The sequence below is a fragment of the Ovis aries genome, chromosome 6, assembly GCF_016772045.2.
Source record: "Ovis aries strain OAR_USU_Benz2616 breed Rambouillet chromosome 6, ARS-UI_Ramb_v3.0, whole genome shotgun sequence".
Classification (NCBI taxonomy): Eukaryota; Metazoa; Chordata; class Mammalia; order Artiodactyla; family Bovidae; genus Ovis; species Ovis aries.
In genome coordinates this window covers 3,708,147-3,852,325 of record NC_056059.1, presented here as the reverse complement: position 1 = coordinate 3,852,325, position 144,179 = coordinate 3,708,147, and the positions used below count along the sequence as shown (strand labels likewise).

General features: G+C 39.2%; 4 protein-coding genes across 9 annotated transcripts; 1 reads left to right on the top strand and 3 right to left on the bottom strand.

Moving 5' to 3' along the window:
* Positions 1 to 24,806: 24,806 nt before the first annotated feature.
* On the bottom strand, positions 24,807 to 80,360 carry SMIM43 (small integral membrane protein 43). 4 transcript variants are annotated; one of them, XR_009601120.1, is made up of 8 exons: positions 80,261 to 80,360; positions 78,929 to 79,031; positions 38,877 to 38,997; positions 38,257 to 38,429; positions 35,041 to 35,114; positions 30,197 to 34,078; positions 29,051 to 29,119; positions 24,807 to 26,316 (listed from the first exon to the last, which is right to left on the bottom strand). XR_009601120.1 is itself a non-coding variant. In XM_060417515.1 (8 exons), the coding sequence occupies exon 6, from the start codon at positions 31,464 to 31,466 to the stop codon at positions 31,275 to 31,277; it is 192 nt and encodes a 63-aa protein (XP_060273498.1). In that variant the 5' UTR covers positions 31,467 to 34,078; positions 35,041 to 35,114; positions 38,257 to 38,467; positions 38,877 to 38,997; positions 78,929 to 79,031; positions 80,261 to 80,360; the 3' UTR covers positions 24,807 to 26,316; positions 29,051 to 29,119; positions 30,197 to 31,274. The 4 variants fall into 4 exon arrangements, 3 of the variants coding, with proteins under 3 accessions (XP_060273498.1, XP_060273497.1, XP_042107037.1); XM_060417515.1 differs by having other exon boundaries at positions 38,257 to 38,467; XM_060417514.1 differs by lacking the exon at positions 38,257 to 38,429.
* Positions 80,361 to 80,428: 68 nt separating this feature from the next.
* Positions 80,429 to 93,411, top strand: EXOSC9 (exosome component 9). Of its 2 annotated transcripts, XM_004009582.5 has the most exons (12): positions 80,429 to 80,596; positions 80,931 to 81,025; positions 81,666 to 81,785; positions 81,907 to 82,009; positions 82,924 to 83,061; positions 85,457 to 85,539; positions 88,377 to 88,509; positions 89,516 to 89,604; positions 90,275 to 90,421; positions 91,010 to 91,194; positions 92,861 to 92,939; positions 93,264 to 93,411. In XM_004009582.5, the coding sequence occupies exons 1-12, from the start codon at positions 80,531 to 80,533 to the stop codon at positions 93,346 to 93,348; spliced, it is 1,323 nt and encodes a 440-aa protein (XP_004009631.2). In that variant the 5' UTR covers positions 80,429 to 80,530; the 3' UTR covers positions 93,349 to 93,411. The 2 variants fall into 2 exon arrangements, with proteins under 2 accessions (XP_004009631.2, XP_012034782.2); XM_012179392.4 differs by lacking the exon at positions 92,861 to 92,939.
* Positions 93,345 to 99,635, bottom strand: CCNA2 (cyclin A2). The gene is made up of 8 exons (XM_027970780.3): positions 99,203 to 99,635; positions 98,175 to 98,418; positions 96,762 to 96,874; positions 96,354 to 96,577; positions 95,527 to 95,734; positions 94,995 to 95,108; positions 94,398 to 94,531; positions 93,345 to 94,072 (listed from the first exon to the last, which is right to left on the bottom strand). The coding sequence occupies exons 1-8, from the start codon at positions 99,407 to 99,409 to the stop codon at positions 94,024 to 94,026; spliced, it is 1,293 nt and encodes a 430-aa protein (XP_027826581.1). The 5' UTR covers positions 99,410 to 99,635; the 3' UTR covers positions 93,345 to 94,023.
* Positions 99,636 to 100,556: 921 nt separating this feature from the next.
* BBS7 (Bardet-Biedl syndrome 7) lies at positions 100,557 to 139,802 on the bottom strand. Of its 2 annotated transcripts, XM_012179390.5 has the most exons (20): positions 139,636 to 139,802; positions 136,823 to 136,888; positions 134,665 to 134,727; positions 132,992 to 133,167; positions 131,568 to 131,754; positions 128,488 to 128,560; positions 127,941 to 128,057; positions 126,350 to 126,480; positions 122,439 to 122,523; positions 121,568 to 121,670; positions 118,378 to 118,570; positions 116,948 to 117,022; positions 114,169 to 114,234; positions 109,445 to 109,584; positions 107,984 to 108,148; positions 103,973 to 104,082; positions 103,753 to 103,856; positions 103,495 to 103,618; positions 101,627 to 101,772; positions 100,557 to 101,067 (listed from the first exon to the last, which is right to left on the bottom strand). In XM_012179390.5, the coding sequence occupies exons 1-19, from the start codon at positions 139,669 to 139,671 to the stop codon at positions 101,639 to 101,641; spliced, it is 2,148 nt and encodes a 715-aa protein (XP_012034780.1). In that variant the 5' UTR covers positions 139,672 to 139,802; the 3' UTR covers positions 100,557 to 101,067; positions 101,627 to 101,638. The 2 variants fall into 2 exon arrangements, with proteins under 2 accessions (XP_012034780.1, XP_060273495.1); XM_060417512.1 differs by having other exon boundaries at positions 100,557 to 101,772.
* Between the last annotated feature and the right edge of the window lie 4,377 nt (positions 139,803 to 144,179).

Genomic DNA, 144,179 nt, shown 5'->3' with positions numbered 1-144,179 from the left:
AGCTCCCTGTGAGGCAGGCTGAGTCCTCTCTCCATACTGTGTGACAGTCCAACTTTCCTCTCTGCCCAGTCATGCTTTCTTCCCTTCCCTTCTACAGGCGTCTATTGACTCCAAGAGTTATCCTTAAACTGCTTGCATCCTAAGCAGTTTCCATCTCAGATTCTTCTTCCAGGGGAACCCAATCTACCAGACCTTGAAACCCAGGAATCTTGACTGCTGCATAATACCTCATAATTGTACCTAGAAAACCAGTTCAGTTGACAAGGTACTATAGGTCTATACAATGCGCTCACTTATGGATGTTCTTTAAAATACAAAGAGGAGAAGGAAAAATACCACAATATTAGACCCTATATGTCCTTATTTATCAAAAAGTAAAATTTAAGAAGGGATCTTGCTGAAAATAATCAAGGACTATAGGCTCCAGCTGCATTTCCCTTGCATGACTAATATATTCAAGATATAGTAGATACACTACATCAAAAACCATCTACCATTGCTCATGGATGGGTAAAATTGCCTGATAAGATTTCACTGGTGTGTCACATAGCCATTGCTAGGTTATGTTGCTGCGATAAACAACCTCATCTCAGCGGCTAAAAAGTCGGATTTGTTTCTCACGCATAGGGTCTGTTTCACATGATCTTCTCACTCCAGGATCCTGACTAAAGGAGACGCCCTTAACGTGGGCATCTTTTTCTCATGGTAGAGGGAAAGAACAGTGGAAAACCACAGGGGGACTCTTAGCAGCATCTTCTTGAATGAGGCATGTGTTACTCCAGCTCACAGCTGTTTGGCTAATGTGAGTTATATGGCTAAGCCTGACCACTAAAATCCTTCCCCAGGAAGGGAGTTTGCAGGAATAAATCCACTAATGAGGGGCAGGCAATGTTTTGAAGAAATGATACAATCTACCACAACTGGTAACATGAGTGTCTAGGATCTGACATCTTTCATAAATGTTCGCCTCCCTTAGTAATTCCATACCAAAATCACATGAAAGTTCTCGTGTCAATCAAATCAACAAAATATTCTGCAGCACTCTCCTGTAGTCATTTATGAATCCCAACATCTCAACTTTATTAAAGGATAATGGGGGTGGGGGTAAATGAAGGCAGTAAAAAAGAGTTATAAATAAAGCAGTGAAACAGAAACACACTTCTAGATTCACCCAAATGTGGTTATAGTCATCAGTGGCATTTCTACTCTGAGTTTGGCAAAAATCCAGGAAGGCTGTCTGAAGATAAAGACTGGGCCTCTTAGTGAGCCCATGTGAACTCATGTTTTCCCTAGCTGCTTTACCATCATCATCATTACAGATATCATACACAGTATAATTTTATTAGTCACTTCATGCTTTTCTCTTTCTCCCATTTGTGATGATCTTATGTGTATTTATAGGAATCATTTTAAATTTGTCCTGGAAAAGATGTAAGGCTACTATATACATATATTATTTAGTTATTTTTAAACAAGATCTGACAATGTGAACAGTACTAAAATGAGAGAGTGGAAGAAAGAAGGCAAACCCAAGTTTATTCAGATGGGTTTAATTCAGAGAGGAGTTTGGGAGTTATCCTGAGTTAAGGTTACCTCAGGAATGGACCGGAGAAGGCAATGGCATCCCACTCTGGTACTCTTGCCTGGAAAATCCCATGGACAGAGGAGCCTGGTGGGCTGCAGTCCATGGGGTCGCGAAGAGTCAGACATGACTGAGCGACTTCACTTTCACTTTTCACTTTCATGCACTGGAAAAGGAAATGGCAACTCACTCCAGTGTTCTTGCCTGGAGAATCCCAGGGACAGGGGAGCCTGGTGGGCTGCCGTCTATGGGGTCGCACAGAGGTGGACACGACTGAAGCGACTTAGCAGCAGCAGCAGCAGCAGGGATGGATGAAAGGGCACTGGTGAAGACCAGAAAGAAAGCCTTGTTTTTTCAAGACTCCATTTATTCAAAAAATAATCAAAATATTAGTCAAAACAAAGGCCAAGATGCAAAATGAAAGATGATCTAAGCAGCAAAGAGGGGTCAAACACGGAGAAGATAAGCACAAGGACATCCTGATGGAGGCACAGACTGAAGAGCTCTCCGTACTGAAGGACACTGCACATCCGGTCCCTTCCTGCCTTTCCAGAAGTGAAAACTCTTTGACCAGAAGTTACATATACCACGTTTCCCAGCCATGTTACTCAATGCTATTTGTGAAATTAAAAACACTTATATATACTAAGGAATAGAAAGCAAAACCCATACAACTTGTGAAGTAAAACTTGGGACTCTTCAAAGACAGTGCCTTTTTCCAAAGGGTCACTCTAGGCTGGTCTGTAGTTCTTGGGATGCACATTTACTCTCTCCTCTGCTGCTGGGAGCAAGCTGGTGAAGCATCAGCCCAGGAAATAATAATCCCAGTGTTCATGGGAACCATCAGAACTAGTAACAAGAACCGTAAATTGAATGTTTGTGCTTAAGGGCAGATGTGTTATGGAGGTGTATATTCTAGAAAATCTTCAGAACAGTGCAGTATTTCTGATATATTCCACTCTCTGGTATTATTGAAATAGCTAAAATATGCTTTTATTAAAAAGGTTTGGTTTTGATTTTGATAAGCATTTTCACCCACTGAAATCATAAGCAAACTGTTTAGAATGGTTCACTTCACAATCACAGTGAGTCTATTTTCTGGAGAGTTCTTTACAATTTCAATACTCCCACCTGGGACCAGAAAGCGTTAAGGTTAGTCAGGGTGGCAATGTGTTCCCCAAAACACATTTGGGGGTGTCAAGTCCTCTGGTCACAATGGGGGACCCTGGGTCCAAGGGTAAGGGCAAACTGGGGATGCCCCACGTTATGGATGCAAAATGTTACAAGGAAAGGAGGTACAGGGACACACCACAGGCACGAGAATAGCGCCCTCCTTGGGGTGATGTCGGAACCGAGTCACTGCAGAACAGAGCCTGAAACGTGGTAAGTGCTTAATATTAATAGATGCTTGTATTGTCATTAGTTTAAGAAGATAAGTGATGGATGCCCATGGAAATAAAAGACGATCCTAAACTCCACTTTTAAAGCGAATTGCAGTTTTCAAGGGCAGGTCGGATAAGTAAGATGAAATAAAAAGGCACACTCCCTCTCCCAGCACAGAAGTTTCACATGAGAAAATAAGAGAGTGAGACTATAAATTTAATGAAATTTAATGAATGTGGAGAGAAGCTCTCATCAGAGGCAGGCCTGAGCTTACATCTTGTTAGACATCATAAACTCCCACAGGAGAAAGGACCCAGTTAAGATTATACGTATGGTAAAGGCTTCTATTATAATTCAGAGATCCTTTACATGGAATAAACCTCCAGGTATAATGAATGTGAGAACAGTTCAGTCCTTGTTCCCCTTATCCTCCATCACACAGCCCATACTCTGAGCATCTCCAGCGCCTTGCTGGGCAGGAACCACACAAGCATAATCAATGTATGACCCTTCAGACTCTCTCAGACATGAAAGAGCTCACACTACAAGTATTCAGAGCTCAACTTTGCATCTCTCTCCTCCCTGACCACTCAGATCCTCATTAGCTGTGTGCCCACATATTTCTGGCTCTTGATTACATCTGAGTTAGGACAAAGAGTCTGTTCTTGATCAAATCCTTTTAGGACTAACTTCTAATGGCTCACCTGGGCTTATAGACCATTGTCAGAACTGTCCGAAATGTCCCTCTGTGCAATTTTTAAGTTCTAGGCAGGAAGCTGAAGGACATCAGGTATAAGATGTGTTTGTCTTTCCTTCCAGGAAAAGGCTGTGACTTTGCAAGATAAAGGAGCGTGTGAGAAGTGACCAGTCAGCTTTCTTTATGGGTAGGGGTGAGTTCAGATGTCTGGGACAGTGGTCTCCTGCAGAGGCCAGAGCATTTTTACATGGGCTGGAAGAAATACATTTGATAGAAGAGTGCCAACCAGAAATTCCTGAAATCTTCAGGAAAGGAAAACTGCCCAGATAAACCATATTCATACAGAGAATGTCAGGTAGGACATGAGAACAATAACATCAGAGAAGATTGATAAGTTTTGGCAGAAAATAAGGAACTGAATGTGAACAATGCTATTATCTCACATGTGTATATAAATCAACAAAGTATAGGTTATGAATTAAGTTAACTTGAAATTTTAACCAAAGGAAATGCTGTGTTAGAAAAAGAAGATGTGTTGAAAAGGGAAGAGCAGCTAGAATCAGTAATGGAAGAGTATATCTTGTCTAACAGAAATACTAGCTAACATTTATGGAGCACTTACAAAAAAGAGCTTCATGACCCAGATAATCATGATGGTGTGATCACTCACCTAGAGCCAGACATCCTGGAATGTGAAGTCAAGTGGGCCTTAGAAAGCATCACTATGAACAAAGCTAGTGGAGGTGATAGAATTCCAGTGGAGCTATTTCAAATCCTGAAAGATGATGCTGTGAAAGTGTTGCACTCAATATGCCAGCAAATTTGGAAAACTCAGCAGTGGCCACAGGACTGGGAAAGGTCAGTTTTCATTCCAATCCCACAGAAAGGCAATGCTAAAGAATGCTCAAACTACCACACAATTGCACTCATCTCACATGCTAGTAAAGTAATGCTCAAAATTCTCCAAGCCAGGCTTCAGCAATACATGAACCATGAACTTCCAGATGTTCAAGCTGGTTTTAGAAAAGGCAGATGAACCAGAGATCAAATTGCCAACATCCACTGGATCACCAAAAAAGCAAGAGAGTTCCAAAAAAACATCTATTTCTGCTTTATTGACTATGCCAAAGCCTTTGACTGTGTGGATCACAATCAACTGTGGAAAATTCTGAAAGAGATGGGATTACCAGACCACCTGACCTGCCTCTTGAGAAACCTATATGCAGGTCAGGAAGCAATAATTAGAACTGGACATGGAACAACAGACTGGTTCCAAATAGGAAAAGGAGTATGTCAAGGCTGAATATTGTCACCCAGCTTATTTAACTTATATGCAGAGTACATCATGAGAAACACTGGGCTGGAAGAAGCACAAGCTGGAATCAAGATTGCTGGGAGAAATATCAATAACTTCAGATATGCAGATGACACCATCCTAATGGCAAAAAGTGAAGAGGAACTCAAAAGCCTCTTGATGAAAGTGAAAGTGGAGAGTGAAAAAGTTGATTTAAAGCTCAACATTCAGAAAACGAAGATCATGGCATCTGGTCCCATGACTTCATGGGAAATAGATGGGGAAACAGTGGAAACAGTGTCAGACTTTTATTTTTGGGGGCTCCAAAATCACTGCAGATGGTGACTGCAGCCATGAAATTAAAAGACGCTTACTCCTTGGAAGGAAAGTTATGACCAACCTAGATGGCATGATCAAAAGCAGAGACATTACTTTGCTGACTAAGGTCCATCTAGTCAAGGCTATGATTTTTTCAGTGGTCATGTATGGATGTGAGAGTTGGACTGGGAAGAAAGCTGAGCGCCAAAGAATTGATGCTTTTGAACTGTGGTGTTGGAGAAGACTCTTGAGAGTCCCTTGGACTGCAAGGAGGTCCAACCAGTCCATTCTAAAGGAGATCAGTCCTGGGTGTTCTTTGGAAGGAATGATGCTGAAGCTGAAACTCCAGTACTTTGGCCACCTTATGTGAAGAGTTGACTCATTGGAAAAGACTCTGATGCTGGGAGGGATTGGCGGCAGGAGAAGAAGGGGACGACAGAGGATGAGATGGCTGGATGGCGTCACCGATTTGATGGATGTGAGTTTGAGTGAACTCCGGGAGTCGGTGATGGACAGGGAGGCTTGGCGTGCTGCAATTCATGGGGTCGCAGAGTCAGACACGACTGAGCGACTGAACTGAACTGAACTACATGTCACATATGATCCTGTCATATATATTTCAGGTATTTTACAGGTATTATTGTTACCAAAGTGTAAGTGCACATACCCGATGCCCAGTGAGACCAAACAATACTAAAACGTTGGAGTCTGGAACAGAGAAAGGTTTACTACAGGGCCATGCAAGGAGATGGGTGGCCCATGCTCTAAACTCCCGCACTTCAGAAAGCTTTCAGCAAAGTCCTCTTCTAGGAAAGGTGAGGGAGGGGTGTGGTTATTTGTGGAAACTTCTTGTCAGATTCTTTGTTCCAGAGGTCAAGCCATGGACAGCTAACCAAATTCCTATAAATATCCACCAAACAAATGGTATTCTCTATTCTGACAAGAAAGAGCCAGGTCCCAAGGCACAGCTGTCCCCTTCTGAGGCCCAGGTCCTGGCTAAGAGGAGGCAGGCCTCAGCTGGTGGCTCCCACAGGGCCAGGCCCTGAGACCCTGCCCAGCGGTCATTGCTGAGGCAGCCAAGTACCCAGGCCCCAGCTGGCCCGCAGGCTCCTCAGGCCACCCAGATAGCGGAGATAGGTCCTGCACGCTGCAGCCCAGGCAGACGGCCGCTGTCATCAGGGCACAGAGGCTGGGATGAGCAGAGGTCCACTGCCACCTGAAGGCAGGCCTGGGCCCGACCGGTGGGCAGCATTGGCAAGGGCTCTGGAGCCCCTCAGAATACAGCCCCGGCCTGTTCCCCAAGCCTGAGGCAGAGAGAGCTGGAGGCCTGGGGGAGTAGGCCAGGATCCATCACTTCTCTCTCTTTACCTGACAACCATCACTCTGCTGACCATTGGCTGAATGACCCACTTACATTCGCTCACTGACAGTTGGTTATTTTGGGGGAGAGGCTCACTGTGGCACTGACTGATGACTGAGCAGGGTCATTAACAGTCTCACGCATGGACAGTCAGTCACTTGGGGGGTAGGCAGCCCCGACCAGTGGCTGAGAGGACCACTAACGGGCCCTCGGTAACTGTTGCTTGGTAAGGGGATGCGGGGGAACAGCCAGCAGCAATGGCAGTGTGCTAAGGGCTCCACTCTGCCCTGCGCTATTACATTATTATCTGTATTTTGCAGATGGTACACTAAGGCATAGAACGGTGATCCAACGAGGATTTAAATGCAACAGTCTAGAATCAATGTCTAAGTTTTTAAGCACTTTTTCTCTAAGATTAGAGAAACCAATGTGGGCTGAGAGAAATCCATAAACTAACAGAGTGGAATCACTGAGATGATCTCAGTTGGAAGTAAAACGAGAGAGAGAGAAGTGAAATTCTTATAAGATTGGCATCCTGGCCAGACACCCTATATAATAATGCAGTTTAACTTAGAGGGAAAACTGGCACAGAGACGAATGTAGTAGAATGATTGGCAAGTTTGGCTGTGGGGAAAGCTGTTGTCCAAATGCCCTCCCTTCCTCTGCTTGAGTTCTGAGAAACCAAGGCTGGCAGAGGCGGTTTCACACCAAAACTGCAAGGGATGCAGAGGAGTCACAGGAACAGGGTAGAAACTGAGTTTGGAGGCAGGCAAATGGTCCTGTTTTCAAAAAGCAGGCAGAGTGGGTGGGGGTGAAGAGTCTGCAAATTATGAAGGAAGGCTTAATGTCAACCCACATCAAAATTCCATATTTAAAAATATAGTTTGTATGAGTTAGAAATGAAGCCATCTGAAAGCTACTGAATTATACTTATTTTGCAGGGTGAAGATAATATTCCCCCAACCTAGATGTAGGTCAATGGTTTCCAGTTCTTTCAACTTGAGCCTTTTCTGGTGGGAATCTACCGTGCCCACCAGGTGAGACAGTATGCCAGCCATCTCAGAGGCTGGGTGTGCTGGCAATGGGAATCTGGAATCAGTCCTTCTGTCACGAACTGGGTATCCAGTGAGCCTGAAGTTCTGGTTGACTGCCTAATTCTACTCATCATAGGATAAGCCTAGATCCTATAATGAGGCTTCAAGCCCCGTTGCTTTGCTTTTGCCTTCCTCTCTAATTCTAGAGTGTCCTGAAGGCTTACCCTTTGCTCTCACCCACTGGTTCAGCTTCCTTTAGTTTCAGCCTCTGATCCATTGTAAATGGGACTGATGGCCAGACGCACAGTGTTATCTATTTTACATTTGCGTGTTTCTCTATAACAGACAGGAAATGGTAGAACTGCTCCTCATGTGCAATTTCGGTGTTAGTAGATACTACCAAGCTGCCCTCCAATGGATCCGCTCAGATTCACACGCCTGTCAGTGTATGAGAGGACTTGATCACCCACACCCATGCCCACAGCACCACTTTTTAAGTGGAATATTATCAAATTGAAGGCCTTCCAGAGAACAGCAAACAGAATGGTAGACTGTGGCATATTCCCAAAAAAACCTCAGATGTTTAACCTAGAAGAGAGACATTTTAAAGAGCTCTCATGTGAAAGAACTCAAATTATTCTTCATCGCCTCTAATGAGGGTAAAGTTCTGCTTCCCCACACACATCTACAAAGCAAATAAGTCCACTCACACCTGGTTCTAAATTCCATGGTGTGACTTTTCCTAAAGATGCTAATGACTCAAATCATTTATTTAAATACTGTATTTTATTTAAATAATGACTTTATAATGACCATGGTCTTTGTATAATGACCATAGAGCAAAATATAAACGGAATAACCTTTTTTGGTATCATGTTTGTTAAGGAGCTGAATCCATCTTATAAGGTAATTGTAACAATGTAATAACACCTCATTTTTTATTTGCACCCTGATATTAAGATGACATGTCCTAGATAAAAGTCATCCAATTAACCTGTGAAAATTTGTTCAATGTTCTGTTCAGTTCAGTTCAGTTCAGTCGCTCAGTCATGTCCAACTCTTTGCGACCCCATGAATCGCAGAGTGTCAGGCTTCCCTGTCCATCACCAACTCCCGGAGTTCACTCAGACTCACGTCCATCGAGTCAGTGATGCCATCCAGCCATCTCATCCTCTGTCATCCCCTTCTCCTCCTGCCCCCAACCCCTCCCAGCATCAGAGTCTTTTCAAATGAGTCAACTCTTCACATGAGGTGGCCAAAGTACTGGAGTTTCAGCTTTAGCATCATTCTTTCCAGAGAAATCCCAGGGTTGATCTCCTTCAGAAAGGATTGGTTGGATCTCCTTGCAGTCCAAGGGACTCTCAAGAGTCTTCTCCAACACCACAGTTCAAAAGCATTAATTCTTTGGCGCTCAGCCTTCTTCACAGTCCAGTCTCACAGCCATACATGACTGCTGGAAAAACCATAGCCTTGACTAGATGGAACCTAGTCGGCAAAGTAGTATCTCTGCTTTTGAATATGCCATCTAGGTTGGTCATAACTTTTCTTCCAAGGAGTAAGCGTCTTTTAATTTCATGGCTGCAGTCACCATCTGCAGTGATTTTGGAGCCCCAAAAAATAAAGTCTGACACTGTTTCCACTGTTTCCCCATCTATTTCCCATGAAGTCATGGGACCAGATGCCATGATCTTCATTTTCTGAATGTTGAGCTTTAAGCCAACTTTTTCACTCTCCTCTTTCACTTTCATCAAGAGGCTTTTAGCTCCTCTTCACTTTCTGCCATAAGGGTAGTGTCATCTGCATATCTGAGGTTATTGATATTTCTCCCGGCAATCTTGATTCCAGCTTGTGTTTCTTCCAGTCCAGTGTTTCTCATGATGTACTCTGCACGGAAGTTAAATAAGCAGCATGACAATATACAGCCTTAACGTCCTCCTTTACCTATTTGGAACCAGGCTGTTTTACCATGTCCAGTTCTAACTATAACTATTGCTTCCTGACCTGCATACAGATTTCTCAAGAGGCAGGTCGGGTGATCTGGTATTCCCATCTCTCTCATAATTTTCCACAGTTTATTGTGATCCACACAGTCAAAGGCTTTGGCATAGTCAATAAAGCAGAAATAGATGTTTTGCTGGAACTCTCTTGCTTTTTCCATGATCCAGTGGATGTTGGCAATTTGATCTCTGGTTCCTCTGCTTTTTCTAAAACCAGCTTGAACATCAGGGAGTTCACGGTTCACGTATTGCTGAAGCCTGGCTTGGAGAATTTTGAGCATTACTTTACTAGCATGTGAGATGAGTGCAATTCTGTGGTAGTTTGAGCATTCTTTGGCATTGCCTTTCTTTGGGATTGGAATGAAAACTGACCTTTTCCAGTCCTGTGGCCACTGCTGAGTTTTCCAAATTTGCTGGCATATTGAGTGCAACACTTTCACAGCATCATCTTTCAGGATTTGAAATAGCTCAACTGGAATTCCATCACCTCCACTAGCTTTGTTCGTAGTGATGCTTTCTAAGGCCCACTTGACTTCACATTCCAGGATGTCTGGCTCTAGATGAGTGATCACACCATCGTGATTATCCGGGTCATGAAGATCTTTTTTGTACAGTTCTTCTGTGTATTCTTGCCACCTCTTATTAATATCTTCTGCTTCTGTTAGGTCCAGACCATTTCTGTCCTTTATCGAGCCCATCTTTGCATGAAATGTTCCCTTGGTATCTCTCATTTTCTTGCAGAGATCTCTAGTCTTTCCCATTCTGTTCTTTTCCTCTATTTCTTTGCATTGATCGCTGAAGAAGGCTTTTTTATCTCTTTTGCTATTCTTCGGAATTCTGCATTCAGATGCTTATGTCTTTCCTTTTCTCCTTTGCTTTTTGCTTCTCTTCTTTTCACAGCTATTTGTAAGGCCTCCTCAGACGGCCATTTTGCTTTTTTGCATTTCTTTCCCATGGGGATGGTCTTGATCCCTGTGTCCTGTACAATGTCACGAACCTCCGTCTATAGTTCATCAGGCACTCTATCTATCAAATCTAGGCCCTTAAATCTATTTCTTTCTTCCACTGTATAATCATAAGGGATTTGGTTTAGGTCATACCTGAATGGTCTAGTGGTTTTCCCTGGTTTCTTCAATTTAAGTCTGAATTTGGTAATAAGGAGTTCATGATCTGAGCCACAGTCAGCTCCTGGTCTTGTTTTTGTTGACTGTATAGAGCTTCTCCATCTTTGGCTGCAAAGAATATAATCAATCTGATTTCAGTGTTGATCATCTGGTGATGTCCATGTGTAGAGTCTTCTCTTGTGTTGTTGGAAGAGGATGTTTGCTATGACCAGTGTATTCTCTTGGCAAAACTCTATTAGTCTTTGCCCTGCTTCATTCTGCATTCCAAGGCCAAATTTGCCTGTTACTTCCAGGTGTTTCTTGACTTCCTACTTTTGCATTCCAGTCCCCTAGAATGAAAATGACATCTTTTTGGGGTGTTAGTTCTAAAAGGTCTCGTAGGTCTTCATAAAACCGTTCAACTTCAGCTTCTTCAGCATTACTGGTTGGGGCATAGACTTGGATTACTGCGATATTGAATGGTTTGCCTTGGAAATGAACAGAGATCTCTCTGTCATTTTTGAGATTGCATCCAAGTACTGCATTTTGGACTCTTTTGTTGACCATGATGGCTACTCCATTTCTTCTGAGGGATTCCTGCCCGCAGTAGTAGATATAATGGTTATCTGAGTTAAACTCACCCATTCCAGTCCATTTTAGTTTGCTGATTCCTAGAATGTCAACGTTTACTCTTGCCATCTCTCGTTTGACCACTTCCAATTTGCCATGATTCATGGACCTGACATTCCAGGTTCCTATGCAATATTGCTCTTTACAGCATCGGACCTTGCTTCTATCACCAGTCACATCCACAGCTGGGTATTGTCTTTGCTTTGACTCCATCTCTCATTCTTTCTCGATTTATTTCTCCACTGACATCCAGTAGCATACTGGGCACCTACTGACCTGGGGAGTTCCTCTTTCAGTATCCTATCATTTTCCCTTTTCATACTGTTCATGGGGTTTTCAAGGCAAGAATACTGAAGTGGTTTGCCATTCCCTTCTCCAGTGGACCACATTCTGTCAGACCTCTCCACCATGACCTGCCCATCTTGGGTTGCCCTGTGGGCATGGCTTAGTTTCATAGAGTTAGACAAGGCTGTGGTCCTAGTGTGATTAGATTGACTAGTTTTCTGTGAGTATGGTTTCAGTGTGTCTGCCCTCTGATGCCCTCGTGCAGCATCTACCATCTTACTCGGGTTTCTCTTACCTTGGGTGTGGGGTATCTCTTCGTGGCTGCTCCTGCAAAGCGCAGCCACTGCTCCTTACCTTGGATGAGGAGTAGCTCCATAAACTACAAAAGTTTGCTTCCAATCTATTAGATTGGAAAAGATATAAAAGACTGACAGAAGCTTTTTGCAAAGGTGTAAGGAAATGAACACTTTAGTGTACTACTGAGTAGAATATAAGTGGATATAACCCTTTGGAAAATAAATCATTAAATATATGACAATTACAAAATGTGCAAATGCCTAACTCAACAATTATATTTCTAGGAATTCATCCTAAGAAAATAATTATGGATATGCAAAATGACTGTTAACATGGACATCCAAAGTCACTCATTTATACTAATGAATAATTGAACACAATCTAAAGCTACATCTGTGCAAGACTTGTTATGTAAATTATGTATTAGGTATAATGGGATCCGTTGGACTGCAAGGAGATCAAACCAGTCAATCCTAAGGAAAATCAGTCCTGACTATTCATTGGAAGGACTGATGCTGGAGCTGAAACTCCAATACTTTGGCCACCTGATGTGAAGAACCGACTCACTGGAAGAGACCCTGATGCTGGGAAAGATTGACAGAGGATGAGATGTTTGGATGGCATCAGCAAGTCGATGGCCATGAGTTTGTGCAGGCTCCAGGAATTGGTGATAGACAAGGAAGCCTGGTGTTCTGCAGTGCATGGGGTCGCAAAGACTTGGACACGACTCTTAATAATGGAATACATGTGGCCATTAAAATGTTGAAGTAGATCTATGTGCTGGATTATTTCCCATTTGACCCACCAGATCTTCATCCTTGTCTCTGACTTCTGGCTGGATTTGGTCCTTGGGAGGAACTGGTAGAAAATGAACAGCTGGGCAGATTGTGCAATCTGAGCATTCCATTCCTATTTCCTCCTTGCTGAGTCACCCTGGGTGGTGGTGGTCCTCTTCTAAAGCCCCTGGCCTCTGTCAAGAGACCCTCTTCTGCCACTACCCTCCTGGGTCCTAGTAACCACACTTCTTACCCTTTAGACCTATGGTGGTAATAGCTCCAGTTCACCCCTGCCACTATGCTTGGGGTAGGGGCCGTCACCAGCCTTTGTTGTTTCCCTCGACCCTACCCTATAAGACAGGTTTAGCTTCTGCCTTCTACTGTTGACAGTTCAAAGACAACGGAGTAAAAATATGCAGAGAATCTCATCTTAACTAGTCCAAAATTGTATATCAAAACATATGTTGCTGCTTATGGGACGCAACAAAATTTAGATGCATTCAGAGTTTAAAATGCACAAAAATGTGCAGCTTTTTATACTAACTATTGTCCCTTGTTTTAGAGTGCCACTTAAAAAGGAAAGTATCAAGCTGAGATTTGAAGAAGGAAAAGTAATGTTACAAAACTCTTTTATAATCAAATGGGAACATGTCCTGGCATGTCACGTTGTAATAAGGACCCACCGACAAGCATGGATTTAAATAAAGCAGTAAGAACACCATTGAGGGGAGAAAGGCCAGGTATCTAAACAGTGACATGATTACCTCCTCCAATATATGTTTAAAATAAAAATATATAAGGTGTGCTAAGTTGCTTCAGTCATGTCTAACTCTGTGCGACCCTATGGACTGTAGATATTCAGGCTCCTCTGTCCATGGGGTTATCCAAGCAAGAATACTTGAGTGGGTTGCCAGGCCCTCCTCCAGGGGATCTTCCCGACCCAGGGATCCAACCCATGTGTCTTACATCTCCTGCATTGGCAGGCGAGTTCTTTACCACTAGCATCACCTTGGAAGCCCAACATATAAGGTGATCAGCCTTAATTTTAAAACTTCAGGAAGATTTTTAAATGAGAATACCTTTTTCCTCAACATCAGGACATATTTCTTATTTAGATTGTAACTGGGATGGGAACAATTTCTAAGCAGCATTGGATTTTATTTTCATAGGTAGTATGGATTTCCTTTAGCAACAAGGCAGAAGTTACCCTCTAAATCTGTTTTATAAAATGCAGACCAAGGCCCAGAAGTAGGTCCTGAAATCAATTTGGAGTTGATTGAGGGCAAGTTGAGGGTTGGAGTGGGAGAGGGAAAGCAGTATTTTTTTTTTTGATGACATAAAATAGACTAGAATTATATTAAATAAAAATATTGAAATATATTTCATATAAGTATACTAGATAATGAAATATGTTTAATTTATTTTCATGTACATGTCTGTGTATTGGATAACAAGACAAAATGCAATTTTTTACTGTGAATCTTGGTCAAAACTGTTTGAAAGTATCTATTTTGGTCTAAGATAACCTCTGACAATAATTTTACTGCTTTCAATCAAGCCTGTGTAGTCAGGTTAATAAAAGCAGCAGACAGAAGGAAAGGTGAAGATCAAAGCAGAACAAATTTATAGGAAGTGTGTTAGAATAGAACATTTTAGTGTTATTATCCTAAAAAGACTCTTCACATGGATAAAAGCCATGTTATTTGATTGCCACGACCATACCTTTTGAAGCAGAGTGAAGCAGATGAATAGCTATATTGGATAATTAGTAACTTATCTTTTCTGATAGTTCTCCATGACAGGCTATTTATTCAGTTATTTTCAAGAAATGCCTGGTGTGATTATAAATAACATGGTTCAAATTAAAAAGTAAGTGAATAAAAATTGTCAGAACATTGTTATAGAAGACAAGTAAATAAGAAAACAACATACATAATAAGTTCCAATTTATGGTTCAAAAAATAATATACAAATAGCCAACAGGTATGTGGAAATGTACGCAACATCACTTAATTATCTTTTGTGATCAGTCACTCAGTTGTGTTGACTCTTTGCAACCCCATGGACTGTATTCCACCAGGCTCTTCTGTCCATGGAATTTTCCAGGCAAGAATATTGGAGTGGGTTTCCATGTCTGTCTCCAGGGGATCTTTCCAACGCACGGATTGAACCCACATCACCTGCTTTGGCAGGCAGATTACAAATTTACCACTTTGCTACCTGGGAAGCCCATCACTAATTATCAAGGAAATGCAAATCAAACCCATGCGATATCACTTCACATCTACTAGGACAGCTATGTCTTTTCTTTTCTCTTTTGCCCATGCCAAGAATGGGATCTTAGTCACTGACCAGGGATCAAAGCTGTGCTTCCTGCAGTGGAAGCACAGAGTCTTAACTACTGGACTGCCAGGGAAGCCCCTAGGATGACTATTATCAAAATAAAAAAGGTAACAAATGTTGGAGAGGAAAAAAAGGAACACTGGCAATGTTAATTGGTATAGCCACTACGGAAAACAGTATGGTGATTCCTCAGAAAATTTAAAAATAGAATTACCATATGACCCAGCAGTTTCACTCCTGGGTATATATTCAAACAAACAAACAACAAAAAAAAACCCATTAATTTAAAAAGATACATGTACCCCAGTGTTCATACCAGCATTATTTACAATTACCGGGATATAGAAGTAACCTAAGTGTCCGCATCAATAGAGGAATGGATAAAGAAGATGTGGTGTGTACATATACATATATGAAATGGAATACTATTCAGTGATTTAAACAATTATGGAATTGTGTCATTTGCTGCAACATGGATGGTTTGGGGAGAGATAACACTAAGTGAAGTAAGTCAGAGAAAGACAAATACTGTATACTATCACTAATATGTGGAATCTAGAAAATACAACAAACCATAAATATAACAAAGAAGAAGAAGACTCAACAGATATAGAGAGCAAAAAATGGTTACCAAGTGGCAGGGAGCAGGGAACAATGTAAGGGTGGAGGAGTGGCAAGTAAAAACTACTATAAGCTAAGCTCAAGGAGGTATCACACAACATGAGGAACATAACCAGTGTTTTGTAATAACTGTAAATTGAGTGAAAGTGAAAGTGAAGTCGCTTAGTCGTGTCCGACTCTTTGCGACCCCATGGACTGTAGCCTACCAGGCTCCTCCATCCATGGGATTTTCCAGGCAAGAATACTGGAGTGGGTTGCCATTTCCTTCTCCAGGGCATCTTTCCGACCCAGGGATCGAACCTGAGTATCCTGTTTTACCGTCTGAGCTACCAGTACAACCTTTAAAAACCATGTAAATTTTTCTATAAACAAACAAAGAACAACTTTAACAGCCTTATACTAATACTAAGGCATTTTAAGTCTGAGCATAAAGACTTGTTTTATATTGTTTTATTTGGCCAGCATGATCTTTTACAAACTTCTGAACTAGCACATTTAAAAAGAGCAGGTACCATGCAGCCATAGTGCTGACCTCTAACCTCATGTGTATGGGCATGCCCATGTACACGTGTGTACACAGTCATACACACACACCTCTACAGACACACACACACCCCTACAAACACACACAATCATGGAAACTCTACATATAATCACAATCACACAACTGGACATCTAATCCACAAACACAACCATACAAACACACACAACTACAAATACACAACTACACACACACACAACCATATAAACAAACACAACTACGGTACAATGCAGAAGCACACACAACCATACACACACACAACTACAAATATACACACAACGAAAACATACACATAAAGACACAGCTACAAATACACACAACTACAAACAACTACAAAAACATGCAACCATAAACACACACAAACAAATTGAACATACAATCAACAAACACATTCAATCACACATACACATACAACTGCATGCATACACACATACATGCACATGTATATCACACAGATGCTTATACTTTTGTCTTTATGCTACCTACCTGACTTTTGAAGGAATTTGAGTTTATGTCCCTTTGTTAGAATTTCAACCAAACAGAAGGGACATCAAACAACTGTTAAGAAACTGCAAAGCAGCTGAAGAAAATCTATGATCCACACAAAATTAGTAAATTTAGGAGATAATGTCATACAGAGTCATAGAGAGGGGGATACTGGAATTATTAAATTAACCCAAACATATATGTATTCAGTTCAGTTCAGCCACTCAGTCGTGTCCAACTCTTTGCGGCCCCATGAATCACAGAACACCAGGCCTCCCTGTTCATCACCAACTCCCGGAGTTCACTCAGACCCATGTCCATCGAGTCAGTGATGCCATCCAGCCATCTCATCCTCTGTCGTCCCCTTCTCCTCCTGCCCCCAATCCCTCCCAACATCAAAGTCTTTTCCAATGAATCAACTCTTCACATAAGGTGGCCAAAGTACTGGAGTTTCAGCTTTGGCATCATTCCTTCCAAAGAAATCCCAGGGCTGATCTCCTTCAGAATGGACTGGTTGGATCTCCTTGCAGTCCAAGGGACTCTCAAGAGTCTTCTCCAACACCACAGTTCAAACGCATCAATTCTTCGGTGCTCAGCCTTCTTCACAGTCCAACTCTCACATCCATACATGACCACTGGAAAAATCATACCCTTGACTAGACAGACCTTAGTCGGCAAAGTAATATCTCTGCTTTTGAATATGCTGTCTAGGTTGGTCATAACTTTTCTTCCAAGGAGTAAGTGTCTTTTAATTTCATGGCTGCAGTCACCATCTGCAGTGATTTTGGAGCCCCCCAAAATAAAGTCTGACACTTTTTCCACTGTTTCCCCATCTATTTCCCATGAAGTAATGGGACCAGATGCCATGATCTTCGTTTTTTGAATGTTGAGCTTTAAGCCAACTTTTTCACTCTCCTCTTTTACTTTCATCAAGAGGCTTTTAGTTCCTCTTCACTTTCTGCCATATGGGTGATGTCATATTGGGGATGTATAAAATTCCTATTTTCATTTGTTCTTCTTCAAAGATTATGTCTTTTTTGATATTGTTTCAGACCAAAAGCTGGCAGGATAACGATATGGTCATGATCAGTAACTCACATTTGTGAGCGCAATTTTAACTTTTCAAGTATTTTCACATCTGGGTATAAGGCTCTAGGACAGGAACAAAAGCAATTAAAATAATGTATAAAGCTGACAAAAACTGAAATAGCCATATAATCATATTTTAAAACTTATACTGAAACATCAAAAGAAAAACACTTTATCAGGTTTGCTAGCCCAGTTATAAAGTAAAAAAAAAAAAAAAGAAAGAAAGAAAAAACTTTAAAAAGGAAATCTCATTATATTGCCCTCTTGGCATTCCCAGACCTCTCCATTATATTCTCTAATTTCAAAGAATTTCACTGTTGATCTTCATTCTCCTGGGATATTCTTGAGGAATAAATACATTTTCCAGACGTGTCAGGACATAGTGAGTCCCCTCAAGGTGTCCTGAATCCTTATCATGTTTACTATGCATGGTTTGAAACTCAGTAAATATTATGACTAAGAAAACTATTTTTGCTATTACAATGTGACTTCAGGTGATTCTTAGAAAAGTTTATCATGGTTCAATGAATAATTACAAGTGGTCCCATAAAAAGTCTATATGTACTTCATGCCCCACATAAAAATTAGCACTGTGATAATTTAATGTGAACAAAAATTCATATCTAATTAGCATCTATGTTGATTAGAAATTCATCTTTTCTAAACCTCAGAAGAATTCAGAAACACCCATACATTAATAATATGTGGGAGGAATAAGTATGTTGAGTAATTTAGGCATTTATTACCTAAGAAATTTGAGGTACACAGACTTTGTCCACGTGAAATCATACACACAGAGGTGACCACGAGGAGCACTCTTCCTATGCCTATAGGAAGCACTCTGTAGACACCTGCCATTCTCAGCACAGGCTTTCATCATAACGGTGGGCTCACGGTACAGGGCCCTACTGGAGAGGGAGCAACCATGGCCACACCTCAAGCAATACGAAAAAGAAAGGCAGAAAGGGCCACAGGGTCTGCCCGAGCACTTTCTCCTTTTAAAGAGAGAACACTGTCCAGCAATGTGAGCCTTTAATTCATTGGCAAGGGAGTCTCAAATGTACAACCTTGGATAAAATCAGGTTCACAGAGACCCAAGAAACATGAATGTTGTAAAAGCTTGGCAGTTTGTCCTAATATATCCTAAATCTTAAAGAATTATGGTTAAAGAAATATCTTCTTGGAGAATTTTTTTAGTCAATCTCCCAAAAATATAATGTAAAAAGATATTTATCACTTGTCTTCCAGCATCCATTCTGCCTTTTCTCACCATCATCTCTGGTCTTCATTTGGGTACCTAGCCCCATCCCACTCTTAGCCCATGTGGTCCAGGCCCATCCTTAGTCCTAGGGATGGAACATATTACCGAGGTTTAGGTCAGATCAGCCCCCAGCTGGCTAAGAGACTGGTTCATCAGGTGAGTATGTGATCTGAACTAGTCCAATCAGACTGAGTCTTAAAACTTTCACTGTTGCCCTGGTGGCTCAGATGGTAAAACATCTGTCTGCAATGCAGGAGACCCAGGTTCAATCCCTGGGTTGGGAAAATCCCCTGGAGAAGGAAATGGCAACCCACTCCAGTATTCTTGCCTAAAAATCCCATGGATGGTGGAGCCTGGTAGGCTACTGTCCATGGGGTCACAAAGAGTTGGACACTACTGAGTGACTTCACTTTCACTTTTAAACCCAATAAAAGTAGGGGACTTCCTTTCTTATCTTATTTCCACTGCTTCTGCAGCATCTAAAGCAGTGCTACAGGGTAGATGTAGCACTTAATATGTATGTTGTTGTTGTTGTTCAGTCGTTCCATCATGTCCAGCTGTTTGCGACCCCATGGACTGCAGCACATCAGGCTTCCTTGTCCTTCGCTGTCTCCTGGAATTAGTTAATAGACATGACTGAATGGTAAATATCTGAAAATAGAGCTAAAAGTTGAAGGAAAAATTGGATTTTAATGACATTGTTTGAATATCTGTACCTCAGCAAAATCTACCCCAAGGTCATTCACTTACTAAGACAATAAATTTTATTTGTTTATACCAGTTTGAGTTTGGATTTCTCTCACTTGCAACCAAAAGGCAACAGGAAAATAAGGAGGACCAGTAGTCTAATCCAGTAAGAGCTTGATAATCCATTAAATTCAGAATATGTCAATCATTTCTACTTGGTAAAACAGATAAAAACAGACAGGCAACTTAATGAGCAAAACTTTGGAGCATGAAGAGATGAGGATTCATCTTCCACTGACATACTTTGCTTTTTAAAAAATCAGTGAGTCTTTTCGACAAATTGTGCTAGACATCCATATGCAAAAAAAAAAAAAAGAATCTAGACACAGATCTTATTCCTTTCACAAAAATCATCTCAAAATGGATCATAGGCCTAAGCGTAAACTGCAAAATTATAAAGCTCCTAGATGGTAACATAGGAGAAAATCTAGATACAACACCAAAATCATGACCCATAAAAGAAAAAAGTTGACACAATAGACTGTATTAAAATTAAAAACATCTGTTCTGCAAAAAACACTGTTAAGAGAACAAAAGCACAAGCCACCAACTGGGAGAAAATATTTACAAAGACATATCTGTAAATAAAGGTCTGCTATCCAAAATGCATAAAGAATCCTTAAAACTCAACAGTAAGAAAACAACCCAGCTTAAAAATGAGCAAAAGATCTAAACAGACACCTCCACAAAACACCTCATCTCATCTATAAATCCTCTTTGGCAGTTTCTTACAAAATTAAATATGTTCTTATCATATGATCCACAATTGTGCTTCTTTCAACCCAAATGGATTGAACACTGTGTCCACATGAAAACCTGCATACAGAAGTTTGTTTCAGGCTTCATTATTATTTATTTTTATATTATTATTATTATTACCCAAACATGAAAGTAGACATCCTTCAATAGGTAAGTGGATAAACAATTTGTGGTACACTCAGACAATGGACTATTATTCAAAGCAAACAAATAAAAATTAATAAAATGTTTAAATAATCAATAAGAATAAAAATTTATAGCAATATTCCCTCATTTATATATCTTTTAAATTTCTATAACAAAAATTTACACAATGTACATGTCTAGAGATTCCACATTTAGGATTTTATTCCTATAAATATATGGAAACATTTGTTAAAGATTTATGTCAAAGGATTATGTAGTATTTTTAGAAATAACAAATGCCTGGGAACAATGAAATACTCATTACAAAAGAAATAGATAAGTAAATGGTGCTTCCTTTACTCATGGAATACTACAGTGCATGGAATACTATAGTTAAAAAGCAGCAGCCTCATTTGTAGAATGTACATAAGCTCCATGAGAAAAGGAGTCCATTGTCTTTTTTTTTCCCACTGGTAAATCAAAGAATCCACCTACAATGCAGGAGACCCCAGTTCGATTCCTGGGTTGGGAAGATCCCTTGGAGAAGGGAAAGGCTACCCACTCCAGTACTCCGGCCTGGAGAATTCCACAGACAGTTTAGTCCACGGGGTCACAAAGAGTCAGACATGACTGAGCTACTTTCACTTTCGCTTTCAAATCCCAAATAACTTGGATTGTGCCTAATACATGATGAGCACTCAATAAATATTTGCTGGATAAATAAGTAAGGAATAATCGTTACACTTTTTTAAAACAAGGAATAGAACAATGTGCATATAGTGTGACTTAATTTATATAAATTTTAAAGACATAAATACATATGAATGAATATAATAAATATATTTTATAAGTCCACAAAAATACATAAGAATCTGGTATCCAAGAAGACGAAATGGAAACTGGTAGTTATGGAGAGGCAGGAGACTTAACCTCATTGTGTTCACATTTATAAATAAAATTGTTTAAGAAAAGAAAACTAAATATCAACAAAGAATTCAATAAGGAACTAAAATATGCACCAATATAAAAAGTGGGGAAGATACGAGCAAGCAACTTACAAAAGAAGAAGGAGAAATGATCAGTACTCAAACTAATAATAGAATGATTCCTAATAAAAACAAATAATCACTTTTTACCTATCAAATTTATAAATTAAAAAGATCTGCAAAATGCAGAATTAACAAGAATAAAGGGAACAGAGACAACTGACCAGGAGAAAATATTTTCAACTTCTAGCTGATGAATGATTAATAATTGTATATATACATGCATATGCATTTAGTGATTTTATATGCCATACGTAATCATTATAATGGTCTTCCCTGGTGGCTCAGTGGTAAAGAATTCGCTTGCAATGCAGGAGATGCAGGTTCAGTTCCTGGGTCAAGAAGATTCCCTGGAGAAGGAAATGGCAACTCACTCCAGTATTCTTGCCTGGAAAATTCCATGGACAAAGGAGCCTGGTGGGCTACAGTCCATGGGGTCACAAAAGAGTCGAACACAACTTAGCAATGAAACAACAATGACAACATATGGTCATTATATATGTATCATCTTATGTATATGAATATATTATATGTAGTCATTATATATCTCTACTGCATATAAATTACTTATTAAAAGATAACTTATTAGAAAAATAGGTAAAATATATGAATAGGCACTTAGATTTGAGGAAATTAAAATTACTAATAAATATAAAACAAGAGGGACAAGGTCCCTCGTAATCTTTCAAATCAAACCAATAAGGTTTTATTGTTTTTTGTTGACTACAACCTAAAATTTTTAATAGATCCATAATGTCAAATAGTGTAGGAACATGGATAGGTATATACCGGCATAGTCATTTAGTATGGAGATTGTCAACCAACTCTTGAGATTTCTAAGCCACTAACCCAGCAATCATACTTGTATAAATAAAATCTGTACAAAACTAGCAACAAATTTAATGTTTAAACAGCATATACTTGTTACATTGCTGAGTACTCTATACAACTTCCTGAGACATATTATCCAGTTACTATTGCTATAACAAACTCTCCCAAACTTAGTGACTTAAGAAAACCACCAAAAGTCAGACAGGGCACAGTGAGATGGCTTGGTCTCTGCTCCAGGAAGCCTGGAAGCTCAGCTGGCAGGACCCATCATTCGTTGAGCTGTTCATCTGCGGGAACATTCAACTACAGCACCTACATGGAACCTGGGCCTAGGGTTCTTTAGAAAAATGATGATAGCCTCAGAATATTCCCATAGTACATGGTGACTCAGAGCTCCAAAAGTAGATATTCCATCAAACAATGTAGAGACTGCCTTGCCTCTCCTGATCTAGCTTCACAAGACAGTGTTGCTTCTGAAAATTTCTTCTGTCACGAGCCTGCCCAGATTCAAGGGGAAGGGACACAGACATTGTCTCTCAATGTCAAAGTCACATGGTAAGACCATAAAAATACACAGGAAATCATCTCAAAAGATACGTAGCAAACTGTTAATAACTGTTAGCTGCAAGGAACATAGTGAGATTATAGTTGTAGGAGATGGATGAGACCCTTTACTGTCCCTATAATGAGAAGATTCTTCCCAGTGAAGCCCCAGTTGAGACATGTAAAGGACAAGAACATGCGAAAACTGGGAGTCTGGAAAACTGAATGCAAATAAAAGGGGGCATGAGACATGATTTGGTGCCAATCAAACCACCTCAGCCAAATTTCTAAAAAGCACTATCCAATTACTCAAAAGTCAAGACACCACGCAGACAAGTAGAAAACATCCAAATGAATGTCCTGATACTTGAGCTAGGCAATCCATCTGTGGCCAGACTTCTGTTGGTAAAGAAGCTGGGATCCCAACAACTCACGAGCTTCTGTGCTTGTTTTGTTTTGTATCACTTTAAAGTACAGTTTTCTCTCAACTGTAGTAATGGGGGAAAAAAAGGATATTCTCTACCTATGACAAGTTTTTTGATCATGTTCTATTCCAGATCTAGATTTAGATTACAGGTGGAGCTACAAGCTAGAGTAAAGGAAGCATGGTATCAGGTGGGGGTTTCTTATTGAATTTAAATGTTTTCAACTGAAATTACTCAAGTGTCTTTATGCACACAGGCTAACTCTTCAGTAGAAGTTTATTACCAAAGTCAGGATTGATAACATTGTGGTGAATACCAAGACTCGGGGTGAAAAGGCAGTAAGGAAGACAGTGGGGCAGTCGTTTAGGATGACCCCATGGAACAGAAACGAGAGCCCAGAGACAGTCCCACATTTATACGGTCATTTGATTTTTGACAGAGGCCAAAGTAGTCCAACAGGGAAAGGAAAGCCTTTTCAACAAAAAGGGGAAAAATATGAAGCAACGGGAGAAAGAACCCAATCCTTACCTCATAGCATACACAAAAATTTACACTGAGGTGGATAACAGACACAGTAAACGTTAAACTATAAAACTTCCAGTCTAGAAGAAAGCACTGCAGTATATTTCTATGACTCAAAAGAAGGGAAGAATTCTGTTAAAGAGTACAGAGAAAGCAATAACACAAAAAAGTGAAGAGATTTAAATTTAAAAATCCCTGTTTTTAAAAAATTTATTTATTTTTAATTGAAGGATAACTGCTTTACAATATTGTGTTGGTTTCTGCCATATATCAACATGAATCAGCCATATAAACATTTCTCTTTTAGAGATACGTTAAGAAAATGAATAGGCTATCCACAAACTAGGGAAAAAAGCACACACTAGATAAAGAAACAGCGTCCAGGATATTTTTAAGAATAACTCAGTAATAAAAGACAAACAAACCCAAACAACTCAGGTAAACAAGAGTCAAGTGACGCTCAGTGTAGAAAAACATCTAGAGACTTGCAGAAGATACCATTGCCCCCCCCGCCCCCACGGTTTACCCAAACTCTGTATACAATGGAAGAGTCATTAAATATTTTTAAAAGATAACATTAACTAGTATATAGACACATCCATTATAAAGAAAATCTGAGACAAAAATAAATATTTCCTTCCACCCATTTATCTCATCCTAATTAACTCTTCAGAGGGTATGGGTCATAATAATTCACTTACACACAAGGCTGAGCTACTATTTTTATTTCATAGCCTTTTAAAAAATATAAACCACAAAGTATTTTGAAAAACAGACATGGAATAATCATTTAGCAGCCACAGTAGTACAAAAATAAAGTAACAGAATGAACTGTACAACAGAATCTCTACTGACTATGACAAGGAACATACAATGTTCACTAGGAAAGTCAAGTGACCAGCACCACCACTTTCCCATCATCAGTTATCAGCCACAGGACCTATTCCCAGAAACCACTCTATTCACACAGGAACACATACAAATACATATGTTCAATGTGTAAATGTCAAGTTAACATCTGAATTCAGTTCCAAAATACCATTTTTACCTTTCCTCTGGGAGACAAGTTCGATGGCAAGGTGGAATAGTAAAGACCATGGAATGCCAAGCATACAACTTAGTCAACACCCCCCACCCACACACACACCCAGCAAGTTGTAAAACACAAGAAAGAGAAAGGTTTGTCTACACTAGTCGCTAGCCACATGTGGCTATTTACATTTAAAGTATTTAAAATTAAATAACATTAAAATTTACTTCCTCAATCACAGTAGCGACATTTCAATTGTTCACTAGCCACACGTGGCTAGTGGCTACTGTACTAGACACTGCAGATACGGAACATTTCTGTCATCACAGAAAGTTCTTTTGGACAGCCCTGGATGTGGGAAGTGTTTCTTCTCTCTTTGCTTAGCCAGGATGTAGGCTGTTTATGGAGGCAGCTCTGAGAAGCAATTCTTCCATGATATTCCTAGATGAGGTGGTGGAGACACAGAAGGGAGTCAAGTAGCCTTTCTCTACATAGATTACCCTGCCCTGTACATGAAAAGAATGATCCTTTTATGGGGATCAAATACACAACTAGACTGCACCAAAATTTTTTTAGGTAAAAGAGAAAAAAGATAAACAACACAAATGTGGAAGCATCAAGGTAAAACATTCCTCATCTCGTTTCAAGCCTCCAAGAAGCAAGCACGTCCTCTGAGAAAGTCCAAGGGTTCCGAGGGACTAGAGAAGCCTGATGGGGACAGGTATACCGGCTGAGAGCAGTCAGTCCTGGTAAGTGTTTCATGAGAAAACCTGGCCTGTTTCAGTCTAGTCACACTCGGGTCACAGCAGTCTGCTTGGCGTGCTGCCAGTTGTGAAGGAGCTGTCGTTTTGAACCGTCTCAAGCATTATGCTTCTTTGCCACTGTATTTTGTGTTTGGGGCACAGACTACAAGTTGTTCACCCAAGATACACTGTTACCTTCTTCCTTATGAAGAGAACTCAGATTTTTGTTGAAGGTAGTTACATGTCCTCCTACGAAAACCACATTTCTCAGACAACTTTAGAGATAGCAGGGGCCAATGACACCGTTTGGCCAATGAGATGGGAGCAAAAGTTGTTGGACTGCTGAGAAAGCTCTTTAAAAAGAGGTAGCCTCACACTGGCATGCCCTGTTTTCCTCTTGGTCTTCCTCCGTCTTCTTGCTGGGAACCGAAAGAACCGTCTTGGAACCTAGGGGAAAAGCCACGGGAACCTTAGGGCCATTCTGACCCTGATGTCTGTGAGCTGCTGAACCAGGCAGTACCAGAAGTAGCTGAGCCCCCAACCTCCATGCTTCATGAGAACAAAACGAAACCTCTACCAAAAAGAAAATTTTCATCTGAAAGTAAAAAATATCTTACCTAAGGAATATATGTATATTCAGTAAGTTTAAGTAACTTCAGAGAATCATATTAGGAGAGGGCAATGGCAACCCGCTTTAGTACTCTTGCCTGGAGAATCCCAGGGATGGGGGAGCCTGGTGGGCTGCAGTCCATGGGGTCGTGAAGAGTCGGACATGACTGGGCGACTTCATTTTCACTTTTCACTTCCATGCATTGGAGAAGGAAATGGCAACCCACTCCAGTGTTCTTGCCTGGAGAATCCCAGGGACGGGGGAGCCTGGTGGGCTGCCGTCTATGGGGTCGCACAGAGCTGGACACGACTGATGTGACAGCAGCAGCAGAATCATATGAATAGAACAAAAGTCTATTTGAACCCACCAAAGCCTCAACAGACCAGAGGTGGAGGAAATGAGCAGGTTTATTGTGTAAAATAGCTGCTAGTAAGGAAAATAAGACGATTTTTAGATTAACCCATCAGGAAGTTTTTTTTTTTGAGTGTCTATTATGTTCTGATTACTCTTCTGAACACAGGTCTACCCTTCTGCTTATCCTAATTCTTATATGATAAGATGCTAACTACTCAGATACTTAATCAGATCATTATTTCATATATAACTTTATTTTGTATAGACAAAGTAAAAAATGAAGAATTTATCATTGATATCCTTAATTCAAACACCCAAAAAAGAAATATCAACATCAACAAACTACAATTCAATTTTTAATTCTCCCTTGTATGTAACATAGACATCTGACAGCAATTTCCTACTGGTTTCAGAGTTTTAATTAATTTAGCTTAAATTACCTTAGGTACCTTAGAGGAGTTATAAAAATTAAAAACAGTACAGTATTCTGCAAGTACTTGCTTCGTATTACATCAGTATACCCTTAGTATTCTGCAAGTCCCCATATTAGTAGGTATAGATTAGAAAAAAAAAAAGCATTTACCACTATCCTAAATGGTTTTACCATTGACAATGTTCAGAATTTTGGCCATTAAAAATGTTCGACTCTATTGCACTTATTTTGAAACTATAGGCAAAATTGGAAACATGAAATGTCAAGCTAAAAATGGGATATTGCTTTTTTTTTTTTTTTTTTTTTTTACCTCACCTAGTTCCAAGTTTCCACCCCTGCAAGTGAACCAAAAACAAATCCTGGCACCTTGTCATTCCCAGAAAAGCCAGTGCATGGCACACTCTGGGAAAACTTTCTCTTATTCTGTGGAATCACACCAGATGGCATGAGTCCTGCGTCTACAGCTGTGCTTAAAACTGAAGTTGAGACACAGGAATTGACTTTATAAGACATTTTAGATTTCAGGTATGACTGTGATGTCATTCTTAGCCAACTTAAAAAGTTTATCTTTTCAAGTAGAACTGCAGGTTCATTGCATTTTCAAGTTTGGAAATCAGTGAAACAATCAGGATCATCCTAATAAAATTTGAGTCATTTAAAATAGCTGAAATTTAGAAACAACAATGAAATAAGAACAGTGGAAACAGAATATTAATATAACAACTGAATTATGGCCCATTTCCTTATAATGTAAGAAATTCAACTCAGCTTCTAATATTGCTGAAGTCGCTCAGTCGTGTCCGACTCTTTGCGACCTCATGGACTGTAGCCTACCAGGCTCCTCTGTACATGGGATTTTCCAGGCAATAGTACTGGAGCGGATTGCCATTTCCTTCTCCAGAGGATGTTCCCGACCCAGGGATCAAACCTGGGTCTCCTGCATTGTAGACAGATGCTTTACCATCTGAGCCACAAGGGAAGTCCAACATTGCTAAAGAGTCACTAAACACCTCTTACTGGAAATAAAATATAGCAATTTTTAATAATCAAGTTATACTTATATAATGAGCAGTTATTTAAAATGTTCCTGACTTTTCAAATGCTTTAATGTCTAGCTTATATGTACACTGTCTTCAAAAACAGACTTAGCATAGTGATTGTCAGGACCAGGGTGTGGCCAGTGGATGGAGCAATCAATATCTACAAGCCTATGACCTAAACCACGGTGGATGCTGGAGCACTAGATCAAGAATGTATACGGGTTAGGACTTCTCTGTGGTCCAGTGACTAAGACTCTGAGCTCCCAATGCAGGGGCTTGGGTTCAATCCCTGGTCATGGAACTACATACTGCATGCCACAACTAAGATATGCTGCAACTCGCATGCCAATAAGGGCACAACCAAGTAAATAAATAATTTTTTTAAAAAAAGAATGTATACAGGTAGCAAAAAATTTGAATTCAAAAGTAGTTCTAATGTGAGAGACCAGTCTGTGTTGGGTTTTGAAAAACAACGACTGAATAAATGAATAGAACAAGGCAGTATGAGAATCTTTAGTTCCCAGGGTTTAGCGCAGGCTCAAGGCAGAGATTGGACAATAGGAGTAAGTATTCCTTTTTGCCTGTAGAAATGGGAACTTAGTAACTCATGAATTAGATTCTGAGGAGGTCGTAAAATGGCACGGGCCACAAAAGAGAAAGGCAACCACTCCTTTTGTAGGAAGCTGAGTTAGTAGAACCAGCAAAGAGATTGACTTAAAACTGGGATAGCAGCAAACTACTCACCCTGAGTTCTCTAGTCTCCTGTCTAGAAGAGTCAAGGGAGGTTTAAACCTTTGGACACCAGTGGCATTACTAGGAAGAATAAAGAATTATAAAATCAAGTCAAACATGTGGTTAAAATAATTTGCATTCTGATTATTTACAAAGTAGGAAGTGATTGTTTTCATCCTTATAAACTATTAATGCTTATTAACTACTCCCACACTCATCTTCAAAGTCTGTAATAACCACACAACTGTATAACTAGATGTCACTGTAGGGGTGTCAACCAGTTAGAGAATTACTGTTCAAAGTGCAGTTTAGAATCACTGTAGTTGATTCTGGGATTCAAACTGGGAATTCAAATAAAGTCTTATTACACCTCCCAGAAAGAGAGGTATGTGTGTGTGTATATATACATATATATGAATTCATATGTGTGGATTTACTTATGACATATTTAAAATTCATATATATATGAATTCATATATATGTATATATGTGAATTTATTTATGACCTTATATTTAAAATAAACTGCTTACTTTATTCACAATAGCACCATTCCAGTAAAGTGAAATAGAAAATGTAGGAAATTATCTGAATGTCTCAGACCAAAACTTTCCCCATAAGTAGTGAGACTATTTTTCCTTCAACTGAATTATTAAAATAATTGTCTTCCACTTCACTTTCATATTCTCAATTTAGGTTAACACTTAGTATTTTGTTGTTTTTAGCCTTTCTACATAGTCTGTCTTTGTGCCTGAAATTAATAAGCATTTTCAGTGTTATAGTCATGATTTGGATGGCTTATCTTACCCTAAACGTGGCTGAACCCAAATCTTCCCTTATTGAAAAGACAAACTATATCTGCATTACATATTTCAACTTCAAGAACCCCTGTTCTATTTTCCAATAGGGCATATTTATCAGTCGCAATCATTTCTCACATCTCATTCTAATTTTTATGATCCTTTACCAAGATGCTGTACCAGGTTGGGAATTGGTTTGGCTCCTTGGTTCCTATAGAAGCTCACTGGCTCTGAGTAGGAGAGGAGCCCTTTATGTCACTGCGCCCATTTCCTTCATCTTGAACCCTCACTTTTGTAAGGGCCTGGGTCTTTAGAAGTTTACCCAGGGACAAAGCAAAACCAAGGGTGGTCCCTGCTTACCATCGCAGAAGTCGTCTGTCTCTGGTTACTCCCGCCTGACCGGCCCCTAACTCCACCATCCTCCACACACCAGGCCAGGGCAGCAGCTCCGCTCCAGAACCTGAGATGGCAAAGACTGAGGAAAGAGCACCTGGAAGATGAAGTTATTTCCCAAACTAACATTGCCCGGAGGGTACTTAGGGCACACGGGTGAGAAGTTACTTCAGCCCATCAATCTAATCATTCTAATCACCTAGGACAGCCTGGCAGAAACGTCAGCCTCGATCTTCCCGTGTTATCCATCCCTGTTGCCCTACCACGCGTAAATGGCCTCATTTCTTCAGCCCTCCATGGCAACCCCAAGAAATCTCCCAGTGACTCCCACTCTAACGCTCACCCTCCTGCTGATTCTATACCTACCCGCCACAGCAATCCGCAGGCACCTCCAGGGTCGGAGTCTAGAATAGGAGCAGGGATCGGGAGGAAGGGGAGATACCCCATAACAAATGGGCCACTCAACCCTCTCTCCCACGCACTGCCACTTGAATCCCACATAGGGTCTACCACAGCACAGACATTCAAAGCAGTATGTGGAATACTCCGAGTGTGACCTGTTTTCTCCTGTCTCTTATCCTAAAGGTTAGGTTGACATTCGATTTTGTTTGGAAGTGCCTGGACTGAATCATCTGAATAATTTAGTTTTGGATCCCTGGGGTACAAGATAAAAATGCAGTTGGACTGGAAAGAAGAGCTTGCAGGTGCTCAGAGCCATTCTGGCTTCAAAAGCTAACCTTTCTTTTTTGTATTTCTCCCCACCCCGGAAAAGCTTAGGGTCCCTCCCTAAAAGCACACCACCAGCCCAGACCCCAGGCATCCGTCATCCCTGACATCCCAGCGCGCCGTGAGCCCCTAGCTTCCCGGAGGAGAAGAGAAACTCGCCCATTTGCTAACAGCTCCCATGCCCAAACGGACCTGCCAGCGAGGCAGCCGAGCCTGGCCCTAGAACCCGGGCGGCCGTGTGGCCAGAGAATAGAGGCCGAGCCCCAGCCCGGTGCCCGCACAGTTCCATGCCCTCCCGCCAGTGTCCGCGCGGCGCCTGTCACACCGCTTGCTCGCGGGAGAAGCCCCAAGGCTCCCGGTGCAGGGAGAGGCGCCCGGGCTGGAGCGCCCCGGCCGTATTGGCCACCGAGTTCTTCAGCTGTTTGATGACCACGAAGAGCAGGAGGAAAAGTAAGAAGAGCAGAAAGAAGAAGAGCGCCAGGTAGAGCAGAAAGTTGAGCTCCCACTCCATGCTGGAGGCGCCGGCGCTCAGTGGCCGTGCGCGCTCCGCGCGGGTTGCCTTTGCCGGCGTGGCGCGCCGTCAGGGTCCCACCTCCAGGCTCCTCCCGCCCGCGCAAGGGCGCCTCGTCTTGGGCCACGGCTCGGAGGTCCACACGCAGCTTCGTCCAGCTCAGAGCAAACGCGCCAAGGAGCCGGTGTAACCTTGGCTCCCACCCTCCCAGTAGCCACAACAGCCTCTCTACGCCAAGATCCTCTCCAGAGCTCTTGGGGACATGAGCAGATTTTTCTAGGAGCGAACTTCAGTGGGAGGAGACAGGGAGAAGAGGTGATGGCTCAGCCTCCCAGCGGGTGTTGGGGCTGATGTTTTGCAAATGATTTTAAGATTTCCACTTCCAACATTTAGTGGGGTCTCTACCCTTTCCCCTTCCTAGTAGATTTGTTTCGTTATTTTCCCTTGTTCAGGCTTTTCCAAAGGGCAGGCAAAGCCATGGCCCAGAGACCCAAAAGTGACAGTGAAGGCGGGGGTCCAAAGGGCTGTGAGATGGCTTAAGCGTGCCTGAGTGCCAGTTCAAGCGCCTTGCTCTTCAGATTTGCAAATGTTCTCAGTATAGAGCGGCACTCATTTAGAAAAGCATTAAAGAGAAAATGCATTTCTAGTTAAACTGTACAAAACCCTCTAAGGTCGACTGAGAATCCAATTTCTTTGGTGGAAAACCAAAACAACACAAAAAACAATTTACTTAAAATGCTTCCTTAAGCCCCTAACACCTCTCTGTAGTTAAGATTACCCACAGCCCATATGGTACTGCTCTGAAAAAAAAAAAACAAAAAACAAAAAACCAGCTTATCTACCACTGTGTAACAAATTACCCAAGAACTAAGTGGCTCAAAACAACATAAACATTGGTCATAGCTCACAGTTTCTGTGGGTCAATAATTTGGGAGCACTTTGCTGGGTGATTCTGACTTGAGGTTTCTCATGAGCCTACACCATCAGATGTTAGCCCAAGAGGCAGTCCTCTGAAGGCTTGGCGGGAGCTGGAGAGTCCACTTCTGAGGTGGCTCACTTTCAGGGCTAGCAAGTGGTGCTGGCTGTCGGGGCTCTCAGTTCCCTCCAGTGTGGGCTTCCCACAGCACTGCTCGGGTGTTTGCACAGCCCTCTGCTGGCAACCTGCAAAGCATAAGATCTGAAGGCACTTCCCCCAGGGATCTGAAAGGAGGCAGAAGCTGCAGCGCCATTAACAGTTGGCTTCAGAAGGCATAGGTGGTCACTCCTGCAGTACGGACTCGTCGCACAGGTCAGCCCTCTTCTATGTAGGGGTCCGAGGACATGAATACCAGGGAGTAAGGATCATTGGTAGTCAATGTGGGGTGCAGCTATCAAAGCTGCTAACACAATGGGTCATCATTGCCCTCTCTATGAGCCTCCGACTTTATTTCATTCTTTATTTGTGAAGACACAAGAGGGGCCCCTGAAATGACTCTGGGGGATAAGGGCTGATGTACAACATCCCAGACTATGTAATGGGCTGTCTGTAATAAGTGGCTCTCCCAGTGAAGGCAGGGGGTTCAGAGAAATAGAATGGCATGGGACAAGCTGTGAACTGGAAGTCTCAAAGTCCCAATTCTAGTGTCAGCTACACATGTCAGGGGTCACTTCAGCTCTCTGACTCTCCATCTCCTTACCTGTTACATATCTTGCTTCCCTTTTTCTTGAGTTTGTTGTGAGGATTAAAAATGAGTGGAATGTTGAGTAAGAATGTGTTTTGCTAAGTAAATGACAGACACTATTATTATTCTGTTGCCGAGAGTCCCCATTGTTACAGACTGCTGTGCAAAATCCCCAGGCCCTAGGCCTCTCCACCAAGCATCTTGCTGTGTAAGGAATCTCTCAAATCTCTCGATCTGTTTCTCTCAATAACATTACTGACCCACTTCATGGGCAATAGAATGCTGGAACTGGCTCAAAGATTTTCTCAAAAATTTTGCAAGTCATGTGGCTAAAATACAGCTATCATTAAAAATGAAATCGTTTAAGGGCATGCAGGAGTGCTCAGTCATGTCCTACTCTTTATGATCCCAAGGAGTGTAGCCCACCAGGCTCCTCTGTCCATGGGATTGTCCAGGCAAGAATACTGGAGAGGGTTGCCATTTCCTCCTCCAGGGGATTTTCCCAGCCCAGGGATTGAACCCGTGTCTCCTGCACTGGCAGGCAGATTCTTTACCAATTGAGCCACCTGGTCATTTCCTTATTGTATAAACTTACAATTAAATAAATTATGTTAACAAAGGTAACGAATACTCAGAACTCACCACTCCCTAATTATTTCGCCACACTTTACTGTCATCCATGCACTGGAGGTTATTCGTGTCTGGCCAGGCTACATAGCTGAAATGTTACACAGCAGTACACTACTGTGTATCTCCATCTGCCCCGATGTCATGCAGGTAGCTTTAAATTGGCCACATGCATTGGAGAAGGCAATGGCACCCCACTCCAGTGTTCTTGCCTGGAGAATCCCAGCGACAAGGGAGCCTGGTGGGCTGCCGTCTATGGGGTCACACAGAGTCGGACACAACTGAAGCAACTTAGCAGCAGCAGCAACAGCAGGAGCATTTGCCCTGTGCAAATGTACAAGTGCTACAAATCAAGGCCAGAGAACCAGTTGTTAAACACTTAGCAGCATGTCACTGCTTACAGAGCTACTGAGGAAAGTCTGAAGCCTTATATGAGTAAAGCAGATAGCTGTGATTTGTTTTGTTTGTTTGTTTGTTTTTGACTACCCAGAATCCACACACCTCTACTCTAGGCACCACATATTCCTACTGGTAGAATTCTCTATTTTATGTACTGTTGGCAAAACGACAGATCCCAGTGACTGCTCTCCATTGCCACCTCCTACTGTAGAAACCGAGGGGGTCAGATATATCTTCTACCCATTCTTGATATAGTGCAGGGAGGGCAGAAAGAGCCATGCCAGAAACTCACCCACGTATCCCTGTTTCCAGGAGTCTGAAGTTTGGGAGCAGATGGAACAGGACAAAATGTTTGGAGGTCAGATGCATTAAGTGGCAGAGGGGCTCCTAGGCCAGACCAGCTCCCGGAGTGACAGGCGTGGCTCTTGCTGCTGCTTCTGTGGTATCCTTGACTCCTGCCCTTTTTCTAAACTGCCTCTTTCCTATTCTGTGAACCCCTACTGGCTTTCCAGTAAATCTGTTTATTGCAGAAAAGCATTAATGGTTAATGACAGCTTGCAGGTGAGAATACTGACTGAAAAAGGAGGTGTGGCTTACACACTTTGCATATGTTAAGCACTCATAATCAACAAGGTGTTTGGTAGAAAAGGCATATGCCACTCGGCACATTGCCATCTGGGTAGTCAAGCCATTAAAGGATGAACATTGAGGCACACAGAGGTTAAGTGACCTGCTTAAGAACACAGCTGGTAAGTGGTAGCCTGCATTCTCAACCCTTGTATTATTTCATGGGGGGAAATGCTCTTTTCTTGTCTTTGACTGTCAAATCAATGACTGTTTTTTTTCTTTTTGAGTGTCAAACTTGAAAGAAACAAAGAGACACATACCTTCTGCTTATATACATCTCGGCTCCTTCCTTTGAAATCTTGAAGGTTGAAGCTTCTAATAAACCAGTCTTTCCCTACAGAATGCCGAGGAAAGAGGACAAGAAATGAGGATTTTATGTCACCAAATTGAAATCCACTTCAGCCTTCCTAACCGTAACTATTTAGATTATCCTTTTATCTCAGCAGCTTAAATGAATTTATAAATAATGACTAATAAATCTTTATATTCACTCTCAATAAAATTTGTATTTAAAATAATATTGCTGCCACAAAAATAACATATTACATTTATTAGATGCTTCCAATGTTTTTTAGCCTCTGGTCATATTTATATATCTCATAAGATGGTCTGAATTCCAGTTCACGTTATTACAAATGACTCCATAGGAATAAGACACCATCTTTCTCCGCCTAAATATGCATTCAGTAGAAATCCTTACAAAGCAAATCTATGAATTTTAAAAGCCAGAAAGGACACTCGTTGTAGATAAGAGCCTGGCCAGTTCCATCATTTAAAGAGAAAGCCCTGGTGCACACACTGGTAAGGTGGAATAGCACTGCCCACAGAGGGGACCCTGCGTATACTTTAATAACACAGCAAGCCTCATCCAGCACTCAAAGGCACACTTTCAACTCCTCCATCCCCTCTTCATGAGTCTCGAAAAAACTGCTCCAAGTCCCTGCCTATGGACATCCAGGGTGTGTAGCAGGATGGGGCTCTCCATCCCTTTGCCTCCTTTGTTCTTCCATACCCTCACCTCCAAAAGCAAGGGGGGTCTTTTATCATAAGGAGCATCAAAGGTGTTTATGGGAAGTGATTAACAGTAACAGAAGAGGCTGCCTTGTAATTGTGTGTCTCTAAAGAGCCTGGAGCCCTAAGAAGACGCTCAGGGCTATAAAAATCTGTCAAGATCCCAGGATGGACCTACCTATTGGGGCTGCCTGCTAGATAGAAGCAACTTCCCTAATACAAAGGCAGGATAAGAGCAGGAGACTGGAGAAAAAGAGATTTGCAGGCAGCTTCGCAAGGCTGACTCAATTTGGCCTGAAATAAATCCAAAGGAAATGGAAGAAATATTTTGTACCATGGCCTCAAAATGTATTGTTGATACAGATACTGTGGACCATAAAAATTGGGTCATTGGTTTATGCTTAGATGGAATGTCTTTTAAAGTGCCTGTGTGTGTGCTGGGAATGAGGTCCGTGCTCTAGGGAAGTTTCCAGGCCCTAAGCAGCTCTGTCCTAGCTAGTCAGGGCCTGAATCCATCCTAGTGATCCTGGCAACTCTGAATGGCTCCAAACTATCCATGTTCCTTCAATGCCTCATCTCCCTTGCTCCTATCTCATATACAGATATAACACCATATTCATTTGGGCCTCCCTGAAATTGCCTTTTACATACTTTATCATCCCTAAAAGCCTCAAGATCAGAATTAGAAAATCTATGAGAATGTTCGCTACTGTAGGAGAGAAAAGTGGATTATTCTATCATGGTGAGTTATCTAAAGTTAATCAACAGTTACTGTAACATTCTAACACCCTCACTCTTTCCCCATTCCACCCCAAAAAGAATGAGCTGGGCTGTTATGCAATGCTGACAAAATGAGCTATAAGGAGATAAATAAAATGTGCATGACGGGCTGCTTAAATCTGATATAAACATTCAGAAATTCCAGTGAGTCAGAAGGAGGGAGGGAAGGAAGGGTAGAAGGGAGGGAAGGAAATCTATGGGAGAAATTTATTTGAGGGGCATGTAGGAGATCATGCTGTGTGGTAGAGGGGCATGTAGGAGATCATGCTATGTGGTAGACCACGAATCCAGGATTCACCACTAAGAATAATTCTATGGAAACAATGAAAACAGCAACTCTAGATCCCGCCCTTAGCTTCAAATGTCTCAAAACACAAAGGAAGATATCCAAGTCTGTCCAATATTAAAAAAGAAAAATATTAAGTGACAGATGTGGTAACATCCAAATGCTATTTCTTTAATTTAGACTCTTTCCCGCAAGTTAACAGGAACATTGGAGAAAGTTGATGCAACTGTGACTGAGCCTAGAATTGATCATTACCATGCCATGTGGCAAAATGAAACGCCTGAGCATTAGAGAAGCGATATGTCCTTTGTTCAGCACAACTTTAATAATGACAGTGCTGAAACTGTCACCACTAATGGAAAGTCTGCAAGCTTCTATGTGAGCTGATAATGATCAGAGCTGTGGGCTTGCAGAATAATGTACATACACGAGGCTAAAACTGGATTGCCCCAAGGGAAAAAAGAATTAGGAAAAAGTAGAATTTGTTGTCATGCATACGCCCTTGGAGAAATGCCACCTTGTGAGCTCTAACGACCCAACAAGTAGGGCCTGCATTCCCAGGCCCGGGGATCCAAGCGGTCCTCCAGGCACAGACACACGGGTGCAGGCTGCAGTGGCAGCCTTGGGCCCCAGTCCAGTAGACTCGTCCCTGTACCACACACTGTGCAGTGTTTCCAGCCTGATGGGCTTGGACACGTATCCTGGCTTCGTTCTTGCTAGCTGGGTGACCTTGGACATCCCTGCTTGCCTACCAAGCACCTCATATTTCTTTCTTATCAATAGAATCCTGCTGTTTTTCAAACTGGAACTACATCTTCAGCTCTTCTGGGTCTCTAGCTCACTGACTGTGGACCTTCTCATCCTCCGTAATGACATGAGCCAATTCATTATAATGAACCATATCTATCTGTCTCTATCTCACTAGGTATCCTATTTTCTGCTGTTTCTCTGGAGATCTTTGACTAATACATATTCTATTCTATGTGTTTACCAACCATATAAATATGCTTTATTCTGAGTAAAACAAGAGCTTTACTACATGATCTAAAGTATTTAAATAATCTACTTTGACTGTAGGTTATAGGAAGGCATGTAAATATCCTTCCTAAAGAACTATTTGCTGAGGAGTTGAATATTCTTAATGCAGAAAATCACACTGCTATTTAGTATATGTGAAAAATAATTCTCCTCGGGGTTTTCAGTACTTAGGCCAACTCCACAGTGGCTAAGGTATAGGCCTGGTATTATTGCCTCTGTGATAGAAGGCCTGCTATCACAAATGCTGGTTGGAATCTACAACAGAAACTCTCGGTGAGAGACTAAGGCCTTCACTAGGAAATATATCTGGATATTCCTTTCGTAATCATCATCATAAACCAGGCAACAAATGACTGCTTACCCAAGCTTCCCTCTGGCTTTTGCATCATCTGTGAATCAGGCCGAGGACTCTTCTAACCTCCTCTGCCACCCACCCATAGAAATTGATACTTCAGACAGGAGACTGCAGGCTTGGGAGAGGCAAAGCCTCTGTATGGCTTCATTCACTTTCTTTTAACTTGTGGAACTGAGTGCCTAAACACCAAGAGGATCAGCATCTTGGAGACAGCAACCTTTAAGGCATATTTTCAAGAACGTAAATGTAATAGTTGATAACTTCAGCAATATAGAGATCATCCCATCATTTCCTATGACCTACAGCGAAACCCTGTAAAAAGAGAAAGCTCAGGATGTGTGTGAAAATGGGGGCACTGGACTACTAATACCGTCAGGAGGTTTTCTTTTGCTGTTGCGGATACTGTTGCTTGCACTAAGTGATGCGATTACCATGATTACTCGATAATGAAAATGAAGCTCTGTGACACCTGGAAAAAATGTATACTCCTTGTTGGCTGTTGCACACCTGGCTCTTCCGTGTGCCCTTCCTAATCATGGTCTCTTCATGTGGTGTATGGCTGAGCAGGCGGGCTCTGTCACTAGACACCACCAAGAATTGCGCTTCTCCACCCACCCTCTTCTCACCTATGAGAAGCGAAGAACACACGACTCATTATACAAAACTCAGCACCTGCTACCAATATATTTTTTGGTTCTTCATGTTTTCTTCTATCTTGTATATTTCTTCAGATGAAAAAGTCTGGTCCTAGAAGAAAACAGCCATTTATCAGCTTTGTCGTTTTTGCTGATGCCTTAGCTATACTTGCCAGTATGATTTTCCTCCTCCTTTTCCACATTTCTTCAACTTTTCTGTTGTTGTGGGAAGAACACTGGTGGGAAACAAAAGGCCTGGCTAAACATCCCATGCTTCCAGAGCCATGTAACACTGGGCATGTCTTTAACTTCTCTATGCTTCTGCTTCCTAAATTAGGGGACTTGAACATAAAGATAGCCATGTCCCTTCTGGTTCCAAAATTCAAATGACTTATCATTTTTACTGCCCAAACCAGGGGTGGTGGAAGAGTGAAATTATCAGAGTGAATTGCTCCCAGTTGCCATGATGATGGGGTAGGCTTGGGAACCCAGGGTGCCTTCTTTCAGGAAAGCAATTTGCTCTAGGAAGGGCCTCTGACACATTAACAGAGGTCTGTGAACCACTGCTCATTGCTCAACCCCCACCATGACATTTTTCCTTTTAACTTTAAGGAAGCAGAGCTTTTCATATGTAACCAACAGATCAGTGGCTCCCCAAAGCAGTCACTTTTTCACTATGTGCAGGATTCAGCACATCAGGGTTCCTTCTAAAGGGAAAATCATGCTACAAAGCATCACTGAACAACACAGAACTTACTGAAGGAAGAATTTAGACTGCGGAGCCAACAAACATGCACTGGACATTTCTGCTGCTCCCAAAGGCCCTGATGGACTGCTGGACAACTCAGGTGTGTACTTCTTTTAACCCTTTCTTCCCCAGAGTCATTATTTTCCCTACCTGCTTTCTTCATCAAGCAGGAAACCTGAGCACCAATCTGAGCTAGCTTCTAATTGTAAGTTTATTAAATTCTCTTTTAAATAAAGTTCCTGCCAACAGGAATTCTCCAATCAGCTGCCAAGAAGATATTTTTTTTCCCCAAGAGTAGTACATGTAACTCTTGAACCTCTCTGATCAAGCCCAAATAATTTCCAAATAAGAAAGTATGTGTGAGAAAGATTATTAAGAAGACCTCCCAGGTAAGATGCTGAGGATAGGACTTCATGTCAATGCAATTGCAGGCACTATGTCTCTCCTCTTTCAGCTTGGAATGAGTAAAACTCCATTGTACAGGCTTAAAAATGAAGTTTCTAAACAGCCAGCACCCTAAGAAAAAGGCTTTATTGGTTTTTATCTAATTTTGAGCCAAAATTGATCTCATCTTAAGGATTATTTAATACTAAAGAGTATTGAGTGTTTTTGTTATTAAGCAGTTGACAGTCCATTATTATATTAATACATTGTCTTTAACATTACACTAATCATTTAATGACAGTATTATAAAGCTAGTGTATTTGGGGTGCTATTTGGTATTCATGCTTTTCCAGTGAGGTTTACCCTACCAAGGAAATAATGGGACAACATTTGCACTTCACTTCAACACAAGCAGAATATTAAGCTAAAGGACAATAGTTTGCTTATCAAACTATTGATAATCATGTTTGTTAAACAGTTCATGCTCAATGGCAGTGTGTTTCTAAAACAAGTTTATATACTATGATTTTTAAAATATATATACCATGAAATTAAATTGTGAAAGAAACCTTGCAAAGATGTCAAAATTATACTCGCCAGTTACTGAAATACATAAGGGATAAGATAATTCACTTTTTAATGAAAAACACTCTTTTAAGCTTTCCTAAAGGAAAGTAAATGTACAAATTGTTTAAACTTACTGCTGTGGATACAACTTTGCCAAAATTTAATACTAATCTATGTATCTAGCATGTTTTAAAAGCATATAATTAAGCATTGCTTCATAATCGAGTATGCTGATTAAGTGCCTGGGTTCTAGAGCCAGGCTGCTTGAATTAATAAGTCTTGGCTTCCCTGACCAGCATGTGACTTCAACTCTGTGACTTGGTTGCCTCATCTGTAAAATGGAGGGGGGAATGATACCCTCAACTTTGGGTTGTGGTGAAGATTAAATGGACTAATATGTATTGAGAGCTTAAAGTAAAGTCGCTCAGTCTTGTCCAACTCTTTGTGACCCCATGGACACCAGGCTCCTCCGTCCATGGGATTTTCTAGGCAAGAATACTGGAGTGGGTTGCCATTTCCTTCTCCAGGGAATCTTCCCGACCCAGGAATCGAACCCAGGTCTCCTGCATTGTAGACAGACACTTTACTGTCTGAGCCACCAGGGAAGATTCATTAAGAGCTCAGAACACTGCCCCAAATGTGGTAAGTGCCCATAAAAATGAACTATTATTCTCATAACTATTTCACACGTCAGGATGGTAACAGCAGCCACAGTGCCCATCTGTGAAGACATAAACCACTATGTGATTCACTGTCTACCTCACTATTCACATCTGGCAGTGTCTCCCGGTTATGTTTCTGCTATTACATTTATAGCTTTTTCTCCTGATGTTTAAACTGTTGATACATCCAGAATTTAATTTTTGGTGAAGTGTAAGGTAGAGATCCACCCATATTTTTTTCCATATGACTACCTTGTTTTCCCAAAACCATTTGTTCAATGAATATCTTTTTTTTTTATATTACTTTTCTGTGTCTATTCATCTCCCATAATCTTAAAACAAATCTTCAAACCAGGTTTCAGTTATGCTTGAGGATATATGAAATGGCACATGAGCATGGATGGTTTTGGTGGTCGTATACAGATCTTCAACTTCCACTTATATTTTCCTAAAATCATTTGGCTAGGAAGATGCCAGTCACCAAGGATCTCTCTCTTTCTGTCTTTTAAGTAGACTGTTTTTAAGAGCAGTTTCAAATACAAAGTAAAACTGACTACAAAGTACAGTTCCATACACCCCTGGCCTCAACACACGCACAGCATGCCCCACCATCAGTACCCTCTACCAGAGTGCTACCTTTGTTACAAGTGCTTAATAGGCAGGGACACATTATCACCCATGGTCCATAGTTTATATTAAAGTTCACTCTTAACATTGGGCATTCAATACAGTTGCAGTTCAGTCGCTCAGTCGTGTCCAACTCTCTGCGACCCCATGAACCACAGCACACCAGGCCTCCCTGTCCATCACCAACTCCCAGAGTTTACCTAAACTCATGTCCATTGAGTCGGTGATGCCATCCAACCATCTCATCCTCTGTTGTCCCCTTCTCCTCCTGCCTTCAATCTTTCCCAACATCAGGGTCTTTTCAAATGAGTCAGCTCATCACATCAGGTGACCAAAATATTGGAGTTTCAGCTTCAACATCAGTCCTTCCAATGAACACCCAGAACTGATTTCCTTTAGGATGGGCTGGTTGGATCTCCTTGCAGTCCAAGGGACTCTCAAGAGTCTTCTCCAACACCACAGTTCAAAAGCATCAATTCTTCGGTGCTCAGCTTTCTTTATAGTCCAACATTCACATCCATACATGACTACTGGAAAAACAGTAGCCTTGACAAGATGGACCTTTGTTGACAAAGTAATGTCTCTGCTTTTGAATATGCTGTCTAGGTTGGTCATAACTTTCCTTCCAAGGAGTAAGCATCTTTTAATTTCATGGCTGCAGTCACCATCTGCAGTGATTTTGGAGCCCTGAAAAAATAAAGTCTGATACTGTTTCCACTGTTTCCCATCTATTTCCCATGAAGTGATGGGACCGGATGCCATGATCTTCGTTTTCTGAATGTTGAGCTTTAAGCCACCTTTTTCACTCTCCTCTTTCACTTTCATCAAGAGGCTTTTTAGTTCCTCTTCACTTTCTGCCATAAGGGTGGTGGCATCTGCATATCTGAGGTTATTGATATTTCTCCCAGCAATCTTGATTCCAGCTTGTGCTTCATCCAGCCCAGCGTTTCTCATGATGTACTCTACATAGATGTTAAATAAGCAGGGTGACAATATACAGTCTTGACATACTCCTTTCCCTATTTGGATTCAGTCTGTTGTTCCTTGTCCAGTTCTAACTGTTGCTTCCTAACCTGCATACAGGTCATTCAGTGGATTTTGACAAAAATAATGACATATATTCACCATGATACTATCATACAAAATAGTTTCACTGCCCTAAAAAAATCCTCTGTGTTCTGCCTGTTTATTCCTCTCTCTCCCACCTTTTCCCTGGCAATTACTAATCTTTTTAGTCTTCACAGTTTTGTTTTCTCCAGAATGTCATAGTTGGAAACATACAGCATGTAGCTTTTTAAGATTTCTTTCTTTCACCTATCAGTGTCACGGGTCTCTTCTCATACTCCTCTTTCCAAATTTTCTCCTATTTCAACAAGAAAGTCATATATCTTACCTAGTCCTAATCTTAATACCTGGAGAAGGAAATGGTAACCCACTGTAGTATTCTTGCCTGGAAAATCCCATGGACGGAGGAGCCTGGTAGATTACAGCCCATGGGGTTGCAAAGAGTTGGACATGACTGAGCGACTTATGACTGACTATGAATCTTAATACTATACTTTGCCAAATGAATAATCCTTTTAACAACTCCTTTAATGAAGAAACCATAACACATTCTCCCCTGTACATCTCATTAAGAAATACATTTCCAGTAAATTTTACTATTTAGGTGACAAGGAACATACCCTTTGTTTGCTGAAACGCTTCAATGGCTCTATCTCCCTGCCCCATTAGACAGCCTAGCAATGATTCAGCTAAAAATATTGGGAGGTAGCTTCTAGCTGAGGTCACTAAGCTCCAACTACTCTTTTCTAAGAAAGTCATCTCACCTCTAGGAAGAACCTGTTCTTACATAGTTAGACAAATGCTTTCTGTCCATTCTCAGTGCCATAATTTACATAAGTGGGATCCTTGGTCTAAATGCCTCTAATGGCAAGATGAGATGGAGAAATCCTGTGTGCTCTTCTGCTGTGTCTTAGATGTAAGACTTGCCATTAAGCCTTGCTGCATACCTCCTGTGTGTGTTGCTCAGGGATATTTAATTCAGTTCAGTTCAGTCGCTCAGTCATGTCTGACTCTTTGCGACCCCATGAATCGCAGCGCACCAAGCCTCCCTGTCCATCACCAACTCCCGGAGTCCACCCAAACTCATGTCCATCAAGTCGGTGATGCCATCCAGCCATCTCATCCTCTGTCATCCCCTTCTCTTCCTGCCTCCAATCCCTCCCAGCATCAGAGTCTTTTCCAATGAGTCAACTCTTCGCATGAGGTGGCCAAAGTACCGGAGTTTCAGCTTTAGTATCAGTCCATCCAACAAACACCCATGGATATTAGTGCCAACTAAAAGTCATCAAATAATTGTTTATCAGAATTCATACTTTATGATGTTCTAATCAATCAAATATGTATTACTATGTTTATCATAGAATACATATATGAGGTGAAAGCAGCATGATATGAATGACAATAAAGCAAATTCAATAGAAAAGCCTACTCAGTTCAGTTCAGTCGTTGAGTTGTGTCCGACTCTTTGCGACCCCATGGACCACAGTACACCAGGCTTCCCAGTCCATCAACAACACCTAGAGCCTCCTCAAACTCATTTCTGTCGAGTCAGTGATGCCATCCAACCATCTCATCCTCTGTCATCCCCTTCTCCTCCTGCCTTCAATTTTGCCCAGCATCAGGGTCTTTTCCATTGACTCAGTTCTTCACATCAGGTGGCTAAAGCATTGGAGTTTCATCTTCAGCATCAGTCCTTCCAATAAATACTCATGACTGATTACCTTTAGAATTGACTTCTTTGATCTCCTTTCAGACCAAGGGGCTCTCAAGAGTCTTCTCCACAGTTCAAAAGCATCAATTCTTCGGTGCTCAGCTCTCTTTATAGTCCAACTCTTACACCCATACATGACTACTGGAAAAACCATAGCTTTGACGAGGCAGACTTTTGTTGGCAAAGTAATATTTTGCTTTACAGAATTTTGTTGTTTTCTGTCAAACACCAAAATGAATCACCCATAGGTATACATATATCCCTCACCTTTTGAACCTCCCTCCCATCTCCTTCCCCACCCTACCCCTCTAGGTTGATATAGAGCCCCTGTTTGAGTCTCCTGAGACATATAGCAAATTCCCATTGGCTATCTATATTACACATGGTAATGTAAGTTTCTATGTCACTCTCTCCACACATCTCACTTCTCCTTCCCTCTCCCCATGTCCATAAGTCTATTTTCTATGACAGTTTCTCCACTGCTGCCCTGCAAATAAATTCTTCAGTACCATTTTTCTAGATTCCATATATATGCATAAGAATACGATATTTCTCTTTCTCTTTTTGACTTACTTCAGTCTGTATAATAGGCTCTAGGTTTATCCACCTCATTAGAACTAACTCAAATGTATTCCCTTTTAGGGCTGAGTAATATTCCATTGTGTATATGTACCACAACTTCTTTATCCATTCATCTGTTGATGGACATCTAGGTCGCTTCCATGTTCTAGCTATTGTAAATAGTGCAGAAATGAACAATGGGATACATGTGTCTTTTTCAATTTTGGTTTCCTCAGGGTATATGCCTAGGAGTGGGATTGCTGGGTCATATGGTGTGGTTTTATTCCTAGTTTTTTAAGGAATCTCCATACCGTCTCCCATAGTGGCTGCAAATGTATATTTACATTCCCACCAACAGTGCAAGAATGTTCCCTTTTCTCCACACCCTCTCCAGCATTTATTGTTTGTATACTTTTTGATGGTGACAATTCTAACTGGTGTGAGGTGATATCTCGTTGTAGTTTTGATTTCCATTTCTTTAATAATAAGCAATGTTGAGCATCTTTTCATGTGTTTGTTAGCCATCTGTATGTCTTCTTTGGAGAAATGTCTATTTAGGTCTTTTCCCCACTTTTTGATTGGGTTGTTTTTCTGGTATTGAGTTGTATGAGCTGCTTATATACTTTGGAAATTAATCCTTTGTCAGTTGCTTCATTTGCTATTATTTTCTCCCATTCTGAGGGTTGTCTTTTCACCTCGCTTATAGTTTCCTTTTCTGTGAGAAAGCTTTTAAGCTTAATCAGGTCCCACCTGTTTACTTTTGTTTTTATTTCCATTACTCTAGGAGGTAGGTCATAGAGGATCTTGCTTTGATTTATGTCATTGAGTGTTCTGCCTATATTTCCCTCTAAGAGTTTTATAGTTTCTGATCTTACATTTAGGTCTTTAATCCATTTTGAGTTTATCTTTATGTATGGTGTTAGGAAGTGTTCTAATTTCATTCTTTTACATGTAGCTGTTTAGTTTTCCCATTTATTGCAGAGGCTGTCTTTGTCCCATTATATATTCTTGCCTCCTTTGTCAAAAATAAGGTACCCATAGGTGCATGGGTTTATTTCTGGGCTTTCTATCTTGTTCCATTGGTACATATTTCTGTTTTTGTGCCAGTACCACACTGTCTTGATGACTGTAGCTTTGTAGTATAATCTGCTCAGGAAGGTTGATTCCTCCAGCTCCCATTTTTCTTTCTCAAGACTGCTTTGGCTATTTGGGGTCATTTGTGTTTCTATATGAACTGTGAAATTTTTTGTTCTAGTTCTGTGAAAAATGACACTGATAATTTGATATGGACCACACTGAATCTGTAGATTGCATTTGGTAGAATAGTCATTTTCACAATATTGTTTCTTGGTATCCAGGAACATGGAATATCTCTCGATCTGTTTATGTCATCTTTGATTTTTTTTATCAGTGTCTTATAATTTTCTGTGTATAGTTCTTTTGTCTCCTTAGGTAAGTTTATTCCTAGATATTTTATTCTTTTTGTTGCAGTGGTGAATGGGATTGATTCCTTAATTTCTCTTTCTGCTTTTTCATTGTTCAGTTCAGTTCAGTCACTCAGTCGTGTCCGACTCTTTGCAACCCCGTGAATCGCAGCATGCCAGGCCTCCCTGTCCATCACCAACTCCTGGAGTTCACTCAGACTCACGTCCATCGAGTCCGTGATGCCATCCAGCCATCTCATCCTCTGTCATCCCCTTCTCCTCCTGCTCCCAATCCCTCCCAGCATCAGAGTCTTTTCCAATGAGTCAACTCTTCGCATGAGGTGGCCAAAGTACTGGAGTTTCAGCTTTAGCATCATTCCTTCCAAAGAAATCCCAGGACTGATCTCCTTCAGAATGGACTGGTTGGATCTCCTTGCAGTCCAAGGGACTCTCAAGAGTCTTCTCCAACACCACAGTTCAAAAGCATCAATTCTTCGGCACTCAGACTTCTTCACAGTCCAACTCTCACATCCATACATGACCACAGGAAAAACCATAGCCTTGACTAGACGGACCTTAGTCAGCAAAGTAATGTCTCTGCTTTTGAATATGCTGTCTAGGTTGGTCATAACTTTTCTTCCAAGGAGTAAGCGTCTTTTAATTTCATGGCTGCAGTCACCATCTGCAGTGATTTTGGAGCCCCCAAAAATAAAGTCTGACATTGTTAGTACATATAAATACAAGTGATTTCTGTGTATTGATTTTGTATCCTGTGACTTTGTTAAATTCACTGATTAGCTCTAGGAATGTTCTGATACTATCTTTAGGGTTTTCTGTGTACAGTATCATGTCATCTGCAAACAGTGAGAGCTTCACTTCTTCTTTTCCAATCTAGATTCCTTTTATTTCTTTTTCTTCTACGATTGCTGTAGCTAGGACTTCCAGAACTAAGTTGAATAAGAGTGGGTGAAAATGGACACCCTTGTCTTGTTCCTGATCTTAGAGGCGAAGCTTTCAGTTTTGTTTTTATTTTTTAAGACTCAGTTTTCTTTCTTTTTAAAATGTATTTATTTTAGTTGGAGGCTAATTACTTTACAATATTGCAGTGGTTTTTGCCATACATTTATACGAATCAGCCATGGGTTTACATGTGTTTCTTATCCTGAACCCCCCTCCCACCTCCCTCTCCATCCCATCCCATCTGGGACATCCCAGTGCACCAGCCCTGAGCACCCTGTCTCATGCATCAAACCTGGACTGGTGATCTGTTTCACATGTGACAATATACATGTTTCAATGCTACTCTCTCAGATCATCCCACCCTCGCCTTCTCCCACAGGGTCCAAAAGACTGTTCTATACATCCATGTCTCTTTTTCTGTCTTGCATTATAGGGTCATCATTACCATCTTTGATGCTTTCAGTTTTTCGCCATTGAGAATAATGTTTCACCATTGATAATAACGTCATCATATATGGCCTTTACTACATTGAGGTAGGTTCCTTCTATTCCCATTTTTTGAAGAGCTTTAATCTTAAATGGGTGTTGAATTTTGTCAAAGGTTTTTTATGCATCTGTTGAGGTGACTATATGGTTATTATTTTTCAATTTGTTAATATGGTATATCACATTAATTTATTTGCATATATTGAAGAATCATTGCATTCCTGGAATAAACCCAACTTGATCATGGTGTATGAGCTTTTTGATGTGTTGCTGAATTCTGTTTGCTAAAAGTTTTTGAGGATTTTTGCATGTATGTTCATCAGTGATATTGGCCTGTAGTTTTCTTTTTGTGTGTTGTCTTCATCTGGTTTTGGTATCAGGGTGATGGTGGCTTTATAGAATGAGTTTTGAAGTGTTCCTTCCTCTGCAATTTTTGGAAAGAGTTTTAGAAGGATAGGCATTAGCTCTTCTCTAAATGTTTGACAGAATTCTCCTGTGAAGCCATCTGTCCATGGCCTTTTGTTTTTTTGGGAAAATTTTTGATCACAGCATCAATTTAAGTGCTTGTTCAAATTTCTATTACTTCCTGGTTCAGTCTTGGGAGATTGAACTTTTCTAAGAATCTGTCCATTTATTCCAGGTCATCTATTTTATTGTCATATAGTTGTTAATAATAGTCTCATAATCCTTTGTATTTCTGCATTGTCTGTTGTAACCTCTCCTTTTTCATTTCTAATTTTGTTGCTTTGATTCTTCTCTCTTTTTCTTGATGAGTTTGGCTAAATGTTTGTCCATTTTGTTTATCTTCTCCAAAAATCAACGTTTAGTTTTATTAATCGTTACTATAGTTTCTATCATTTCTTTTACACTTATTTCTGCTCAAATCTTTATGATTTCTTTCCTTCTACTAATTTTGGGGTGTTTTTGTTCTTCTTTTAAGTATAAAGTTGTTTTAAGTGTAAAGTTAGCTTGTCTAATCGATGTTTTTCTTGTTTCTTGAGGTAGGATTGTATTACTATAAACATCCCTCTTAGAACTGCTTTTCCTGCATCCCTTAGGTGTTGAGTTGTCATGTTTTCATTGTTATTGGTTCTAGAAACTTTTTGATTTACCTTTTGATTTCTTCAGTAACCTGTTGGTTATTTAGAAATGTATTGCTTAATCTCCATGTGCTTGTATTTCTTACAGCTTTTTTTCTTGTAATTGATATCTAGTCTCATAGTGTTGTGGTTGGAGAAGATACTTGATATGATTTCAATTTTCTTAAATTTACTGAGATTTGATTTGTGACCCAAGATGTGGTCTATCCTGGAGAATGTTCCATGTGCACTTGAGAAGAAGGTGTATTCTTCTTCATTTAGATGGAATGTCCTGAAGATATCAATGAGACCCATTTCATTTAATGTATTATTTAAGACCCATGTTTCCTTATTAATTGTCTGTTTTGATGATCTATCCATTGGTGAGTGGGGGTGTTAAAGTCTCCTCCTATTATTGTGGTACTGTCAGTTTCTCCTTTTATGTCTGTTAGTGTTTGTCTTATGTACTGAGGTGCTCATATTTGGGTGCATAGATACTTACAATTGTTATGTCTTCCTCTTGGACTGATCCCTTGCTCATTATGTAGTGTCCTTCCCTATCTCTTGTAACATTCTATATTTTGAGGTCTATTTTGTCTGATATGAGGATTGCTACTCCAGCTTTCTTTTGCTTCCCATTTGCATGGAATATATTTTTCCATCCTCTCACTTTCAGTCTATATGTGTCTTTAGGTCTGAAGTACACTTCTTGTTTTTATATCCATTCAGCCAGTCTGTGTCTTTGGGCTGGTGCACTGGGATGGCCCAGATGGGATGGGATGGAGAGGGAGGTGGGGGGGGGGTTCAGGATGGGGAACACATGTAAACCCATGGCTGATTCATATAAATGTATGGCAAAAACCACTACAATATTGTAAAGTAATTAGCCTCCAACTAAAATAAATAAATTTACATTTACAATCCATTTACATTTAAAGTAATTATTGATATATATGCTCCTATTGCCATTTTCTTAACTGCTTGGGGTTTGATTTTGGAGATCTTTTTCTTCTCTTGTATTTCTTGACTATGTAAGTCCCTTTAACATTTGTTGTAAAGCTGGTTTTGTGGTACTGAATTCTCTTAACTTTTGTTTGTCTGAAAAATTTTGGTTTCCCCATTAATTTTGAATGAGACCCTTGCTGGGTACAGTAATCTTGTTTATTTTTCACTTTCAATACTTTAAATATATCCTGTCATCTCCTGGCCTGGAGAGTTTCTGGCTGAAAGATCAGCTGTTAAACGTATACGGTTTCCCTTGTATGTTACTTGTTGCTTCTCCCTTGCTGCTTGTAATATTCTTTCTTTGTGTCTAATCTTTGTTAGTTTGACTAGTATGTGCCTTGGTGTGTTTCTCCTTGGGTTTATCCTGTATGGGACTCTTTGAACCTCTTAGATTTGATTGACTATTTCCTTTTTCACGTTGGGGAAATTTTCAACTATAATCTCTTCAAAACCTTTCTTGTATCCTTTCTTTTTCTCTTCTTCTGGGACCCCTATAATTCGAATGTCGGTGCACTTGATATTGTCCCAGAGGCCTCTGAGACTATCCTCAGTTCTTTTCATTCTATTTCCTTTTTCTGTTCTTCAAATGTTATTTCCACCATTTTATCTTCCAGCTCACTGAATCGTTCTTCTGCTTCAGATATTCTGCTATTGAGTCGTTCTAGAGTGTTTTTAATTTCAGTAATTGTGCTGTTTGTCTGTGTATGCTTTATTCTTTAATTCTTATAGGTCTTTATTAAATGATTCTTACATTTTCTCCATTTTGTTTTCAAGGTTTTTGATCATCCTTACTATCACTCTCTGAATTCTTTTTCAGGTAGTTTCCCTATTTCCTCTTCATTTATTTGGACTTCTGTGCTTCTAGTTTGTTCCTTCATTTGTGTAGTATTTCTCTGCCTTTTCTTTTTTTTTTTTTTTAACTTATTGTGTTTGAGGTCTCTTTTCCCAGGCTTCAAGGTTGAATTCTTTCTTCTTTTGCTTTCTGTGCTCTGAAGGTTGGTCCAGTGGTTTGTGTAAACTACATATCGGGTGAGATTTGTGCTGAGTTTTTGTTGTTGTTGTTGTTCCTCTGATGGGCAAGGCTAAGTGATGTGGTAATCCTGTCTGCTGATGATTGGGTTTGTATTTTTGCTTTGTTTGTTATTTAGATGAGGTGTTCTGCACAGGCTGCTACTGACAGTTGGGTGAGGCCAGGTCTTGTATTCAAGTGGTTCCTTTGTGTGAGTCCTCACTATCTGAAACTTCCTAGGGTTAGTTCTCTGGTAGTCTAGGGTCTTGGAGTTAGTGATCCCACTCTAAAGGCTCAGGAATTGATCTCTCCCTAGGATGCCCTCCAACACTGTGCTGGACTCTGAAACTGCTGTGGGGACAGCTCAAATTCTAAACTGGTCCTGCTCCTGTATGTTCTTACTTCCAATGTCCACAGCTATCAGAACTAGCATGTTTTCTTTTGTGGGAGCTTTCAATGTCCTTTCATATATTCCATAGACATAGAGTCTGCCTAGTTGATCATGTGGATATAATCTGCAGCTTGTGCAGCTGGTGGGAGGGCCTTGGGCCTTCCTTAGCCACAATGCCCCTGCGTTTTAATTGTGGTTTTATTTCCACCTCTGCATGTGTGTCATCCCACATACTTGGGTTTGCTCCTGAGGCTGCCTGGAGGGCTTCAGTCTGCCCAAGTGAGGGCGAGGTATGGAGGTGGTGCAGCTGCTTGGGTCACAGGGGTTCTGGCAGCCACCAGATACTCAGGGGAGTTGGTGGCTAGGACAGCAGGAAATATAGTGCTCTAGAAGGGTATGGTAACCTATTGGCCAATACCCTCCAGTATTCTTGCCTGGAGAACCCCCCTGACAGAGAGGACTGGAAAGCCAGTCCAGAGGGTCACAAAGAAATGGACACAACAGAAGTGACCCTGAGTGCATAGAAGCAAGATTTTTTTTTTTTTTGCCTGTGGAAGCTATGCTCCAATGAGGATTCAGGGTGAAGGTGGCACCTGATTCTGTCTCTGCTTTTTATTATGCTGTCTAGGTTGGTCATAGCTTTTCTTCTAAGGAGCAAGTGCCTTTTAATTTCATGGCTGCTGTCACCATCTGATTTTGGAGTCTAAGAAAACAAAGTCTCTCACTGTTTCCATTGTTTCCCCATCTATTTCCCATTAAGTGATAGGACCAGATGCCATGATCTTAGTTTTCTGAATGTTGAGTTTCAAGCCAACTTTTTCACTCTCCTTTCACTTTCATCAAGAGGTTCTTGAGTTCCTCTTCACTTTCTGCCATAAGGGTGGTGTCATCTGCATATATGAGGTTATTGATATTTCTCCTGGCAATCTTGATCCCAGCTTGTGCTTCACCCAGCCCAGCGTTTCTCATGATGCACTCTGCATATAAATAAGCAGGGTGACAGTATACAGCCTTGACATACTCTTTCCCAATTTGGAAACAGTCTGTTGTTCCATGTCCAGTACTAACTGTTGCTTCTTGACCTGCATACAGATTTCTCAAGATACATGTAAGTTGGTCTGGTATTCTCATTTCTTGAAGAATTTTCCACAGTTTGTTGTGATCTACACAGTCAAAGTCTTTGGCATAGTCAATAAAGCAGAAATAGATGTTTTTCTGGAATTCTCTTGCTTTTTCAATGATGCAACAGATGTTGGCAATTTGATCTCTGGTTCCTCTGCCTTTTCTAAATCCAGCTTGAATATCTGGAAATTCATGGTTCACATACTGTTGAAGCCTCGCTTGGAGAATTTTGAGAATTATTTTGCTAGCATGAGAGATGAGTCAATTGTGTGGTAGTTTGAACATTCTTTGGGACTGCCCTTCTTTAAGATGGAATGAAAATTGACCTTTTCCAGTCCTGTGGCCACTGCTAAATTTTCCAAATTTGCTGGCATATTAAGTGCAGCACTTTCACAGCATCATCTTTTGGGATTTGAAATAGCTCAACTGGAATTCCATCACCTCCACTAGCTTTGTTCGCAGTGATGCTTCCTAAGGCCCACTTGACTTCACATTCCAGGATGTCTGGCTCTAGGTGAGTGATCACACCATCGTGGTTATCTGTGTCATGAAGATCTTTTTTGTACAGTTCTTCTGTGTATTCTTGCCACCTCTTCTTAATATCTTCTGTTTCTGTGAGGTCCATGCCATTTCTGTCCTCTATTGTGCCCATCTTTGCATGAACTGTTCCCTTGGTTTCTTTCTTGAAGAGATCTCTACTCTTTCCCATTCTATTGTTTTCCTCTATTTCTTTGTACTGATTACTGAGGAAGGCTTTCTTATCCCTCCTTGCTATTCTTTGGAACTCTGCAGTTAAATCGGTGTATCTTTCCTTTTCTCCTTTGCATTTAGCTTCTATTTTTTTTCTCAGATATTTCTAAGGCCTCCTCAGGCAACCATTTTGCCTTTTTGCATTTCTTTTTCTTGAGAATGGTCCTGTACGGTGTCATGAACCTCCATCCATTGATGTTCAGGCACTCTGTCTATCAAATCTAGTCCCTTGAACCTATTTATCACTTCCACTGTATAAGTGTAAGGGATTTGATTTAGGTCATACCTGAATGGTCTAGTGGTTTTCCCTACTTTCTTCAATTTAAGTTTGAATTTGACAATAAGGAGTTCACGATCTGAGCCAGTCATCTCCTGGTCTTGTTTTTGCTGATTGTATAGACTTTCTTCATCTTTGGCTGCAAAGAATATAATCAATCTGATTCCAGTATTGACCATCTAGTGATGTCCATATGTAGAGCCTTCTCTTGTGTTATTGGAAGAGGGTGTTTGCTATGACCAGTGCATTCTCTTGGCAAAACTGTTAGCTTTTGCCCTGTTTCATTCTGTACTCCAAGGTCAAATTTGCCTGTTACTCCAGGTATTACCTGGCTTCGTACTTTTGTATTCCAGTCCTCTGTGATGAAAAGGACATCTTTTTCTGCGTATTAGTTCTAGAAGGTCTTGTAGGTCTTCATAGAATTGCTCAACTTTGGCTTCTTCAGCATTATTGGTTGGGGCATATACTTGGATTACTGTGATGCTGAATGTTTTGCCTTGGAAACAAATAGAGATCATTCTGTCATTTTTGAGATTGCACCCAAGTACTGCATTTCAGACTCATTTGTTGACTATGAGGGCTACTCCATTTCTTCTAAGGGATTCTTGCCCACAGTAGTAGATATAATGGTCATCTGAATTAAATTCACCCATTCCAGTCCATTTTAGTTCACTGATTCCTAAAATGTTGATGTTCACTCTTCCCATCTCCTATTTGACTACTTCTAATTTACCTTGATTTATGGACCTAACATTTCAGGTTCCTATGCAATATTGCTGTTTACAGCATTGGACTTTACTTCCATCACCAGTCACATTCACAAACTGGGCCTTGTTTTAGCTTTGGCTCTATCTCTTTATTCTTTCTGGAGTTATTTCTCCACTTTTCTCCAGTAACATACTGGAAACCTACCAACCTGGGGAGTTCATGTTTCAGTGTCATATCTTTTTGTCATATCTTTCATACTGTTCATGGGGTTCTCAGGGAAAGAATATTGAAGTGGCTTGCCATTCCTTTCTTCAGTGGACCACGTTTTGTCAGAACTCTCCACCATGATCCGTCCGTCTTGGGTGGCCCTACATGGCATGTAAAAGCCTTGGATTAAAATCTATGGGAGAAATGTAATAGAAATGGAAGCTGAAGAAGAAAAAGAGGCAATATGAAATTTCTGATTGAGAGAAGCTTGTTTTAGTGTTTTAAATGGATGGTGTCAAGTTCAAATCACTGTGGTACTTTTATTTCCACTGAAGAGTGATAGTTTGCTTTAAAAAAATAGATATTTGCAATGTGCATTAAACAACATACTTTTGTACTATACATTTATAATGAAATTTTTTAGATGTCAATTTTAAATGTTTTTGGGAAAGAGAGTTTTTCAAGTAGCTTTTAGAGGGACTGTGATAAAAAATATACTGAAAAGAATCTTAGGACTGTCAGGGACTTCCCTGGTGGTCTAGTGGTTAGGAACCCATGATTTTACTACTGGGAACATAGGTTCAATCCCTGGTCAGGGAACTGAGATCTCACATGTTTCCTGTTTTCTTTTTTTTGCATGTGGTATGACCAAAAAAGGAAAAAAAAAAGAATACTAGAATGCAAATTTTTACCACTACCACCACCTCCTCCATTCTTATACTCAGCTGGAATTATTCAGGCACTTTGAGGGTGTGTGTGTTTCTGTGTTTGTGTTTAAGGGTGCCAGGTACAAAAGTTATGTAATTTGAGTCCACTCTCCCAATAGTTAGTTGCTCAATAAATATTTTTGAGATCAATTGAATTGAACATAAAATATTTACAATTTAAAACAAAGGCAAAATAGGATATAAAGATTCTTTCTCTGCCTATTTTCATAAATTTGCTGTGAGAATGGATTACATGTGGTCTGCACTCCAGAGAACATAGACTTGGCTTCATTCTGCCAAATATTCTTTTTTTTCTATTAAGCAAAGTTTTATGAAGGCTACAACCTTGCTGATTGAAGTGTTTTCTTTGGATCAGCAGTGTTGGCATCACCTGGAAGCTTTTTGGAAATGAAGACACCCAGGCCAGACTCCAGATTTTGGAATCAAAAACAGTAGTTCAACAATATCGCCAAATGATCCCTAGGCACATTCAATTTGAGAAGCATTAGCTTGGCGGCCCCTAGTTGTCTCATGGGTGACAGCCCCACCCAGTGAGGTTCTAGCTCCAAATGTGCCTAAATGTATTCTTGGCTGTTCCACAACTATCATCATCACTAATGATACTAATGACATAGCTACAGAGGAATTAACAGGGCACTTTCATATACATTATCTAATTTGATCCCAACTACCTTCTCCAATTTAGAGCAAAGTACTTTCTGCAAATTCAATTCCAACAATGTGAAGAGATGAGTAGAGTTTCCTGAATTGTTTTCAAAGATGAACATACTTTAAGCCCAGAGAGTCATTTATAATTATCTTCAAATTTAATAATGTCAATATCTTCAGCCAAATATACTTTGTTGTTATATTTCAGAGTATTTTAGAAAAAAACATAATAAAGTAGTGATTTTGACTGGGTTGGTTTTATTATTATATCATAAAAATCTAGATCTGGAAAGCATATTAATAAAACTGTGCTGAAAGAGGTCAAACAGTTTATCCAAGAGAGATTCACTCTTAAAAACACATAAGAGCCATCGAGTTAATGGACAAAAGAGTTTTAAAGGTCTAATGGCACATGTACTGTTTCAGGTACTAAGAATTAAAAACACTTGGTATTAACATTATATCTGCATCATCCACACTTCAATCCTTATGCATTAGATAGAACACCAAACAATAAAAGTGCAACCCCAACTTTCAGGAATTGTTATTTTCTGCATAAGAAGAAACTACATTCAGAGATTTAAAAAAGTAGAAAACAATTCCAGGGCAGAATATGGAAAAGAGTATTATAATTTAATATAGTGTGTATCAAAGTGATATAAACAAGCAGACTGAGGTGGAAATAGTAAGATAAAACTGACATAACCATTTATTTCAAGATTTTCTAGTTGATTTCCTTTGGACCCATTGCTTATTTACTGAGCTGCTAAGAAAGAAGGTCTGCAGGGTGGAGGGGGGAAGGGTGCAGAACAAAAAGGCAGATAGGTCAAATTACCAAGGAGTGGTGGGTAATTAGCAATGGGGGAGATGCCTGCAGAGATGGGAGTTGTTTCTTCATAGAAGGTCAAAATCTGTATTAAATGAACTACAGATAAGCCATCAATAGGCCAAATATTAATATTTTATTAATCCTACCCAGAGGTCACTCATTCATATGTTAGACACATTATTTTCAAGGGATCATACCTGGTAAACTGGACAACTTAGTCTGTTTTGGCAAGCCTGGAGGATTCCTGGGGTTCTAATATCATGTCTCCTTGAAACCCAAGAAGCCCTCTTCTGACCAGGAGTCACACGAGAGCCTCACAGTTCTAATGGGTTAGTTCTTGTGCCAAGCCCACCCTGTCATAGAGATGCTCAAAGCCCTGTACTTGTCTCTAAACCTCTTGTAGAGGTTTAGAGTCAGAGTGAGCCCATGAACAAAGCCCATCTTGGCTTCACTGGAAGTTCCTCACTGTGTATCATCTCCTTACACACACCGACCTTACCTTATATGTAATTCACTGAATATAGATTATGACCCCTGACCTCCCCACATACACACAGAAAATAGCCTCTAACATGTCGCATCTCTGAAGGCATCTTATCCATTGCTTATTTCCCACCCCCCTCCTTGGAAACAGGCTCGCGTTCTTCCCTTTGCCTCTTTGTTCTACCCACCCACCAACAGTTGCTCTCTCTTGGCAGCCTGAAAGGCTCTGGCACTTCTGATACAACTACCAACGGCACCCTGCTTAGCCAAATTGGGTTCTGACACCCTGCTCTGCTGCCAAGGGCCCTGCTTCGCTCCAGCTGTTCCTCTATTTTTTCCCCGGCCACCCATGTGACGCCTACAGTAAGGAGCAGGGGAGAAATCAACGGCCAGCATCCTCGTTTCTATCCTTGGGCTCCACTGAAAGCTCTTAAGTACCCGACACAATCGTGAGTTACTGAGCATAGCACACAGAGTTTGGGCTAATCCGTACAATTTGCTTTGCACTTTGGAACAAAATGAATTTTGTTACTTGGTGTCATGAGTCTTGAGCCAAAATAGACATACATCATAGCCTGAGCAGAGTGATTACAGGTTGAAGCCATCTACTTCCAGTCCGCAGGGCTGCTTAATAAGAGCTTCAGTAGATGTGAGCCAGATGCAAGAGGCTGCCCAGGCATACACTGCTGGCAGACCTTGTACTTGTCCCTGACTTTTATCGATGGCAAACACAGCATCTGTCAAATTACGGGAGAAAACATCCCACGACTCTAGCACATTCATTAATATAAGTCTTCTATAATTCTTTCCAGGACTTATTGCTATGGATTTATTTTCACACAAAGTTAATCAACTAGCTTGTAGTCCCTTCATGATAAAATTGAGAGTATTGCCATTTAAAATCACTTCAGGAAAATATATACTGATCACTTTCTCTGTGAAAAGCAGAATTTCAAACTGCCTTCCAAGTCCTGATTACCAAACTATTGACTAATCTCTTACAGAAAAATACAATGCACTAAGCAGCTGGTGAAATACATTTTAGATGGCTAAATACATGTTTGTTTGTTTGTTTTTAATCTGTAAAGTTTCCCACTACTGAACCAATTAATTTATACGTCTTAAATCGATAGCCTGGTTGAAAGGTATGTGGTGCTTTGGCTCACCTCACTGGCTTTGGTATAATCCATACTATTGTTTATGATGAAAACACCATCCATCCTTCTTGAGAAGGTTTCAAAACTATTTTGAAAGAGGGTAGTTTCATTGAAATTTTAGTTAATTTATACAGTGTTGGCAAAGGTTCTTAAAAATAGTCAACAGTTTTCTCATAACAAGGATCTATGGCTTTTAAAATGAAATGACGTTTTCTAATTTGAATAATATGTGTTTATTAAGTCTATCATAATCATGTTGGTGGTATTTCATGTAAAATACTGTTAGTAATCTGCCTTGTTAGACTTGGTGAACACACAGCTCCTCTACCAAAGAGGAGAAAGCCTCAAATTAAAGACATCTGATTTCTTATAAGTTACCTTATTTATCTAAGCATCAAAATCCTCTTCTACTCAGGGTCGTTGGGAAAATGAAATGTAAGGCAGTTGCTCTGAACAGTGCCTGGACCACAATAGGAGGGCAAAAGTAACTGAAGATTGCTTTTGCTGGTAGTGCAGTGCAGGCCTCGTGGATCCCAGTAAATACGTTCCCATCTCCATCCTATTCTTGCTCTTCTCTCACTTACTCAGCATTTACTAAGTACCTACCATGTCTTGGGCTCAGGTGCTAACGACAGAAAAGTGAATGCAACAGGCCCTCCAGAGGGTGATGAGTGAGAGACACAGCCAGACAAACAGACCACTTAAAATGGATGCGTTGATGCTTCAGGAACACAAAGAAGGGGCTCATCCAGTCTGGGTTTTCATGAAATACTTTTTCTTTTCTCTGAGCTGAGAAGTGAAGAATGGTTAGAAGTTGGCCAGAAAACAAAAAAAGTGAGGTAAAGTACTCATGCAGAGGGAACTTCACTGCAACTGCTTGGAGGTGAGAGAGAATTTGGTGCCTTTGAGTAACTGAAAATAATTCAATATCGCCAAGGACTAGATAAAGACAGAAGAGTTCACAGAAGAGACTGGGGCAATGAATAGGAACTAAATTATAAATGGCTGTATATTGTCACCCTGCTTATTTAACTTATATGCAGAGTACATCATGCAAAATGATAGGCTGGATGAAGCACAAGTTGGAATCAAGACTGTAGGCAGAAATATCAATAACCTCAGATATGCAGATGACACTACCATTATGACAGAAAGCCAAGGGGAACTGAAGAGCCTCTTGATAAAGGTGAAAGAGAAGAGTGAAAAAGCTGGCTTAAAACTCAACATTCAAAAAACCAAGATCATGGCATTTGGTCCCATCACTTCATGGCAAATAGATGAGGAAACAAAACAGTGACAGACGTTATCTTCTGGGGCTCCAAAATTACTGCAGATGGTGACTGCAGCAATGAAATTAAAAGATGCTTGCTCCTTGGAAGAAAAGCTATGACCAACCTAGACAGCATATTAAAAAGCAGAGACATTACTTTGTTGACAAAGGCCTGTATACTCAAAATTATGGTTTTTCCAGTAGTCATGTATGGATGTGAGAGTTGGACCATAAAGAAGGTTGAGGGTTGAAGAATTGATGCTTTTGAACTGTGGTGTTGGAGAGGACTACTGAGCATCCCCTGGACTGCAAGGAAATCAAAACAGTCAATCCTAAAGGAAATCAGTCTTGAATATTCATTGGAGGCACTGATGCTGAGGCTGAAGCTCCAATACTTTGGCTATATGATGCAAAGAATCAACTCACTGGAAAAGACCCTGATGCTGGGGAGATTGAAGGCAAGAGGAGAAGGGGACGATAGAAGATGAGATGGCTGGATGGCATCACTGACCCAATGGACATGAGTTTGAGCAAGCTCCAGGAGATGGTGAGGGACAGGGAAGCCTGCCATGCTGCAGTCCATGGGGTTGCAAAGAGTTAGATGTGACTGAGCGACTGAACAAACAAACAAGAATTAGAAAAGGCACTGGAAACCACAGTGTAGGGTTTGGAATTTATCTTAAAACCAATGGGAAGTCATTGGTTGTTATGTAAAACAGCATGGTTAGCTTTGTGTTTGGGAAGCATCATAATGCAGAAAATGAACTTGAAGAAGAAAGACTGAAGACCAGGAGGCCATGTTTGTGGCTGGCACAATAATTTATGCAAAAGAAAACAGCAACCTGAATTTTGGTCATGATGATAGCATCAGAAAAAAACAAATGGGTTAGGTGTTCAAGCAGATGTCAACAACTGGAATTGGTGATTTATGAGAGACGTGGGTGTAGCGAGAAAGGATATGAGAATGCCACTCTGGCTTACCAGCAACCAGGGTATTGGCATTTGCTAGAGAGACTATAAGGAAGAATAGGTTGGGAAGAAAGATAACAAGTTCAGTTGTAGACAAAATAACTTTCAAATGTCCATAGAACATTTAGAGACCTTCAGAGTCCAGAAGAGGTCAGAGGTGGCACAGTATATTTGGGAGTAATCAGCAGATAGCTGGTCAATGAAACCATGGAAGTGGAAAACTGAGAGTATACAAATGGAGACATTCTCTGGGACAGAATCCCATGACACACAGACACTTAACAAATGAAGTGAGGAAGGGGAATCCCCACAAGGGATTGAAAAGGAATGGCCAAACAGGTGAATCAGATGAATTAGAAGTCACTATGGTTGTGATAGCTGGACTGTAAAGAAGGTGGATCGCCAAGGAATTGATGCCTTTGAACTGTGGTGTTGGAGAAGACTCCTGAGAGCCCCTTGGACTGCAAGGAGATCCAACCAGTAATCTTAAGAGAAATCAACCTTGAATATTCATTGGAAGGACTGATACTGAAGCTGAAACTCCAGCATTTTGGTCATCTGATGACAACAGCTGACTCACTGGAAAAGTCCCTGATGCTAGGAAATAACGAGGGCAGAAGGAGAAGAGGGCATCAGAGGATGACATGGCTGGATGGCATCACCAATGCAATGGACATGAACTTGGGCAAACTTCAGGAGATGGTGAGGGACAGGGAGGCCTGGTGTGCTGCAGACCATGGGGTCACAGAGTAGGACATGACTGGGCAACTCAAACAACAACAACAAAGAGAAAAAAGTATTTCAAGAAGGTCACAAAAGTCACGGGAAAGAAGTATCTCAAGAAGACAAATGACATCAAATGCTATTGAAAAACCAAGCAAGAGAATTCAGATTTCATCGGTTTTAACAGCAAGGAGGTGTAAGTCAATCTAAATTTCATACACACACACAAACACTTACATGCATATACATATACTCACACAGACTTTAAATCCTCAAATAATAGGTTAGGGTTCTTCTAAGATCCACCATCTCTGGTCTGTCTTGTTTTTCTTCTTTTCCCACAACTATCCTTTGTAGTTGCACTGCAACTTACCTATAGCCTTCATCAGACCAAAAGATAAAACAGGGGTGGTGGGCAACTTAAAGTTTGGTGACCAAGGCATAATCCATTTCAGTGGTACCTGGATTCCAGCTATGGTATGGAAATGGATGCCACTTATCATTTCAAAAGCACACTGTGTTAATAAAATGCTGACCTGACCAACTGAAGTTAGGACTTGTCATTTTTGTCTCTAATAACTCACTTGCCCTTTGGAAAATTTAAGAAAGGAGACCCTGGACTATACATTTGAACATTTAAGAACTTTTACTGCTAGCTTTTGATCTAAACAATATCATTTATAGACACAAACATGCATACCTTAATTCCTTTGCTATATTTAGATGATCAGAAATTAAGGAAAACATGCAGTTGAAAAGGTTTACTACAAAGAAGACAAATGACACATTTTTGAAGTCCAACTATAACTTAGAAATTCAAATGTCTAAAAGTCCTAATTGGTCAAAGGATTCAATGTATAAAAATTTTACATTTTCTTTCTTTTTTTTTACTCCTTTAAAGCATATGGTTTAGTTAAAAGAAATAGGATTTATTTAGATAGCAGATGAATGTCAGATCATATGACTCATATCCTACCTAAATTTTTCTGTTCCTGCTGGAAAATTTCCTCTAACAGATGAGTAATCTTATTTTATGCTGGATCAGCCCCACAGTTTGATACAGCCATGGGTTTGAAATAGGAGAGTTGCTAGTTGTATGATTCAAACGCTCTTTGAGAACACCACAGATATCTCATTACTTTAACAAAAAATTGAAATTATGTAGAAAATTTCTAACAGTTTTCATCACTAATGAAGTATACTAGTAACATAAACCAGATTTTCACCCTGAAGAGAGCTAGAGGTCTCCCAAATTCCAAAAGAATGAAAAAAGGCAAATATGTAAATTATGAGCTTGACACTGATTGCAAGCAAAATCCTAAAATAGAGTCTCAAACAGATGGTCTGCGAGCATTTAGAAAAATAAGAGGTGATCATCAGGAACCACCATGGGCTCAGCACAAACAAATTTCACTAGCTAAGTCAATGTTCTAACAAAATCGGGTTACTAGACTAATGGATTTGCAAAGCTGATGACACACACAAAGGAAGCTTAAAAAGTAAAAATAATCTAACTATTCAGCCACAGTAGAGCATGTGTGCTTGCTAAGTCACTTCATTTGTGTCCGACTTTTTGCTACCCTATGGACTGTAGCCTGCCAGCCTCCTCTGTCCATGGGATTCTCCAGGCAAACATACTGCAGTGGGTTGCCATTCCTTCTCCAGGGGATTTTCCCAACCCAGGGATTGAACTCATGTCTGTCTCTTACATCTCCTACATTGGCAGGTGGGTTCTTTACCACTAGAGCCACCTATAACAGAGCATGCAGGTTTTCTTCTCACTATAATTTACTATGACTTGTGACAAATATTTACTGAGCACTTACTCCGTGTCTTGCACCGTGCTAAGTGCTTATACACCACTTGTTTTAACACAATTCAATCCCTGGATCCGGAAGATCCTCTGGAGAAGGAAATGGCAACCCACTGCAGTACTCTTGCTGGGAAAATCCAATAGACAGAGGAGCATGGTAGGCTACAGTCCATGGGGTCGCAAAGAGTCAGACACGACTGAGCGACTTCACTCACTCACTCACTCACCTGATGCTGAAGGTGAAACTCCAATCCTTTGGCCACTTGATGCAAAGAAATGACTCACTGGAAAAGACCTTGAGGCTATGAAAGATTGAAGGCAGGAAGAGAAGGAGACGACAGAGGATGACATGGTTGGATGGTATCACCAATTCGATGGACATGAGTTTGAGGAAGCTCTGGAGTTGGTGATGGACAGGGAAGCCTGGTGTGCTGCAGTCAACGGTGTTGCAAAGAGTCAGACATGACTGAGGGACTGAACTGAACTGAACCTATGAGGTAGAAACTGTTGTTATCAAGACGCAGTGGCGTGTATGGCTTAAGTGCACAGACTTGAAGCCAGATAGCATCCTTTCAAATCCTGACTCTATCACTTAAATGGCTGTGTGACCTTGAAAAGTCACTTGATCTCTGCCTTGTGTTGATCATCTGTAACATGATGATAATAATAGTAACTCCCTTCAAAAGGGGCTGTGAAGATTAAATGAGCCAATGTATGTACACGTCTTAAAAAAGTATCTGGTGCATAATAAATTCTAAGAATGTCAGCTGTAACAACTCCACTTTGGAGAAGTAAGATGACATATCCAAAACATTACAGTTCCTCTAGCCAGGATCTAAATCCCCTGCTGAGATCAAAGCCCATGCCCTGAACAACCATAAATTTATATTTTTAAAAGTGTGTGGGATTCTTAAATGATTTTGAAGAATCCTTGATATCCACACACTTCTTTATACCTTTGTTTTAACAATGTACTTTATACCTAAGTTGTTTGGGAAGGTATTTCTGGGATCTTGTGCTGAAACTTTCCTAGATGCCAGAAAAGCTATTGAGGAAATTGGGTTTGCAAATTTGAAGGCTACAGCCCTCATATATCAAAGGCATATGGTTATATGTCTGGAGAGTCACATGTGTTGACTTAATTTAATAAAAAAAATGAATACTGTATGGAAAATTTTGTGTGTGCTCAGTCATGTCCAACTCTTTGCGACCTCATGATTTTAGCCTTCCAGGCTCCTCTGTTCATGGAATTCTCCAGGCAAGAATATTGGAGTGGGTTGCCATTTCCTATTCCAGTATGGAATATTACTTGGGCATTAAAAAGAATGAAAGAATGCCATTCTCATAGATGGAACTAGAGATTATCATACTAAGAGAAGCAACTCAGAAAGAGACAAATACCATATGATATCATTTATATGTGGAATCTAATATATGACACAAACGAAAATATCTATGAAACAGAAACAGACTCATGGACATAGAGAACATAATTGTGCTTGCAAAGGAGGGGTGGGGGAAAGAAGGACTGGGAGTTTGGGGTTAGTAGATGTAAACTATTACACATAAGATTGATAAAAAACAAGCTCCTACACTATAGGTCAGGGAATTATATTCAATATCCTGTGAAAATGAAAAAGAATATATACAATTGATTTACTTTACTGTACAGCAGAAATTATCACAACATTGTAAATCAACAACACTTCAATAAAATTAAAAAGAAGAATATTGTAACAGAGTAAGTTTACTAAGAGCCATAGGCAGTGTTTATTACTGTTAAATATGAACTGAGGCCTGTCCTAAATGCTTTTCACATATTATTCAGTCCTCATGACCACTTTATTAGGGTATTATGAGCCCCATTTTTTTTTTCAGAGAGGTTTACAACCTGTCCAGGATCACCCAGCTAGCAAGTTGAAGATCTGGAATTCAAATCAGGTAATTGGAGATCTTGGACTGCAAGGAGATCCAACCAGCCCATTCTGAAGGAGATCAGCCCTGGGTGTTCTTTGGAAGGAATGATGCTAAAGCTGAAACTCCAGTACTTTGGCCACCTCATGAGAAGAGTTGACTCATTGGAAAAGACTCTGATGCTGGGAGGGATTGGGAGCAGGAGGAGAAGGGGATGACAGAGGATGAGATGGCTGGATGGCATCACGGACTCAATGGACGTGAGTCTGAGTGAACTCCGGGAGTCGGTGATGGACAGGGAGGCCTGGCGTGCTGCGATTCATGGGGTCGCAAAGAGTTGGACACGACTGAGCGACTGAACTGAACTGAACTGATCCATTAAACTCCATATAGAATGACATTCTGACATGTATACTATCATGTGAATTGAATCGCCAGTCTATGTCTGACGCAGGATGCAGCATGCTTGGGGCTGGTGCATGGGGATGACCCAGAAAGATGTTATGGGGAGGGAGGTGGGAGGGGGGTTCATGTTTGGGAATGCATGTAAGAATTAAAGATTTTAAAATTTAAAAAATAAAAAAAAAAAAAAAGAAACCACATCCAAGGGTACTAAATACTTGCTAAAGAACCTCAAAGACGTCACCCTGCTTGTTTCCAGCAAGCCTCTTTATAGCCTCTTTGGTTATTTTGATTGCTAAAGTCCACTGACTTAATCATTCATTGCCCTCATTCCAGGTTTCCTCAAACGCCTCATCACTGGGGAGGCCATCTTCATGACGATGCTGACCTCACAGTAACCTCCTAGCCACTCTCCCTTACCCATGCCTGGCTGGGCTTTACTTTTTTTCTATCACTCACCCCTGCCAGGCATTTTTCATTTGCTTATTTGTTGATTCCTTTAGTGTCCACCAGTCTCTGTAACAAACACTCCAAGGGATTTGTATATTTTGTTTTACTACATTATCCCAGTATTTAGAATAAACCCTGGTATGTCATATGCTGACAAAAAATATCTCTATAAATAATTGAATTCTTACATATGCTTGTTATACAATCTAACTTATCAGTAGTATCAGAAACAAAGATTGAATAAAACTACCATGATCAGATATAATATATAATCTCTACAAATTTCAGTCTTCCTTCCAGACCCTATTTATAAGCAGATACTATTTCTTTCACAACCTACTCCAGCATTCTCGCCTTGGAAATCCCATGGACAGGAGCCTAGTGGGCTACTGCTTATGGGGTCGTGAAGAGTCAGGCACGACTGAGTGTGCATGCACACATACATGTGCACACTCTCATAACAGAGCTCCGGATATCATTTTACTTTTTCAGATAACATTATCCGATCAAATAAAAAATTCCATTCTGAATGAATTGTTTGTCAGTGAGCTTCAATAAGTTACCCTTTCAGGCTGTTTCGTTTTACTTTTGTTTTCTTAAGTAAAAGCAAAATTGGTCAAAGATTTTCCATTTGCACATTAGAAGTCACGTTTCCCTGCCTTTTATATTTTCAGAGGTAGACATTATAGTTCTAATCCAGTAATACTTAGCTAAAACAAGATTCCTGAAATGCAAACTATGCTTTCCTTTCATGCCACCTCTTAAAGATCATTAAAAATTTTCCTAATCACTAAAGAAAGCACATGTCAATGATATAGATCTGACATTTTATGTTTTACAAACTTCTTCATAAAATATTCTAGCAACATTTTGATGGATTCGAAGGTTGCAAAAAATATCAAATAGAGTTTTCTTTGCATTTCTTTCTTTCCAAAAGATGAGATTTAGTTCAGTTCAGTCACTCAGTAGTGTCCGACTCCTTGCGACTCCATGAATCGCAGCACACCAGGCCTCCCTGTTCATCACCAAATCCTGGAGATTACCCAAACTCATGTCCATCAAAGTCGGTGATGACATCCTGCCATCTCATCCTCTGTCGTCCCCTTCTTCTCTTGCCCTCAATCTTTCCCAGCATCAGGGTCTTTTCCAATGAGTCAACTCTTCGCATGAGGTGGCTAAAGTATTGGAGTTTCAGCTTCAACATCAGTCCTTCCAATGAACACCCAGGACTGATCTCCTTTAAGATGGACTGGTTGGATCTCCTTGCAGTCCAAGGGACCCTCAAGAGTCTTCTCCAACACCGCAGTTCAAAAGCACTAATTCTTCGGCGCTCAACTTTCTTCACAGTCCAACTCTCACATCCATACATGACCACTGGAGAAACTGTAGCCTTGACTAGACGGACCTTTGTTGGCAAAGATGAGACGAGGCCAGTGGAATTTGAAATCCAAAAGTAATGCTTACTGAGAAGAATTTGTGGTAGAAATGGAACTAGCTGTCTATTCTTTCTTAGCAGCTTAAACAACACACATTTATTATCTCACAGTTTCTGTGACATCAGGAATACAGACAGAGCTCAGCTGGGCCTGCTTACAATTCTCTCTAAAGGCTGCAGTCAAGATATCAGCCAGAGCAATTCCCTGGTGGTCCAGTGGTTAAGAATCAAGCTTGCAGTGCAGAGGCCATTGGTTCAATCCCTGGTCTGGTAAGATCTCACATGTCACAGGGCAGCTAAGCTGCGTGCCAAAGCCAGTGAAGTCCGCACACCTTAGAGCCCGTGCTCTGCTGATAAGAGAAGCCACCACAAAGAGAAGCCTGTGTACCACAGCTAGAGAGCAGGTCCCACCTGTTGCAACTAGAGAAGCCTGAGTGCAGCAACGAAGACTCAGTGCAACAAAAAAGAAAAAGAGTCAGCCAGGGCTGGGTTCTCATCTGAAAGCTTAATCTGAGATGCATCTGTTTCCACAATCACTTATGTGATTGTTGGTAGTATTCAGTTCTACTTGTGCTGTGGATTGTGGGTTTCAATATCTGCTAGGCTCCTGGCTGGAGGACACCTTTAGTTCCTTGCCACATGAAACTTTGCATCATCATAGAAATCTGAATCATCAAAACCAACACAAGAGAGAACCTGCTGGAAGGATGGAAACTGCAGTCCATCTAATATCACAGAAGCGTCATCCCCTTGGTGCTGAGATTTTCTGCTGGCCAGATGCAAGTCACTCAAAGGGAGAGGATTACACAGGCCCTGAATGCAAGCAGGTGGGGATCACTGGGGGTCATCTTAAAAGCTGTCTACCACTGAAGTACTATCTCAAGATAAAACCATATTTCTTGTGAAAGACACCAGGCCACCTGATACCACCTTTTGGCCTTGGTTGTCCACTAATACGTCACTGGAGAGTCAGCATCATCTAGTGTATTCCCACTACTGCTAACGCTTCTGCTTCTGAAACAACCTAAGCATTTCTCCCTAGGCAACTTAAAAAAGAGGAAAACAGGGTGAAAACAAGAAAAGGTAGGAACTTTTTTCCTAAAGTCATAAATTTGAATGAAGAATTGGTCATTATGTAGGTGCAGCGTCCTTGAACTCTGGGCTAAAGGAGAGAGGGGAATGTTGTACAAATGATATAGTCTGTAAGAGGCTCTCAGTCAAGAACGGTCACTACTTCTGTACATGCAGCTTCTTCTACTGCTTGTTAATCGCTCTTGCCTGTATGCAAGCTTTGGGATTACAGCTGGAGCTCACGTCTCTTTGCATTAATGTGCCCTACCTCTTGGTTGTACTTCTAACTATGTGTCAAATCTAAGCATAAAAAATTGAGTTTGATAATCTAATAATTTTGTTGCTGTTTAGTCACTAATTCGCATTGGATTCTTTTGAGACCTCATGGACTGTAGCCCACCAGGCTCCTCTGCCCATGGTAGTACCTTTCTTATCTATACAGATGTCAAAGGCAAAGTAATCGAGTGAGGAAAGTTAAGATCCTCACAGAGAGAAAAAATAAGCAGGTTCAGTGTTAAAGTGAAGTTCACACATTTAGCATAGACATGGATTCCCATTTACAAGAAGCACAATGGTATAGTAGCTATGAACACAGTCTCCTGAGACAGACTGTTTGGGTATGAATGCTGGATGTATGATTTACTAGCTGTGTAACCTTAAGGGAAAAAAATCACTCAGTTTCTCTGTGCCCTGGGTTTCCCCATCTGTAAAACAGATAATTTTACCTACCTCATGTTAAAGTGCTGCACTCAATATTCCAGCAAATTTGGAAAACTCAGCAGTGGCCACAAGACTGGAAAAGGTCAGTTTTCATTCCAGTCCCAAAGAAAGGCACTGCCAAAGAATGTTCAAACTACCACACAATTGCATTCATTTCACATGCTAGCAAAGTAATGCTCAAAATGCTTCAAGCTAGGCTTCAAAAGTATGTGAACTGAGAAATTCCAGATGTTCAAGTTGGTTTTAGAAAAGGCAGGGGGATCAGAGATCAAATTGCCAGCATGCATTGGATTACAGAAAAAACTACAGAATTTCAGAAAAAGACCTACTTCTGCTTCATTGACTACATTAAAGTCTTTGACTATGTGGATCACAACAAACTGTAGAAAATTCATAAAGAGGTGAGAATACCAGACCACATTATTTGCCTCCTGAGAAATGTTTATGCAGGTCAAGAAGCAACAGTTAGAACCAGACATGGAACAACGAACTGGTTAAAATTGGGAAAGAAGTATGTCAAGGCTATATATTGTCACCCTGCTTATTTAACTTATATGCAGAGTATATCATGTGAAATATCAGGCTGGATGAAGCACAAGCTGGAATAAAGATTGCCAGGAGAAGTATCAGTAATCTCAGATATGCAGATGCCACAACCTATGGCAGAAAGCCAAGAGGAACTAAAGAGCATCTTTAGTTGAAAGATGAAAGAGCATCTTTAGTTGAAGGTGAAAGAGGAAAGAGTGAAAAATCTGACTTAAAACTCAACATTCAAAAAACCAAGATCATGGCATCCAATCCCATCACTTCATGACAAATAGATGGGCAAACAATGGAAACACTGAGAGACTCTATTTTCTTGAGCTCCAAAATCACTGCAGATGGTGACTCCAGCCATGAAATTAAAAGACACTTAGTCCTTGGAAGAAAAGCTATGACAAGCCTAGATAGCATATTAAAAAGCAGAGACATTACTTTGCCAACAAAGATCCATATAGTCAAAGCTGTTGTTTTTCCAGTAGTCATGTATGGATGTGAGTTGGACTGTGAAGAAAGCTGAACACCAAAGAATTGATGCTTTTGAAGTGTGGTGTTGGAGAAGACTCTTGAGAGTCCCTTGGACTGCAAGGAGACTCAACCAGTCCATCCTAAAGGAAATCAATCCTGAATATTCAATGGAGGGACTGATGCTGAAGCTGAAACTCCAATACTTTGGCCACCTGATGTGAAGAGCTGACTCATTAGAAAAGACTCTGATGCTAGGAAATACTGAAGGCAGGAGGAGAAGGGGATGACAGAGGAAGAGATGGTTGGATGGCATCACCAACTCAATGGACATGAGTTTGAACAATCTCTGGGAGATGGTGAAGAACAGGGAAGCCTGGCATGCTGCAGTCCATGGGGTCGCAAAGAGTTGGATATGACTGAACAACAACACAGGTTAATTATTAGAATTAATATTTATAACACATTAAATCAGGCCTTGGGGTATAGAAAGTGTTATATTCATGTTTATCAAATTTAAAAAATCTATTTAAGTTTTTATGTTATACAACTTCCAGTTTCTGGTCCAACACAGTCAGCTTAGAAATGCCATCCCTGTTCATACAATGAGAAGAAAGCTGAACAAACTAAGTCAATAACTTTTCTTAGATTTATCATACAAATGAGGTCACAGGATAAGCCACTGCCACAGAATTTGGCCAGGCAGCCAGGCAGATACAGAAAACCACAATTTACTAGAGCAGAAACTCTATTCTTAGAAACACATATCAATAGAAACTACAGGAGACATGGGTTCGATTCCTGAGTTGGGTAGATCACCTGCAGAAGGAAATGGCAATCCACTCCAGTATTCTCACCTGGAGAATCCCATGGACAGAGGAGTCTGGTGGGCTACAGTCCATAGCGTCACAGAGTCAGATATGACTGATGCAACGAAGCAAGTATGTAAGCAGAGCCCAACAGATTGGGATTTTACCATAGCTTCACTAATCTGGGGAAAGAGAAAAGACCCAGCTTCATCCCTCCCAGCCTTATGGTATCACCTAAGGACCACTTGTAAAGGTCACGCTGGCTCGCTAAAAATCTGAGACCAAAATGTGAGATTATAGAATGCTCTTCTCCCACACACCCTACCAACACATCACAAAGTACTTATATACCTCAGTTCCTTTTATCCTACACATGATGTCTAACTTTACAAGGCATACTGAAAGACAAAAAGTACAGTTTGAAGAGACAGAGCAAACATCAGAACCAGTCTCAGTTATAGCAAAGATATTGGAATGATCAATCTAGGAATTTAAAATAACTATCATTTATACTCTAGGGCTCGACTAGAAAAAGTACACAATGCACAGAACACAGGAGACAATCTAGATAATCTTGGGACTGGAGGTGAATTTTTAGCTACAACACTATAGAAACAATCCACAAAATAAATTCTGATACATTGAATTTTGTTAGAATTAAAAATTTCTCTGTGAAAGACATTGTCAATGAGAAGACAAGCCACAGACTGAGAGAAAATAATGCAAAAGACAAATCTGCTGAAGTTCTATTATCCAAAATATGCAAAGAACTCAACAATAAGGAATTATAAGCAATGCAGACATCCTTCAATAGGTGGATGGATAGGCAATATGTGGAACATCCTTACAATGGATTATTCAGTAATGAAAAGTAATGAACGATCAAGCCACAAAAAGACACGGAAGAACCTTAAATGCATATTGCAAAGTTAAAGAAGCCAACCTGGAAAGGCCAAATTCTGTATGATTCCAATCATATGACATTCTGGAAAAGGCAAAAAAGAGTCAGTAAAAAGATCAATTGTTTCCAGGGGTTAGGGGAGAAGGAAGGATGACTAGATGACTAGGCAGATCACAAATAACTTCTAGGGCAGTAAAACTATTTTGTATGATATGATAATAGTGGATACATGTCATTATCTGACTCTTTGTGACCCCATGGACTATATCCTGTGGAATTCTTCAGGTCAGAGTACCGGAGTGAGTAGCCGTTCCCTTCTCCAGGGGATCTTCCCAACCCAGGGATCGAACCTAGGTCCCCTGGACTGCAGGTGGATTGTTTACCAGCTGAGACACCAGGGGAGCCCAAGAATACTGGAGTGGGTAGCCTATCCTTTCTCCAGAGGATCTTCCTGACCCAGGAATCGAACCAGGGTCTCCTGCATTGCAGGAGGATTCTTTGACAGCTACCAGGGAAGCCCATATATATCATTATACATTTGTCAAAACCCACAAAATGCACATAAAAAGTGAACCATAAAATAAACTATGAACTTTTGGTGATACTGATGTAGATTCCTCATCTGTAATAAATATAGCACATGGATAGGGGATGTTGACGGTGGGGAAGTTGTATGTATACTTGGAGGGGAGGTATATAGGAACTGTGTGTTTTCCACTCAGTCTTGCTGTGCTCTTAACTATGTCTATTAAGTTTTTAAAAATTCATGCTGCTAAAACATAGCTCAGGTTTAGATTGTGGCTGAAAGTTCTCCTGAGTAAAGAGCAAGTTGGAAATCATCCTAAGGAAGTCACAACTTTGCTGTCACCAATAGTACGAGGTCCATAAAACCTTCTCTGTCTCTACCTCACTCCAGAAATCTGTGAGTCCTCCAGCAGTATCTCCTGGGGAGAGGGGAGTGGATGACGACTGCAGGCACATTCTGCACAAAACAGATTGGGAATCCCAGGGCTATGTGCCAGAATTGGATGTACCTTTTTTTCCCTAAGACACTTAGATCAGGGCTTCTCTGACTTTAGTGCGTGTAGGAATCACTTAGAGAAGTTGTTAAAACAGACTGCAGGGACTCTTCTGCAAAGATTCTGATTCAGTAAGTCTGCAGTGGGGCCTGAGAATTTGGATTGTCAACTGCTGATATTGATGCTACCAGGCAGTGGATCACATTTAGAAGATACAAGAATTTTGATGGTTTTTAAAGATTAAATCTCAGTAGACGTTCTGGAATTTATATAGGAGCTTGGGACCAACAATCTGGCTGAAAGGGAATAAGGAACTGCTCAGAAGGCTGCATCTACTTATCAAATACACTACATTTACTTAGAATAAGAGCTTATTTGGATGGACTAGGGTGATGAAGACTAGGAGGGGGAGACTAAGCAAACTAAAAGCACATGTTTTGTTTTGCTCTCAGAAAGTTTTAATGATTTTTTGATACATTTAGACAGGGCATGTCCCGTGTAGATCACCATAGTCCCCATCACTTCCTGAGTCCCAAACTGACCAGCTTCACTCATTTATAACCTGTGAATCATTTGACTTTCCAAGTCCTATACTTAACGATCTATCAGACACATTATAGTTTTAAAATTATGAGATATTATCTGTAGGCTTTCCTATTGCACCCAGAGAAGTTTCTCAGTTGAGTTCAGTCACTCAGTGTGTCCGACTCTTTGCGACCCCGTGAACTGCAGCACGCCAGGCCTCCTTGTCTATCACCAACTCCCGGAGTTCACTAAAACTCATGTCCATTGAGTCAGTGATGCCATCCAGCCGTCTCATCCTCTGTCGTCCCCCTCTCCTCCTGCCCCCAATCCCTCCCAGCATCAAAGTCTTTTCCAATGAGTCAATTCTTCACATGAGGTGGCCAAAGTACTGCAGCTTCAGCTTTAGCATGAACACCCAGGGCTGATCTCCTTTAGGATGGACTGGTTGGATCTTCTTGCAGTCCAAGGGACTCTCAATAGTCTTCTCCAACATCACAGTTCAAAAGCATCAATTCTTTGGCGCTCAGCTTTCTTCACAGTCCAACTCTCACATCCATACATGACCCCTGGAAAAACCATAGCCTTGACTAGACGGACCTTTGTTGGCAAAGTAATGTCTCTGCTTTTAAATATGCTATCTAGGTTGGTCATAACTTTCCTTCCTACAAGCATACAAAAAAGAGCCTTTGCCAACCAATACTTTTAGCTATGTGCTTGGATGAAATCATTAGATAGCATCATTGACTCAATGAACATGAAGTTGAGCAAACTCCAGGAGGCAGTAGAGGACAGAGGAGCCTGGGGTGCTGCAGTCCATGGGATTACAAAGAGTTGGACACAACTTGGAGAATGAACAACAACAGTAACTATGTATCTTCACACTGCAATGAAAAATATTCAGGTAAAAATTGCTTTGTGAATACTATGACTCCCCATAACAATATAGCTTATGATGAACATAAGCATCTTCCTTTAATAAAACTTCACATATAAAACTAGAGATAGAAATTAATACATATGTGAATAATAAGGCAAACTATAATAGTTTAGGGTGGCCAGATTTAGTTTAAAATATGGATGCCCAGTTACATTTGAATTTCAGATATACAACAAAGAATTTTTTTTTCAGTATAAGTATGCCCTATAGAAATATTTGGAAAACAAATTGGACATGGGCTTCCCTGGTGGCTCAGAGGTTAAAGTGTCTGCCCCCAATGCAGAAGACGCAGGTTCGATCCCTGGGTCGGGAAGATCCCTTGGAGAAGGAAATGGTAACCCACTCCAGTATTCTTGCCTGGAGAATTCCATGGATGGAGAAGCCTGGTAGGCTACAGTCCATGGGGTTGCAGAGCTGGACACGACTGAGCGACTTCACTTCACTTCCCTGGTGGTTCAGATGGTAGAAAATCTGCCTGCAGTGTGGAAAATCCAGGTTCGATCCCTGGGTCGAAACCATCCCCTGGAGAATGGAAGGCTATAGAGTCCATGGGGTTGCAAAGAGTCAGACATGACTGAGAAACTAAACTTCACTTTTCCCTTTTCATACTAAACAAACAAAACACCAAAAAACTATTGTGTATTTGAAATTCAATTGTAAATTAGCATTTTGTATTTTATCTGGCAATCTATGCTAGTTTCCTATTGCTGCTGTTAACAAATTATTACAAACTTAATGGCTTAAAGCAACATAACATTTACTATCTTACAGTTTTGTAAGTTAAGTTTTAGAGGTAAGAAATCTAAAATATGTCCCCAAGGCCACTTTCATTTTGGAAAGGAGGCTCTAGAGGAAAATCCCTTTTCTTGCCTATTCCAGCTTCTAGTGGCTTGCCCACATTCCTTGGTTTGCACACCCTCCTCAATCTTTAAAGCCAGAAGTATTTTCCTACAGATTTTTATCAATGAGTATGAATCTTATTTTTATAGAAGAGAATGAGTCAAAGGACTTCAGTTACATGCCTGAGACAGAGCCATATGTATAATTTTCTTTGGCATAGGATTACCCATGTATTACAGTAGTCTGAGTGCACTGAAAATCAACAGGTCCCCTGCATCTCTTCCCCCTCATTTTGTTGTATTTATGACAAGCTGAAGACTTAATTCCTCTGAACATATAGAAGAGCTTAATAATAACAGAAGAGATAGATTCCTGGCATAGTGAATGATAAGAATGGAAGCAGAAACTCTTTCAATTATTCAATAGAAACCAGAACAAAACTTGATAAGCTCAAGGTTTTTATTACATGAAGTAAAAAATATGGAAGGAAAGTATATATTACATGTGACTTACTAGTGTTCAACTGTTGTTGTCTTAATCCATTCAAGCTGCTATAATGAAAATACTGCAGACTGGGTGGCTTATAAACAACAGAAATTTATTTTTCGTAGTTCAGGAGACTGGAAGCCTGAAATCAGTGTGCCACCGTGGCCACCATGGCACCCTGACGGTTGTGCCACCATCTTCTTTAAGCTGCAGACTTCCTATAGTATCCTCACATGGTGGAAGGAGCTTTTGTGGGACCTCTGTAATAAGGGCACTAATTTCATTCAGGAGGGCACCACGCTTACCTCATCTCCCAAAGGCCCCACCTTCAACCACTATCAACATTGGAGATTAGGATTTCAACATATGAATCTGGCAAGACACAAACATTCACACTATAGGAGTTGTCAAGGTGTAAAATCTTTTCAGATGTTGATCATGTAGCTTCCTGTTTAAATCTTGAAAAACAGCAAAACAAATATCTCTGATAAAATGTTTGAATGCCAAAATTCCTTTAAATAAAGAAATAATAAAATGTGTCAGAACAAGAAAAGATATTGCTTTTAACTGTTTCTGATCATAAAAGCTACTCACATGCCTTATACCGAAGATTTGGGAAATTCATAGAAGAAAAAATTCAAAAGGAAAAGAAAAATTTCCTCAAATCCCACTATATAGAAATAATCATCTTAACATTTTGCATTATTTCTTTCCATGATAATTTATAGAAAACCAATTTCTATATAGGGCAAATTGCATAGCAGATATATTATGTTATACAGTAAATAAAGCGTAAGTTTCCATTTGTTTATTCTGAGATCTGCCCATTGGTTTCTTTCACCAGATGTGCTATGAAATAGGCCTTTCATCCACTTCTTCACAAGGTACTCCACCAATCTCAGTGGGTGCTATGAAGGTTAATACAATATGGCTATCTTTATACACTTCTTATAGAAGTATATGTGGTCACTATTCTTTTGGACACATTTAACAAAAGACCAACTCAAATGTATTGACTCACAACTGGGAAGCCCCAAAATTGGTACAAGCTACTTCTACGTAAAGGATCTACTTCTCTCTCTCTTCTAGAGAATATCTTCAAACAAGTTCTCTCCCTGTGGTGGCAAGATGGCCCCTCATAGTTCTAGACTTTCATGAACCTTAGTGTTTATAATCCTAGAGAAGGAAAGACCTATTCTCTCTCAGAGTTCACATGTTCGAGACTGATGGAGGAATTCTTTTGGCCCAGCCTGGGTGTACAGTCAATGAGGAGAGAGGGGATGGGGTTCTACAATTACCAGGGCCTGATCACACCCACGCCTGCTATTAACAATAACACCAGAATCACGTAGGGTCAGGAAAAGGCACTTTACCAAGAAACAGAAGAATCCTGATCAGACAAAGCAACAGATGTCCAATAAAGAGGAGAGAAGATCTATACTGAAAGATTTTGTTGAAAACCAGGTTATACTTAGATGGATCATCTAGGTCAAAATACTGACTCAAACTGATTCTTTTTAAGGGGCAGAATGTACAACATTATCTGAATCTCTTCTCAAATTACAAAAGGATTTCCCCCTGAAAGCAAACAAATATATTCCTTGGGCATTTCAAAAATTTCTTACTAAAAACAAGGTTATGAAGTAAATATATTTCATAATAGTATGTAGATGGGAGTGGAAATGGCTTATACACTTTTGGATTGACTCCAATAAAAGGCAAATGCTCAAGTGATAAAATTACAATCCTATAATACTAAAGAAGGAAGGAATGATGGAAATGATATAAAAGTGGAAGGGGCACAGGGGAAAGGTAGGCAAACATAGGCAAAGTATTCAAGCAGCAATCTCAGAATAGCGATCAGACATGGTATATTGGGGCAGTTTCATGAAAAGCCTTGCCAAATCAAAAAAGGAAGGAAACTAACAATTTGAATAGCTATTATGTCAAAAACATGTCAGAGGCTTTCATTCAGACCACTTAACACAAAGCAATTGTTTCCAACCTAAAGACACAGAAGCTGAAGATTATTTAATTCACCTAGAGTCCATTTGATCTGAAGTTCATCTGAAGTCAAAGTCCATTCTTTTTCTATCACCAAGTTGTTTTCCAGGAAAGGACAGACTATTTCAGTAAAGGCCTATATCCTTTCTGACAAGAAAGAGAAATTACCAAATGCCCACTAAAATAACCCAAGATTTAAATGATAAACTTAGTAGCTAGGAGTTCTGTTGCAAAGCTATAAACATGAATTGTGTTGTTAAATGACCTATATCCTGCAATTGCCTTGCCCCTTTTAAAAAATCAGTCAGCTGTCTGAATGTGTAGATATAAGATCTGTTCAATTCCCTTCTTCACAATTTCTGTCTTCAGACAATGTCAAGCTCTTCCTTACCTTAGTCTTGGTTCACATGGGTCCTTCTTGAAAGACTTTTTCTCTCCTGCAGATGATATTCTGGCTGAGCCTTCTCATCATGAATGATTTACTTAACTCAGATGTCACCTCTACCTAGTGACCTCTTCCAGCACCTAGCCCTATTAAAATAGACTTCTCAGATAACATTTAGTATGTGAAACTGTTTTATTTGTGTATGTTTTAATTGTTTATCTCCTCCAAAGAGAATATACAGTTTTTTAAGGGTCAGGAGCTTGTCCACTCTGTTATCCCAGCTCTTGAATTATTCTTAGGACACAAGAAGCTCTCACAAGTAACAGAAGTAATTAATTGAGCCCACCTATTACAAGTGGTATAAATTGAGACTATAATGCATCACTGTTAGAAAAACACACTTGAGAAGAGACAGAAGTGGAATGGAGCCTGTGCAGGAGTTACATTGCCTATTACTAAAGCAAATAAAACAACAATAATATGTGAATACTATTATTCAGGGCCCAATTCCAAGCCAGGCCCTGTTCTAAGCATTTGACATGTGCTAACCTGTTTTTCTCATAATCAATAAATTTATCATTGCTATTTTGCAGATGAATAAAAGTGAAATATATAGGCTACATTGGTGAAGGTCACAGAACAGTTAAAGGGCAGAGTCAGAATCTGGGCTCAGTGTGGAATTAATTCCTGCTTTTAACTACAGACAGTCCTGGACTACAATGGTTCCACTTTCCATTTTTCCATGGCTCGAAAGCAATATGTAGAAACCATACTTACAAGTTTTCATCTTTCCCCAGGCAATGGATATGTAGTCAGATACTCTATGGTCATGTCAAATACTGGTAGCAACCACAGCTCCCTTAGGCATCCAGGAGTCCACCTGAAATGCAAGAAATCCTGGGTTTGATTCTTGGGTCAGGAAAATCCCCTGGAAAACGAAATGGCAACCCACTCGTTTTCTTGCCTGGGAAATCCCACAGACACATGAGTTTGGCTGGCTACTGTCCATGGGGTCACAGGAGTTGGACACGACTTAGTGGCTAAACCACCAACAAACAACTGATACAACCGTTTTGTACCCATAAATCTATGTTGCTTTTCACATTCAGGACAATATTCAGTACATTGCACGTAATATTTAACACTTTATTATAAAGTAGTCTTTGTCTTGGATGACTTTGCACAACTGTAGGCTAATGAAGGTGTTCTGAGCAAGTTTAAGCCAGGCTGGGCTAACCCATGACATTCTTAGGTTAGGTGTATTAATACATTTTCGACTTAACATGGCTTTATCTGCACATAACTCTACCCTAAGTGGAGGAAGATCTGTACTTCTTGATTCTGTCTCTCCCCAAAAGCCAAGTGGTTGGCAGACGAACACACTAAAAGTCCTCTACGCCTGCTATAAAAGGAGGTTAATACCTTAAAATAACTGGGGAGGCTGTAAGAAATAAACAGAAAATTTTGTTTCAGTCAGTGGTAGGTATAACACGATCAGTTACAAACTGCGAATATTCTCAATTCTTGTCAGCTTTTCAAGGCTTACGAGGTTACACGGTCAGCCGGTAGTACCCTAATTCACCATCTCAACTTTCTTCCTTCCCCTACTCTTCACTTAACGGCGTTTCTCCAATTCTAGTGTTTCTCCAATGAATGTGTAGCAGCTTTTTAGTAGCCACATCTCAACCTCCTCATCTGTCAAGCAGCAATAATACCGTCTAGTCTACTCCGCTAGAACTGAAGATAGAAGTGTGAGAGTGCTCTACTGATATTAATTTCTATCAGTGGTGGTTTTGTCGGGGTCCTTTTCTCGCTTGCTGCTGCTGCTGCTGCTAAGTCGCTTCAGTCGTGTCCGACTCTGTGCGACCCAATGGACGGCAGCTCACCAGGCTCCCTCATCCTTAGGATTCTCCAGGCAAAAACACTGGAGTGGGTTGCCATTTCCTTCTCCAACGCATGAAAGTGAGAAGTGAAAGTGAAGTCGCTCAGTCGCGTCCGACTCTTCGTGACCCCATGGACAGCAGCCCACCAGGCTCCTCCGTCCATGGGATTTTCCAGGCAAGAGTACTGGAGTGGGTTGCCACTGCTTTCTCCGCCTATTCTCCTTACTTTGTAATAAAAGAAACAGATCTTTCCGGTTTTCTCTGAGTTTTGCCTCCTTTTGCTTCACAGCAGGGCGAATTCAGTCAGGAAGGCGTAACTTTGCTTTGAGCTTGCGCACTAGCGACGCCCCGCTAGCCTCCGCTTTCTCAGCTTCAGCCACCGCGCTTTGATGACGTCAATACTCTGCGCCGCGGTGCGAGCTGGGCGCGCGTGAAGAGTTTCGAGTTCTGTTTTCCCTGCGAATTCCAGTACTTGGTGGTCTCCTGATTTGACAGTATGAAGGAAACGCCACTGTCAAACTGCGAGCGCCGCTTTCTACTCCGCGCCATTGAAGAGAAGAAGGTAAACTAGGAATTAGCGCCGCGTCAGCGGTTGGGTTGCAGGCGGCTCGCAGCCTTGCGGCCTGGATGCTTGGACTTAGCTCTCGTAGGCCCGGGGAGCCCCAGGAGTAGCCGCCAGTGCTTCCCCAAGCCCCCAGTATTTATTTGGCTCAGGTGGGGTCTTTTCAAGGCTCGGGTCATGCCAGCGACTGTCAGTACCCGGGCACCTAGTTTCCACTCTCCCATGTGGAGTAGTTAGTATCACACTTACCTCTAAGTTCTTAGCCCGGGGCCTGTCTAGCAAAGAGTGATAGATATTTGTATTAGGAATAAACGAATGAATGTTCTGCTTACAGCGGCTGGATGGCAGACAAACCTATGATTATAGGAACATCAAGATTTCATTTGGAACAGATTATGGGTGCTGCATTGTGGAGCTTGGGAAAACAAGGTAACAATTCAAATTAGGTATAAGCTCAATAGAAATTTAAAAGAACTTTATTGGCTCAGTTTACAAAGCATAAGAAGTCTGAACAGTACTTTGTTTAGCTGCCCCAAATAAGTATATTTTCTTTAATGTAGGACTTTAGTTTTATAACTACACTTTATATTTTTAATCATGAATATATTTTCTGTCAACACGAGCCACACATAGTTGTTTCTGATCTCTGTGAATCATATATGCAGCCAGCAGTGATTGCACTGAATTTGTTCCTTAGACATTTGTTGTCATTGCGAAGGGCCTACTTTTCTTCTTTTCCTGAGTGATGTGAGAGTTTGATTTTTAATGTTCATTTGGAAGTTGTGGAGATATTGGTCAGATAATGTTGGTGAGCTATGCCATATGAAAACTTAAGGTGTCTCAAGTTGCATGTCCGATTGTATCACTAAATATTTGTGAAAAGAGGAGTAATGGTCATTGACGCTTAAAAATCTGTGGAATAGTAAATATTGTAATAAATGTTTTTGTGTATGCCAATATATGTTTTGTTTCTGTATATATTCTACTACTGTACTTTGTGTGTAACTTCAATCATAGGGATATATCATACTGAACATTTAGTTAACAGATTTGCACTTTATTTTTGCAGAGTTCTTGGACAAGTTTCCTGTGAACTTGTTTCTCCAAAACTCAATAGGGCAACAGAAGGTATTCTTTTTTTTAACCTTGAACTCTCGCAGATGGCTGCCCCAGCTTTTGAACCTGGCAGGTATTTAAATCTATTTTTTTTAAAAAACTGCTTTAACCAGAGGAAAGCCTAACAGGGATGAGCTATTGTTTTAATGCCTGGTGTTACATTTCTTGACATTAGCCCATTCCTGTTTTCACAGGCAGTCAGATCTCTTGGTGAAGTTGAATCGCCTCTTGGAAAGATGTCTAAGAAATTCGAAGTGTATAGACACTGAATCTCTGTGTGTTGTTGCTGGTGAAAAGGTGGGCAGTATACCCAAAATTCTTAATCTTGGGATAAGTGCTGTTGATTTGTGGATCTCTCTACCTATACTTTCATTCCCAGAGCTTCAGTTAATTCAGTTTTATTCTGGTTCACTTCAGATGTTACGGAGTGCTGTCTATAGATCTTCCTATAGAATCTCTCTTTGGAGGGACAAAAAACATTGGTGAAAATAGTAGCTTAGATTTGCATACAAATTCTTTATTCAAAGAACTTGTGGTTTTTACATATTCTCATGTCTCTTTCTTATGTTATAAGTGAGTTGATGGAAGCAGGTAATAGTCTCCTTTTTTATGGATGAAGAACTAAAGAACTGATTAAATCCTTCATTTGGATAAGTTCATTGACCTACACAGGGCCTCATAGTGAGTCACTGGTAGTCTGACATTGGAAATATTACTGTCAACATATTGTGCTGCTTAATAATATTAAAACTTTATTCTTGATTAGGGTATTTTAACCATCTTTTGGCTTCAGAGAAGTCACTTTAATCTTTCCACATCACATACTTGAATATTATACTTCCTTTACTTGTAAGGTTATCATAAGTATTGTCCAGGAACCTAAGTGTTTGAGTTTTTTAAGTTCGGAGACAATAAAAATACATTAGTCTTAGAAGTTAGGGAAATCTTAGTACTAAACATAAGAGTGGTTCTGTTCAGTTGGAGTATATATTTTACTGTTGTCAGATGACTCATAGAAAGGTGAACTATTGGTATTTCAGGTGTTGGTCTGGATTAATATTTTTCTAAATATGTTTTTACTGGTACATTGGAAGGAATAAAGGCATGTTTTAACAGCAAGAGAAAAATCTGCACACAGTGTTATCTTTCCTTACAAATAAAGTGTGCTTGTGACCAGTTAGGATTTATTTTTGTTTTAAATTCACATTTAGGTTTGGCAAATACGCGTGGACCTACATTTATTAAATCATGATGGAAATATTATCGATGCTGCCAGCATTGCTGCAATTGTAGCCTTATGTCACTTCCGAAGGCCTGATGTCTCTGTTCAAGGAGATGAAGTAACATTGGTAAGCTCCCGTGATGTGAGCCAGGCTCCTTCTTAAGAATGAATGACGTGCAGGACAACTTGTTTTAAATGAAGTTTTATTGTAAATGGCAGTTAGATATGTTCTAAAATTTGTTCACAAGGCAAAAACTACATGTGCTCATAATTGCCCTTGAAATCTCTTAAATCGCCTATACAGAAGTTTTGTCGACAGAAGTACAGGCTATCTTGATATTTTAGAATAGAACTAGATTGGATTGAGCATTAGATAAAGTGGTTGGCTTTTGCTTAGGGGGTGTGTGAGAAATATACAGTTTTCAGTATTTTCACAGGGAGATGCTTTGTCTTATTCTTATTCTGTGGCAAAAGCCATCAGAAACTCCTGGAAAGATTGTTAAAACATATTGCTAGTGTCCATCCTCAGAGTAGGATGGGGATAGGATATATGACTTTGTACTTCTAACAGCATTCCCAGGTGATACTGATAGTGGTGGTATAAGGATCACATTTTGAAAACCATGGACTTAGACTATTTCCATTGTCCTTTTTTGTGTGTACAGAGTATCTCAATTTCAATTTATATAAATTATGTGCTAGGATAGTGGAAGTGCACAGTGGTGTTAGTTTGATTTTTGAATTTACAAAAGGAAACATCAGATGCCCAGATTCTCTAAGCTGTCATTCATGATGCTATTTTTAGGAATTAAGTTGGAACAGACTCTTTCACTTTTCACTTTCATGCATTGGAGAAGGAAATGGCAACCCACTCCAGTGTTCTTGCTTGCAGAATCCCAGGGATGGGGGAGCCTGGTGGGCTGCCATCTGTGGGGTCGCACAGAGTCGGACACAACTGAAGTGACTTAGTAGCAGCAGCAGACTCTTGAAAGACAGAGATGTAGACAAAGTTTTGTTAACAATGGAGATGTTCCTTTAGAGAAGGGAGTTGGTATAAGGAAATAAGAAAGTATAGTATGATTAGTAGGCAAAAAAGACACTTATTAAAAAATACTGTACAGGACTTGCCCGGTGGCTGGGTGGTGAAGAATCTACCTGCCAGTGCAGGAGACACAGGTTCGATCCCTGATCCAGGAAGAGCTCACAGGCCACGGAGCACCTCAGCCCCTGAGCCGCAGACACTGAGCCAGTGCTCTGGGGCCAATAAGCTGCAACTGCTGAGCCCATGCGCTGCAGCTACTGATGCTTACTCGCCTAGAGCCTGTGCTCTGCAACACGAGAAGCCACCACAGCGAGCAGCCCACACAACCGGAGAGTAAGCCCTGAAAAGCCCATGCAGCAACAAAGACCCAGCACAGCCTAAACTAAGTAAATTAATTATTCATCAAAAAAGATACTCAGTACTCAATATTGATGGTGATAAAGTGGTACAGCCATGTTGGAAGAGTTTGGCAGTTTCTTAAGTTAAGTGTAAGCTGAATACAGCCCACCAATTCTATCCCTAAGAGAGTACTCCAAGAGAATGAAAGTATACATTCACTCAAAGACTTCTATATGAATGTTCATAGCAGCATTGTTTGCTATAGCCAAAAACTGGAAACTATCCAAATGTTCATCAACTAGTGAATGGAAAAGCAAAGTGTAGTTTATCTACACAGTGGAATATTATTTCACAGCAAAAAGGACCAAGCTGCTGATGTCATGTATACTTTAAGGTGGATGAAACAGGCTCAGTTGAAAGGAGGCAGATGCAGGAGATGGAAAATTGATTCCACTTACATAAAATGCCCAGAAAAGGCAGATTTCTAGAGACAAATCAGTGGTTGCTTTGACTTGGGAGTGAGGGTGATCAACTTCAGACATGCTAAAGAGATTTGAGGTGAGTAATGAGAATGTTTGAAAAAAAACTGGATTGTGGTGATAATTACACAACTATGATGTTGAAGTTGAAGCTCCAATACTCTGGCCACCTGATACATAGAACTGACTCACTGGAAAAGACCCTGATGCTGGGAAAGATTGGAGGGGAGGAGAAGGGGATGAGAGAGGATGAGATGGCTGGATCGCATCACCGACTCAATGGACATGAGTTTGGGTAAACTCTGCAAGTTGATGATGGACAGGGAGTCCTGGCGTGCTGCAGTCCATGGGGTCACAAAGAGTCGGACACAACTGAGCAACTGAATTGAACTGAACTGATATATTTACTAGAAAGTGGATTATTTATTAATAATTGGTGGACTTTATGGTACGTAAATTATACCTCAATAAAACTTTTTGACAAATACATAAAGTTATAAGAAAGGTGAATGGCAAAGTCAAACAGGTAATTGCAAAAGAAGTTATTTAGGTACTCAGGATTAAAGGGATTTCATCTTTTACCTTAATATTTGATATACAAAGTGATTTTTTATATGTTTATAACTTAGGGACTGTAATTATTGAAACTTATTTTCAAACAGTATACACTTGAAGAACGTGATCCTGTACCATTGAGCATCCATCACATGCCCATTTGTGTCAGTTTTGCCTTCTTCCAGCAAGGGTAAGTCTCATCCTCATCATGGCCAAAATTATTAATGAAGCTAGAAATTTTTTGTTCCACTCAAATATGCCATAGGCAAATGAACAAATCCTTCCTTTAATACTAAAGTACTTTATAGTTCTTTTCTTTCTTTTTAAGAGCATTAGTTGACAAACACTCAGTACTGAGAATTTCCTCAATAGAAGTGATAAACTCTCCTCTAACGAAGAGACTTGACATTTTTCCTTTCATGGATTACTTAGAAATTTATGAGTTTACCACAACATGTCAGTGTATCTTCCTTAGATACAGATATTCGGCTCTAATTGGAGCGTGGATGAGACTGTGGGTTCATGGAAGAAGACTTTGGAGTATATTTGAGGAGCATAATAGATGGAATAGTTATAGGATAAGAGCAGGTCACAAGGGGGAATGGTTCACAGATGGGTAAAAATCTAGGTTCCTTTAGCTCTTCAGCAGTTTCTTCACAACTCACTGCTAACTCCTCCTGTAACAGAAAACCTGAAATCTTAGGTCCTTTAAATGGTGTTTATGTGCCTTTAAATGAAAACCTGAGCCTTAAGTCTCTTTAGAAACAAAGGTATAAATATTTTAGCAATTTTATAACTGAGAATCGGAGAAAAGCTTTCATCTTTCAGTCACTGAATTTTATTAGAGGGAAATAGCACTGTGCAGTAGAGTTACTACAGGAGCCATGTATGTAGTTTTAGTAGCCACATTAAAAGGGTAAAAAGAAACAGGTAAAATTAATTTTGATATAGTTTATTTTACTTAGTATATCTAAAATATTATTTTAATATGTAATCAGTATCTTAAAAATTATTCCTGAGATATTTTGCATTTTTTTTAATGAGCCATAAGCAGAATCTGAAAGAATTTCAAAGTACAGAATATTAGGGAAGCTTTAAAATTAACCAAATTAATGTTTTAATAATTCTGTTGTCTCTTTACATTGAAGTGACTCAAATTCATAGGCTCAGACCTGCATACACTCTCTTGACGTTATTATAGTGCTGTCTTTTTAAAATGATGTGATTAGATTGATACTTCTCTGTCCATGGGATTTTTCAGGCACAGATACTGAAGTGAGTTGCCATTTCCTTCTCCAGGGGATCTTCCTAATTCTTCCTGACCCAGGGATTGAACCCATGCCTCTTGCATTGATAGGCGGAGTGGATCAGTGTTAAAGAAGGTGCCTGCAGTGCAGGAGATGTGGGTTCAGTCCCTGGGTTGAGAAGATTTCCCTGAAGTAGGAAGTGGCAACCCGTTCCAGTATCCTTGCCTGGGAAATCCCATGAACAGAGGAGCTGGGCAGGCTACAGCTCATGTCAGACATGACTTGGCTGAACAATAACAAATCTTTTTAAAATATCCATTATCTTAAAACTGACACAGAATGGGAGAAATAGTAGCAAACCCAACAAATGATTAATTTCCAGAATATATAAGCAGCTCATTCAGCTCAATGGAGAAGGCAGTGGCACCCCACTTCAGGACTCTTGCCTGGAAAATCCCATGGACGGAGGAGCCTGGTGGGCTGCAGTCCTTGGGGTTGTGAAGAGTTGGACACAACTGAGTGACTTCACTTTCACTTTTCACTTTCATGCATTGGAGAAGGAAATGGCAACCCACTCCACTGTTCTTGCCTGGAGAATCCCAGGGACGCCCAGGCAGCCTGGTGGGCTGCCATCTATGGGGTTGCACAGAGTTGGACATGACTGAAGTGACTTAGCAGCAGCAGCAGCATTCAGCTCAATACCAGAAAACAAACAACAATCAAAACATTGGCAGAAAATCTAAACAGATGTTTCTCCAAAGAAGACATACACATGGCATATAAACACATAAAAAAAGATGCTCAACGTTGCTCATGACTATACACATAGTGTATAAACCCATGAAAAGATGCTCAACATCTCTCATTACCAGAGAAATGAAAATCAAAACTACGATGAGGTATCACCTCACACCAGTCAGAATGGCCATCATGAAAAAATCTAAAGACTATAAGTGCTGGAAAAGGTATGGAGAAAAGGGAACTGTTTTGCACTGTTGGTGGGAATGCAAATTGATACAACTACTGTAGTATGGAATTTCCTTAAAAAATGAGGAATAAAACCACCACATAACCTAGCAATCCCACTACTGGGCATATATATATATTTATTTATTTATATATGTATACCCTGAGAAAACTGTAATTGGAAAAGACATCATGTACTCCAGTGTCATCACAGCACTATTTCCAATAGCCGGGACATGGAAGCAACCTGGATGATTATTGAGAGATGAATGGATAAAGAGGCTGTGGTACATATACACGATGGAATATTACTCAGTCATAAAAAGGAAAAACAGTTAACTCAGTTCTAATGAGGTGGATGAACCTAGAGCCTATTATACAGGGTGAGCTAAGTCAGAAAGAGAAAGGCAAATATCATATATTAACACATACATATGGAATCTAGAAAGATGGTACTGATGAACCTATTTGCAGTGGAGTAATGGAGATGCAGACACAGACAGCAGACTTGTGGACGCAGGGAAGGAGGAGGGAACAAATTGAGAGTGGCTTTGAAACATAACCATACGTAAAATTAGACAGCCCGTGGACACTCCCTGTATGACGCAGGGAGCTCAGATCTGGTGCTCTGACAATCTAGAGAGGTGGGATGGGCTGGGAGGTGGGAGGGAGGGGACATAGGCATACCTATGGCTGATAGATGGTTGATAAATGGTAGAAACCAACACAGTATTGTCAAGCAGTTATCCAGTTTAAGAAAATTGACAAGCACTCAGTGTCACATTTGTTCAGGTAAACTTAACATTCATTTCAGAACATATTTATTGGTGGATCCCAGTGAACGAGAAGAACGTGTAATGGATGGCTTGCTGGTGATTGCCATGAATAAGCACCGAGAGATTTGTACCATCCAGTCCAGTGGTGGGATAATGCTGCTAAAAGATCAAGTCAGTATTTTGACTGATGTTCCATTAAAAATAGGTCTCATGTTTTTAGAAGCTTTTTCTTGATTTTTGCCTAAAATCCAACAGGTACTTTCCGTGGCTGATCCTAGGCTCTGTTAGACTCTGGTTCCATGACTGTCCTTATGCTCTGTTGTCCTTATGCCACCAGGGGCCCTTCCTCCCTTCCTCCCCTCCTCCCCTGTGTGCGGCGCTCCCCAGTCTAAGCCCCTCTACATAGAGGAATACTCTTCTTCCCAGTGAGGAAAGGGGTTTATATCCCTGTTTTTTTTAAGTGTCATAAAGTAGATTTAGGTATAAATTTTACTTTTGAGATTTGGGTACAGTGGGCAGAAATTCTCAAATCCAGCTGCATATAAGGTTCACGTGGGGGCTTTTAGAAAATAGATTGCCACGTAGCACATGTTGCAGCTGGTTAGGAGCACAAAGGCTACTTGGTTGGAATTCCAGCTCTGCCTTTACACTAACTGACCTTCGGCAGATTAATTCATCTTTTTGTGCTTCAGTCTCTATCTGTAAAATAGGAAGTAATCTTACTGTCAGCACCTTCTCGTTAGGAGAATGTAAGGATCAATATAGATACTTTGGACTGTGTAGCATAAATTAAGTATACAGTAAATGTTATTTCCAGAGATTCTGATCCACTGGTCCCTGAGGCCTGGGAATCTGCTTTATGAAAGCTTCTGATGGGACACTTTGCAGCTCTGTCTTGAGCAGAGATAGGGATCACTCACAGAAAGGAAGTGAGTGTATGTGTGGCCTTTTTAGTGGTATCTTACATTGTCATAGAGAAGTTTTTGGGTCACTTCCCTTAATTAAAAGTCTCTTACATCTTGCCTTAATTTGTGTTTTTATATTGTATTATTTTCTAATTTGAAAAAAAAGTAAGGCTTAAATTGCAAAGGTAAAACTAATCTTATGTTTTTAGTTTTGCTAAAGAAAACTCTTTGATTTGTTGTCTGTAAATAATAGCATTCACTTTTATAAATAGGTTTTGAGATGTAGTAAAATAGCTGGTGTGAAAGTAGTGGAAATTACAGAGCTAATACAGAAAGCTTTGGAGAACGACCAGAAAGTTAGGTAAGTTTATTTTTTTTTAGAATTGAATGGTCTTGTTATAAATTTTTCTGTTAATGACTTTTCTTGCACAAGCATAACCATATAGTTTTTACACTCAAATCTTTCCTTATCTAATAGTCTCAGTTGAATATAGTACTTAATGTTTTTGAAAGTTGATCAAACTGTTTATTGTATTGCATTCCATTTAAGCATAATCTGTACTGAAAAGCCACACAATGCTTTTCTTTCTTTCTTTTTTTTTTTAAAATAACATTTTCTCAGGAAAAAGAGAATCTGGTAACTTATACTAACAGAACACAAGCTAGGGTTGATCCCCATCTCTTCTTATTCTGTGATGTTAAGCGATAGTGTGTCTTGGCACTTCAGTGTCTGCTGTGGTCTGGGAGGTTACTGCCTACCTGGTGGGGCTGGTTTGAGGTTTGGAGAATAATATACCTCAAGCACATAGCACATGCTTGGCATGTGGTTTAATAAATGGTTAATTATAGTAGCTTTCTATTATCTCACTTGATAGGCCAAATAAATGGGTTAGATTAAGTTAGTCAAATGATTTCTCATCCAGTGTCTCTCATCTATCATAAGGATAAAATAGTTAACTTTTTTTCCTTCCTGTCTTCTCTTCCATCTCATTCTCCCTTTCCCTCCCCACTCCCTAAAAAAATCCACATAGGAAAGAAGGTGGAAAGTTTGGCTTTGCAGAATCTATGGCAAATCAAAGGATTACAGCATTTAAAATGGAAAAGGCCCCTATTGATACCTCCGATGTAGAAGAGAAAGCAGAAGAAATCATTTCTGAAGCTGAACCTCCTTCAGAAGTGTATCTTTACTGGGTGATTTTTTTTTTTTTTTCCAGTAAAAACAAGATTTATAATACTTGTGGCATGATTAGGGCTGTGTGAAGTATGTGCATACTGAAATTTGTTTTCTGAAAACAGAAAAAAACATTTACAAGACAAGAGAGTGATGAAGTAAATTGATGGTGTAACATCTGCCTTCTCTTCAGCTTCTCTTCTCAGAAATCAGAAAAGTTTATACTTTAACAACTTTCAGTGTTTTATTTTCCTTTGGAAAAATTCTTGAATCTCAGTGACATAGTCAAGCCCTATATATACATCATTACATTGTTCTTAAAGTTGATTCATTCACCAAATTTATTACTACAACTGAAATGTTCCAAGCCAGTGTGTGTGTCTTGATATTTGTCACCCATTCTGTCCATAAAATCTTAACCTGAATTACATTTTTTCTTCATTGTTCAGCCATCCATAGTATAGCCGTTGATAATTTTTTTCCTAATAATTTGAGGTGAACTTCAGACTTAACAGAAGAGAACTTACATTCTAATTGTTTCAACACTGCATCAAATAGCAGTATATTTGTTACTCAGTTTTCTTAACTTGCCAAGTGTTTCTAAACCTGTGCTGTGGACTCCTGGGACCGCCCAAATTGGAGAGGGAATAGAAAACTCCTGGGGTCATCTTGAAGACTCTGAGAAGGAAGATGAGGATGAAGGTGGCAATGATGAAGCTGTCATCCTTGATGGTATAAAAATGGACGCAGGAGTAGACGTCTCTCATATTGGAAGCCAAGGTATGTGATACTTTATGGCTGTATGTAATGTGTGTATATATATACATATATATCTTAGAAATCTTGTTTTTATATTAGCAGTTACTTATTTAGAGGGACTAAATGTTAAATTTCAACTGTTGAGGCTAACTGCAATGTTAACTCCTAGTTCTAAGAATATACTTTGTAGAACAGTGGTATTCTTTGATATGTGAGGAGAGTGGCATAAAAGGTTTTTTTTTCTTTTGATTATATATCCAGGGCAGTTGTAAAAGGATAAGTATCTTAAACCTCATTCGTGCACGCTGTTTTTTCTTTGTATAGTTTTTAGTGCATGCTCAGTCACCAAGTTGCCTGACTCTTAACGACCCCACTGAGTGTAGCCTGCCAGGCTCTGTCTGTGGGATTTCCCAGGCAAGAATACTGGAGCAGGTTGCCATTTCCTCTTCCAGGCAGTCTTCCCATCCCAGGGATCAAACCCCCGTCTCCTGCATTGGCAGGCGGGTTCTTTACCACTGAATCAGCTGGGAAGCCTCAAATATAAAAAGGAAGTGTCATACATGTATTAGAATAGTGCTGTCCATACAACTTTCTGCAGTGTTAGAAATGTTCTGTCTACACTGGCCAGCATAGTAGCCTCTAGGCCAGTGCTGTTGAGCAGTGAAATGTGGCTTGTGTAACCCAATACTGAATTTTAATTGGTATAGTTAAGTTGCCACATGGGGCTACCATAACAGAGCTGTATGAGAACCCACAACATTCTACATGTGCATGAACAGTGGTAGTCCCAGATGTTCCTGGCATCCTGAAAGCAACTGAACTATAGAAATGGTTCTCACCTGTGGATATTTTAAGGAAAGTAAAATTCTATCATGAATTATTTATGTAGACATAAAGTAGGTTGGTAGAGACCTAAAGGACAGTTGCTAAATCTGGCTGAGAAAATAGTTGCTCATACCTGCCTACCTTTGAGGAAGATTATTACCTGTAAATATTACTAAGAACCTACTGGGGTTTTTTTTTTTAAGGCAAAAAAAAAAAAAAATTCCCCATTGTTTGGGACCCTTACTCAGCTTGATACTTTTTTTTTTTTAAACTATATATGCCTTTATATATATAGGTGGCCCACCTGCCAATGCAGGAGACCTAAGAGACACGGATTCGATCCCTGGGTGGGGAAGATCCCCTGGAGGAGGAAGTGGCAACCCACTCCAGTTTTTTTGCTTGGAGAATCCCAGGGGCAGAGGAGCCTACAAGTCCGTTAGGGTCGCAAAGAGTCGGACACAAGTGACACAACTTAGCACACACATACGAACAAAGGAAGAAATGGAAAACTCTTATGTGGATCGGAAATGGATTTGTAGGAAATGGATTCTTCATATACTGTTTTTTGGAATTTAAATTGACACAGTTTCTGGAGGAGTTTGGCAAAAATCTTTTAAAAAGCACAAGGAATTCAGTTGGCATACTGACTTGTTTCCAGATTAGTTCTATTAAAGATGCACTGTATCTACAAAATATATAGATTTACCCCCCTAACTTTTCTGTGAAAGCAGCACACATGGTTTTTCAGAGCTCCAATGAATAAACTCAGGGAAGAGAAGAACCAAACAGATCTGTAAGCCTCCAGCCAAAATGACTGGGCCTCTTCTATCTGAAATCTAATTCCTCTAACATTTTCTTAAAGATGCCCCTATAGTGCTCTCAGACAGTGAAGAAGAAGAAATGATCATTTTAGAACCAGATAAGAATCCAAAGAAAATAAGGTAACAAATTTCTCATTTATTTCAAATGTATACTCAAGACTCTTTAGAGGCTTGCTCTCTGGTTTATTGTCATCTTACCCTCTCAACAGACACCTTTTGCATTAGCAATCCAGATCTTTCTATGGTTTCTCTATACATCTGCATGGGTGCCTTTCAAGGTTACAGTATTCTTCTGCCATAGTTGGTAAATATCCAGCCTACTGGAAAAAGTAGTTTGGATCACCAAAGTAGGGGGCAGTGTAGGAAGTAAGGTTGGTAAAAACCATTTGTGGAATCAGCTCATAGTACTAATACTGTTGAAACGTTAATTTACTTTGTTCACAGAACACAGACCATCAGTGCAACACAAGTAAAAGCACCAAGTAAAAAGCCAGTGAAGAAAAGAAAAAAGAAGAGAGCGGCCAATTAAAGTTCACAAAGTTGTATATTTGTGTATATAACTATTAAAAAGGTATTTATTCAGTGCTAACAATCTTGAGTATTTTATTCACAAATCCATCATAAAATCTACTTCTTTATACAGTTTTTTACATTATGCTTTAAAATAAATGCCTGGAGAACTCTACAGGTTTTAAATAGCTGTCATTTTGGTAGGTCAAGTGTACTGAAAGTTGACGAATGAAGAAGTGTGTACACAGGCCTGACGGTCTCAGATTATTCCCAAGTCACAGCTGGCCCAGTTTCTTAAAGAAGTGAATGTCAGCACCTGTGTGTCGGAAGGAGAAGCCTTCCCAGTCCTGATGAATTTTTCTGAGTGAAATCCTGAAGTCAAATTTTTACTTCAAATTAAATTTGACTTACAAACCAAATTTTCCAAATCAATTTATTAATTATTATCCTGACAGCTGACATCATTAATACTTTAACAGAAACCACTTAAAATTAGCCAAATATCTAAGATAGTTACATTTACAAAAGATATACAAATTAAAACCATTTAAAAAGTAATAGATACCATAATTTGTACTGGACCATAAACTTCTGTATTCAGAAATGATTGTAAAATTAAAACCTAAGATAAAATCTATACACCATATACTTTGAGTGATTTACATCTTAGAAAACAAGGGCAGTCTTTTCACTGTTACACATTTAGTGTCTCTGGTGGGTTGAGGAGAGAAACACCATGATACCTGTAAGTAAGAAAAAAAAATCCATTTTTAGTAAACATTCATTGGGTGAAGCAGATCATGGAATTATACACATACCAGGAACTCACAAATTTCTGCCTACTTGATTTAATATTTACAAAACCAGTCTGGTCCCCCAAACATGCATGCATGCATGCCCTGTTCCTCTCCCCTCTTCTCCCTCAAATATAGGACAGAAAGCTCAAAACACATGGCTGCTAAGAGAGTGGTTGCTTAAATAATAGAAGTTAAAATATTAAGGAACTCTGAGCCGTAGGATAGCCTGGAAAAGCAAACTTGTGTAGTATCTACTGCTGTTACTTCTTACTTTGAATTTTTGTACTTCTCTCTTATTGACTGTTGTGCGTGCTGTGGTGCTCTGAGGTAGGTCTGGTGAAGGTCCAGGAGACAAGGCTTTAGAGTTTCCAGAGTATATCCAGTCTTCTGTACTAATGATTCAGGCTGCAGGAGGGAGGAGAAAACCACTGGACTTTGTTTTTGTAACAGACACTAAACACAACTTAGTAGTTGGCATTAAGCTTGAGTTTTGTTAAACTTTAGTACTTAACACCTCCAATGGTGGACAGGGAAGCCTGGCATGCTGCAGGCCACACGGTCACAAGGAGTCGGACACGACTGAGTGACTGAACTGAACATTTTCCACTTTTCTTAAGCGCCTTTTTGCTGACTTCAGTTTTTACAATTTTCCCTGCCAGTGGCAGGCCTTGTTGCCCAGATTCTTTAAGCACATCTTTCAAATGTGCAAAAGTAACTAAGCTTTCTAAGACAGGACGCTTTAAACAGAGTAGATGGTTGGACAACTCTTCCAGTTCAGTACATTTAGACAACCATCAATTGTCTACGACAGTTATCTGGCACAGGCATTTAGAATCAAAAAGTAGACGTGTGAAGATGTAATACATACCCAGCTTTGTCCTGTGACTGTGTAGAGTGCTAAATGAAAGGCCGCTGCAGCGATAACTGATGGCAAATACTTTAGATATGGGTCAGCATCTATCAAACTTAACTCTCCCAAAAACTGGAATGAAAAAGTAAATAACTATGATCATAAGAGCTCTGGAATTCAAACCTCAAATCCGCCTTTTCTGACCTAATTTTTTCTTGTCTTTTAAGACTGGCTGTATAGCAACCATATAAAAATTTTCAGTCACATCTTTAAATATATCCACTACTGCATTGTTTTGCTTCATTCTCATCCTGTATTTTTCCCCTAGCCTTTAGAACAACCCTTCTGGCTACCACTTACGTTCCATTCTCATATCCCCAATGCTTTCCCAATTTACATTATCCTTTGCGAGTGATGGGCTTGCTCTCATGTGCTGCAGCACTCATCTGTCCCAGAATAGTATATTCCTGACCAAGACTGTATAATGAAACTAGAGCTTGCCCCAGTTGTGACCTTAGAATCTTCATTCAACAGAATGAAAGGAACTTACCATTGCTAAACTTTCAACTTTGCAGTTTGCAGGCTGCTGATGCAGAAAGTACTGGGTAAGAAACTGATTTATTGTTGGTGCAGCTAAGTCAAAAGCTAAGACTTTCAAGACTAGGTGCTCCATCCTCAGAACTTGTTTCTTGGTATATGTATCATCTGTAATGTATACAAACTCTGCTACTTCTGGTGGGTATATTTCTTCAAACTTTCTACAATGCAAAGAAGTAATTAGTCCTTAGAAAAGCAAGCTTGTTTATCCCAACTTGAAATCCCTTAAGCAGAATCAATGGAATGAATCTGAAACCAGTTCCCTGTTTCCACTGATACTTGACCATTTTTAGCTGAAATTGGTTAAATGCTAATTAAAAGCCCCCATATATGTCTTCCACTGAAGTCCAAGGAAATGAGAGACTGACTTCCCAAGATGGGAGCAAGGTCAGCAAGTAACTGAAAATGTGGGAAATTTCCTTAGAAAAAGAAATGCTTTATATTTTAGTTTTCATATCTTAATGGGGAAAAGGTAAGATTTTGCTTATTTAACAGAAGGTACTTTTCTGTGGAAGGAACCATACTTTGTAACTTGGTCCTAGTGTATTAAAATCTTGCCAGTCTGTAGGTTCAAGTGCCCTGAAAGACTGATCTAGGCAAATTAATGTCCTAAATTGATAGTTTCATCTACACTACCACCCCTCACGTAGTTGTGAGTCCTGCTTTGTGTTATATGTTAAAACATCACACTTGCCAAATATATGTATTTTAAATCACAATTTCTTCCCTACACAGAAAAATACTAATCACTTTTAACCCAATGAACCAAGTTGGACTTACGAGGCTAAAAGCATAGCAGCAGTGCCCACAAGTTGAAGTTTTCCTCTCAACACAGACATGGATGAAAGAAACCTATCAATGTAGTTCACAGCCAAATGCAGGGTCTCGTTCTGCAGTTTATATTCTTCTCCTACTTCAACTAACCAGTCCACGAGGATAGCCCTCATACTGTTGGTAATGTCTGGCTGTTTCTTCATGTAACCCACTTTAGGCTTACATTTAACCTGTTGAGTGTTAAAATTACAGTTAGATATTCTATCATTAACAGATACCAGCTACATGCTAGAAACTTAAATATAGTATTAGAGTAATCAACTGGCAGTTAAAAAATGTAAAAACATCATCTTAATTTCATTTCCCCACAGTAAATAAACAGCAGTATAAAGAGTAGATTCAGGCAGCAGTTACCTCCATTTCCCTAAGGTATGTGTGAATGTCCTCATGGTAGTCTGGTACTTCATTAACACTCACTGGCTTTTCATCTTCCAGTACAACTGACATTTCCATAGTATGTGGAGACTCTGGGACAATTCAAAAATACAGTTAAGTTCACTTAAGAGCTAAAAATGATGGTCCTTGTAAGGAGTCCCATACTACCAATGAGCTTATTTCATCCAACTAAAAGAGCTTTTTATGACAAAATACATAAGAGATTTAACTCTCATCTTAGTACCTCTGTCTACTTAGTTTTGGAATGATCTTAATTAAAATATCGTTAGACCATTAATGGGAAAATGAATTTGAGGAGCAGGTTATTAAGTTAAACCATCATTCATCTTGCATGATAGGAAGACAGTGGTTCTGTTAGAACAAGGTTAAAATCCAAACTCTGAGATAATATCTAGGATTTGTCATAAGAGTTTGCAGACCCCAAAGTCTAACATTTGCAAAGCATAATCCAGGCAACAATTAGAAGCAGGACTAACAAGTGTGCTAAAGAGGAAATCAGATTTGTCATGGGCAGTTGAAACATATTAACGGTACAATCAATGGGTGATTGGTAAAATTCATCTTTGGAGGCAATGAATGTCATCCATTATTATTTCAGCTCAAAGTTTACTTTGAGGTTAAAATTTGCTGTGAATTTTAAATAATACACAAATTACTGTTATTTCCAAAGCACTTCTCTGCTATACCCCTCGTTTATACAACTAAAACTGATATTGAATTCAGTGAGCTGTCCAGTGAACCCACAGTCTGATGGTAAAGTAGCACAAACTGTAGACAGAGCTGTCCATAGCAGTTACTCTGACTCACAGGAAGACAACTGTCTTTCTGATATCAGACAATCACTCAGACGGGTTTTACAGAAACAAATTTTAGAGCTGGACGGGATGTCGGCTATCTCAATATTTAAAGCTACATCCTCAGATGGCGTTCTCTGAAATGGTGTGAACAAAGTTAGTCTTAACTGAAATATATTCTCCCAACTAAGCAAATATTTTGAGGGTCAATTAAGTCTTTGGGATCTAATGAAATTGATGTGATTAGCAGTGTACCAACCCAACTCCAGTGTTCTTGCCTGGAGAATCCCAGGGACAGAGGAGCATGGTGGGCTGCCGCCTATGGGGTCGCACAGTCGGACATGACTGAAGCGACTTAGCAGCAGCAGCAGTGTACCAGAAGGAGCACGGGATTAGAATCTTTTTGGAGGTCACCAGGTCACAGATTAGCTGTGAGGCCTGAGATAAGTCACACCCTTTCTAAACTTGTTATGCCTAACTCATAATGTAGTAAGGCTCAAGTAAAATGTCTTAGAAGGAAAATATTAATCCGACCTATTTAACAATTACTTTTATTCAAGTTTTCTTTAAAACTTACCAAAACTACCATCCATTGGGTAATCAAGAGGTGCCAGTGGCTTTCTTGGTCCTGGTAAAGTAACAGCTGAATGAAAACCCAAGACATCTTCACTTTCTGATTTTTTAGATTCAGTTGGCCTCTTTTGAATCTCTTTTTCTGCTTCATCCACATGAATGGTAAATGCAGGCTGTTTACTGTTTGCTTTCCAGGGAGGAACAGTGACATGCTCATCATTTACAGGAAGATCCTTAAGAGGTGCAACCTACAATGAAATAATTAAATGCTTTGAGCCTATTAAGTGGAATTTTACTTTCATCCCCTTATACTGCTGAGTATAGTCCCAAACCCTCTTATCAGGAAAATTAAAACTTTTGGGGGCAAAGTTCAGGCAAGGAAATTTGAGTAGCTGGAGAAAGAAGAGATGCTTCAATTTGTCATAGGCATTCCTGTGACACCAAAGATTTCGGTCACACCAAATGGAATTATGCAAAACTAGGCCAGAGATGGCTGGAGTGGCAGGCCGAAAGATGCCAAATTTAACAGAGATGGCAAAAAACAAGTGGTTTTCCTTTTTCACCCTAGGGTGGAGCAACAGAGCAAATTCAGTAAGATGGCGGAATTGACCAATAGCAAAGCACTTTTCATACCTTCGCCCAAAGTAAAGGTAGTTTCTTTACCCATCCATATGGGGAAGACGAAGGTCGGAATAGTGCCTGGGTTTTAGAGCAGAAAGGCGTGGAGGCGGGCAAAGACCATACTCAACGTTGTGGGGCCTGGTTTGATCCCATTATCTATGGAAAAATACTCCCAATGGAAAGCTGAGAGGCAGCATGAAAGCACAGCGCTGTCAGGAACAGTATGGAAGAGTAACTAATGGGAGTAATGTGGCGTCCTACACTCTAGAAACCCAGGGATCAAGGAACTCCAGATCCTAGCCTCCCGCGAAAAGCCCAGGGAATGCTTTCTCGCCACTCTCCTCTGCCGGCTAAACCCGTGCAAAACCCCCGCTCGGCCCTCCCTCCTGAGGATATCGTTCATTGCTTTACCCGTCGCGTCTTAGGCCTCTGGGGCGCTGGACCCCGCGAGTTCCCGGCCCTCAGTACCGCCAGCCCAGCCCGGGTCCGGGGCTGCTGGGCGGGCGCCGACTTCTCGGGGTTGACGTTCTCCTGGTCCTCCTGGAACGCCGACTGCTGCAATGTTAGCGCCGAACCCGCCTCGCGGGCCGCAGGCCCGTGCGCGGAGCTGCCCAACATCTCTGCTCCCGGGGGCGCGGCGGGATCAGCCCGGCGCCAAGCAGCGTGCACTGAGTCCCGCACACCAGCCGAGGAACACTCCAGCCGTACCCGCCCGCCGCAGCCCGAGCCAGCCTGCCCGTCTGCTCGGAACCGTGCAGGACCGAGGAGACTGAGAAAGGCGGAGGCAAGAACTGCCGGGCGTGGAGGGACAAGGACGCCCCCGAAATGAAGCGAGCAGCCCGCCGGAGCTGCGGCTGTTCCCGCAGTTCAAGTATCCCGCGACTATTGAAATGGACCAATGAAAGGTGCCGGTCCCTGTGACGTCACTCGGGGCGACGCGGTCGCAGGCGAATGAAGGCGGCTGCGAAGGCACCCGAGCAGGGGCGGAGCGGGACGAAGAAACAGAGAACGGCGGCAGAAGGAAGGACGCCTGCGCCGGGCGGGGAGGCGGGGCCTAGGCTTATGGTGGCTTTAAATACCGCCGCTAAGCAGTTCCTGTCTTAGGCTAGGGGCGGCCGCTAGTACAAAGTGAGTTACACTTTAGCGATTATTAGTGGGCCGTACATAGAGTCTGACGGGTTAGTCCATGGGGTCACAGAGTCAAACATCACTTAAAGACCACACCATCACCACCCGGCCTTTAGCCACAGGACCTCCAGTTAGCTTGACTGAAGTTTCTCAAGGTCTAAAATCGGATCCGGCCATACTGGCCTGGTGGTCTTGTTCAAGTTACTCAATGTTCTGATTCTCAGTTTTCCTATCTGTTAACTGGGGTGATTATATCTACACGTTATAAGTTATCATTAGTATTAAATAACGTGCATAAATCATTTCATACGCTGCTTATGTAATTGATACTCAAGTGGATGACTATAGTGTCATCTTACCATTTTCGTGCTTATTCACAGTCTTATACTTTTTATTTTTCTTCATGAAGATGCAATTAAACTGCCACCTTGAATTACTGTTGATATACGTAACAAACTAATATACAAGAAATTCAACTAGTCAGCCATTAACCTTGGCTGTATGGCAGCCAACAAAAAGCACGGAGTGAAATTCCAGTGACCTAGATATAATTGTGTTCCATTTAGAAATGAAGGTTGTTTAAATATAGTAAAAAAAAAAAATATGACCTTATTAAAATAAAACTGATAGAAATACGTGCCTTTAGCAAATTTTCACATTTAATATATAACAAGGCTTGCACATAACTAATAAATATAATGGTATATAATTGAGCATTGTTGTTTCCCAACAAATTAATAAGTGTGCCCTTCTTGAAAACACAGAGAATAGTTTATTTTCTATTATAATCCTTATGCCACTTTAAAAAGCACAATCTTAAGTATAATATTCACCTGAATATGAATAAATATGAATTAAGATTGACAGTTATATTTCCCTCCATATATGATAAAAAAGGAAAATTAGTATTTATTAGTGCAGGAAAATCTAAGAAGCCATCACTATTTCTGTACTATTCATATGTAGTACATTTGTATGGCCCTACTGGTTACAGCACATCAAGTTAAAATCCCCCCAATCTGTGCAAGGTCTGATTTCCCTGGCCACAGTTTAAAGCAATGAGCCAACCCAAGTATTTAACAAACTGAGTATGAGTCACAAAACATTACCAAGCAACAGCAAAATCAGTTGTAAGTCAATCTCAATTCCTAGAAAAAAAAACATTATCGGTTATTTCACCTAGTTGACAACACACATAGTAACCAAAACATAATTGAGGCACCAGAACTTGGGTCCCACATTTATGAAATAACAGCATGTCCTCTTAAACACAATCTCACTGAGAATCAGTTGTCTTACATGATTTGACAAAATAATCAACATACTGTGAAGATCACTTGAGGTCACATATGTACATACATTTTGAAAACTGTAAAGCAGTTTATACATATGTGTTGGCTTGTTAAAAATTTAAATGTGTCTATTTTCCAAATAATATTTTTTGATTTGAAAGTTAAAACAGCCTCTTGAGAAAAAAATTCATTAAAATCTGTTATAATCATTTCATTTAAAAAAAAATAAAAATTATCTTTACTTTAAAAAAATTACATTTGTAAAAAAATAAAATAAAAGTGCCACAAAAAACAAGTCATACTTCATTTATTTTAGACAGTATTAAAAAGCACTTGAAATAGAAGTATGTACAGTTAGCTTGTAATTCTATTTTAACAATTTTCATTTAAACAGACAACTTCTTTGGAACTTTACCTTGTTTATATTTCATGCAGCATCAAAGAAAGCAATCAGTGCATTTTGGTCATAACTGTCCAGAATTTCCAGTAAAAGAGGCACTTTGGTTTTTACATTGGTGCCTTTAAACTTGAACTTATCTATGAAAAGATCGGTGATCATGCCTACAAAGAAAAAAGGATAATTTTCTGTCATTGATTAATTTGATTAACCACACATTATTTAATGAAAGTGATTGCTTGAGAATTTCTTAGCATCTGTAATTTCTATTGTTTAACATATACACCTGAAAGGATTGGTACATTAAAAAATATGTATTTGGGGGGGATTTTATGGCAAATTTCAAAATAAAAATCATTTGGCTAATAACTCTCTTAACAACTGGTTACAAGCTATTAGTTCAGACAATCAACTGCTGGCCAGTTTTGAATTCCTATCGGTATATATAAAATTACAAGTGGTTTTCTTTTCTTTCCCCATCAGCTTGACCATTTTGACATAGTGTAGACAGATTTTGTTCCTTACAGCTTTATTTGAAGTAACATTCTTAGGATTTGACTTGAAGGCAGATACTTCTAGATTCAAAGATCCTAACATATGTACAGTAGAAATAATTCAAGCTGTCATATCCTTTATCTAAAGCCTCTAAGTCATGTTTCATAGTTTTTCATATTTTAGTAAGATAATAAAAGGAATATACCATATGTATGGCATAATACTCATGGAAAGTAAGTGGCAGCATCTGACAACAAAACATTTCTACAACAAAATGTATGAATATTCACACTAAGTGGAATTTAAAAAAAACCTCATAGCAGTTTATGTGAGGTACTGTTATTAATTCAGATCAAGTTAAATTTATTGCCAAATGATTTATCAAAAAAAAAAAAAGCTTTTGATTTCAAAGCTTTCTGGACTGCAAAACTGGTGATAAGAGATGGCAATTCTGTACCACCCATCTTTTAGGTTATTATGAAGATAACGATATGCTTGCCACATGGTAAATATTAAGATATCAGATATTATTGTTATAGCTCGTGAGCAAGTCTTTGGGCATAAAATAAATTATTAGGAAGATCTTAAGGATCACTATGGACAGATGATACCAACTGACTCCATATAAGACTTGGCACAGTGCAAAAAGCATCCATCTTGGGGCAAGGAGGTCCTAATGAAGGCTTTGCCACTAGCTACTTATGTGGCAAATTCTTAAGTTCAGATTTCAGTTTTAAAAAATATGAAAAACAGAGACAGCACCATCTATTGTGTAGCACTGTTGTAAGGATTAAATATCCCACCTGATTATAAAGATGCATAAATAAATAGGTATACTATGCATACAGGTCTTCTGTAAAGATTGAAAAAAAAATTTCCTTAAGCTGTTCTTTCTTCCTCTCTCTCTGCCTCCTCACATCTCCCTCTTGCTCTTGCTTTTACAATATATTGTGAAACACTCAACTTCTTGCCACCAAAGCAAAATGAATTTTAGACTATAAATTGACACAACACATATATAACCCTTCTTCAATTTTGCATAAAGACATTAAATGCTGTATTTTGATACTTCAAAATAGCAATGAAAACTGAAAATTATTTGTATGTAATACAGCCTAAATTATAATGTTTCATAAGGTTTCTTCATATATAAATTAATCGCATTATATTTACTTCATTTGTTACTGTTTACTTGCATATTATCAAGTAAAAATATTAAACATTAAAACCAACTCGACAAAATACACTGTGCAATACACTGGCTGTTACTATTTCAGTCATGACTGCTGTAACCTTTGCCTATCTCCTTCCGCCTACCTTCCCTCATGTGATCCTTTGCAAACAGCCAATAGAAAAGAATATGACAAGGTATGGTAGAATAGTCCACTAACCATAGAGTCTTTCAAGATGTGCAGGTTGCTTTTTGTATTCTTCCTGTAGGTGATCTGCCTCTTCTAGAATAGAGCGATATTCTGGTATCAGAAAGTTTGTGTTTCCCTCATGAACCTGCAATTCCTTATTTAAAATAAAAAATAAAAGCACCTTAATTTCAAAATCCAATCCAGTATCAAGTGGACTTTCTCTTTACCACTTTGGAAATCTGATCACAATAAAAATAATAATCATGAATCCATGGTAGACATACTTACTTTTAAAGCATCAATTAACTGTACTTTCTTAGCCAAAAGCAACTGGTACTCCAGCTTTGGGTGGATTAACTTTAATGTGTGTTTGACTGATACTTCATTTATCTCTAGAAGAAGTTGAGGCAGGCACAATTAGATAAGTCACTTTGATCAGGAACATTCTTATTGTAACAACAACCCCCTCAAAACAGAAAGAATGATTCTTTTTATGCTTTTCTTTTACCATAAGATATGTTGAGGTTAATTTTCCTTTTTGTAGCTTCTTTAGAGAGCACATCTTTTAGGATGGATATAGTAGAAATGTTGTCAGATTTAAAGACTCCTTCGCCTTTTCTATAAAATTAATATTTTTAAAGAAACAGTTTTAGAAGGAAGTACATCAAATAAATATGTCCCGTAAACACATATTTTGTGACTAGAACCTTGTGTTTAGACTTCATTTAATTTCAAATTTCTTTATATACACATCCCACTATTAATGTACAGCATATTTAAACATGTAACCTACTACTGTTGTAGTAATTCAAGTTCTAAACATACTTGCAAAACTGAGTAAAAGATGTTAGACATCTGCCTCCTAAGGATATGACAATTTAAGTCCTTCATTTAAAACTTTTTTATTCATTTTCACTAATAAAATTTCTCATAGCTAATACCTTATATATATAAAATACATTTAGAACTGCTTACTTTCATATTAGTTCTTATGTAACACATAGATTAACAGCATGACTCCATGCTTCATCCTTAAATATCAAACCTAAGAGTAACATCTATAATCACAGGACCCTTTTCTTTAGGGAACGCCTTTGTCCTCTCTCTCTCTCTCTCTCCCCTCCTTCTCAATCCTTATAGTTTCATTGGCCTCAACCCTATATCTGGGACTTCAGGAAGAAGCTTTCACCAGTGTGCTTCATGACCACAGTGGTTCATGTTTTAACGATGATAGTCAATCGTGGGGCTTTTATTGGAACTAGTGGCAGAGTGAGGCTATGGCGCCTGAAAAGACATAAAGCTGGATGGAGCTGTTGGCGGCCCCCATGGCACCACATAGGAAAACCAAGGGCAGACAGAATCAGAGATGAGCAATGAAAAGTGATGAAGTCTTGGGATGGAGAGGGTTAAAGGGATCCGTTAAGCTTCTGATCCAGTTGTGTCTGAAGCAGACTACTCAGTTATACAAGCTGATAAATTCCTTTTATTTAGTTAAGCCTGCTTACATTTGGTTCCCTTTTATGATGACCAAAATTTTCCTAATTAATATATACTATCTTTACATATTTAATGTGGCCTTTTTATTTGGTTTCATATTGCCTAGCTGTAGACAAATGCTAATTCTTTTTTTCTAGAAAGATTAATAATACACACTTATTTTGATCCGAATTATATTTTAGAAATCATGAGATTTTTCCCACTAGTCTTCAACTTTAATGAAATTTCACATTAAATACATATATGGTACCTGGCACTGTAGAATGACTTACATAGTTTATCTTCCTTTAAGCATTACAATTCAGTGAAGTAAGTACTATTATTTCCATTCCTCAGAAAAGAAACTGAAACTCAGAAAGTAACATAGCTAAGGTCGAATAGCTGGTGAGTCACAGAGACTCAGATTCAAACCTAAGTATGTCTGTCTCCAAAGTATATACTTCTTCTTTTTTTAAATCCAAACTTTAAACTTTTCATTTTGTATGGAGGTATAGCTGATTAAAAATGTAGTGGCAGTCTCAAGAGAAGAGTGAAGGACTCAACCATACATATACAAGTACCCATTCTCCCGTAAGCCCCCTCCCCTTCCCATCAAGGCTGGCACATAACATTCAGCAGAATTCCATATGCTATACAATAGGTCCTTTTTGGTTACCCATTTTAAATACAGCAGTGTGTACATGACCTTCCCCAAGGTCCCTAACCATTCCCCCTGGCAATCATAAGCTAGTTTTCTAAGTCTGTGAGTCTCTGTTTTGTAAGTAAGTTCATTTGTATCATTTCTTTTTAGATTCCACATATAAGGGGTGTCATGCCATATTTCTTCTTCTCTGACTGACTTACTATGACACTCTCTGGGTCCATCCATATAGCTGCAAATGGAATTATTTAATTCTTTTTAATGGCTGAGTAATGGTTAGATAGCATTACCAACTCAATGGACTTGAACCTGAGCAAACTTTGGGAGACGGTGACAGGGAAGCTTGGTGTGCTGCAGCCCAGGAGAGAGCATAGAGTTGGACACAACTTAGCGACTGAACAACAACAACAATATTCTATTGTATATATGTAACACATTTTTATCCATTCCTCTGCTGATGGACGTCTAGGTTGTTTCCATGTCTTGGCTATTGTAAACAGTGCTGCAGTAATCACTGTGGTGCATGTAACCTTTTGGATTATGTTTTTCTCCAGATATATGCCTAGGAGTCAGATTGCAGGGTCTTCTTCAATATATATTTCTTAATCAGGTACCCAAAAAAACATTTATTGAGTGTACCACTATGTCCCAGGGGCTTCCCAGCTGGCTCAGTGGTAAAGAATAAGCCTGCAATGCAGGAGACCTGGGTTAGATCCTTGGATTGGGAAGATTCCCTGGAGGACACGGCTACCCACTCCAGTGTTCTTGCCTGGAGAATCCCCATGGACAGAGGAGGCTGGCCAAGTGCAGGCCCTGGGGTCGCAAAGGAGGTGAACGCAACTTAGCGACTAAACAACACTATGTTCAAAGCCATGTGTTAGACACGTGAGGATACAAACAAAAACAATCAAGGAATAAACCCTGCCCAGAAGCTTACAATCTGGTTTAGAGACCAGCTTGCATAAACATTATTACATACTTCAAACAAGTAACAAGAAAAGTCTAAGACAGGTAAGAATAAAATGCTATGGGAACAGAGAAGAGCATCCAGGAAAACTTCAAAAATGTAGCTACTGAGTTGGACCTTCAAAGATAAGTAGAGTTTTGACTGTTAAGAAAAGAATATTTAAGGATACAGAATGATAAAAAGCAAAGATGTGCTACTGTAAAAATATATAACATGCCAGGGGCCTGTCAAATTGTCTACTATGATTAAAGTGTGAGGTTCGCTGTCATACTCCAAAACAGAAGTCATGATTCCAGGCTTAGACACAGATAAGATTCCCTAGAGGGTACAGTGAAATGGCTCCTCAGAACTGATGCTAAAACCAATTATATAAGCAAGATTTGGGGAAACAAATATATATATAAAATAAAACCAATTAGATTTCTGGAGAGTTCTTGGTCCCAAAGGCTAAATTGGTCCCAAAGGTAAAATTACGTGTGCACTGCTGTTTGCTGAACTTAGCGTGGTAAAGTCTCAGCTAGAAAGCAGAAGTAGAATACCTCAGTAAACTGCTCAGGGAAGCAATCAAGAGACAGAAACAGAGGGAAGATAAGAAGCCCTCTCCCCTCCAAACAACAAAATTAAAATAAAAACAAAAGATCAAACAGACAATACTAACCTATAGCTGTGAGAGAATGAGAAAAAGTATAAGGGTACAAGGTAAAAGCAGACTACAGAGAAATCAGCCTTACCCAACATATTCTGAAAAAGAACAGAGGAGAAGAAAATTTTGGTCTCCACTATATTCAGAAACAGAAAGTAGGGAGGCCTATGCAAGGGAGTGACAGTGAAGAGGGCAAGAGCGCAACTGTGAGCTTGAGGAAGAGTGTAAGAGAATGATGACCTTCACTTCATAATGTGGTAGCTTCAAAAGCCTGCATATTCTAAGATTTCAAATTCGGAGCCATTTCTTATTTTTGCATAAAGAAACTCAATGGTCATTCTTCTTGTAATTCAAAATGGAATTAGGATAAATGTTCAAGTCAATTTGAGAAGGACTTGCATGTTTACAATGTCTTCACATTAATCAAATCTTTTATGTCAATAAAATGTTAATGTTTTCTTCATGAAGTTCTACATATTTCTAAAGGAAGAGCATTCCCACATATTTTTATGAATATTTTGTTATTGTTGCTCTGAAACATTTAAAAAAAACAATTTATTTTCTAACTGGTTATGGTTGAGAATGGGAAACATATTGATCTTTCATATTTATTGCTAGTCAATCATTAGTCCCACTTGCTTTTCAGTAGATTCTCTTGAACAGTATAGTTTTCAAATTATATTATTTGCAAATTACTGTCTTAAAACCTATGACAATTTACAAGTTCCATTTATGTAAAAACACATGTGAAACACAAATAAGTTTTATTCACCTGTAGGTACTTTCAAGCTGTGTATCCAGGAAGGTATTCTGAAAATAAAATGTCACACATTCTCCTGCTGGAGGTTTTTCAGGAACTTCAGGCATGCAAAAAACCACCCAGGAGTGAAGTTCAGAAAAACTGAACTGACCTGTCAAAGTCAATGTATTCATGGGTCTGCAATTTAATAAAAGTACATATATTTGTGTGGGAATACACAGAGGTATTACATGTACTTAATACATTAAAAAACAGAATTTCGCAATAGTAGTTACAAACATAAAAGCAGCCACTTAATTTTTCTCAGGTTAATCTTACCCATCAGATAAACATTTTGCTATACCTGTACTTTAACAGTTAAATGACATAAAAAGCTTGTTTTCATTATAATATGCCTTTACAAATAAAAATTCAGTTTACTTAGGTCAATTCCATTTTTCATAAGTTCATCTAGTATTTTTACTATACAAACTACAAAACATACACAAGGTAAGGAAAAAAAATCAGCATAATGTGAAAGTAAAGAACTGGGCTTTTTTTAAGACAGATAGATGTGGGTTTGAAACACTAGCTGCGTGCCACTAGGAAAGTTAAGGAATGATACCTTCTATTTTGCAAGGATATGGAATTAAATTTCTATCCTGCAAATCACACATACACATAAAAGGTTGTAAAGTAAATTAAATAAATGTAAAATGAATCAAAAGGATAGTTAAGAAAATACAAGTTTATCAAATTAAAGGTACAGAAAGAATTTTAAGAGAAACTTTGGAGATCTCCACATGAACCTTATTTTCAGATAAAAAAAAAAAAACCAAAACCCAGAGAGTTACATTATTTCCATAATGTCATGTAGGAACATATATAAGACTATAATCCAAGGAGAGCCCAGCTCAAATCAGCCTCTAAAAGAAGACAAAGACTCATCTCTATTAGAAATATTAACACAGGTATCCCCCGCTTTTTGAAAGCTCACTTTATGCCATTTTGATTTTATGTAAGGCCTACATGAGTACCTATTTTCAGTAACCAAAAAAAATCCAAAGAGGATTTTTGCTTTTACAAAAAAAGGTACAAAGCAAAAATAGCCTCAGCATCTGTTCTGCAGCAAACTGTTAGAGAAGTAGCCCGCACCCCAGCAGCACCGAGAAAGGCCCACCAAGCTCCTCCTCCAGGAGCTACACTCAGCTTCTGAGCACCAGGCGGCAGAGCTCTGAACTCTGTGACCGTCTGTGCTTTATCACAATTGATTCTAAGCATCCATTAGCAAGATGTGTCCTAAGGTAACTGTTTCTCTGCTTTATGCTATTTTGGCATATGAAAGGTTTCATTAAAATGCCCTACTTTCAGATAGTGGGGGAAACCTGTACATAGCATTTTTTTTTAAGCACAAATTTGCTACCAGAATAAAATAACAAGAAAGTTTATATGCATCATGTAATATCCTGAAAATAAACTCTCCCTTTGTCCTACCTGTCATGATCAATAACGTGAGTTCTTTGATGGAGTGAAAGGGGTTTGATATGGTACTGGCGGACCTGACATGTTTTGGGTTGAATTCTTGGAGTCACATATGCTTGAAGTGTGCCATACTGGCCTTCAATTGAGCGAATCTGATTCAACACAAAAGAGGAAAGAAAATAAGAATAATCTAGCAACATAATGCTATCTTTAAAATGCTCAACACAAGTAATCAAAGGCTTTAATTTCTTCTGTAACACACTGATGGAAATAATGACATTCTATTCAACAGGAACTTTTTACCACTATAGTCAAAGAAAATTTTTAAAGATTTTAGCAATCAAAAGCAAAATTAATCCATCTGTAAGTCATCCCTCTGACCTGGACCTCCACAGGAGATACTCAAACACTCAGAGGAGGTATGCTTGCTCCTTGGAAGAAAAGCTATGACCAACCTAGACAGGATATTAAAAAGCAGAGACATTACTTTGTGAACAAAGGTTCATATAGTCAAGGCTGTTGTTTTTCCAATAGTCATGTATGGATGTGAGAGTTGGACTATAAAGAAAGCTGAGCGCCGAAGAATTGATGCTTTCGAACTGTGGTGCTGGAAAAGACACTTGAGAGTCCCTTGGACTGCAAGGAGATCCAACCAGTCCATCCTAAAGAAAATCAGTCCTGAACATTCAGTGGAAGGACTGATGCTGAAGCTGAAACTCCAATACTTTGGCTACCTGATTCGAAGAACTGACTCATTGAGAAAGACCCTGATGCTGGGAAAGATTGAAGGCAGGAGGAGAAGGGGACAACAAAATGAGATGGTTGGATAGTGCCACCCACTCGGTGGACATGAGTTTGAGTAAGCTCTGGGAGTTGGTGATGGACAGGGAAGCCTGGTGTGCTGCAGTCCATGGCGACACAAAAAGTTGGACCCGACTGAGTGACTGAACTGAGCTGAAGTCATCCCTACCACAGAATTTATAGATTTGTCATTCTGAAAGATAAACATTCTCATACACCACCTTATCACATCTGAAAACATAGGTGTATGATACACTGTATAAGATTCACATTAAAAAATGGTAAAAATTTAGACATTTTTGTTGAAAGGATAAGTGAGTCAATAACTTAACACTTAGTTCTCTCAGAAATGGGGGCATTACAGCATATGGCTATTATAAAAATCTATTGCAAGGGACCTTCCCTGGTGGTCCAGTGGTTAAGAGTCTGCCTTCCAATGAAGGAGAAATGGGTTTGATCCCTAGTCAGGGAACTAAGATACCACATGCCACAGAGGGACTAAGCCTGTGAGCTGCAGCTACTGAGTGCAAGCTCTCTAGAGCCTGTGTGCCACAAGAGAAACCTTCACTCTATAGCTAGAGAAGCCTTCATGCTGCAATGAGGAGCCTGTGCAGCCAAAAAATTTTTTCAAAATTCTATTGCCAGGAAAAAAAAAGTTTCCAATAACTTAATTCTTAACTTTCTATGAAAATAGAAAAGCATACTCATAATCTAATTATGACATATTTGGATTAGGAAATTCTTTGTACCCTTTTAGTTGGATATCCTGAGAATTTAAAGCACTTATAGAAAACTCTAATTCATATAACTGTGAAGACCTAAATTTAGAGGAATTAGAAAGCAGTCCAGCTTCTCTCTCCTGCAGCCCCTTTCAACTCCTCCCTGCTCTAGTTCATGAAACGGGACTGTAGAACATCTTGTATTACAAAGGCAGCTTCTTAACTGACATATCAACTCATACTTTCCCTGGCATGTGAGGTGGGGGAAGCAAATCAATGTTTTACCTAAATGGGAAACATAAATAAAAATTTAAAGCAAGAATTTTTTGCAAATGTTACACTAAAAATATTTCTCTGAATGCAAAGAGAGAAAACATAAGTAAAGGATAAAGAATAAAAATACAGGAGGAAAATAAAAAATTCATCTGATAAAGCTGTATCTTTAGGGCTTCTTTTTAAGAGGTAAGCTTAAACTGGCACATAAATTTTTCCACAGTAAATTCATAATTAGTATCAGTTCAGTTCAGGTCAGTTGCTCAGTTGTGTTCGACTCTTTGTGACCCCATGAACTGCAGCACGCCAGGCCTCCCTGTCCATCACCATCTCCCGGAGTTTACCCAAACTCATGTTCATTGAGTCAATGGTGCCATCCAACCATCTCATCCTCTGTTGTCCCCTTCTCCTCCTGCCTTCAATCTTTCCCAGCATCAGAGACTTTTCAAATGAGTCAGCTCTTCACATCAGGTGGCCAAAGTATTCGAGTTTCACCTTCAGCATCAGTCGTTCCAATGAATATTCAGGACTGATTTCCTTTGGGATGGACTGGTTGGATCTCCTTGCAGTCCAAGGGACTCTTAAGAGTCTTCTCCAATACCACAATTCAAAAGCATCAATTCTTCGGTGCTTAGCTTTCTTCATAGTCCAACTCTCACATCCATACATGACTACTGGAAAAACCATAGCCTTGACTAGACGGACCCTTGTTGACAAAGTAATGTCTCTGCTTTTTAATATGCTGTCTATGTTGGTCATAACTTCCCTTCTAAAGAGTAAGTGTCTTTTAATTTTATGGATGCAGTCACTATCTGCGGTGATTTTGGAGCCCAGAAAAATAAAGTCAGCCACTGTTTCCATTGTTTCCCCATCTATTTGCCATGAACTGCTGGGACTGGGATGCCATGATCTGTTTTCTGAATGTTGTAATTAGTATAACACAGGGAATATAGCCAATATTTTATAATAACTATAAACAGAGTATAATTTTTAAAAAAGAACACAATTGTTCATAAATTTTTAAAAAGTCATGTTTTCTCATTATATACTTCATATTCATTATTTTAAAAATCCAAACGATGAAGAAAAATTAGGATTAACATGAGTCATCTGAAATCCTACCACCTAGAGATGATCATTATTGCTATTTTGATAGTCAACCTTTCATACATCTCTCTATGCAGATGTACAAAAATAAATGCATAATTTCACATGAATAAATTCTATTTATATCATAGACAGCTTTGTTTTTATTTCTAATATCTTCCCTTATCTCTGCCTCTCCTAATACTATCATCTCCCTCCGGCTCACATCCCACCCAAACCTTTCCCCTATTGTATGACCTATCATATCAGACAGCTATGATTCTTTCTATATATTTCTTCATATTATAGATAATATGTATATACATATATAGAACTTTTATCTGCATTTTGCGTTTTTCATGGAAATTGCTCTGTGTTAAAAGGAATAGATCAGCTCATTCTTTCTTGCAGCTGTGCAATATTCTATGGAATGGTTAAACAGCTACTTAATCAAACATTAAATACTGAGTGTTCACTTTGATTCCACCTTTCTGCTTCTACAAACAATGCTGCAGTTAATTATACATATATCTGTGGGTACACTACTATGACTTTATTGCTATGAAATAGATTCCAATAAGTGGGACTATAGCCTATTTTACGAAAGTGGCTTTAACAATTATTTCCTTCAGTTATGACTGACAGTGTCCTTTTCCTCATCCTGTCACTAATGATGCTGCTTTCTCTAAATTTTTGCCAATTTGTTAGACAGGCAGAAACTGGAAGTTCCTTAACCAGATGTGAGTTATTGTGTAATAGCATCTCTGTTGAAAAAAATCTTACTTTGAGTCTCAGAACATCAGCAACACCAGGAAAACTTTATATAGTCCTTAATTTTTGTATCATAAATGTACCAAAAGTTTTTTTTTTAATCTCACACTAGAAACTAAAATATATTTGTGTGCTAAAAACAGTATTTAATTATAAAAATGATTATCCTAGTACATTGCAAAAGGAAACTTCAAAGATTTTCCCTGGAATAGATAGATCGTAATGCCATCACTGAATGCAATCAGAAAAATCCAGATAATAGGAAAATACAGGGCAAATGCTCAGATACTTCAGTAACCAAATTACCTTATTTGGACTATGACTGAATCAAACGTTAAATTAAAAGCAAAACCCACTACACTAAACATTTGATGATACTAAGGAATTATTAATTTTTTGGTTTGATAACAGTATTGTGATTAGGTTTAAAAAGAGTTCTTATCTTTTAAACATATATACTGAAATACTTACAAAAAAAATTAGATCCTGTATCTGTTTCAAAATAATTTGGAACAGAGAGTGACAGCATAAATAAGATTGTTATGAATTGATCATTGCTTAAGCAGGAATCATTACTCTTATGTATGTTTGAAACTTTCCATAATAGAAAATTAGAAAAAATTTCCAGCTAGAGGAAATTTAGGATTGGTAAAAATTTTAGTGAATGTAATTAGTTGTGTGTTAATAGAAGAGACAGTGGTTTGGGCTGAATTAAAATCAAATAGGTGAAGAATCCACTTGCAATGCAGGAGACCTGGGTTCAATCCCTGGTTTGGAAAGATGCCCCTGGAGAAGGGAATGGCAACCCACTCCAAGATTCTTGCCTGGAGAATCTCATGGTCAGAGGAGCCTGGAGGACTATATATAGTTCATAGGGTTGCAAGGAGTTGGATATATCTGAGCAACTAAGCACAGCACAGCACAGAAACCTCAGATTCTCAAAAACAGGTCATTCAAAAGACATCATTCAAAATGCTTATTTCAGGGAGAAATTTAATGCAAAGAAATGATATTGCATGTTGCAAGACTTACCAAGGAAAAAGAAAGTTCGAACTTTCAAGTAAAGGTAATTTCAAACATTTTTACCTTGAGCTCTAGTCTTGTGGTATTTGCCTGGCACCGGTAAGTGGCGAGGAGAAAATTGTCATTTGACTAGGAATAATTCAGAAGTTGAGGAGAATTAATCCATGTCTTTAAGAATAACAACAGCATTAATAATAATAATAACGGTTATCATTTTACTGAGCACCTATCATTTGGGTGGCACTGTGCTATGAGCTTTATGCTTATTCCTATAAACAACCCTATGTGGGAAGTTTTAACAGATGAAGAAAATGGGGCATGAAGGGTTAGGTAATTTTCCTAAAAGCCAGTAAGTAATAACACTGGAATTCAAATTCATATCTATAGCTCAATGCTCTTTCCATCTTGAATTTCTCCCATAATATTTAAAAATATTAATTGTCCTTCCAAAAATTTAACTGATAGTGCAAATTCCTGTCTATATTATAAAGGCAAAAAACATAAATGTTCAGTGTTGAACGTATTTGATTTTCACACATACTTACAGACAACTTAGAAAGATTTCATCTATGTATTTCCAGCAAATAGCACAGTGTCAAGTAGACCATAGGCATTCAATACATGTTTGTTGAATAAAATTGGAGAGGTTACTTCATATAATGTAACTTCTTGAAATAGAATAATAAACTACTAAAAACAAAAAAAAGTATTTCTGGGTGCATGAATTGCAAAATCAGACAAAACAACATGAACTATTCGATATGCAATTTTCATGTACTGATATTTTCCTATTTTTAATAAATACCTGAAGAAATAAAAGGAACGCTAATATTAAAAGAAAATTCAAACGTTTTAAACTCAGCAAGCACAGAGGATAAGTCAACTTAAAAATAAATATACTTTTGTGTAATTAAAAACAAATGTTTTGTATCTCAGTGTTTACAGATAAAATGACTAATTAAAAGAGATAAAATGTCTGGAGTTAGGTTTGGCATGGGGAGAAGAGGGTAAAGAGCAGAGAACAAGACTGGCCATATGTTAAAGTTAGTGATGAGTTCATGGAGGTGGTACTATTCTTTTCCTTTCATATATGTTTGAAATCTCTATAAGATTTGTTTTTTAAGTCATCATTCTAGAAAACAGGTTTTAAATTAGTATAAAATACTCAAATCCTGCATTGATATAAACAGGCTAATTTTTCACTGTAACTTAGGAATTAAAGATCTGAAGTTCATACTAACTTGATTTTTTTAACGATCATAAAAACGTAGGTCTTAATCTTTTGTATCTTATTCTCAAACAGGGATGGCAAAGCATATATGATAACAATACAACTGCTTTTTGATAAATCTCTTATCAAAAAAAAGTTTTACTCTGAAATTATTTTGAAAATTATTCCCTAATATAACTATCAACTTTGTTCTCTATCTATTCTTTCTACCCTTCTCTTTTTAATGCCAGTTCCAGTCACACTTTCTTCTCTGGCTTGCCTTCCCCAGACTTTCTCTGTACCCTAACTTTTCCTCAGGAGCTGAACCTAGTGCTGAGACTGCTAGTCAGCTAGTACCAACATAGAGAGAAGTGAACGGCAAACGCATCTGAAAGCTCGGCTATGGGCTCATCCCGGGTACTCTGCACAGAGTAGGTGTTCAATAAATGTCTACTGAATGAAGGGTAAGCAAGAGTCAGTAAGAGACAGCGTGGAAAGGCAGGCAGATGGAACAGATCGTGTTTAACTGTAGGAATGTGTGAAACTATATAGCATTTGAAGAAATTTTAAGAACTTCAGTTTGGCAGAAATCATGTGCCTGGGAGGGAAGGTAGCAGCTGGTGAGAGACTAAGTTGGAGTTGTAATCAGAGCTGAATTATGGAAAGCTTTTATGGTGCAGTGAGAGGTCTAGACTTACATGCAGCTCAGGAAAGGTTTTAAAAGGTTGTGAGAAGAGAAATGACACAGTGATGTTTGTATTTTAGGAAGGCCTCTTGGACGGAAGTGCATAGCATCTCCTGTGATTGAGAGGCAATACTGAAGGCAGAGAAACTGGTGGATACAAGCCAGCTGGTGGTTCAAGCAAGCATGGTGAGAGCTGGAAGGTTAACAGAAGTAGAAATGAAGCAAAGCAGACAGCTAAGAGCAAGGGAGTGAGAACTGACAGAAATCAGTGACTACAGTAGTCTCCCCATTATCTGTGGTTTTGCTTTTTGGGGTTTCAGTTACCCATGGTCAACTATGGTCTGAAGATATTAAATAGAAAATGCCAGAAATAAGCAACTCATAAGTTTTGCTTACAGAATCACACACCATTCTGAGTAGTGTGATGAGAACTTGTAACATCCCACGCCATCTCATCCAGGACATGAATCAGTCCTTTATCTTGCATATTCATGTCATATGTGCTACCTGCCCGTTACACTTAGTAACCACCTCTGTTATCAGATGACATGTGTGTTCAGGTAACCCATGTTTTACTTAATGATAGCTCCAAAGTGCAAAAGTAATGATACTGAAAAAAACGCAGTATTATTCAAGGGTTCTGTACTATTGATAATTTCAAGCATCCACTGGGGCTTTTAGAATGCACAGTATCTCCAGCAGATAAGAGGGAGGGATCTACTATAATTGGATTAAACAGATCAGAAAAAAGGAAAGAATTTAAAAGACAACACTCCAGTTTCTGGATTATATGAATACAGAGAAAGAGAATATAAACAGCTTTTGAGGGAAAGGTTATGGAAGGAAATATTGACGGAACAATGACCCTAATAGCATTTACAGGTTTCATACAAAATGGCATAATGAAAATGAAAGCATCTAAAGAATTCTTTATATTTTTTACTCACCTCAGAATCACAGCTGCTAAAGCTGACAACAGCAGAATTTTTATCCACATCAAGTAAATCTATTGGAACATCACTCTACAATCAATATTAAAAGGAAAAGAAAGGTTCATGTAAAAAACTAGAAATTTTTCAACACATATTTTCTTTTAGGGTTTTCTTTGGTTCTAGTTTATGTTAATCTCTAAATATGAGAGTATAAACTCTCTAAACTTATATTTGATAATATGTACTTCTAGAAAATAAATATAATATGAATAAATGTCATATTATGACTTATTTTTCTAATTTGGATTAATCAGAGATTACAGATTTTAATCTCTCACTGCTCTTTTTAAAGTATAGTCTTCTTAGGCCTTTCTGTCAGTGCTAAAAATGCTACCATGGGCTACATATGGTCATGTTTATTATGCATGCTTGCATGATAAGTCGCTTCAGTCATATCTGACTCTTTGTGACCCCATGGATTGTATCCTGCCAGGTTCCTCTATCCCTGGGATTCTCCAGGCAAGAATACTGGAATGGGTTGCCATGCCCTTCTCCAGAGGATCTTCCCGACTCAGGGATTGAACCCGAGTCTCTTATATCTCTTGTATTGGCAGGTGGGTTCTTTACCACAAGTGCCACCTGGGAAGCCCATGCTTATTTATAGCAGTTCATTTTTATAATTTTTTATTTCATCTGTAACACAGAAAGAGGGTGATTTTTAATCTACTCTGGAGAGGTAGCTTCTAGGACAATGAGTTTGCACTGTGCTCTATATAAGTGATGCACCTAGAGTTGTTCAGTGTAGCAGTCCCAGAGCTAACGTCACTTAAGAGAAATTTCTGCCTTTAAGTTTTAATTAATAATCCTCCCCCTCCCCCATATCTTTTCAAACTTTGTCTTCTTCCCCCCCCTTTTTACTCTTATTTTCCATTCATCCTACTATCATCCTTTTCCACTCTCTTCTAGTATAGGAAAAAAAATTATTAAATAAATTGAAAAATGGTGCTATACATTATTATCTCTAGGTTCCACCCTTTGAAATCATCTGCTTTGCCTATTGACCTATCTGGAAACTGATGGTTAATGAGCAGTCTATACTGTAAACTCTTACTTTAGTATTTGGAACTTAAAGATCCTATTCAGGATATTAAATATTGAAGTTTTACAAATCACATCTCTGTTAAAATTTTCCTAAAGGCTCCAAAGAACAAAATCCTAAATGTCCTTCCTTAATCTTTCTGAAACTTAAGTTCACCAGCCTTTTGTTTAATACGTATAGGGTGAAAGTAAAGATATATTTAAATAATCTATAAGTAACTGATTATCTAATGGAAGATTAAGATGATAGATGTTTAAAATCGCTGTCTAAAACTAAAAGTGTCCAAAATAATTAGTGGACACTAAAATATATCCAGTCATAAAACAAAGAAATTATGCATACTTACCTGTATTAAGACATTATCTATCGCTGTCTGCACCTCTAAGATAAGGCTGTAGCTGGCATCATCTTTATTTAATGTAAACTTGTCATTTACACTAAATGAAGGTACTGCTGATTTTGCTTTGCTTGACTGAGAAGACTGCTGATATTTCTCTCTCTCCTGGAGCACTTTATACTGCAGCTGTTCCAATTCACTCCTAGACGAAAATATAGAACTTTGTCACCTATAACCATCTGAGGTCCTCAGAATGTTTACAAAAATTTGACAGACATTTACTTCTACAAAATGGATTTTTTAATTGGTTGCACTTGAACTATAACAGAAATAGAAAGAAAATTTTTGCTTCTATCACTGACCAACTGGTTCCATATCATCTATCTATAATCTAAAAACTAAAATATCGTCTCAGCCCCATACAAGCAATATTAATAAAGAGTTGTAAGAATCAAGGCAAGCTGCAAAACACATGAGTCTGGCCTCAGTTACATGTAGTGCTAATCAGAAGACAAACTGATTGTTCTGGGGTAGAATAGCTTATATTCAATGCGAAGAAACAAAATGTGTGAAATCAATAAACATGTACCTTTCAGAGAAACATTAGAGCAGACAGACAGCAAAGACTGCAGAGTATCAGCGAGAATCATGAGCCAGCTGAAGTTCCAAGTGCTGGAGACTGAACTGTGCAGGCACTGCTTTGAGTTGCTCCAGATAAAAGGAAAGGCCAAATGCAAACGAAGCAAACAGTAACTGGGAGAGAACAATATGAGGTTTGGCTACCTCGAGTTTAGGGGGAAAGTCTGAGAAGGATCTTGGAAGAGATTTGTGCAATTAACCAAGGAAAAGATTCATTCACTCAAGAAATATTTACTGAGTGACTCTATGAACAAAACCGACGTAACCTTCTCATAAGCATACATTCCAGTGAAATCAGGAAGGAGTTGACTTAGTTATAAACATAAGGTATAGTACTGAGGTCATAAGATTGCAATTCATTAACTCTACTTGGTATCCTTACTGCAGAATATTAGAACTTTCTCTCCTAGTGACTCTGGTGAACGGGTTTGTGGGGAACTGGTGGTGAGGCTTTAGTGAACTAGCATTTGTGGCAATTTGTTGCCTCAAAAACTTCTGTAGCAACTGCCACCAAAAAAAGATTAACTTTCACTCCCCCAAGAAGTTGGCAAGGGCTGAAGTAAGAAGAATAATCATTAAAAGTTGCACGCACCTATGGACACCTTATCTTTGACAAAGAAGGCAAGAATATACAATGGAGAAAAGACAATCTCTTTAACAAGCGGTGCCGGGAAAACTGGTCAACCACTTGTAAAAGAATGAAACTAGATCACTTTCTAACACCATACACAAATATAAACTCAAAATGGATTAAAGATCTAAACGTAAGACCAGAAACTATAAAACTCCTAGAGGAGAACATAGGCAAAACACTCTCCAACATAAATCACAGCAGGATCCTCTATGACCCACCTCCCAGAATATTGGAAATCAAAGCAAAAATAAACAAATGGGACCTAATTAAAATTAAAAGCTTCTGCACAACAAAGGAAACTATAAGCAAGGTGAAAAGACAGCCTTCAGAATGGGAGAAAATAATAGCAAACGAAGCAACGGACAAAGAATTAATCTCAAAAATACACAAGCAACTCCTGCAGCTCAATTCTAGTAAAATAAAAGACCCAGTCAAAAAGTGGGCCAAAGAACTAAGTAGACATTTCTCCAAAGAAGACATACAGATGGCTAACAAACACATGAAAAGATGCTCAACATCACTCATTATCAGAGAAATATAAATCAAAACCACAATAAGGTACCATCTCATGCTGGTCAGAATGGCTGTTATCCAAAAGTCTACAAGCAATAAATGCTGGAGAGGGTGTGGAGAAAAGGGAACCCTCTTACACTGTTGGTGGGAATGCAAACTAGTACAGCCACTATGGAGAACAGTGTGGAGATTCCTTAGAAAAACTGGAAATAGAACTGCCATATGACCCAGCAATCCCACTGCTGGGCATACACACCAAGGAAACCACAATTGAAAGAGACACGTGTACCCCAATGTTCATCACAGCACTGTTTATAATAGCCAGGACATGGAAACAACCTACATGTCCATCAGCAGATGAATGGATAAGAAAGCTGCGGTACATATACACAATGGAGTATTACTCAGCCATTAAAAAGAATACATTTGAATCAGTTCTAATGAGGTGGATGAAACTGGAGTCTATTATACAAAGTGAAGTAAGCCAGAAAGAAAAATACCAATACGGTATACTAACACATATATATGGAATTTAGAAAGATGGTAATGATAACCCTGTATGTGAGACAGCAAAAGAGACACAGATGTATAGAACAGTCTTTTGGACTCTGTGGGAGAGGGCGAGGGTGGGATGATATGGGAGAATGGCATTGAAACATGTAAATTATCACATGTGAAACGAATCGCCACTCCAGGTTCGATGATACAGGGTGCTCGGGGCTGGTGCACTGGGATGACCAAGAGGGATGGGATGGGGAGTGAGCTGGGAAGGGGGTTCAGGATGCGGAACACATGTACGCCCGTGGCAGATTCTTGTCAATGTATGGCAAAACCAATACAATATTGTAAAGTAAAAAAATTTTAAAAAAAAGTTTCAGCAACTCCTACTTCTTCACTATATGAAGCAATTTTCCTTGAGGCCCTTGTCATAGTACTTGTCAAACTGAACAGGCCGTGAAAGTGATCCTTGTGTCTAAAGGAGTTAACATTACTCATTTCCAGAAAGAAAACTTATAAGCCAAAGTATAGATTCAGAAAGGTCCACAATAGCAGTGAATATTAGAATTAATAAGGAATGGAGCCATCTATATTGTCTACTTTTTAATGTCTATTAAAAAAAAACACTCTATAATAGACAAATGCAAAAACATATTCTTAGATTTTTCTTAAATTTTTGATCTAAGAAAAAATCAACATAGAAAAAAACACATAAAAAGTGTATTTCTAACTCCAAATATTAATCAGCACTTACTGCTAATGTTCTCAAATGGATAAACTTTCACTTAAAAAGGTGATAAACTAATTATATAATTTCTTCCAGTAAAATATACAGTACCAATAAGTAACAAAGAAAATAACAATCACATACTTCATGAAATGAAAAAAAAAAGGCAAACCAAAATCCAAAATTACCGTAAAGAAGAAATTTTATTCTGCATCTCCTGATTAAATTTTATTTCTTCTCCTGGTCCACTTTCCTTATGAACAGGCTCTGTTGTCAGACCTGTAATCCAGCCTGCAGAGATGAATTAAATCATGCACCATTAAGTGCTGCCAGTGTTAAACCCAAAATGCATGCCCCTTTGTCTACCAACATCAACCTCATTTAGTTTTGGACTTATTCTTTTTCAAAAAAGCATAAGCAAAACAAAACAAAAAAAAAGAAACAAAAGAAATCAAGCTGGAAGATATTCAAACTATAACAAAATTACTTCGGATACCATTTTTGCTTTGCCTGAAATACTGTAATACTGCAATTAAAGAAATCCTTCCTAATTTATAACTTTAGCTTTCAGGTATGAAATAAGTCAACATAGTCTAGCAAATGCAAAAAAGAGCTGATGAGTAAGAGCTGCCTTTCAAAAACTACTTTCATGGAAAGTTAAAATCTCATGTAACTATTGTGAAAATCCAAAAATGACCAGCTCAAAAGAAAGTAAGTTTTATAAGAAATGTACATAGTAACAAAACAAACTAAATTTCAGTAAATAATAATTTTTAAGTCAAAGGATATAATTTAATTTTCAAAGATACTAGAGATATACTAAACATTTTTTAAAAGCATTAATAAAGAAATGATTTTATAAATCAATAATACTCCTTTCTTTCTTATTTTTAACCAATAAAGCTTTTAATGCTATAGGTAAGGGATACTTACTAATAAACTGAAAAAATAATCAAAAGCAATTTATCAAATTTACATATTTTTAAAAGCAATTTATCAAATTTATATTTTTTATGATTGATTCTTTCAACTAGCTATTACCATTTCCATTTACCTTACCTGAGTATGTGGATACCACGATTTCATCATAGCCGTCTTTCCCTACACAGCCACCCTGGATTGACGTGACACTCTCAGACAATGTCTACAATGAATTTAAGATCAAGCACGTCATCAATAAAATTTCACAAAGTTAAATAAGCTGCAAAACTTATTTTCCTATCTCCAAACATTAAATATATTTTTACTGAATACTTATTTGAAGACACTGAGATTGGAAAGGTGAAAATCCTGTACAAGTGGCCAGAAATTCCAGTGTTTTTCAATATGAGGAAAGGAGACTGAAAATGACTCACGTATCTGTGTCTACCACTCAGCCACAGTAGTCATTAATAAGCAAAGATCATTTATTTATATAAAGAAGTAAGTTATTTTTTAAAAAACATTATATAAGCAAAACTCTTAACACATTTAGTTTATCTGAATTCCACAGACCACCTCTCATGTGTTTTCTCCAAGTAGCTTTTTAGAAGAATAAAGAAAATGGTAGCTAACATGGGACCTTTAGGGAATTTGCTATTATGGAGAGAAACCCTGTTTTTCAGGAGTTTGTATCTCTTTAAAGCAATACTTCCCAAACTTGTCTGACAATAATTACTTGGATAAGTCAACTAGGAATCTGTTTTTAACAAACACTCTAGGTCAGTGGCTTTCAAGCTATTTGAAAAGTAATCAATAAGTTTTATACTGCAATCTGGTATACTTCACATATGAACATATACAACAACAAGAATAACTTAAAAGGCTTAAGTATTGTACTCTATATTGTACTCTGATATATTCTAATCTATTCTCTTTCTTTAAGGAAAAAAATGGGCTGGCAACCCATTAATGGGTTTGACCAGCAGCTCTGCTAGGTAACTCTTACTAGGCAAAGCCCAAAGCCATTGTTCTAAAGCAGAAGGTAGAGGGATTGGACACTTGCATCAAAAATGCTAGTCGTCCTCACCCGCCCTGTAGAAGGCAAGCCACTGAGCTATTCCGCAAATCAGACTATCTTAGCTGTTTCTGAGCTAATTACCTGAAGGTTTCAAGTAACAGAGGTTTGATTAAATATCTGCGTGAAATTAGGTTCATAAGTGCATTTTTTTTTCCTTTGGCCATGCTGTATGGCTTGTAGGATCTTAGTTCCTGTACCAGAGATTGAACCCATGCCCCCTACAATAGAAGCATAGAGTCCTAACCACTGCACTGCCAGGGAAGTCTTTAGTATAAGTGCATTTTTAATGAGTGTCCCAGCGTACTTAATATACACTAGAATTCTTTGAAGTTTTTTGTTCATGTTCCTGCTAAAGTTAATTCTGAAAAAAAATAAAACTGCATCCATTCCTGTGTACATTTTTCAACTTTCAGATTTTCATCATTACTATATTTAAATTATTTAACTTTTAGTCTTTGCTTTCTGACTTCTGAAGTTTTTTTTATCTTGCTCAGGATATTCTCTTATCACCAATATTATAAGGGCTATGTTCTTATTATTTCATTATGTTACTGTTTTCAGCCATCTTCCTTTTTTCTCTGCCTTCTGCCTCCCCGCCCTCCCTCCCTTATCTTCTTTTATCTGTCTATTTTTGGTGGCTCTGGGTCTCTGCTGCTGCTTGTGCTGCTGCTAAGTCGCTTCAGTCCTGTCCAACTTTGGGCGACCCCAGAGACGGCAGCCCACCAGGCTCCCCTGCCCCTGGGATTCTCCAGGCAAGAACACTGCTTGTGGGCTTCCTCTAATTGCGGAGAATGGGGGCCGCCCTTTGTTGGCGGGTGGGGGCTATCCCTGCAGGGAGGGGCTTCCCTTGCTGCGGAGCACAGGCGGGAGGCACATGGGCTTCAGCAGTTGCGGCTCATGGGCCGAGCTGCTCCGAGGCATGTGGCGTCTTCCTGGAGCAGGGATCGAACACATGTCCCCTGCGTTAGCAGGAGGATTCTTAACCACTGGAGCAACAGGGAAAACCCCTCAAGTGACTATTAATTATAACTTACTCTCTCCTCACTTAGAAGTACCTTATTTAACCTAATGTACTCAGGAAAAGTTAGAAAATTTAAAAAAACTATAATTTCTACATTTTTTTGCCAATACAACATTTTAATGAAGTTCATTTACTTTATGTAATTCAAGTATCTTTTTATAAAAGTCCTAGACTTGTAGAATTAGTTAATTCAACTTATAGTTTGTAAAACCAGTCACAAACCATAAAACAAGAGATCCTAGGCAACACAGTATGGACATGGTTTATATAAGTAACAACACAGAATGCTAATTAGGGGAATTCACAAAAAAAGACCTTGGTCATGGTTCAAAATATTGGTGAGTAAATATATAAGTTTAAGTTAAAATGTGATGTTTAGGATTCCCCAGGTGGTCCAGTGGTTGTGAGTCTACCTGCCAAGGCAGGGGACACAGGTTCGATTCCTGCCCCAGGAGGACTCCACATGCTGTGGAGCAACTAAGCCCTTGCACCACAATCCCTGAGCCCCCACCCCACAACTACTGAAGCCTGCACACTTAGACCCACGCTCTGCCACAAGGGAAGCCACCACAGTGAGAAGCCCACGCACCCCAACTAGAGAGTAGCCCCCACTCGCTGTAACTGGAGAAAGCCTGCATATGGCAATGAAGACCCAGTGCAGCCAAAAATAAATTAATTAAAAACATAGTTTTAAATGCAGTGTTTAAGGTATATGCATATTATCTTTTAATGATCTTCTCCTTAACTTGTTTGATTAACCAACTGTCAATCCACACTGTGTCAAACAAGAGGACTTGTCCTGATTAGAAAGACAGCAAAGTGGTGTGACATCAGGAATCAAGTTGAGACAACAAATTTGCAGCTTTAACATAATGTGGAAGCAGTACCTCTATCATCAAACAAACAGAAGAAAGACTTGAAAGACAGGAATCCTTAGTGCCACACCTGGCAGAAGGGACACACGCTATGTCATTACTGGCATTTGGAAAAGAAGTCAAAGAGGAGATTTGAGGTCTAAATAGGAAAGTTTCCCAGGGGTTAATAAAAAAAACTAAGAGATCCCCAAATAGGATTATTATGTATGTTTAAGCCTAAACTATTATTTGCATCATTAACAAGGTGACTTTTTATACCAAAGTAAGATGAATATGAAATATATCTAGAAAATATGTTGTATAATGTTTTTATCCCCATATTATCTATATAATACTATACTTTATCTGTGCATCAAAACATCTGTATTTACTGACATGCAATTCAAGTAGGTACTGGGAGAACTTCTAACACAATTAGAGAAACTAGACAAAGAAAGAAAAGTTGATACTGAGTTATGGCTTTTTGTTGTTCTTGAACAGCCTTAACACATCATGCATGAGGCAGAAGAGGGAAACCCTGGACAGAAGAACACCACTTTATGAAAATGAAAGATTGGGATAAAGAAGCCTAATTATGCTTAAAATTTGTGAGCTAAAAATTACTCTTATCTAGTATTTCTTCTTATACAGTGGACCCTGGGTGACTAAAAGTGAAATTGCTACTTTGCCCTCTCTGTTTAAGGATATTTTTTATATCATCTTAACAATATGAAGTTTATTCTCCAAACCTTATTACTTTAAAACAACACAATCTCATTTATGTTACCCAAACATATAAATGTCACTCCTATAATATATTATGCGTTATAGAAACTAAGGTAAAATATTTAATACTTTAGATATACAATATTTAGAAATCAAATGAAAAAGTAATTTATTGTTTAGCTTGAGGGCAATATCTATTATTCAAACATAAGAGCAGTCTAGACAAGATTTTGATAATATCAAAGCAGCAATATTTTAAGCCAAATACAAGATTTTAACATAATCATTTAAGAAAACACAAACTGTCAGCCATTTCTATAATTGTTTGATGAAATATAAACATATATAGTCTTCTTAAAAATGAACTTACATGATCAAATCGTAGAACAGGCTCATTGGCATTATCAAAACTATATACTTCCACCATTCCATCATCTCTTCCAACAAGTAAATCTTTAACCCCATCACCCACAATGTCAAAGCTGTCAACACACAAAATACCTTTAAAAGAAGGTAAGTGATAAATCAGCAATAATACTGATATTGCAGTCAAATATACTAACTATGAATGAAAAAAATCTATATATCAGAGTAGGGGAAAAAAAGTAAATTACAACTATAGCAATAACTTCCTAATTCAATTCCCTGTCTTTAATTTCAACCTGTTTCCTGGCAAATCTACTCTCTATGGAGTGTTTTTGTTTTAGTTTTGGTAAATTAGATCACATCATATTCCCGCTTACAGTTTTCCAATGACTCCCCACTGCACCTAGACTAAAATTCAAACCCTTTACCAAGGCTCCCAAGGACCACCTCCATGACTTGGCCTTAGCCTATCTCTGACTTCATTTCATGCCATATTTAGCCACACTGGTCTTCCTTCTGCTCCTCAGATGAACAGTATTCACCTCTGCCTCAAGTTCTCTGCCTTTATTTTTTCCTCTTCCCAGACATTGTTTTCCCTTAAATGTTTTGCATTGTTAACACATTTTCTCATCAATCAGATTTCATGCTGTACTTATAAACAGCCATCCAAATTTACCACGTCAGATAAAAATTCCCCTTAGAAAGGTATAAATTCCTTAAAAAAAAAAAAAAGGAATATTCTCTGATCCCACTGTACTTCTTTGACTCATACCAAGTACTCCCAAATTGCAATTAATTCTCTACAGGAAACAATGAAAATTGGATTTGAGCAGAGATTGATGTCATAGATAAACATTAGCCCATTAAAACCTGCTAAGTCGCTTCAGTCATGTTCAACTCTGTGTGACCCCATAGACGGCAGCCCACCAGGCTCCCCCGTCCCTGGGATTCTCCAGGCAAGAACCCTGGAGTGGGTTGCCATTTCCTTTTCCAGTGCCTATCCATCCCAAATCACTATTAATATATCCTGTGTGTGCTCAGTAGTTTTGTCTGACTCTTTCTGACCCCTTGGACTGTAGCCCACCAGTCTCCTCTGTCCATGGGATTCTCCAGGCAAGAATACTGGAGTGGGCTGCCGCATCCTACTCCAGAGGCTTGTCCTGATCCACAGACTGAATCGGTATCTCTTATGTTCCCTGCACTGGCAGGTGGATCCGTTACCACTGAGCCACTTGGGAAGCCCCATTAGTACATCTTACTCTAAAAAATTACAGCAAAACTGACAGACCTGCTAAATAGACAAAGAGTAAATATACATGAGGTGGCTCTGTAAATTGCTAGGTCTGCTCTGCCTTACGGATAAAGGAAACAGGATGAACTATACAATGCAGGTTGGTCTATCTATCTATCTATCTATCTATCTCTGTGGCCAAGCACCATGCAGCAGGCATGGTCTTAGTTCTCTGACCAAGATCAAACTCATGCTCTTGGAAGTGAAAGCATGGAGTCCTAACCACTGGACTGCCAGGGAATTCCCAGGCTATTTTATTCAATAATCACTAAAATTCAGAATCTGAGTTACATAAAAAACATACCTCCCCTCTTCTTCTCATTTCGAATTTCCCACTTGTGTATTGGTTTGGATGTAGTGATCTGAATAAGCCCAAGTTTTCCATCTGATGTTCCAAACAAAAGGTCTTCTCCAGAGTCACCTAGTTACAGTTAAAAGTCAACATATTATGGTTATCTCACAGCGCACACTATTCCTTTAAAATTAAAATACTTTCATATATATTGGCTTTCCTATAAAAACCTCATTTAAAATATTATGAAAAGACAGAGTTTAATTAACTTACTTATTTTAGAAAGCTGGTTATACATTCACAGAATTTTATAACCATAAGAGATGGTTTCCTCATCAAGTAATCTTAAGATGAGGAAACTGAAAAGCCAAGTTCAGTGACTCACTACTGTTAGCTACTGGCAAGTTAGAAGACAACTTTCTCTATTTCAGTTCAAGTTCTTTTTACAGTTTCCCATTTCCACTTAATATATAGTTAAATGATAAAACCCTGAAACATCTAAACTTAAATAACATAACTCACTCCCTTATTTGATTGTCAAAAATTAAACCCTGATTACCGCCATTTCCATTTTGTAGGGCTAAAACAGTAGGTGGGCCAGGAACTTCAATTTCATACGTCACATCAGATCCCTGAAGGAGAACAAGTATTTTAAAACTAACACAGAATACAAGTTGAAAATACTGATACTAAAATGATTCATAGATAACATCAATATTCATATAAAGAACTCTAGAATAGAACAATTGAAAAAAACTAGATTGTGAATATTAACTTTTGTTAGCAACTTTGCACGTTGACTCATTTTATATGCGCTCACTGGAAAAGACTCTGATGCTGGGAGGGACTGGGGCAGGAGAAGAAGGGGACGACAGAGGATGAGATGGCTGGGTGGCATCACTGACTCGACTGACATGAGTTTGAGTAAACTCTGGGAGTTGGTGATGGACAGGGAGGCCTGGCGTGCTGTGATTCATGGGGTCACAATGAGTCGGACACGACTGAGCGACTGAACTGAACTGATATATATATAATAAAGAGAGCAAGGAAATAAGTATTTCAAATATTCTCCACTTTGAATAATTTTCACTTCAGGAACTTTGCATGAAAACTTGACACTGGTAAATTTCCCTATCAAAACTTTCTAGGAACAACCTTTATCTTCTGTCCTAACTTGGGGCACATTCAAACAGACTCAAAGATACTTCCTAAGGAAAATTCTGGCCTTGCCTTTCTGTATCTCCAAAACCCACTCTAGTAAGAGGCAGAATTCCCTGCTATTTAGATAAGAAAACAAGTTAAATTCTGTTTTTTTTTCAATTTTGTCACCTATAATGCTTTAATTTGGTGCATAGTATTTGTGAAGCTGTTAAAGAATGAAATAGAATATTAAATTCACATAGAAAAAATAAGATAAATCTCTCAATGAAGAAACATTTGCAAAATTACAGTAAATCTGATATACCATTTTGTTTAAAAATTTTAAATACATATAGAATATATGAGTCATATGCTTTATACTTTATTTAGAATAACATTAAATATTCACAGATATCTGTATCTAACTATATAAACACAAAACTATATCTAACTATATAAACACAAACTGTTTTAAAAGGCTACCTTTGGGGGTAACGGATTGCATACAGAGGCAGAGGGGAAGTAGGGAAAAAGTGTGCAGGTCAGAGGAAAGATTTCAAGTTTTTACTTTCCACAGGAAGCACATGGGTCACTGGTTAAACAAAGCAGGGTCCTAGAATTCAGTCAGATCAATTTCTAAATGGATGTGAGTCAGCTCCTATTAAAAGCCTTACTCAAACAACTCATATTGGGGAGCATAGGCTAGGGGAGAGATCAGTCATTCATGCTGCTAGAGAGAACCTTGACCATTACTTTAGTCACCCATAGGGGAAAAAAAAAGAACTGATGTCTAAACATATAGCTGTTCATTTTGCTGTACAGCAGAAACTAGCACAACATCCTAAAGCAAATAAACATCAATAAAAAATAACTTTAAAAGGGGGGGCTGATGCTAAGAAATGGCCATCTGGTAGTACAGAATAAATAGTTCCACTTTTTGTTCAATTGCACCATCATCATCCTAAATTTTGACCCAATTAATTCATCCATTATATTTATATTTAAACTTTTATTATATTTTTATCATTTACATTTAAACTTTGTTTTATGGGTCCTGGGTGTGTGTGTATGTGTGTGTGTGAGAGACAGTGTGCTTATTTTATCAAAAGTAACTTTTGGAATTCTTTGGTGGTCCAGTGGTTAGGATGTTGCACTTTTTCACTGCCAAGGGTCTGAGTTCAATTTCGGTCAGGTAACTAACATCCCACAAGCTGCACAGCAGGGTCAAAAAAAAAAAGTCACTTTCAAGAAGGCAGTTGTAACTAGTATTATTAATAACAATGGCCTTAAGTAGTTGCTTTAGCCAATCACAGTTTTTAATAAAAATATAAAGATAATAAATGATTTTTCAAATATTTACTGAGTGCTTATTCTGTTCAACATAGTGTCATAAATGCTGGATAAACTCAAATGATACAATCTTGATCTCAACTCTCCCTTGTTAAAGCCTAACACCTTCTCCCCAACCCAACTTCCTCTTTTAGTTTGATTTTTTGGGAGAGAGGAGGGTGATAGACACATTCAGAAAACTAAGATTATGGCATCCAGTCCCATCACTTCATGGCAAACTGATGGGGAAACAGTGGCTGACTTTATTTTTCGGGGCTCCAAAATTACTGCAGATGGTGACTACAGCTATAAAATGAAAAGATGCTTGCTCCATGGAAGAAAACAACCTAGACAACATATTAAAAAGCAGAGGCATTACTTTGTCAACAAAGGTCTGTATAGTCAAAGCTAACGGTTTTTCTAGTAGTTATGTATGGATGTGAGTCAGACTATAAAGAAAGCTGAGTGCCAAAGAATTGATGCTTTCAAACTGTGGTGTTGTAGAAGACTCTTGAGAGTCCCTTGGACTGCAAGGAGATCAAGCTAGTCCATCCTAAAGGAGATCAGTCCTAAATATTCACTAGAAGGACTGATGCTAAAACTGAAACTCCAATACTCTGACCACCTGATGCAATGAACTGACTCATCAGAAAAGACCCTGACACTGGGCAAGATTGAAGGCAGGAGGAGAAGGGGACAACAGAAGACCTCACTGATTTGATGGGCATGAGTTTGAGCAAGCTCCGGGAGTTGGTGATGGACAGGGAAGCCTGGTGTGCTGCAGTCCATGGGGTCGCAAAGACGACTGAGAGACTGGCCTGAACTGAGGCTGATAGACGGGAAAAAAAAATAAAAGTGGGGAAGTAAATGTAGTAAAGGTACTACATTCTAATTACACTAACTCAGATATCAGGTGTGGGTTGAAGGGGAGAAAAGTGTCCTTTTTTCCATATATGCCTCTCTAAAAACTTGCTAAAGATTTCAACACATTTGCCTCAAGTGAAAAAAAAATAAGGTTAGTCAAGTAAAACATTAAAAAATTTTCAGATATAATTTTAAGATATTTAAAGTGGTAGTGGTCACTAAAGTAATTTATCTCAATTATATATTGTTCATCAATATTTACATACCTAAATTATGAAAAACTATAAAAATGCAAATAACAGTAACCTGTAAAACTCGGAGTACTCTGTCCTGGCAGGCCAACACTGGTACTTCACGAAGTAGTCTTTCCACTGGAAGGCAGATGACATCATTGATTTTGTCCCCAGAAAGGTAATAATGTTGGTCTTTGCAGTCACAATAATGGTTATAGATGTAACTTGCACTGAGAAAAAGGTCTGAGCCGGATATGTGCCTGAGAGTATGAAAAGTAATTTAAGACATCCACATTTTAAAAAATAAGCATAGGAAACTCCTGAATTATTTTCAGAGATGAAAAGTTTATTTATTTACAGTTTACTATCATTTTATCATAGACTCAGAGAACACTGTTTTCATTTCCCATACTTATTCTAGTCTTTTGGTATAGCCATGATTTTGAAAGCTGAAAATGAGGTTCTTAAGGCCTCGGGCTTCTCAAAAATTCAGAAAAACTGTAAATGAAGACAGGATAACGGTAATTCACCTGTCTATAACTGAAGACAGTTAATATATCAAAAAGTAGGTTTTTTTTAAATGTGTACTTGTGCCAAGCACTGTCCTAAGTGACTTAAATATATTAGCTCAATCCTCATAACTCTATAAACTAGGAACAATTATTCCTAGTTTATACAGTTATCCCTTTTTAAGGGGAATAATATTCATAAAATGTTAAGTAACTTGCCTAAATGCACAGTAGACAGTAGACTGGATTGCAACTCAGGCAGCTTTAACTCTACAGTTATCTTTCTTGCATGCTCAGCCATTCAGTTGTGTCCGACTCTTTGTAATCCCATGGACTGTAGCCCACTAGGCTACTCTGTCCATGGAACTTTCCAGGCAAGAACACTGGAATGAGTGAATGAGTTGCCATTTCCTACTCCATATCTTTCTTAGTACCACACTAAATAGAATAAGCCTATCTAAACTGAATCTACCTGAAACTAAATAATAAACAGTGGAAAAAAATGATGTCATTAGAATTTTAACTTGAAAAAAGAAATAATAAGTTCATTTAAAATTATAGTTAATAAAATTTAGATAATAATCATCACTATATTCTAATTCTTAGAATGAATCAAGTTTTCATTGGGGCAGGTAAAATATTTGACAAAAATTATATACTAATATATTATTTTCATTAGATAGCTATCATCACCTATGATCATAAAGAGGGTATTTATTTGAATGTAAATATCTGGAGAGTTCATTCACTTCTTTTATACTTTGGTTATGAATCATAACTGAATATAAATACTACAAATGTCTTGAAAAGATTTCAATAACCAATTGATTATGTATTGATTCCAGGTCAAATTCAATTTTTGACTCATAAAGTATTTTTAGTTATTTCCTAGATAACCTATTAAGATATGATACTTAATCAAATGTTTGTCACCTATCCAAAATATTGTAAATGTACATGTAAAAATAAAAAGAAAGAACAAACATACATAGCTTTAATGCTTTCAGTGAGGTTTGTTTCAAAAGAGAGGAACTGTTTTCCTCTCTTTGTGAAGCCTCTAATTTCAGATCCTGCAGCAATAAAAATTTTCTCCTGGGGTGTATTAAGAACCCCTCCTAGTTCCAATCTTGCAATCTTCTGCCCAGGTAAAGTCTTGAACACTGTCTGCAAAAATTGTTAAGGGAAAAATTAAGTACACAAACTTATTGCAAATATTTTCCTTTATCATAAAAATATAGTGCTTTTAAACTTACAAAAGTTTATAGTTTTACTATATAGGAACACCTGTAGGTACAAATGTGCTTACTTCAACCATCTTGTGGAATTTTTTGCTAAATATCTTCAAACTTTATTCTCACACATATTATAATAACATCATTAAAATCTAAATTCTTCCAACTCAAAGTAGGGGTCACTAAGCAGCAGCACAGCATCACTTTCCTTTTAGAAATTCAGACCCTCAGGCTCAACTGTAGACCTACTGAATGAGAATCTGCACTTCACCAAGACTCCCCATCTGGTTCTAATGGACATGTTTTTACACTTTAATCATCTTTTCATGGGCTTCCCTGTGACTCAGCTGGCTAAGAATCTGTCTGCAATGCAGGAGATCTGGGTTTGATCCCTGGGCTGGGAAGATCCCCTGGAGAAGAAAACGGCTACCTCCTCCAGTATTTTAATCATCTTTTTAAAACTAATTTCTCATGGTTCCCTTACAATTTAAAAAATTTTAGTAGTATAAACAAAGGACTACAGAATCTACTGAAAACCTGAGTGTATAACTTCATAGCTCTCTATTTAATTGGAAGTATTTGCATTATTAATTTCTTTTTCCTTAATTTCTATTTTATTATTGGCATCAGTTTCTTCCTTCACCCTCAATGACTTTATACACAGAGAACAAAATATCTGGAAGAATATATGGATAATGGAAACACTGAGTTTCTGATTGTTTTTACCTGCTTCATCTTTTTGCAAATTCCATATAAGGTATAATGAAGATAAGAGTTCACATCTCAGACCTATCACTTTTAAATTACAGTCTGTGAATATGATAATGTAATAATCACTTCCTTGACCAGGCTATATTAAATGGTAAAGGTGATGTGATGGTCATTTCCAGGTTGCACCCTGTTAGGTAAGACTCTGTCTTAGAAGACTGGACACATTTTTCCACTGGCCTGAAGAAGCAGGTTGCCGTGTTGTGAGAGGGGCTGTGAGAAGATCACATGGCAAGGAAGTGTGGGGGCCTCAAATGATGAAAGCAGGCCTGGGTTTATAGACAGCAATAAAGTGGGGATCTCAGTTCAATAATAATAAAGAATTGAATTCTTCAAACAGCCAAGTAGGCAAGGAATAGGACTCTGAGCTCCAGAAAGAAATTGAACCTGGCTAACATCCATGGTGCAGCCACATGAGGCCTCAAGGCTGGATTCCTGCCTCTGAGAGATAATAAATGTATTCCATTGTTAGCCCCTAAATTTGAGGTAATTTGTTACACAGCAGAAAAACCTTAGAATGTCAAAGATGTTTTACAAACAGCTAGCAAATGACTCTTATGCTGCCTGAAGTCTCATACTTCATATCACTACTTCCTTTAACCCATTTTTCATTGTGCTTTAGAAAAAGCTTAACCTGGGAGTATTCAAAACATACACATACCACTGCTTCTCCCTTCTTCATGCCAAAGCACATAACTATGCCATCATGATCTCCAACAACCACCTGTAACAGATTGAAGAGAATCTAAAATTACTGTTATTATGTCTTATTAACTTGTACAGGGAAACAAGATCCACATTATAGAAATTATAATTTAAAAAAACAGAGATCAGAAAACCTAGTAAAGACAGCCCTACAAAAAAATATTCACTAAAGAATTACAAGAAAGGGACAAAGAGAAGCCTGTGGGAGTTGTTACAGAAGCTGGTTTCCTACAAGGTAAAGAGAACAAGAGAATACAGATGGATAAGGCAAGGAGCTGACTTTTTCCCCGTCACCAAGGCATAAGAATGTTGTAAGATTTATTTTTAAAGCATTATGAAAATAAGTTTGTGACAGACCTATTTGATATATTTAAAAGCTTTTTTGTTTTTTAATTTTTATTGAATATAGTTGATTTACCTAAACAAAAACTTTTGCACAGCAAAGGGAACCATAGAAAAAAACGAAATCGATCAAATGGGAGAAAGTATTTGCAAATAACATGAGCAATAAGGGCTTAATATCCAAAATATATAAACAGCTCATACAACTTAATATTAGAAACACAACCTGATTAAAAAATGGGCAGAAGACCTGAATAAACATTTTTCCAAAGAGGAAATGCAAACAGCCAACAGGGACATGAAAAGATACTTAACATCACTAATCATCAGAGAAATATAAATCAAAACCACAATGAGATATCACCTCACACTTGTCAGAATGGCAATCATCCAAAATAACATAAATAACAAATGCTGACAAAGATGTGGAAAAAAGGAACTCTTGTACTCTGTTGGTGGGAATATAAATTGGTGCAGTCACTATAGAAAACAATATTGAGGTTTCTCAAAAAACTAAAAATAGAACTACTATATGACCCAGAAATGCCACTCCTGGGCATATATCTGAAAAAACCAAAAACATGAATTCAAAAAGATATATGCACCCCAATGTTCATGGCACTGTTTATAATTGCCAAGATATAGAAACAACGTAAGTGTCCATTAATAGATGAATGGATAAAGAATACTACTCAGTCATGAAAAAGAATGAAATTTTCCCATTTGCAACAACATGGATGGACTTAGAGGGCATGATGTTTAGTGAAATAAGTCAGACAGAGAAAAACAAACCATATATCATTTGTATGTGGAATCTAGAAAACACAACAAATTAGTGAATATAACAAAAAGTAGCACAGTCACAAATACAGAAAACAAACTGCCAGGGGTTACCAGTGGGGAGAGGGAAGGAAGAGGGTAACACAGGAGTAGGGATTAAGAGATACAAACCAGTATGTATAAAATTAGGTACAAGGATATACTATATAACACAGAGAACAGAGCCAATATTTTATAATAACTATAAGTGGAATACAATGTTTAAAAATTATGAATCACTATATTGCATACCTCTGACTTACATAATATTGTATACCAACTATATTTCAATAAAAAATAAACAAAATAATAAAATGATCTTAAAAATACTATAAATGAGTCCTAAGACCAAAAAAGTTTGAAAAGTGTTGCTTTAGTAGACTGAATACAATAAATGATAATCAAAAATCTGTTGATTTATCTTGATAAAATGTATTATATGGTAATACTGTATTTATTTTGCAGCTATTAAAGAATCCCATTAGTATACTAAGAAATTATATTGTCTTACAGAAATTTCAGGATTAATATTTCTATAAAAAATCAATATTGTTTGCTAAATATAAAGTTTAAAATAAAAATTACTCTTAAAAATATGACAAAGTTTTTTAAAAGTATTTTCTCTACAGCATATTGTGTTTTATATTTCTTTTTTCATATATACAATCTGGTATGCACAAGTACACTCAGGGAAAATTATTCCCAGAAAAATGGAACATGGTTTTCAACTAGTTTGCTAATACTATTTACTGATTGTACATGATACTTATAATGTACAAGAAAATTACTGTATATAAGTGTCCCTTGGTATTCCAACCTCTGTTCAAATTAACAGAAATCTATTTCCACTTTAGCTTTGAAATTTAAAAAACACTTGTCAATAAAGAAGAGAATATAAACCTCTCCTCTGTAAGAGCTAGAGAGATATGGAGGAATCAGTATCTCTACATTACCTTTTGTGTGGCTCTATGTTTTGAGGCAGGAAGTAGCTTCATAGTCTTCTGAGAGGTCACCCCCACCTAAGGAAACACATCAGCTGCATAGTTAATGTTTTCTAATACACTAATTTAAAGTTATACCTCAAATATTAAAAGGACCAGCAGATTCTAATCATAGTAAGCCTTAGTTTTTTCATTACAATTAGTGATATAAAATAATTCTTATCAGAAGTGAACTTATTTTCTAATGAAATATGCCACAAAAGTCAGAATATAGGAAACAATCAAAAACAGTAAAATTCATGCTATACAGTTGTCAAGTCAAATATAATTATGTGACATTACTGGCAAGGTACTTCACACGAAAAAATTATATCTAGAAGCCTTTTTTTACAACTTCAGACAGCTGTTAAAGAAGAGTTTGTATTGAAAAATCTTTAGAAATAGATTATTATTGAAAATGGAATAGAGAAGATTTTTGCTAAGACACCAACATGCTGATGACAATGACATCCAATCTAACTGATGATGAAGATTATTTTACAAAGGATACAGAAGTTGAAAACAGCATGGTTTGCTCAGCAGAGAAATGTCAGCCGTTGGGCATGGTTAGGGGAGGAGAATGGGACCAAAGGGAGAGAAATTGAGACAACAGACCATGAAAGAATTTACATATTGTACATACAGATCTATTCTGTTATTCTGTATTCTATGGAATAGTGTTAACGTTTAAACTAATCTACTTAGATTTGTATTTTTGAAACATCAGTCTAGCCACTGTTGTAAAGTATGGGTTGGAGGGAGAGGAGGATGGAGGCTATTTCCATTATCCAAGAGATGAGGACTGAACTGGGGACAACAGAGATGGAGGGAGAAAATGTGACAGATTCAACAGATACTTCCGAGATAGAAACAGCAAAATGTGGTGACCAGATGGATATGGAAGATATTAAGGTGGGATCATGAGAAACACTGGGCTGGAAGAAGCACAAGCTGGAATCAAGATTGCCAGGAGAAATATCAATAACCTCAGATATGCAGATAACACCACCCTTATGGAAGAAAGTGAAGAGGAACTAAAAAACCTCTTGATGAAAGTGAAAGAGGAGAGTGAAAAAGTTGGCTTCAAGCTCAACATTCAGAAAACGAAGATCATGACACTGGTCCCATGACTTCATGGGAAATAGATGGGGAAACAGTGGAAATAGTGGCTGACTTTATTTTTGGGGGCTCCAAAATCACTGCAGATGGTGACTGCAGCCATGAAATTAAAAGATGCTTACTCCTTGGAAGGAAAGTTATGACCAACCTAGATAGCGTATTTAAAAGCAGAGATATTACTATGCCAACAAAGGTCCGTCTAGTCAAGGCTATGGTTTTTCCAGTGGTCACGTATGGATGTGAGAATTGGACTGTGAAGAAAGCTGAGTGATGAAGAATCGATGCTTTTGGACTGTGGTGTTGGAGAAGACTCTTGAGAGTCCCTTGGACTGCAAGGAGATCCAACCAGTCCATCCTAAAGGAGGCCAGTCCTGGGTGTTCATTGGAAGGACTGATGTTGAAGGTGAAACTCCAGTACTTTGGCCACCTCATGTGAAGAGTTGACTCATTGGAAAAGACCCTGATGCCGGGAGGGATTGGGGACGGAAGAGAAGGGGACGACAAAGGATGAGATGGCTGGATGGCATCACCGACTCGATGGACGGTGAGTTTAAGTGAACTCTGGGAGTTGGTGACGGACAGGGAGGCCTGGCGTGCTACAATTCATGCGGTCACAAAGAGTTGGACACTACTGAGTGACTGAACTGAACTGAACTGACCGTGGTAATTATCTGGCGTAAGTCTCAGGTAAAGTGGCAGGATAAACATTTGTACCATTAGCCAAAAGAGGATTACTGGGAAAGGGGATGGAGAAGACGGAAAGTCTACGGCTGAAATACTGAGAGGCAGGGTGGTATAACAGAAAAGGCTTTGCTTCAGATAGGAACTGCATCAGTTTGGCTATTATGAAAATTCCCTTTGATCGTCACGTACCGACTTTTAGAATTTTTGTGAAGGAAAATATATCTGAAGTTCCAATACTTTGGCCACCTGATGCTAAGAGCTGACTCACTGGAAAAGACCCTGATGGTGGGAAAAACTGAGGGCAGGAGAAGGGGATGACTGAGGATGAGATGGTTGGATGGCATCACCGATTCAACAGACATGGGTTTGAGCAAGCTCCAGGAGACAGTGAAGGCAGGGAAGCCTGGCATGTTGCATGCAGTCCATGGGGTCCCAAAGAATCTGACACGACTGAACGACGAACAACAATATAATATATGCACAAAAGGTAAGCTCTGAGAATAAACCAGACCCTCGAAAACGGCTACCATTGCTTTTATTACTGTCCGGGTAGCCAGGTCCAGCTCACAGTAAGAAATAAGTGTCTGGCCCGTGGGACACGAGACTGGGTAGAGAAGGAGAGTCAGGAGTTTGAAGCCCACAGGTAGCTGCAGCCAGGAGGGAGGAGAAGGAAGGGCCTTGGGGAGGAATCCCGGATTGCGTCAGGACACTCAGAGCATCTTCAGGACGCCGGCACACGGGGGCGGGGGCGGGGGCAGGGCGGTGAGGCGGGGGGTGGGGGGGGCGGTTCTCCTCCTTTCCAAGTGCCCGCGGACCCGCCCCGCAGGCAAGCCTGTGCGGAAGGCGTCTGGAGGGCTCCACTCACACCCACTCCTTCACCGCTCGGCTCCCACAGACCCCAACAAACGGCAGTGGAAGGATCGAATCCTCTCTTAGAGCGGGGCTCACCACGCGCAGCGTCCGCCCCAACCCCTCAGGTTTACCTGCAAATAATCCGCTCGGTTTAGGTTCAGATCCATGACGGCGGCACGGACGCGGCGGACAGCGCCAGGCCGGCCTAGGTGGGTCAAGGAGTGTGGTATCCCAGGCCTCAGGGGAAACTGCTCGCGACTCCTTTGAGGGTAACGCCAGCTACTGTGGTGGGTTCAGTGGGGGATGCAAGGGCGGAGCGTCAGGGCAGCGGCGTCCTGCGTGACGTCAGGTCGTTCCTGCGAGTGGGCTCTGTAGGGCATGAAGCCACGCCCACCTCCCGACAGGCCGCCCACTGACTGACCCCGCTCCAATGAGAGGCGGAGAGGAAAGGAGGGCCGGGTTCAGGAGCCCTGAGAAGCGTGGTTTCCAGGGAGACCAAGACGCAGAGGAGCTACGATGCCACGACTGCGCTGAGTCCCAAGTCTTTGTCTTTGTGTGTGGAGCACTGACTTGAAGCCAGGGTAGATTCTGACCTGTTTCACCGCCACTGAAAAGGCTCCCTCAAAGAAATATGTTTCATCGCCGTAGGAGTTAGTTTACAAGGAGCAGTTCTCCAACTTTTGGCCCTAGGACCGCTTCAGTTCAGTTCAGTTCAGTCGCTCAGTCTTGTCCAACTCTTTGCGACCCCATGAACCGCAGCTCGCCAAGCCTCCTTGTCCATCACCAATTCCCTGAGTTCACCCAAATCCATGTCCATAGAATGGGTGATGCCATCCAGCCCTCTCATCCTCTGTCGTCCTCTTCTCTTCCTGCCCCCAATCCCGCCCAGCATCAGGGTCTTTTCAAATGAGTCAGCTCTTCGCATCAGGTGGCCAAAGTACTGGAGTTTCAGCTTCAGCATCAGTCCTTCCAATGAACACCCAGGACTGGTCTCCGTTAGGATGGACTGGTTGGATCTCCTTGCAGTCCAAGGGACTCTCAAGAGTCTTCTCCAACACCACAGTTCTAAAGCATTGGTTCTTCAGTGCTCAGCTTCTTTATAGTCCAACACTCACATCCATACATGACCACTGGAAAAACCATAGCCTTGGCTAGACAGACTTTTGTTGGTAAAGTAATGACTCTGCTTTTTAATATGCTATCTAGGTTGGTCATAACTTTCCTTCCAAGGAGTAAGCGTCTTTTAATTTCATGGCTGCAATCACCATCTGCAGTGATTTTGGAGCACAGAAAAATAAAGTCAGCCACTGTTTCCCCATCTATGTGCCATGAAGTGATGGGACCAGATGCCATGACCTTCGTTTTCTGAATGTTGAGCTTTAAGCCAACTTTTTCACTCTCCTCTTTCACTTTCATCAAGAGGCTCTTTAGTACTTCTTCGCTTTCTGCCATAAGGATGGTGTCATCTGCGTATCTGAAGTTATTGATATTTTCCCCAGCAATCTTGGTTCCAGCTTGCGTTTCTTCCAGCCCAGCATTTCTCATGATGTACTCTGCATATAAGTTAAATAACTAGGGTGACAATATACAGCTTTGACGTACTCCTTTTCCTATTTTGTAAAGGACGCTTTTACAAAACTCTTACAAACTGTTGAGGACCCTAAAGACATTTGTTTATATGAATTATCTGTTGATACTTATGAAAAAGAACTAAATTTCTAAAAATAATATTGAAAAGATAATGAACTCATTATGTATATATTTTAATGAAAAAGCATTCTTTTCCAAAATAAAAGTAAAAAGACTGGCTTTGTTTGCAAATCTATTGACTGCCCACCTGAAGAGTAAGCAAGGATGTCCCGGATCCACTTCTGCATACAATTTATTGGTATATGTAGTTTTTGTTGTTTTTTTTTTTTTTTTACTGTAAGTATATGAAGAAAATGAGGCCCAAACTCAACAAGTGGTAGTTTTGAAAAGTTAGTTGCAATGTGGAATGCGGCTTCATTTAACAAACAGACTTTTGAGCATGTTGTGTATGTCATCAAAGATTCCATCAGAAAAAATCTGAAGTGTTGGAAAGTTGTCAGCCTCAGATGATGGACACAAATTTTTGCAAAATTCTAATTTGTGCTTAAAAGTTTGAATTTTAAGCATTGGCAACAAATGTCAATTATTTTCCTTTAAATGATAGTTTCACTTCTTGAATTAATAAGGAAGTATATGCCAAGTATCCAAGTCTAAATAATCATAATTTGCCTGTCAGTCATGCTTTCAAAAAAAATGTACCATGGAAAAAAATCAGTGAATTCAGCCAGAAACTCAAATAATCTTACACGTAGTTTTCCTTGAAACAACTAATGTACTTCTGTATTCGCTAGAAATTCTCTGTGCAAACTTCACATATCACCCCACAGAATATTGAAAAAGATAATTCAGCATAGAGACTTAAAATTAACTATTTCCACTGCTTCATAAAGGACGTTTTTATTAATACATGAAGCATTGTTTCTTGTTGGTAACAAAGGGATGAAGAATAAAATGACTGCAACAGTTTAAAGCCCTTGCCTTGATGCATGCTTAAGTACCAGCACTATTAACCCTTGTTTTTGTACCGTCAGTACAAATGTCAACGCAGTGAAAAAGGCAAATAGAATCTTAGTATTATGAAAATACCTTCAAAATCACATATCTCCGAAAAGGCCTAAGGAATCCTCACACTGCTGCTGGCCTATAGTGGTGATCCAGGATCTGAGCACTGACATTCCTTGACTGACTTCCACCAGTCTGTCCTTTGTGCCTGTCATACTCTGCCTGCAGACATACTGCAAATGAATAAGTGGTCTCTGAGGTCTATGAGGAGAGGGTTCACAAACGATTTCTGTGGCTTACTAAGGACAGTTCAGAGATGTTTGTGAAACAAAAATTAATCCCTTGAGAAGAGTTTCTTAAGAAAAAAAAAAAAATGATTTCCTACACAGAGATCTGAGAAGGTTCTACCTCGGTCCCAGGGTATTACGGACAAATTTTTTTTCTGAGGCTAAAATAACTCTGTATGGAAATATACAACAATGCTTGAAGATGGTTTAGCTGTGCAGCAATTTGGAGAAAATATCAATTTAGACTCAATAAAAATACATATACGTTGTAGAAGCAAATAGAAAAATAAAGCCATGAAGAAGATGAAATAGAATAGTTACAGAATTTTATGGAATGTAGGGGGTTGGAAGGTATATTAGTTAAATAGGGCCTCCATATTAAAGTACTAGGAACTGAGTGGCTTACAAAACAGAAACTTATTTTCCTGTAAGACCTCACAGGCTAGGAATACAAAATCAGTGTGTCAGCAGGGAGCCAAACCAGTTGCGGAAGGCATTTTTCTCCTTGGTGCATACGCTGGCGTCTTCTCGCTGTGTCATCACGTCGTCTTCCCTCCGTGTTCTTCCGTGTTCTAATCTCCTCTAATAAGGACACAGTCATGAAGGATAAAGAATCACCCCAGTGACCTAATTTTAACTTAATTATCTCTTTAAAGGTCCTTTCTCCAAAAACAGTCACATTCTGAAGTAGTAGGGGTTAGGACTTCAACAGATGAATTTGGAGACGAGGAGGGAAGCAGAGGGGACACAATTCAGCCCATAACAGAAAGAAATCTGTCTCATCTTAAAAGGAATAGAACGATCCCAACCGCAAGGGGGCTGGTCTGCGGGAGTTCAATGGCTGCCTCTCAGAGGACATGTGGGAGAAGGGGTTGGGAGGGGAAGCAGGGGCTCTGGCAGTTAGAAAGCGACCACTGGATGTCAAAGAAAAAAGAATTTTTATAACAACAACAAAAGGGATAGAAGCCACAAAGGAGAAAACAGTATGAAAAATAAAGATTAGACATTTCATATGTCACAAAATTTTAAAATATAAAAATAAATGGGATAAATGTGTGCAGTTAGTATTCTTATAAACAATTCTTACAAATATTTTAAAAAGAAATACAATTATTCCAATAAGAAAAACATGAACAGACAATTCACAAAGAAGATGGCTTCTGCACAACCATGTAAAATTGTGTTACCTTCACTTGTAATCAATAATACTAAAGTAAGATACATTTTTTTGCCTTTTGAATGAGAAAAACATTTAAATGATACCACTATATATGCTGTAGAGAGAACATGAGCTCAACCATGATGGTTTAAACTACTAATAAAACCACTTTCAAAAGCAACTTAGTAATATGTATACAAATCTATAAATTATGTGGCTATATTTTTAACTCATAACCCCAACTTTGGATATTTAGTCTATGAAAACCACAAAAAATAGGTTAGAAGCCATACTCAAGGCATTATTTAAAACAGAAACCTAACTATCCACTAAATAGGGAAATAGTGCATCCACTTTGTGGGCCATTATGCAGCCATTGAAAGTGATAACAGGGAAGAAGCTAAACAGAGTTGGTCTCAGCTAGAGTCTGTGCTGTGCTGAGTGCTGTGCTCTTTGCAACCCCATGAACTGTAGCCTGCAAGGGCCCTCTGTCCATGGGGTTCTCCAGACAAGAAAACTGGAATGGGTTGCCATGCTCTCCTCCAGAGGATCTTCCCAACCCAGGGATTAAACCCAGGTCTCCCTCATTGCGGGTGGATTCTTGACCATCTGAGCCACCATGGAAGCCCGGCTAGAA

Bases quoted from the DNA above. Each gene is read 5' to 3' on its own strand.
- SMIM43 (XM_060417515.1), bottom strand. From the start codon at position 31,466: ATGGAGTGGGAGCTCAACTTTCTGCTCTACCTGGCGCTCTTCTTCTTT.
- EXOSC9 (XM_004009582.5), top strand. From the start codon at position 80,531: ATGAAGGAAACGCCACTGTCAAACTGCGAGCGCCGCTTTCTACTCCGC. The intron at 85,540-88,376 runs GTAAGTCTCATC...CATTCATTTCAG, and splicing joins TTTGCCTTCTTCCAGCAAGG to AACATATTTATTGGTGGATC. The intron at 89,605-90,274 runs GTAAGTTTATTT...AAATCCACATAG, and splicing joins GAGAACGACCAGAAAGTTAG to GAAAGAAGGTGGAAAGTTTG.
- CCNA2 (XM_027970780.3), bottom strand. From the start codon at position 99,409: ATGTTGGGCAGCTCCGCGCACGGGCCTGCGGCCCGCGAGGCGGGTTCG. The intron at 96,875-98,174 runs GTAAGTTTTAAA...GAATTGTCCCAG, and splicing joins CCCAATGGATGGTAGTTTTG to AGTCTCCACATACTATGGAA. The intron at 94,532-94,994 runs GTATGTATTACA...TCCCTCCTGCAG, and splicing joins CAGTCACAGGACAAAGCTGG to CCTGAATCATTAGTACAGAA.
- BBS7 (XM_060417512.1), bottom strand. From the start codon at position 139,671: ATGGATCTGAACCTAAACCGAGCGGATTATTTGCAG. The intron at 133,168-134,664 runs GTATGTGTATGT...CAATTTTTGCAG, and splicing joins TGAAGAAGGGAGAAGCAGTG to ACAGTGTTCAAGACTTTACC. The intron at 128,058-128,487 runs GTAATCAGGGTT...AACTGTAACTAG, and splicing joins CCTACAAAATGGAAATGGCG to GTGACTCTGGAGAAGACCTT.